The 144179-nt window shown below is 34.4% G+C and overlaps 1 protein-coding gene and 1 long non-coding RNA gene across 5 annotated transcripts; one reads left to right on the top strand and one right to left on the bottom strand.

Moving 5' to 3' along the window:
- Positions 1–33453: 33453 nt before the first annotated feature.
- On the bottom strand, positions 33454–36166 carry LOC129002157 (uncharacterized). The gene is made up of 2 exons (XR_008491547.1): positions 36041–36166; positions 33454–33891 (listed from the first exon to the last, which is right to left on the bottom strand). It is a non-coding gene; the product is annotated as an uncharacterized LOC129002157 (long non-coding RNA).
- Positions 36167–37563: 1397 nt separating this feature from the next.
- On the top strand, positions 37564–143947 carry LOC129002151 (uncharacterized). Of its 4 annotated transcripts, none has more exons than XM_054429751.1 (76): positions 37564–37698; positions 38941–39099; positions 41423–41456; positions 42583–42660; positions 44327–44430; positions 45489–45701; positions 46969–47056; positions 47212–47324; positions 56801–56864; positions 57978–58087; positions 58967–59081; positions 59950–60033; positions 60558–60709; positions 61570–61714; positions 62440–62567; positions 65387–65596; positions 67901–67967; positions 68848–68886; positions 69883–69966; positions 76924–76983; positions 87744–87844; positions 88289–88495; positions 89475–89553; positions 90503–90538; positions 91211–91326; positions 92426–92629; positions 93556–93634; positions 94873–94932; positions 95332–95441; positions 96230–96433; positions 96905–96983; positions 97269–97304; positions 98529–98650; positions 99085–99294; positions 100518–100599; positions 101013–101042; positions 101490–101525; positions 102262–102371; positions 103191–103403; positions 104173–104254; positions 105081–105158; positions 105470–105733; positions 106967–107118; positions 108146–108358; positions 109758–109833; positions 110709–110753; positions 111065–111142; positions 112322–112422; positions 113053–113271; positions 113680–113755; positions 114757–114914; positions 116736–116903; positions 117292–117370; positions 117801–117875; positions 118669–118749; positions 123021–123124; positions 124842–125054; positions 125789–125891; positions 126206–126309; positions 127042–127251; positions 127924–128020; positions 128518–128592; positions 129178–129237; positions 130129–130247; positions 131050–131262; positions 132559–132643; positions 133154–133204; positions 134919–134981; positions 136140–136258; positions 137207–137395; positions 138722–138821; positions 139406–139462; positions 139988–140121; positions 141390–141602; positions 142407–142500; positions 143274–143947. In XM_054429751.1, the coding sequence occupies exons 2-76, from the start codon at positions 38951–38953 to the stop codon at positions 143463–143465; spliced, it is 8691 nt and encodes a 2896-aa protein (XP_054285726.1). In that variant the 5' UTR covers positions 37564–37698; positions 38941–38950; the 3' UTR covers positions 143466–143947. The 4 variants fall into 4 exon arrangements, with proteins under 4 accessions (XP_054285726.1, XP_054285727.1, XP_054285724.1 ...); XM_054429752.1 differs by having other exon boundaries at positions 92423–92629; positions 95335–95441; XM_054429749.1 differs by having other exon boundaries at positions 92423–92629.
- Positions 143948–144179: the final 232 nt, after the last annotated feature.

Raw genomic sequence — 144179 nt, 5'->3', positions numbered from 1 at the left:
CATATCGTCTAACAGGTTATAGTCTTTATGTAGTTTGGAATTTCACTCCACCACTGAAAGAGTTTCCTTGAATTTTATGTGGGAAACAGATCAGCTCAATATGGAAAAAATGTTAAAAATGCTTAAGAGACCTTTTACAGTGTCCATGTATGTAACAATTGATTTCTTTGTTTCAATTAGGATATTCACCTTTGAGATCAAGGAGCCAGACTTGGGGTAGGATACAGCTACATTAGCAGACACCACCGTGATATGCCTACAACAAAGTACATCAAGAAGTTAACACGTTCGCTACTGCAATAGTACGAAATTTTCCATTCACATGGACCAGCGACGCACATATGCGACGGCCGGATTCCACCCATAGACTGCCGTCGCATATATGCGACGGCTAGTCACATTAAAACGGACTGCCGACGCATATTTGCGTCGGGGTTCTAATGTTATTAAAATGCTTATATCTTTGTAGTGGTCTATTTGAAGGCACTGAATTCCCAGCAGTGGTCTACAGAGATGTCTGACGCACAACTGCGTCGCTTGGTCTGTGGATATGATGATTGGTGACGTCATATAATAGTTGGAAAAACTGGTCTTTACTTCTCTGCATCACTGTATGTATGAATCCAGTATGTATGCTGCATTATCCTATGTAGCTTTTATATTCGTTCAGTTATAAACTGTTCTTGAATAATCTGTTTAATTTTTTACTTACTTTCACTTTAAAACACAAAAAATGAACTGTCGCATATATGCGACGTTTAGTCTATTTCAATAAAACTATGATAATTTTCACTATTCCGGGCGTCGCAAATATGCGACATTACAAAAGGTTATAAAAACATACAAAAAACAAGAATGATTTATTTACAAACACGATTGTAGCGTATTACAATGTAAATGACCACTGTTTTACAGGTTTTCGCCCGTGGTCTGTGTGTACTGTTATCCAAGTGACAGCCGGTCTATGTGTAAGATTCAAATGTATACCTCGGTCTGTGGCAATGACCGCGGCGTCGCATATATGCGACGCTCAGTAGCAAACGTGTTAAACGATTACCCCACTTACTAATAAATACATTTCTTGTAAAATCAACTTATAGTTTAGAATTTTATTTTCGATATATTCATCACTATATATTGATTCTTCCGATTTTTCTGGGCCAACACCAGTGAATAGACAGGAAATTTTAATTTGTCATGATATCCATTTTAATTGTTAGTTTTCAATACCAAATAATGTGTTGATTTATTGTTTATATACTAAAGACAATTTTCCAAAACTATAGACTAAAACAGTATCAAATAATTAGTAAAAGATACCTATCTCAAATTGACAGGCACTTGCTTTCAATCGCCTGTGTGGAACGATGCAATCTGTTTTATGTTGTAGGCAGTTAAATGTGGAGAGCGTTTTAGTGAATAGTGACTAAGAATGGGGAATTTGGTTTTCACCTAAAACCTTTTTCATTGACATCCATGGTGGTAAATCTTCTTTCACAACATTTTGAATACTATGGAAACTTAAAGCTTTGCTTTGAACGGAAAAGAAAGACATTTTTATTTAAGTAAAGTTGGTTAAATCAAGGGTGTCTTTGAACCTTGTTTGAGAAACAGATCAGCTCAATGGGGCAAGTGGGCAAGAACCTATCTACCAAATAAGCTGATGACTTATTAATTATGTAGCTTAAGAAACCTTTTACAGTGTCAATGTACCTAACAGCTGTTGATTTGTTTGTTTCTATTAGGATACTGTATCAAACGTTTGCTACTCACCTGGCACCAAAGTGCTGAAGGAGATGGACGTAGTGAAGGCTACAGTTGCGTTGATTGACAGACACCACAGTGATATGCCTGCAACAAATGCACTTCAAGAGGTTAGACAAACACCAAACTTACTTTTATACTACAATCTATATATATATAATACGCTAAGCCGATTTTTGTAAACAGAACTCCTCCCTCATTTTTGGACTGACTTTGATGATTCTATATATATAATACGCTAAGCCGATTTTTGTAAACAGAACTCCTCCCTCATTTTTGGACTGACTTTGATGATTAAAATGTCAAAACAATGGCTCTGATATGTAGTTTTGCAAAGTGTTTTTCGTTTTTTGATATCTTTATTAGTTTGGGCAAGATCTCCCATCAAAGTTGGTTTATCTCCCATAAGAATAACATGGAAGAATCTAAATGTTTAATTGGAAACTTTGTCTCCACTAATTTCAGAGAACCGCTGGGCGTAGAAACTTGGTAGAGGTGTCCAAAGAAAGGTCTTGGTCTGTAGAAGAGTTATCAAAAGAAAAACGAAGTAAATTCTCTTAGGGCTCTGCCTCAGAAGCCTTTAAAGATCCCTGTACGGATTTGTTTACATTTTGGCCTTGTGGATAATACTTTTTAATGAAACAGCTGTTAATTTTAAAATTGTGTTTTAAACAACACACATTTATTGGGAGTCACTGAATTGTCCAAAAGAAGTATTGCAATGTTATTTTCTGATTTTAAAATTGATTTTCTTCTGTATTATGTAATTTTTTGCAATATAACATTCCATTACAAAATCAGTGGAAAATCCTTTTATCACAGTAACTCTTACAATTATTTCTTATTTAACTATCTTATATATATTTTACTGGTGTCTGCCTTTTTCACACCTTTCACTGTATTTTATCATATTATTCTAGACAGATCATCATAGGTTCAAGTGATTATTGTCATACATGTTTTCAATCAATGGAAAAATCTTCGATTGTGTAATACAATACAAAATAATACAAGTGCAGAAGGGAACGGTGCCCATTTGAGCCGTGTCCATATTTTGTTAAATTAATAGTGGTTTACAGCAACTGGATAAAACATTTTACAATATTTATGTAGAAATATGTGTAGGATTTAGAAAGTCATTAAGCTGGAATACTGCAATATACTGAACAATTTTCAGAGAGGTTACTTCGATGTATTCATTCAGCTTAGTGAAAACATAATATAGATATGTATACAAATAAGAACTTGAACTCTTAGAGAGCCTTTGAATGTTATTAGACCAACGAAAAGGGTTGTGCATGTTTACTAGCGCTACTCAGCAACAAAAACCATTTAATTTATCTCTAAAATACATATTCTTAAAGTGCACTGAGCAGCAGTCTAAAAAACATCTATTTAACTTACCCACATAGTTACAAAATGCTCAAACTCGCATTGTGACATTTATAATTCGGCTTATATTTCTCCAACAGAAAATACATCTGCAGAATAATTTTATTGTGCTCTTACCATGTCTAATAACATCCCAACACAGAAAATTGCCTAAAATGGTACCTATCTTGACAAACTATTTGCAGTGGCCTATATTACGGACCGTGGCCCGAAAATAACACGACATTTTGGCTGTAAAAAATGGCCCAATGAGTAAATACTATTTACGCAGATACTGTCATGACAGAAAGATCATATTCCTTTCAAACTAGATCACATCATCCTTTATAAGATACGTTGATTAACAATGCATGTAAACGTCAATATTTACGTGACAGCCAATTTACATTATTTTTGCTTTTTGGAAATGCCTCATTGCTATGTCATTTGCATTATTTGTTGCCAATGAAGCCGCACGACCATATCAATGAGGAGGCCCTCATAACTAACGCAATTAATTAAATATAATTATTGATTTTACAGTTATTAATCTTTAAACAATGCTAAATGCTCAAAATATGTATAATTTCACTCAATTTATCGCAGTTAGATGAATTAGCGTAAGCCTTGAAAGTAACCGTCGATTTCACCTAGTGTTGATTATTAGTTTATCTTTATAACTGATTTGTAATATACAAATAATTTTAAATATCATTAATAAAGTACAGTACCTCTACCGCAGCAAACCTGTAGACTAAGCCAATTTCCATTTACCTAGCTAGATGTCCACTAAAATATTAACTAAAAATTACCAGATTTCAAAAATTCGGACCTTTCAAATAACCTTATTATTAATGAGCACTTAGTTTTGCTGCTACAGGGAAGGTGTGTTTTTAATTGAATCGTGGATAGTTTAGTATGAAATACAAAAATTTGCCAAATTAAATTATATTAAAATATATCCATAAACATGCAAACTACAGCAGTTTACTTTATTCTCCTTAACAATGAGCATGGAAATGTTGAATTTACACTTTTTTACTTTCTCCATAAGGGTAAGGAGTAAAACAATGCTTAATGCACTTTTTTTAAACTCTATAAAATGATTTAGAAATAAATTGCTGAATTGTTCATTTTTAGGGTAAAAATGGGAATAACCTATCTTAATCCCATAAAACGGCCCATAAATTCCTGTTCCCATAGTCAGATCATACTGGTTTGCAACCTTGTTTGAATAAACATGTTTAAATGATATGTTTAATTCTTTGTACCTAATTATAGAAGTATCCTATCATTTTTGGTTAAGTTGTCCCACTAATGGACATATAAATAGATAAATTTGAACAAATGGTGTTTTTGGCCTCTGAGGACCTCAAACCAAAAAATTAAATCAGTCCTGGGTAATGGTCTTACCATGACACCTAGGGTAAGGTTATAGCTCATTTTCTATAATGGAAAATTCCCCGAAATCAGACAAAATTACCTTAGCTTATATAAGAAGAGGCAGAGCTCACATCGCCTTTGAATAGTAAGTTCTAAGATGTCAGGAAGCAGATTCAACAAATTCCCCTGGTCAGACTAGTCGCTCACTACAATTGTGAAATCTAAAACAGAGTCTAAAAAGACAGTTTTTAGTAGAGGGCAAGGTATATCAACTGAAAAAGAACCTACAAGTAATTGTTTTTGTTCCTGTACCGGTACTATGTATGTTTTGTACTTTGTATTCATGCCTAGTTTTGTTGATAAATATTTGGTCTAACACTTAACTAGTGTTTGCTGCAAGCTACTCTCCTGAAAGATTTGGCTCAGAAGAGTCATGGAGGAACAACGAGAGGCACTGTGTTTGTATAAACACAAGTACCGTAGTAAAATATGATCAGTTGCATACTATGAATTTCCATTCTGTTCCTTAATGTTTTAACTTTATATGTAATATTTTCTTCAATAGTTTCTTTCATATGTAATTGAGTAATAATATATCATGGTAAACACTTGGAACTTGTGTTTACTGCAGAGTACTATCCTGAAAAATTTGGCTCAGAAGAGTTATGAATGAACAACAAGAGGTGTCCGATACCTTCTCAACTCTGAAATGATCAGACTTTAAAGACTGCAATAAATGTAGTGCTTGGAATCAGCCGGATTACAGGTCTTCGGACCCAGAAAACTTGCAAACTGCAGAATCATAGAACTATATAAATCACAGTCCCAAGTGTCGGTTCGTTCCAGGGTAAATAAGGAATTGTTGACTACTTGTTGTATTTCATAACCTTTCCAGACCAAAGTACACCTTGAATTCTTTCCTGTAAAACCATCATATTTTTCTATGTTTTTGTTTTGCGATCTATAATCATATACATAGCAAAAGATGATCAATTGCATACTTTGAAGTTCCAATCTTTCCCTTACTCAATGATTTCACATTGTGACCATTTATTGACTTTGTTTCCTTCGTAAAAAATCCACAAACATGCACTTTAATGTTTGATAGGACAAGACCCAGAAAACTTGCAAACTGCAGAATCATAGAACTGCATAAATCACAGTCCCGTGTTTGGTCCGTTCCAGGCTAAATAAGGAATTGTTGACTACTTGTTGTATGTCATAACCTTTCCAGGCCAAAGTACCCCTTGATTTCTTCGTAGTTCATATCACCACTATATGTGTTTTCAACTTTGATAACTGCTATTGCAATTCTTTTTAGCCATTATGTCAAACAACCAGTTCTAATTGACCGGTATTTCTTCTGTGTTTCTAAGAATCAATCTTAAGGGTGATTGCCAAAGACATACCCAATATAAATAAATGTAATACTAGTACGACAGTAACCAAAAACCTGCAAAAAGGGGAATCCAGATTGCTGCTTCCTTCACACTATCGATTGTTGAATCCCCTTAGTGTTACAGTTGATCTTTATTTACAGTTCACAACTCGTCCAGGTCAAGGTAGGTAACAACAGTGAGCTATCTGCAACAAAGTATTTATTACACAACTTTGCCATTGTGATGAACTTTATTTTCAAAACAACTTCAAAAAGGTTTTCAATTTTTCTAAAGCAAATGAGCAGCTTTTTTAATAAGTGGTTCAATAATTCAGTCTACAGTATTACTATAGGTTGGCCGCTTGGAAAGCGTCCTCCTCATAGCATTGGTGGGAAAGAGAGGTACCGAGCTATGGGAGTGAGACAGACTATGGCCCTTCCCCCAATATGCTGCCGCTCCACCCCCAACCTTTTATAAATATTATCAGCTATTAAATTATCCAACTGATCAAAATGTAAACAATTACGTTCTTTATAACTTGAGAAAGATTGGTCCTGCAAAAAATATTGTATAGCCTAAATCGCATCAATATTTGAGCATCATGAAATGTTATTATATCATTGTCTAAACAGTCCCATTTGGTAACAAATGATTCCAACTCCCACAACACCGGGGCAGCACCGTGTCGGTGTCCTACCGCGGTGTCATGTCGTGCAGTGTGAAAACGGACATTGGCGGAGAGGGGAAACATACCCTCCCTCGCCGTTACCTAAAAATTTTGCGCAGGTTGTTTTCTAAGCGGCCGACCTATATTATGTTATTGTACATTATACTGTTGATATGTTGAACTATTAACAGGAGTGAAACAATAAGCTATAATTTGCTGATTTTGCAACAGTATGACAAAAAGTATACTGTATTATGTTTTAGAAAGAAGGAAACTCCTCATGTTTTAGCTCAAGAAACCTTTTACAGTGTCAGTCTATGAAACAACCATTGATTAATTTGTTTCTATTAGGTTATCAAACATAGGATATTCACCTGCGACTTAAGTCTTGGAGGAGGTTGACGTAGTGCAGGCTACAGTTGCGTTACTTCCCTCAATAAACTTTTGCTACGATTAACTGTCACCTCAGTGATATGACTGCAACAAGGAATGTCAAAATGTTAGACGTACAACATACTTACTATTAAATAATTATACTACTATTAATGCTATTACTTTAATTCAAATGGCTCTGCCGTTGGTATGTACATATAAATAAATAAATAAATTCTTTGATATCAAACCAAACAAGTCTAGAGTGTCCTTTCTCTTGTTGTTGAAAAAAAGTATAAAAACATTTTTGCAATATTGAAGACAATTTTGTTAAAAATTACTATAATATTGCTTATTTGTTCATCATAACTAAACATTGATATTATATTTTATTTAATTATTTAAAAAATCAAACAAAATTACCTTAGCACTTATTGCAAGAGGTGGAGCTTATGTGATCTTCGTGTAGAAAGTTCCAAGATATCAGAAAGAACTATACGAATTTCCATTGATAGATAAGTCGCTCAATACAATTTGAAAATCTAAAACAAAGTCTAAAAAGACAAGATTTAGAAGAGGACAAGAGTTATATTAATTACACTAGAACCTATTAGAGTAATTATTTTGTTCCTTTATTCATACTGTACTTAGTTTTGTTGGATAACTTTTTGTCTCTACTCTACTAGTGTTTGCTGTAGATTTCTCTACTAAAAATTTGGCTCAGAAGATATGAGTTCCAACATTTTTCTTTCACTATGATTTCACGCATTGTTTGTGATTTTTTCCAGACTATTTCCATATGTAATAGAGTAGTAATATAAAATGGTAATACTTGGAACTTGTGTTTGCTAGAGATTCATCACCTGAAAATTTGGCTGAGAAGAGTTATGAAGGAACAACAAGAGGTGTACGATACCTTCTGAACTCTGAGATGAACTGATTTTAGAGTCTGAAATAAATGTAGTGCTAGGAGTCTGCAAGATTACAGGTCATCGGTTCCCCTCGTAACAAATCCACAAGCATGCACGTTAAAGTTTGATAGGACAGGACCCAGAAAACTTGCAAACTGCAGAATCATAGAACTGCATAAATAACAGTCCCGTGTATCGGTCCGTTCCAGGGTAGACAAGGCTATAAATGCAAGCTATAAATACGGCAAGCTACAGGCAAGCAATATATACATGCAAAAAAAAAACAGGCAATATATACATGCAAAAAATAACAAGCAATATATACATGCAATAAATGGACACAAACACACGGTGCTCAAGACCTTCTGAACTCTGAGATGAACTGACTTTAGAGTCTGAAATAAATGTAGTGCTACGAGTCCACAAGATTACAGGTCATCGGTTCCCCTCGTAACAAATCCACAAGCATGCACGTTAAAGTTTGATAGGACAGGACCCAGAAAACTTGCAAACTGCAGAATCATAGAACTGCATAAATAACAGTCCCGTGTGTCGGTCCGTTCCAGGGTAGACAAGGCTATAAATGCAAGCTATAAATACGGCAAGCTACAGGCAAGCAATATGTACATGCAAAAAAAAATAGGCAATAACATGCAATAAATAAATACAGACAATAATACAGGACACAAACACACGGTGCTCAAGACCTTCTGTACTCTGGGATGAACTGACTTTAGAGTCTGAAATAAATGTAGTGCTACGAGTCCACAAGATTACAGGTCATCGGTTCCCCTCGTAACAAATCCACAAGCATGCACGTTAAAGTTTGATAGGACAGGACCCAGAAAACTTGCAAACTGCAGAATCATAGAACTGCATAAATAACAGTCCCGTGTATCGGTCTGTTCCAGGGTAGACAAGGCTATAAATGCAAGCTATAAATACGGCAAGCTACAGGCAAGCAATATGTACATGCAAAAAAAAATAGGCAATAACATGCAATAAATAAATACAGACAATAATACAGGACACAAACACACGGTGCTCAAGACCTTCTGAACTCTGGGATGAACTGACTTTAGAGTCTGAAATAAATGTAGTGCTACGAGTCCACAAGATTACAGGTCATCGGTTCCCCTCGTAACAAATCCACAAGCATGCACGTTAAAGTTTGATAGGACAGGACCCAGAAAACTTGCAAACTGCAGAATCATAGAACTGCATAAATAACAGTCCCGTGTATCGGTCTGTTCCAGGGTAGACAAGGCTATAAATGCAAGCTATAAATACGGCAAGCAATATATACATGCAAAAAAAAACAGGCAATATATACATGCAAAAAATAACAGGCAATAACATGCAATAAATAAATATGGACAATAATACAGGACACAAACACACGGTGCACAAGACCTTCTGAACTCTGGGATGAACTGATTTTAGAGTCTGAAATAAATGTAGTGCTATGAGTCCACAGGATTACAGGTAATCGGTTCCCCTCGTAACAAATCCACAAGCATGCACGTTAAAGTTTGATAGGACAGGACCCAGAAAACTTGCAAACTGCAGAATCATAGAACTATATAAATCACAGTCCCAAGTGTCGGTTCGTTCCAGGGTAAATAAGGAATTGTTGACTACTTGTTGTATTTCATAACCTTTCCAGACCAAAGTACACCTTGAATTCTTTCCTGTAAAACCATCATATTTTTCTATGTTTTTGTTTTGCGATCTATAATCATATACATAGCAAAAGATGATCAATTGCATACTTTGAAGTTCCAATCTTTCCCTTACTCAATGATTTCACATTGTGACCATTTATTGACTTTGTTCCCTTCGTAACAAATCCACAAACATGCACTTTAATGTTTGATAGGACAAGACCCAGAAAACTTGCAAACTGCAGAATCATAGAACTGCATAAATCACAGTCCCGTGTATCGGTCCGTTCCAGGCTAAATAAGGAATTGTTGACTACTTGTCGTATTTCATAACCTTTCCAGGCCAAAGTACCCCTTGATTTCTTCGTAGTTCATATCACCACTATATGTGTTTTCAACTTTGATAACTGCTATTGCAATTCTTTTTAGCCATTATGTCAAACAACCAGTTCTAATTGACCGGTATTTCTTCTGTGTTTCTAAGAATCAATCTTAAGGGTGATTGCCAAAGACATACCCAATATAAATAAATGTAATACTAGTACGACAGTAACCAAAAACCTGCAAAAAGGGGAATCCAGATTGCTGCTTCCTTCACACTATCGATTGTTGAATCCCCTTAGTGTTACAGTTGATCTTTATTTACAGTTCACAACTCGTCCAGGTCAAGGTAGGTAACAACAGTGAGCTATCTGCAACAAAGTATTTATTACACAACTTTGCCATTGTGATGAACTTTATTTTCAAAACAACTTCAAAAAGGTTTTCAATTTTTCTAAAGCAAATGAGCAGCTTTTTTAATAAGTGGTTCAATAATTCAGTCTACAGTATTACTATAGGTTGGCCGCTTGGAAAGCGTCCTCCTCATAGCATTGGTGGGAAAGAGAGGTACCGAGCTATGGGAGTGAGACAGACTATGGCCCTTCCCCCAATATGCTGCCGCTCCACCCCCAACCTTTTATAAATATTATCAGCTATTAAATTATCCAACTGATCAAAATGTAAACAATTACGTTCTTTATAACTTGAGAAAGATTGGTCCTGCAAAAAATATTGTATAGCCTAAATCGCATCAATATTTGAGCATCATGAAATGTTATTATATCATTGTCTAAACAGTCCCATTTGGTAACAAATGATTCCAACTCCCACAACACCGGGGCAGCACCGTGTCGGTGTCCTACCGCGGTGTCATGTCGTGCAGTGTGAAAACGGACATTGGCGGAGAGGGGAAACATACCCTCCCTCGCCGTTACCTAAAAATTTTGCGCAGGTTGTTTTCTAAGCGGCCGACCTATATTATGTTATTGTACATTATACTGTTGATATGTTGAACTATTAACAGGAGTGAAACAATAAGCTATAATTTGCTGATTTTGCAACAGTATGACAAAAAGTATACTGTATTATGTTTTAGAAAGAAGGAAACTCCTCATGTTTTAGCTCAAGAAACCTTTTACAGTGTCAGTCTATGAAACAACCATTGATTAATTTGTTTCTATTAGGTTATCAAACATAGGATATTCACCTGCGACTTAAGTGTTGGAGGAGGTTGACGTAGTGCAGGCTACAGTTGCGTTACTTCCCTCAATAAACTTTTGCTACGATTAACTGTCACCTCAGTGATATGACTGCAACAAGGAATGTCAAAATGTTAGACGTACAACATACTTACTATTAAATAATTATACTACTATTAATGCTATTACTTTAATTCAAATGGCTCTGCCGTTGGTATGTACATATAAATAAATAAATAAATTCTTTGATATCAAACCAAACAAGTCTAGAGTGTCCTTTCTCTTGTTGTTGAAAAAAAGTATAAAAACATTTTTGCAATATTGAAGACAATTTTGTTAAAAATTACTATAATATTGCTTATTTGTTCATCATAACTAAACATTGATATTATATTTTATTTAATTATTTAAAAAATCAAACAAAATTACCTTAGCACTTATTGCAAGAGGTGGAGCTTATGTGATCTTCGTGTAGAAAGTTCCAAGATATCAGAAAGAACTATACGAATTTCCATTGATAGATAAGTCGCTCAATACAATTTGAAAATCTAAAACAAAGTCTAAAAAGACAAGATTTAGAAGAGGACAAGAGTTATATTAATTACACTAGAACCTATTAGAGTAATTATTTTGTTCCTTTATTCATACTGTACTTAGTTTTGTTGGATAACTTTTTGTCTCTACTCTACTAGTGTTTGCTGTAGATTTCTCTACTAAAAATTTGGCTCAGAAGATATGAGTTCCAACATTTTTCTTTCACTATGATTTCACGCATTGTTTGTGATTTTTTCCAGACTATTTCCATATGTAATAGAGTAGTAATATAAAATGGTAATACTTGGAACTTGTGTTTGTAAACATGCACTTTAATGTTTGATAGGACAAGACCCAGAAAACTTGCAAACTGCAGAATCATAGAACTGCATAAATCACAGTCCCGTGTTTGGTCCGTTCCAGGGTAAATAAGGAATTGTTGACTACTTGTTGTATTTCATAACCTTTCCAGGCCAAAGTACCCCTTGATTTCTTCGTAGTTCATATCACCACTATAATATGTGTTTTAACAACTTTGATAACTGCTATTGCAATTCTTTTTAGCCATTATGTCAAACAACCAGTTCTAGTTGACCAGTATTTCTTCTGTTTGTATCTAAGAATCAATCTAAAGGGTGATTGCCAAAGACCCACCCTGTATAAAAATAAAGGTAATACTTTTAGTAAGACAGTAACCAAAAACCTGCAAACAGGGGAATCCAGATTGCTGCTTCCTTCACACTATCGAGTCTTGAATCACCTTAGTGTTAAGACGGTATGGTTAATCTTTATTTACGGTTCATAACTCGTCCAGGTGAGGTATTAACAGTGAGATATCTGCAACAAACAATGTTTTTAACTATTACTTCCGAATAATTGACATACTCAAACCAATGTTTTGACATGATTACAAAAGTAGTAATTACGTATGTATGTTTCACTGAAAAGACTAGTGTGAAATTCATTTTTGCTAAGTAGTATATGAAAAAGCGATGCAGAGGTTGGAAAATACAATGACTGTAGATGCGATAATCCCTGGTGTTGATTAACGTCCGCACTATATTGAGTACTACGACTACCCACAGTACTATCCTAATAATTATACCAATTCGTTAATACCAAGGCAAAAATGTGGTTTGGATTCCACTTTAATAGGTCCCTTAGTTGCCATTATCTGTTTGGGCTATTAGTTAAAAGCTGTGTCTAAGGAATATGTCGGCCGTAGTCATAGGATATTCACCTGCGACTTAAGTGTTGGAGGTGGTTGACGTAGTGCAGGCTGCAGTTGCGTTACTTCCCTCGATAAACTTTTGCTATGATTGACTGTCACCTCAGTGATATGCCTGCAACAAACATCAAGAGGTTGTACAACACACTTACAATACTTATTTACTTTAATATTTTGTATATAAAATGAGAGTTTTTAAATAAAATATAGGCCTATTCTTATTGATTGGTGTCATTATTTACATATTGGACATAGAGGTTTCTATATTAAACGTTTTTATTAGCTCGCTTTCTTGTCCGGTACAAATTTTGCAATCAATTTTATACTATCTCCCCGATGAACTAGAGACTAGAAACATTAAACATAGCTCACAAATGGATGACAATGCAATATTATATAATTTAATTTTCATATTTCCCTTGGGATACGCCCCATGAGCTTAAATAACATGCAATAAATAAATATGGACAATAATACAGGACACAAACACACGGTGCACAAGACCTTCTGAACTCTGGGATGAACTGATTTTAGAGTCTGAAATAAATGTAGTGCTATGAGTCCACAGGATTACAGGTAATCGGTTCCCCTCGTAACAAATCCACAAGCATGCACGTTAAAGTTTGATAGGACAGGACCCAGAAAACTTGCAAACTGCAGAATCATAGAACTATATAAATCACAGTCCCAAGTGTCGGTTCGTTCCAGGGTAAATAAGGAATTGTTGACTACTTGTTGTATTTCATAACCTTTCCAGACCAAAGTACACCTTGAATTCTTTCCTGTAAAACCATCATATTTTTCTATGTTTTTGTTTTGCGATCTATAATCATATACATAGCAAAAGATGATCAATTGCATACTTTGAAGTTCCAATCTTTCCCTTACTCAATGATTTCACATTGTGACCATTTATTGACTTTGTTCCCTTCGTAACAAATCCACAAACATGCACTTTAATGTTTGATAGGACAAGACCCAGAAAACTTGCAAACTGCAGAATCATAGAACTGCATAAATCACAGTCCCGTGTATCGGTCCGTTCCAGGCTAAATAAGGAATTGTTGACTACTTGTCGTATTTCATAACCTTTCCAGGCCAAAGTACCCCTTGATTTCTTCGTAGTTCATTTCACCACTATATGTGTTTTCAACTTTGATAACTGCTATTGCAATTCTTTTTAGCCATTATGTCAAACAACCAGTTCTAATTGACCGGTATTTCTTCTGTGTTTCTAAGAATCAATCTTAAGGGTGATTGCCAAAGACATACCCAATATAAATAAATGTAATACTAGTACGACAGTAACCAAAAACCTGCAAAAAGGGAAATCCAGATTGCTTCTTCCTTCTCACTATCGATTGTTGAATCCCCTTAGTGTTACAGTTGATCTTTATTTACAGTTCACAACTCGTCCAGGTCAAGGTAGGTAACAACAGTGAGCTATCTGCAACAAAGTATTTAAATATTTACTTTCAAATAATTAAACCAATGTTTTCATTCGATTACAAAAGTAGTTACCGGTATTACGTATGTATGTTTCACTGAAAAAACTATTGTTAAATTCATTGCTGCTAAGTATATGAAAAGGCATGGCCCGAGGTTGGAAAATGAGCAGGGGTTGAAAAGACAACTTTGCCATTGTGATGAACTTTATTTTCAAAACAACTTCAAAAAGGTTTTCAATTTTTCTAAAGCAAATGAGCAGCTTTTTTAATAAGTGGTTCAATAATTCAGTCTACAGTATTACTATAGGTTGGCCGCTTGGAAAGCGTCCTCCTCATAGCATTGGTGGGAAAGAGAGGTACCGAGCTATGGGAGTGAGACAGACTATGGCCCTTCCCCCAATATGCTGCCGCTCCACCCCCAACCTTTTATAAATATTATCAGCTATTAAATTATCCAACTGATCAAAATGTAAACAATTACGTTCTTTATAACTTGAGAAAGATTGGTCCTGCAAAAAATATTGTATAGCCTAAATCGCATCAATATTTGAGCATCATGAAATGTTATTATATCATTGTCTAAACAGTCCCATTTGGTAACAAATGATTCCAACTCCCACAACACCGGGGCAGCACCGTGTCGGTGTCCTACCGCGGTGTCATGTCGTGCAGTGTGAAAACGGACATTGGCGGAGAGGGGAAACATACCCTCCCTCGCCGTTACCTAAAAATTTTGCGCAGGTTGTTTTCTAAGCGGCCGACCTATATTATGTTATTGTACATTATACTGTTGATATGTTGAACTATTAACAGGAGTGAAACAATAAGCTATAATTTGCTGATTTTGCAACAGTATGACAAAAAGTATACTGTATTATGTTTTAGAAAGAAGGAAACTCCTCATGTTTTAGCTCAAGAAACCTTTTACAGTGTCAGTCTATGAAACAACCATTGATTAATTTGTTTCTATTAGGTTATCAAACATAGGATATTCACCTGCGACTTAAGTGTTGGAGGAGGTTGACGTAGTGCAGGCTACAGTTGCGTTACTTCCCTCAATAAACTTTTGCTACGATTAACTGTCACCTCAGTGATATGACTGCAACAAGGAATGTCAAAATGTTAGACGTACAACATACTTACTATTAAATAATTATACTACTATTAATGCTATTACTTTAATTCAAATGGCTCTGCCGTTGGTATGTACATATAAATAAATAAATAAATTCTTTGATATCAAACCAAACAAGTCTAGAGTGTCCTTTCTCTTGTTGTTGAAAAAAAGTATAAAAACATTTTTGCAATATTGAAGACAATTTTGTTAAAAATTACTATAATATTGCTTATTTGTTCATCATAACTAAACATTGATATTATATTTTATTTAATTATTTAAAAAATCAAACAAAATTACCTTAGCACTTATTGCAAGAGGTGGAGCTTATGTGATCTTCGTGTAGAAAGTTCCAAGATATCAGAAAGAACTATACGAATTTCCATTGATAGATAAGTCGCTCAATACAATTTGAAAATCTAAAACAAAGTCTAAAAAGACAAGATTTAGAAGAGGACAAGAGTTATATTAATTACACTAGAACCTATTAGAGTAATTATTTTGTTCCTTTATTCATACTGTACTTAGTTTTGTTGGATAACTTTTTGTCTCTACTCTACTAGTGTTTGCTGTAGATTTCTCTACTAAAAATTTGGCTCAGAAGATATGAGTTCCAACATTTTTCTTTCACTATGATTTCACGCATTGTTTGTGATTTTTTCCAGACTATTTCCATATGTAATAGAGTAGTAATATAAAATGGTAATACTTGGAACTTGTGTTTGTAAACATGCACTTTAATGTTTGATAGGACAAGACCCAGAAAACTTGCAAACTGCAGAATCATAGAACTGCATAAATCACAGTCCCGTGTTTGGTCCGTTCCAGGGTAAATAAGGAATTGTTGACTACTTGTTGTATTTCATAACCTTTCCAGGCCAAAGTACCCCTTGATTTCTTCGTAGTTCATATCACCACTATAATATGTGTTTTAACAACTTTGATAACTGCTATTGCAATTCTTTTTAGCCATTATGTCAAACAACCAGTTCTAGTTGACCAGTATTTCTTCTGTTTGTATCTAAGAATCAATCTAAAGGGTGATTGCCAAAGACCCACCCTGTATAAAAATAAAGGTAATACTTTTAGTAAGACAGTAACCAAAAACCTGCAAACAGGGGAATCCAGATTGCTGCTTCCTTCACACTATCGAGTCTTGAATCACCTTAGTGTTAAGACGGTATGGTTAATCTTTATTTACGGTTCATAACTCGTCCAGGTGAGGTATTAACAGTGAGATATCTGCAACAAACAATGTTTTTAACTATTACTTCCGAATAATTGACATACTCAAACCAATGTTTTGACATGATTACAAAAGTAGTAATTACGTATGTATGTTTCACTGAAAAGACTAGTGTGAAATTCATTTTTGCTAAGTAGTATATGAAAAAGCGATGCAGAGGTTGGAAAATACAATGACTGTAGATGCGATAATCCCTGGTGTTGATTAACGTCCGCACTATATTGAGTACTACGACTACCCACAGTACTATCCTAATAATTATACCAATTCATTAATACCAAGGCAAAAATGTAGTTTGGATTCCACTTTAATAGGTCCCTTAGTTGCCATTATCTGTTTGGGCTATTAGTTAAAAGCTGTGTCTAAGGAATATGTCGGCCGTAGTCATAGGATATTCACCTGCGACTTAAGTGTTGGAGGTGGTTGACGTAGTGCAGGCTGCAGTTGCGTTACTTCCCTCGATAAACTTTTGCTATGATTGACTGTCACCTCAGTGATATGCCTGCAACAAACATCAAGAGGTTGTACAACACACTTACAATACTTATTTACTTTAATATTTTGTATATAAAATGAGAGTTTTTAAATAAAATATAGGCCTATTCTTATTGATTGGTGTCATTATTTACATATTGGACATAGAGGTTTCTATATTAAACGTTTTTATTAGCTCGCTTTCTTGTCCGGTACAAATTTTGCAATCAATTTTATACTATCTCCCCGATGAACTAGAGACTAGAAACTTTAAACATAGCTCACAAATGGATGACAATGCAATATTATATAATTTAATTTTCATATTTCCCTTGGGATACGCCCCATGAGCTTCCAAATTTTCCATGTTTACATTTTGAAAGAATGTAAATATATCAATTAATTTAAGTCTGCTGTAAATACTTAAATTTGACAGATAGAAGAGAGGTTAAGAGGTACAGGTTCTGATCCTGAGATATTCTAAAAATATAAAACAAGCATTTCAAAGTAAAGATTAAACATCTGATAACAGATAATAACTCCATTTAAATGAGTACTCATTATGTTAACATGGGAAACTCCAGAGCCACTGGGGCTGAGCCCGAGAGTCCGATCAGAATAAAAACCACTTAGTTTTCCTATTTAAGGCCTAAAGAATCAGTGTACTAAATTTCAGCCTTCTAGGTAAGTGGTAAGTGGGAGAATTAGTGATGAGTGAGTCAGTCAGTCAGTGAGGGCTTTGCCTTTTATATATATAGATATATATGGGTGTCCAAAAAATAACTCCCTAGTTTTGATAAACGATTGTTTATTGTAGAGAATACATATTCTTATATCTAATACATGAAATTAAAGAGGGTTTACTCAAGTTTATTTTGACATTAGTACACCTCGATATGTGACCCATTTGTAGCTCTACAGATATCTAACCGGTATTCGATCTCTCTCCAAATGTTAGTTAACATATCAGGTATCACTGATTCTACTGCAGCTACGATTCTTTGACGAAGATGGTCAATGTCACGTATCTTTTCTGAATAAACCAAGTTCTTAACGTAACCCCACAGGAAAAAATCCAGTGGTGTTATGTCTGGGCTTCTTGGAGGCCACGCGATCGGGCCAGCTCACCCCATCCATCTTGCCGGGAAACGAGCGTAGCCCAGACATAACACCACTGGATTTTTTCCTGTGGGGTTACGTTAAGAACTTGGTTTATTCAGAAAAGATACGTGACATTGACCATCTTCGTCAAAGAATCGTAGCTGCAGTAGAATCAGTGACACCTGATATGTTAACTAACACTTGGAGAGAGATCGAATACCGGTTAGATATCTGTAGAGCTACAAATGGGTCACATATCGAGGTGTACTAATGTCAAAATAAACTTGAGTAAACCCTCTTTAATTTCATGTATTAGATATAAGAATATGTATTCTCTACAATAAACAATCGTTTATCAAAACTAGGGAGTTATTTTTCGGACACCCGGTATATATATAAATGCATTATTAAAAACTAAGTACCCTTTTTTTAATTCATTTTATTTAACAAAGACTAGTTTCGACGATTATGTCATAGTCAAAACACAATCGTCGAAACTAGTCTTTGTTAAATAAAATGAATTTAAAAAAGGGTACTTAGTTTATTAATGCATTTATATATCAAAATAGTAGCCCTAATCACTACAGTTTTCTTAATTAATATATATATATAAAAATTTGAACGAATGGTGTTTTTGGCCTCTGGGGACATCAAAATGAAAAAGTAAATCGGTCCCGGGCTTAGGTCTTACCATGAGACCTACGGTAATAGCTACTTCCCTATAGGGAAATTCGCTAATAATGTGCAACTCGAGTACAAAGTGATATCGCCTCACTTGAGAAACCATTCCTCATTCGCCTACGGCTCGTGAGTAAGTATTTCTCTCGAGTGAGGCAATTGCTCACATTGCTCACTAGTTGCACAAATAACTATACACACTAAAAACTAAAAATTAGAAAATAATTTATAAATACAAATAATTTTAAAAAATTCCACGTTTTTAAACGCACTAAAAAGTATAAAATAATTTATAAATATGTTGAGAGAATAAATACTTGTAAGATTTAAAACGAAAAACGTGGGGTGCATGCGATAGATCATAATAGTTCAATAGGTGAAGTTAATTGTAAATTAGCATGCGCCCCACGTTTTTTTTTACTTTTAAATTTTATAAGTATTTATTTTCTCAACAGATTTATAAATTATTTTATACTTTTTAGTGTGTTTAAAAACGTGCCATTTTTAAAAAGTATTTTTATTTACCTATAGATTTATTATACAGTACAACCTCTTAAATCCGAACTAATTGGGACCAGGGGTAGTTCGGACTAGTGAATAGTTCGGATTACAGAACATATTGTTGTTTTTACATAGCAATAGCCAAAATATGGCTAAAATTGATCTAAATTATTTTGGGAAAAGTGAAAAAAATGTTTTTTTAAATTAAAATACAGTGTTTATATAATACAGTAGTAAACATGGTGATTAAACAGTATTGTACATACAGTATACAATAAAGAACTGCTGTACTGTGTATAGAGTACAGCAATGAGGGGTTCGGATTAGTGGACGTTCGGATTACGGGGGTTCGGATTATAAAGAGGTTCTACTGTATAGATGTTGATTGTCTACAAGAACCCTGTCTAGCCAGCAAAGAATAACAAACGAATTTTGTCTAATGCCTATTAGAAAGTTACCACATGTTCACATGTTGGGATATACTGAAGGAAATGTTTTAATTCCCCCCCCCCTGCAGCAAAACCTACAGAATGAGGGAATTCCCATTTGTCTGATTGGATTTTTACCAAAACATTTCCTAGGACAGGAAAAAATAAACAATCTCCTGTCAGATTTATTTTTTTTCGGATTAAATTAGATTTGCTTAGTACAAGAAAGAAATTCTTTTGTGATATGTTGATAGTTTTGTTTGAAATTAATTTATCAAACTAATCAAAATGTAATAATAAACAAGTAAACAACAACCGTTTACTTTTCCTCTAAAAGAATAGGCCTACAGTCTTTTTTAAATTTTATCATTTGCCCTTTTCCTGTAACTACAAACTCAGTAGCCCTCATTTGTCATTAACAACCATTAGCCATAAATGAAATCATTGCAAGTGCATTAAAAATCAATAAATATAAAAAATTATTCCTGTAAACCTGTTTCAGAGGGTAAAAATGTTTCAAAATATACAAGAAACTACACATATAAGCTACTCAAAGTGCTTGTCATTTTGGGTACAATTTTACACTATTAAAAAACACCACATTATTATTTCTCTAAATATGATATGCCCCAGATCCCCCCACTACCACGGCCTTCCCCTGTTAACAACTTTGCAACACTACTTTGTGCTTTGTGTAACCCCCCCCCACCCCACATAGTCCTAGCTGTGTCTAAGGAACTTGTCAGCCTTAGTCACTAACAAGACTACAAGATCGCGCCTCTCATCCTACACTCATCCTTCACTCATATTTGGGTTAAAATACGCACATAGTGGCGTCCCCATCTTAAATAATTGATAATTGATAGCTACACTTACACTACTGATTAGATCTAACAATGTAAATAAACCTCCTATGGCATGATTAGCACGACCTGCATACACAAAACGAATAACCAAATTTATATTTATGGCGACATTTATAGGTTTTTAAGTATATTTGAATAACAAGTTGTAGAACGTTTATAAATCATAAAACTTGATTTATGACATTTCGTCATAAATATTTACTTATATCAACTTAACTAATGGTGTATTAACGATCAGCTGACAATATTGCAACCGCGTGGTGACGTCATCCCCTCACGTGACGTGCAGTGGGTGTAAAGAATATTCGGTACTTTCCTGTTAAAGGGAACATTCATTATTATCGATGATTTTTTTCTCGATACATCGATATTAACAAATTGAAACATCAGCTGACAACTACGATAAATATTGTTCAGTATATTATGAAACTGTTCTAAAAAAAATAACCTAACATAACTAACCAAACTTGCTGTAACATTTAAAAATTCCGTGTTTAACTTGCCTTTTCTATTATCAAACCCAAACGGGTACAGCAAGTTTGGTTGGGTATGTTAGGTTAGCTTAGAAGAACAGTTTCATTTCTTAATCTATATAGACTATTTTAGCCTAAACAAGATCAGTTAGTTGTTGTTGTCAATTTGTAATAGATCTGATCGGAAACAAAAATATCGATATATCGAAAAAAAATCATCGATAATAATGAATGTTCCCTTTAACAGGAAAGTACCGAATATTCCAGTGTTGTTTGTAGCAATCAAACTCAAAAAGCAAACTGTTCTCTTCAAATACCGGTACTGTAGCTGTGGTGTTGAAATTTCATCACTTTGGCCTATATAGAATGACTCTTGGAGACACGAACGGTGGAGTAATACCGAAGGCGTTACAACCGTACTTAGCATTAACCAACACAGCCAATAGCGCCTTCATAATGGCGTAGACTGGCCTGCGTTACAAGGCTGTACTGCAAGACTGCGTCGGATCTAGTGAAGGAGACCAAATATGTCCAAACCGTGAAAATTATACCTGATCTGTGCATACGGCCACGGAAAGGAAACAGAAGTGATCGTTGGATGAAGTTTATGATTTTGTCAAAAATATTTGTGTAACTACAAAATACCCCCGCCGCAGCAAACCTGCTGACTAAGCGAATTTCCATTTGCCTGACTGGATTTCCACTAAAAAGTCTCCTTAAAATATCACATTTATTCCCTATTTAAATAACATTAGTTTAACGAGTACTTAGGTTTGCTGCGACAGGGAGGGTAAAAAGGTATTTATTTGTAAAATTTAATATGTAGTTTTGTATGAAATGAATGCATTTTCCAAATTTGATCAAAATAGAAACGAATTGTGTAGTTGAAACAGCTGGCAAAATGATGTAATTCCATTTCCTATGTTAACCTTATGAATACTCATAAGGTTAACATAGGAAACTCTAGAGCCGCTGGGGCGGAGCCCGAAAGGATTTTTGAGGTAAGAATACGTCTGTATGTTAATCGGGAATGTGAGCTATCATCATACCAAATTTCAACACAATCCGACCATTAGTTAATGCGTGATTGAACTTCAAACAAACATACAAACAAACACACAAACTTTCACATTTATAACATTAGTATGATTCGTGAAATTTCAAACAGAATTATAACATTATTTAAGTCCACGAGATACATAAAAAATATACAAGTAAAAAAGAACAGTACCATTCGAGAAGAGATAGGCGTTATCTTGCAACAGCCACAAGACAATAGAAGCCCCGTTTAGTCTAATCGCTTGGCTCTGGGGCGATAAAAAGTACAAATATCACTATTTGCCAGCGAATAAAAACTCAATTTCTCTCTGATTTTTTTTTAAGAATAAAACGCGATAAATCGAGTTGTTGACGCAGTGGTGATAACACAGTGCTGTTCAGGTGTGTTTAGTTGTGGTGCAGTAGCCGTTTGCGACGCGTGTTAATTATTGTATTTTTAACCGTTCGTGTGCTCCTTTAAATGTGTTTGTGTAATTTTGTGAGTGTTGTGTTGTTGTGTGGCCTTGTGAAATAAGTGTGTAAAGTGTGTGTTGTGTAACAAATGGATACCATTCAGAGGTAATTTGCTGGCAGTTAAGGAATATATTATTGTACAGCAAAATTAACAATCTCTTTCAATAAAATTTTCAAAATTACCCATAATTGTTGTAGCCTTTCATGTCCATGAAGATTGCCGCAAACTGATTTTAATTATCTCAAATAGTTAAAAAGTTAAGGGTGCAAGTTACTTAAGCCACCCTCATGTTAATTGGATTTTAATTGTTTAAGGTGTCATTTCACCAAAGTCACTAGGCTATATTTCCCGATTGAACATTTTGAGCTACCACCTAGACCTAAGGGGAAAATAAAAAAATAACAATAATTATTGTAGTCCTTCATATCTAAGAAGGTTGCCGCAAACCAATTTCAAATATATCAAATGGTTGGAAAAGTTAAGGGCAAGTTACTTTTCAGCCACCCTGTATATTACCAAATTGGAAAACTTTCGATAAAGTAGGTTCTGAATACTTAAAACATAAAATCTTATTTACAGGGAATAAGGGGAAGGTAGGGCAAAAGTTGTTAAAAATAGGCTAAATGATAATATTTTTAAAAACAATTATTAGTTCATAGCCAAGCTATACAAATTATCAAAACAACCCTTCAACTTCCGTTTGTAAATTGTCATAAATCCAAGGAGACTAAAAATATAGCCTAGGTTGTAAGTAAAAGTTACAATTTAATGTTTCTATTAAATTTAAATTTCCATAAAATCAGAGGGGTATGTCGTTAACCGTTCACTTAATCCACCAACAGAATAAAGAAGTATGAAAATAAACTTCAAATTATTTCTTAATTTACCATAGCTGTTTTACAATAAGGTTACATCAAATTGATTACTGTGGTTTCATAACACTTTATATCTAGAAAGGATCAGCGATAGATATCTCATAAATTAAATATAAACCGTGGTTTGAATAAATTAAGAAGTCAAGTAGCCTATACCATTTTAAAATGTTAGGTTATTGAGGGGATTTCCTAGTAGGCATAATTGAAATAAACACCAGACAACTTTCTTCATTAGATTGACTGAAATATAGGCTAGATGACATAGCTCTCTGCTATATATAACCAAGATATAAAATTAAATAGTTTTATAGTAGCATTAACCCTCTAAAATAATCTTGATGTCGTAGCCTTTTGTAATATGATAAATCAACCATGATAAAACCATGATATTAACCATTGATAAAATGGTTTATCAACCATGACCAAACCTAGGCTAAAGATGTGAGTTTCCGTTACCTGCCTCAAAAAATGCGGAAAATATCATAGAAGTGCATTAAATGGCATAAAATAAAGTTACCTACATAAAGAATCCATTTTATAATAGATTAATTTCAAAATATTTGGCTATTTACAATAACTAACTCATTAAAAGCATGTAAAAACGTTGAAATAATCCCTAAAAACTATATCAACCAATGAGAAGAGAGCTTTAGGCAACAGATTTTCGTCCAATGAGAAGAGAGCTTTAAAATGGCCTCGGCTTGGAATGATCATAAATTAATTATTAGTAATCGCGGTGATAAAGATTATATTACAAATTATTCGTAGATAAAAATATTTAATTACCAAATAGTATTATTTATATCAAACATAACATAGGCTGTTACATAAAATTCACTTAAAACCATAAAACATCTCCAAAAAATGTATCACTAAAATATGAATACATGGATGCCTTAAAAATTGCCACTATCAAGTCTAAAGATGAAACCAAAACTAAAAATAGCAATTCCTCACAAATTATCATATTCGTCGTCAATTAAAAACACATACCAACATATATTTATTATTATTATTGTATTCACGTACGCTCGCTGCGAACAAATAACGCAATTACCCTCGATAAAAACAATAAAATCCAAATATGGGTGCTATCAGACCTAGTCTGAAGTACCTAGACGTATTTGGTTGAAATCAACAACAAAACTCCGTTCCCAATGAGAATTATTCATAAATTACTTACTCTACATGTTATTCAACATTTTCTTGATAAAATATTATCAAATCTCACAATTATAAAACAAGTTATTATATTTTAAATCGCTAAAAATGGAACCCTTGTTTAGCGGCCAAAAGAACAATATGGCGACGCCGATAAGGAAAGTGAAGCTGGAAAATCTAAATGCTACCGGAAGAGTCCGCCAATTCGGGCGTACCAATCTATAAAATGAATATTACATCAACCTCTTGCGATAAGATAACATCAGGTGCAGCGCTGATTATTTGCTTATCGCAACTAAATGAGTATAAATATTGATTCTATGTTTTTGAAGTGTCCATAAACTCATTAGGTACTAATTATTACTAATTACTAAATTATTAATTATTACTGCGGGGATGAGTGATGATACTTTTGGGGCGAATGGAAATCTGTGTACCTTTATGTTACCAAATAATTTTTTTATTTTAGAAAAAAATACAGTATGCTATATAGTTTATCAACTGTCAGCGTTGTCTTGAAATAAAACAACCTAATTTTATTTATCTGGTAGAGTAGAATCTCACAAATTGAAAACTTCATATTATCATCTCGTGCATAAAATAATCAATGATTCAAGGTTATGTAGCATTTTTTAACACTAGCAACGCTTCTTAAGAGTATTATTCGATACTTCTTGCGAAATATTGGCGAGTAATAATGGCATAACGCCTGAAATATTTGTTAAAAACTTATCTAACTATCCGTTGTATTTGTAAGAGATAAATTTACAAGCAGTGGTGTAATGAAGTTGATCAAACATTTAATAAATAAAGTTTTTAGTGAAATCGTAATATTTTCATGATTGAAATTAAATTAAAAAGCTGTTTTCAGCGTGTCTCCATTACAACATAGTACAGTAACTAGCACTTAAATCCACTTAATCCAGCGGCTTATGAGGCAGCAGCATTGACTTTAGATGCTAGGATAGACGTCTACTGATCTATAATGGATATCTGTAGGTAGCATTTCTTGAGGGGGTTTTTGTACCTAAATGTGGTGGTTGTTTTATAGTGTATTGGGATTGTACCTCAGACTAATATTTAAGTGACGTCTATTAAAATAAAAACAAAATAAAATCAAAATCCCATCTTCCTGTATTAGTGTGGTGAGAAAAAAATACACATTTTAGAACATTTTTTTTACTTTGTCCGATAAAAGTCTCGGGCGATTACAACATTTTGCTGTCAACAAATATTTTAAATTGATAAGCAGCTTCTAGCCTGTAAATTATTAGCGCAATAATTAATTGATATACCGCAAATAAACTGTAAAATATTTCTTTTTTTTATACAAACATCCATATATGTTCTGTGTTAAGAACTGTAGCTAAATGAAGCGAAACTGTTTCATAAAATTTACTACTTACCTTACTTACTTACTGCTGGGGTGCTACAAATCGCAGTCGATTCTTCGCCTCGTAGATCAGCCTCTTCCACGCTTCTCTGTCCGCTGCCATCTCCACTGTCCCTCCACACTGACTCACATCTCTCTTAACTTGGTCATACCATCTCATTTTTGGTCTACCCAGTGGATACTTTCCAGTTGGTACAGCAGAACATACTTCCTTCAGTCTTGTTCCTTCTTCCCTTCGCAATACATGACCTAGCCAACCTAATCTTTTTGCCTTTATCAAAGCTATTATATCAGGGTCCTGGTATAACGCTCGTAGCTCTCTGTTTTTTTCTAATCCGCCATTCTCCTTCATCGTTTACTGGGCCGAATATTTTTCTTAGGACCTTGTTTTCAAAAACAATCAAGCGTCCTTCATTTTTCTTGGATAGGACCCAGGTCTCGCTTCCATACAATAACACTGGTTGAATAATGGTTTTATATATTCTTATTTTTGTATCAGATGATAGGAGTTTTGATGACAGGAGCTTCATACATGCACCTAAACATTTATTGGCATTTGCTAACTTACTTAATATTTCTGTATCTTCTAATGTTAAAGCTATTTACAGTAACTCCTAGGTATTTAAAGCTTTCTACTGGTTCAATTAAATAGTTGGCTATATTGAAATTGGTGCCTCTATTGATGGGATGTCGTCCAAACTTTATTATTTTGGTTTTTTCCTCATTTAGTTCCAAACCCACTTTTTTACATTCTTGAATAAACTTGTCGGCTAGAAAACACAAATCCTCCGACTTTTGTATACCGTAACTACTTACCTTACATCAGCAAAATCGTTAGGCCTACCTTAAAAGCAAAAACTTAAGTAGGTACTCCTGCCTTTTTGTGTTCAAGTTTTTCTGATAAATACTTGAACATATTTTAATTATTTTATAAACTTTTCACATAATCATAATAGGTATAATATACAGTTTTAATTGATTTCATAGCTCTAATTAACTTCCAGATAATGTAGGTGGTTTCCATTTTTACTCAGTTAACTTCAGATTTGGTCGGGTTTCCACATATTTTGAAAGGTCACATAATTTTGAGCCTCTAATTGATTTATGCATTTAGAATTGAGTTTATGTTTGCTCTTTGGAATATACTTCAATAATTGGAATGTAGCCTACTTCTACTTCTAACACACTCTAAAAACTAAATACATAATTTGATGAGTGCTCTTCGTATCTTTGAAATAACAAAAATAACTGTCTCTTATATGTTTACTACTTAATAATATAAATATATATATATATAAGAAATATATATACTTAACTTATATTATAACATATTTACATATATATATATATATATATATATATATATATATATATTTAAAAATATTACTTACTATATATACATATTTATTAATATATTTACTTATATATATATAATAAGTAATTATATTACTTATTAAGTATATATATACTTAATCATATTTACTTACTGCTCTTCTCCTCCACAGTTATCTAGATAAGGATTGAGGTATTTAAGTTCAAGTTCATTCCTGTCTTGATGATTAAAATATCACTTTAAAAATGTCTTTCTTTCATGTAGAATTTAACAATGTTCACAATACGGATTGTATAATGTAGTTGAAAGTAAAATGAGTAATATTTGCTTAAATCCCATGAAAAATTGTAAGTGGGTTTTTAAAATAAAATTGAGAATAAAATGATATGTAGTGATTGTACTGAAGATAGAAATACAATGTTTTTTTTATAATAATCAAAAATATGATGTAAATAAACATTAAATTAAATAACTTTCAGCTGTCAAGAAATTGGGATGGGAAAGAAAAATAGGAAATTAAATTTAGAACAAAGAGGAAATAAAATTATAATATATTGAAATCAATTTTGAATAAAAGTATGGAAAAGTGATGAACTAGTACGCAACAATAAGGAAGACTCAACAATTAATTGTTCCTCAGAATTTAGGAGTTCTAGTTTATTCTATTAAGTCTATGTTATTGTATCAGTTCACCCAGGTTGTATGAGGGATATGCAGAAGATAATTTTGGATTTGGATGTAAAATTGTTTATATCTTGATAGTTTTTGAGCCAATAAATATAATAATTATAAATAAGTATAACTACCGGTACCATGAAAAATTATCTTTTGACTTTTGGTACAATTTTTTTTACAAATAATTGTGGAATAATTGAATACAACCATAACTTATGTCACTGTAAGGCAGTTGACAAAGTTACGATCTACATATTGTGCAAAGTTGGCAGAGTGAGTTTTGTGCTCCGTTTGGTCATTTACACAAATCAGCGATCATGACACCATATTTTGATTCTGTTGGTGATGATTGTTTATGATAGCAACCTTAACTTTTCTTCGTAAACATTTAAAAATGAGATGTTTTAGATCGAATTAATTACATCAGCATGTTGGTCAATAGGTTTGATCGATTCAGATCGTTTTGCTTTGAATATGTAGGATTGTATTCAGGCGGGGCTCCAGAGGGTAAGCCAGGTAGGCTCCCTATACTTATAAAATATTTTATAATTAAATAAAAGAAAATCATTCAAACTCATTATTTTGCATTTAAATTTTAAAATTCTTCGCTTTTTGCAGGGAAGCCCCTCAAACCTTTCGTCCCCCGATCAAACTCCTTCTTGATCCTTGTCAGGCCTACCCAAAAAATTATTCCTGGAGCCGCTCCTTATTGGATTAGGTTCAAGAAAGCAGAATATTATTTTTAAATGCAATATTATTTTTAGTATACCTAACTTGATCTTTTTTTTATTTTAACAACAGTTAAAATCAACAGTTTGACAGGAGTTCTCATCTAGTTTTATTGGTATTTTTGTTGCATAACAAGAATGTTTAATAATTATGATTTTGAAATTAATATGACAAAACTGTATCATGATGGTCTAAGATAAAACACATTGAAAAATTATAAACACTAAATTCATTACAGTATGGTTCACAAGAGTCTGCAGTTAAGGGAGGAGCCTATTTACCACACGACTTTGAAGGAGACAATGAGGACAGTGCAGTGTTGCCAAATCCCAAATCTAATAATACAAGCTGATTTGAAAATATTGTTTAGTATATTTTTATTAGTGTCGAAAAGTAGTGAACGGGTGATGACCAGTATTGGTATTGGCTGCCGCCAACTGCAGACTCTCGTGGCCGCTAGTGTAATCATATATTTCATGAAACAAAATAATATTAAAACATATAATATTCGTTTAGGTTATATTTTCTGACTGTGTATTCATCATTATTCTTCACACTGAATATAAAAAAAATTACAGAAAGTCAAGTGTTCATCACAATTATTAAAATGGTTTATACTTTTTAGGTTTCCAAACGTAAATTACTGTCATAACACAACATCTTTTAAAGAAGTGATGAGTCGAGTCGACATAACTTTCACGAGTGTGAAGGACTTAATAATTGATAAACCTCTAGCTTCAGGCCAGTTATACATACTTTTGCTTGGGAAGTTCTAGTTGAGAATGAACACTATCTATTACTATATAATAGCACTGAGTGTACGAGGGGTAAACTCAATTTAAATAGTTAATTACGGCACTACTCTTGTTAAGCCAAAGCTGGACTCAAGATTTGAAACGTTTTTTCGCATAACTTTACAAATAAATATACACATAGTTTTGGTATTTTCCATCTTTACTACACCAAACGTATGTTCAACAATCCACACAATCGGTCTCATCACAGCCCAAACAATAAAAATTGCAGATAGTTAAAACTATAACTTAAGTGTCAAGCCAGAAAAATCTGAAAAATAATTTTAGCACATTACATTGAAAAGGCGAAAATACTGTCTGACATCTTGGATGCGTTGAAGGTTGCAGCAAAGTATTTATCTTAGGGCCAAGCTTAACTTAACTTGACTTAAGACTGAATTCATCTTAACTGGACAGTTTAACTTGAGTAAAATTTATTGCTGTAATACATCTGAAATATCTCCCAGACTTTTGCCAGTTCAATGACGTGACCATCTCCCAGAGACGAATCCTACCTAGTTTCATAATGACCACTCATGTTAAAGCGCACATGTTTGAGTCGGCTCGATGTTACGCTGCCTGGCTACGCTCGGTTCTTCGTAGAAGCCACAGCCGAGGAACAACAACCGTAGAGTTGCTGGCCTTGTCTGGAGGCGATGTGGCACTACAAGATGTACCGGCACCTGTACACGACCCTGTGCTGGCGCTGCATCACAGTATTGACCTGGAGGGATCTGTGTAGGTTGTAAGTCGAATCTCATCGACATATTTATTCAGTCACACATATAATATTTTTATCAGTTAAAAAAAAAACCGTTACTTGTGGCATATCAAAGTAAAAATAATTTCATAACGAGTAAGAAAATTCAACCGGAGAAGGGCTAAATGACTGCCGCCATTTTGAAACAGAAAAAGATAATTAATTTCTGTTTTCGCCAAAATGTTTGTCTATCAAATACCTTTAAATGATGTATAACATGACATATGTTTGCATTTGAAAATTCCGAGATTCGAACTAGTGACCTAGTTTTTGGCACACATTGGGAAAAAGTTAAAAATAGTTTTACGTTATTCCTTGGGGTCAATTTTCAATATTTCCCAGTAAGGAAATAATTTTATTTCATCTTTGTACGTTAAGCCGTTTATCCGTAATCAATTTGAGACACCCTGTATATGGATACGGAATCAATAAGGTATAAGTTTATGGATATGGTTTCAATAACGTATATGGATACAGATTCAAAAACATATATGGATACGGATTCAATAACGTATTATGAATAGTAGTGAGTGATGTGTCCATACCAAAATTTATCAAGATACCGATACCTGAAAAGTCAATTCTTGATACTGATACCATTTCTTTGATTTTTATAACAAATTTTCCAAATGGATTGGTTATATTAAACCAACCCCAGTGTTTATGTCCTTTCATTAAATACTTAATGAAAGGACATAAGGTGTTTAAGGTGTTGGGGTGTTTTTCAAGTAAAGAAAAACATTATCCAGCAATGATACATTCCAACTAGCCAATTTAAGTTTAAACTAGTGATGGGCGGATCCAATAAAATGTCGGTACCGGATCCGGATCCAGATACAGAGTTAAGGACGGGGTTTAATAAAACCTAATACTTACAGAAATCCAATTTAAATCATACTGTTTAAATTAAATTGGTAATGTTTAAAGGTTGATGTAATAAGATCACTGACATAAGGATACAAGTCTTGTATTAGGACACTGTTAGTCTTGTATATTGACACTGACAAAATACTGTCCATATACTTTCTTGTATATGGGCACAGATAGTCTTGTATTTCGACACTGTTAGTCTTGTACAAAATGGACCAGTGGCGGATCTAGAACAGTCACAAGGGGGGGGGGGACTGAAAAATTTGTGCAAACTAAGTCTCCTAAATGGCAGTTTTATACCATTTCTTTGTCCAAATTTAGTGTGACAAATTATTTTACACAATGTGTATGCACTACTGTATTAAATGCAGTAAAAATTATATAGGTATGTATGCCCGAGGGGGGGGGGCAGTCACCCCTTCGCCCCCCCTCTGGATCTGCCACTGACATGGACACAGATAGTCTTGTATATTGACACTGACAGTCTTGTATATGGACACTGATAGTCTTGCATATCGACACTAATAGTCTTATGTATGAATTGTACTTTATAAAGAACGTTTTGTTAAGAAAATTAAAAAAAAGCCCGGATCCAGCCCTGGATCTGATCGGGTGTTTGTTCTAGCTCAGATCCGGCGGATCCGGTAGTCCGATATCCGGATCCGACCATCACTAGTTAAACCCTTCTAAACACAATAAAAACTACCACATTAAAGATAAATGAATATCTAACAACAAAAATCAAAAAGAAAATTATATGATAGAGGTGTGCTGGCCTGTATCTCAAGCCATACTCAAAGTAATTATCATGAACATCTACCCTGGCCGTGTAGATGTCGTCATCATTATCGTCTTTCGCAGTCACGGAAATGTGACCGTCAAATTCCGCGATCATGGCAAAATTGATTCCCGCCGTCAAGGAAACATCATCGTCGTCGTCCAAAATCACGTCAAAATTATAAACATTTTCCGACTGTGTAGACTTGATCATCGTCTCCCGTGGCCAGGGAAATGTCGTCATCGTCTTGCGCAATAACGTTTATGGATACGGATTCAAAAACGTATATGGATAATGTTTCCCCCATGAATCGAATCGTTATTGTGATAATCACTGAATCGAATTAGAATTCCGATGCATCCCACACCCCTCAAATGTAATCCCGTCCCAATGATTGGGAATACACTATCCAGAAATTTGTTTATAGTTTTGGGACCCGTTCATCCCTAATTTTGAAGGGTTAGATTATCCCGACTCTCGGCCGAAATTCATTACTTTTTCACGACTTTTCCCGTCCTTTCAAAATCTCCGGATTTATCCCAAATTTCCCGACTGGTAAACACCCTGACTGCATTATGTCACATCCTCTTTCACTTTCTTCTCCCCTGTATTACATTTTTTAACCTTTAACGTTTTTCCAGTCTACGCTTTATTTTTCATAGTAAGTTCAAGTTTAAGGAGTACAGTAGAGTCCCACAAACTCGGCGTAATGTGGACTGGAAGGGTGCCGAGTTTGTGAAATGCCAGATTATCAGGAACTAGAGTTAAAAATAAGGACAATACAATTTTTAAGCTTTTTAACCTCCTTTTTTATATTACAAGTCAGTATTAAGTCATCAGATATAGTACAAAAAATCCTTGGTACGAGTTGTGAATGATTTTACTTGAGCTGGCTTGAGTCCATGTTTAACTCGGACTCAAAATATCACTAATTTTCTGAGCCAGGTGATGGCCGAGTTATCCAGACTGCCGGGTTATCGAGTGCCGAGTTTGCGGGACTCAACTGTGCTGGCCTTGCCTCTGTGACGTTGTTGGTTGTTGGTTTCCGGCCGGCTAGCTTGGTGGGGGAGTGTAGTATCAGTTCAATGTTTTGTTTTTATCTGTAAGATTGTAAGTATAGCAATGTATTATCAGTTTTTCTTTCCAGCGTTTTATATTTTTCAATTCTTGTTTCATTATGCACTTGATATTTTTATTGTTGTATATATGTTGTAAATATTTGTTTCTTCAGCAAGAATTTTTTTGAGATTGGCCACCTTTTGAGGGCCAATTTAGATTAATGTAGCATTAGTACTTCTTCACTTGATAACGTGAGGAGTTTATCCACCTCCAGAAACGTTGTGTAGTTTAAAACAAGACACGTTGGAAAAGTCCAATTAAATAATATAACAAGTTTAAGGATTTAGACAAGAGTAGTAAATGATAAAGCAAATGGACAAACAGGAACACATGAGGGATACACACTTGTCTTTATTTTAAAGAGTGTTAAAAACAAACAACCGAGAATTGAAATAAAATTACAGTACTTTGAGTTTAAACAACTAGGTACATATTCAAATTTTACTGTACAAACAAATTACATTAGCAGATAACATCACGTCAAAATGAAAATGACACCATTTTATTTACAGCCAACACCCTAACTTTGACAGCTATTTAATCTGTGATTCATAACAACATTTACAACATGGAATGGTACAAGTTGATCTATGTTACGTGTTTATATTTACAAATAAAAATACTGCCTACGACTCTTAAGTACCAGACGATCTAATTGTAAATTAACACAACAGTTCTGAAGTAGTTTAATTGTCTTTCTTCATACGAGTACTTGTCATTCTGTATATGATGGAGTCACGACCGGGATCCATGCAAGCTGTCACCACTGTAAACAAAGGTATTTAGAAAAATTACAAAAAATAAAATTATCATGGATAAATGTAAATGTGGTAAATCAATATTGGTCACTATGATGTAATCCACTGACTAAAATCCATTATCTGTTATCGGGATTCATTATCAGGGTGTCAAACAGTTACCGTTTATCATCTGTGATCTTTTGCAAATAGTAATGATCTAGAGAGTGTGTAGCTGAGTGGTTATAGTGGTTGCCGGTTCGATCGTGAGCTAAGTCAGAAAACTTTTCTATATTTTCAATCTGGACCTTGCTGTTGGGTGTTAAATAAACAGTCCTGGCTACAGAAACAGCCAATCTTAGTCAGTAGGTATTTTACTCCATTTTAGAGTTACTGTAGGATCTAAAGAATACCTTCACTCAAAGTACACTAGGGATGGACGGGTCTCAACCTCAACTTTCGAGATTCAAAAAATCTCATTAGTTCGAGCGAGATTGACTTTTTCAAGACAAGATTATATAAAAAAAGAACGCCTTCTAGAAGGAAACGCAACATCAACACGCTCCTATATTGCGGGTATTGCACAGACTTTCTGAAGGAGTTTATTAACTGTGTACATCTGAAAAATTGGTTTATCTGGTAATTCGTTTATCCATTATGACCCTAGTCCCGTCTGTACTGGATATAATAGGTTTTAGTACTATCATATCACTAAGATCATATCTGATCATATCACTAAGATCAGAAATAAAATAACACCGTACAAGCTACTAAAATAATTTTTCTTTGTGATACAGTATTTTTAGTTGGGGTGTACATGTTGTAAAGTTTTGGTTTTACATTAAAGATGTATTACTTAAGTTCCTGTAAGCTTTTGTTATTTTTGTAAGCTTTTATGTATCAACCTTTGTAATAAATACCTAGTTATTGTACATAAGTTGTTTTTAGCAAATTTTTCTATAGGGAAGTAGCTATTACCGTAGGTGGCACAGTAAGACCTAGGCCCGGGACCGATTTACTTTTTTCATTTTGATGTCCTCAGAGGTCAAAAACGCCAACTGTTCAAAATATTATGTATATATATATTTATATTTGTGTCCGTGAATGTGATAACTTGAGTAATTTTTGTCCGACTTTAATAACATTTGGTTTAAACGTGTTAAAGGCGGGATAAACTTGAATGAGTTCGCGAACCAGCATGCTCGGGACCATAGGAACAGGGTTTTATGGAGAAAAATTGGTTTTTCTCATTTTTGACCTTCAAAACACAAAAATTTCCCAATTTCTCTTTAGACCTTTTTAAAGAGCTTAAAAAAACAAATAATTTAGTATATGAAAGTATTTTTGTTTGATTATTAGTAACGGAGAAAATTTAAAAAATTTTTAATTAAACATTCCCATGTTATTCTTATGGAGAATATTGTAAAATGTTGTAGTTTGCTTGTTTATTGATATATTTTGATCACACTTGGCAAATTTATTTATTTTGTACTAAGCTATTAATATTTTACTAAAAAATACACGTTATTAGTTTCCTTGTAGCAGCAAACCTAGGTACTGGTTAAACCTAATGTTATTTAAATATATTTAACTGAAAATCAATTCAGACAAATGGAAATTCGCTTAGTCGGCAGGTTTGCTGCGGCGGGGGTATTTATTTATAAAATATTATCGGTACTTACGTATTATACCGACCACACCGATAAATCGACTTCCAAATAAGATTTTAATTAGTTTAAATAACAAAATTTTCCCAACCTAACCCAACCTAAAACATAGTCCACCCTTAGGTTAGGTGTTTGTTTGTGTGTGAATTTGTTAGACTGCAGTTTTGGTAGTGGTAGGTCTAAGTTAACCTCTAAGGTAAACTTAGGACTACTCTTAAAAATAGATAAGTTATTAATTTAACTTTTTTAAAGGCAATAACTTAGACCTAAACTCCACTGAAAGGCCCAACTAACAATCAAAATAAACCTAGACCTTTGACTATTAATACATCCAATAGTCAATGCCTAGACCTACCACTACTAAAACTCCAATCTAACAAATTCATACACAAACACAACTCAACCTAACCAACAATCCTTTCTTGAGGAATCCGAAAAATATAGGTTAAGTGAACGTAACTTAACAAATAATTCATGCACGCAAAATATTTAATTATTGTCAATACCGTACCTAATAACAAATAATCAGCTTCAGCACACTCACAACACTTTAATTTTCATAATCATAAACATAAAACACCTTTTCAAGCAGCTCAAGTCAAAAATAAACAAACGAAACAGTAAAGAATAAACACCTTAAAATCACAATGCACAGTTCGCGACTGCAACTGTTGAAACAACTATCTAAACAGGTCCAATATGCAGTGAAGCTATTAAACAAATAGCTGTTATCCCAGGAGCTGTTCCAAGGCCTTATGTGCATGTGGAAGCTAAGGTGCTCGTGGGTACAGAACGTCGAGTATCGTCTCCCCGCAGTAATAAATCCTACTATTTTTGGAACCGCAACTGTTGAACTGTTACATTTGCGTTAAGTGTCGCCATAGACTAAGGGAGTATGTTTTATCTATGGTGTCGCTCTGTAGATTGTGGAACAGATTGGATGGAACCGTTCCTGATAAATAGTCCCTTTCCCTCGTCCCTCCCTTCGCCATTCGTGACTGGGATCTTTGCCTAAAGCCGGGTTTTCCTAGGCGCGGAAGCGGAGAGAGGAACGCGGAGAGCGGACTCCACTTGTCTTAAGCTGGATTTTCCTAGGCACGGAAGTGGAGAGCGGAAAAGAGATTAACATGGTGTTCCGCTCCACTTCTAGGAAAACAGTAACATTAAATTACCTAAGATCGACAAGTGGAGTCCGTTCTCCGCGTTCCTCTCTCCGCTCTCCACTTCCGTGCCAAGGAAAACCCAGCTTAAAGAAACTCTAACGCACAAACTCCCTCTTATACAGGGTTAGGCAAAAGTCTGGAACCCCCCAGTTAACTTTTTAACGCGTTGCAGTAGGGAAACCAAACTCGGCACATATGTACAACATAAGAAATTGCACTTTTTCATCAAAGTTACAAATTTGCCCGAGCCCCCAAAATGGGATATTTCGGGGGCAGCCCCAAAATTTCAAATATAAACACCTATCATGTGACCCCTCATTTTAAAGGGTTTATCAAGAGAAATTGAATGGTGCAAACCAGAGGTCAATATTGAACCCCTAAACCAAATGGCAGCCATTTCAATTATTTAAGATTATCAAGGAAGATAAATACTGGAAACTCCCAGTTAACTTTAAAAAAAATTACATTTTAATACTGATCAAAAGGTGAATTCTCTTTTTTTATAAAGGTATGCTGAGTTTATCTTTCCTGCTTATAACCTGTTAAAAAGTTAATAGGGGATATTTCAAAATGATTGTCATTTTGATTAGGGGTGCGATATTGACCTCTAGTTTTTGTCTTGAGCTTTAATTCTTAAACCCCTTAAAATGAGGGGTCACATGATAGGTGTTTACATTTGAAAGTTTGGGGCTGCCCCCAAAATACCTCATTTTGGGGGCTGAGGCAAAGTTGTAACTTAGACGAAAAAGTGCTATTTCTTATGTAAATAAAACCGCGGCGGCCGTGCCACTGCCACAGCCCAGTACGTATTTCCGCTACTAGGCTACTGCAACTGTGTTCACTCTCACTGTGTTGTCGTTGTCCATGTCCTTGTCCTGTTGTCAGTGTGTGAGTGTTGTCGCTTTACGCTTATGTTGAGAAACTAATAAAATGGATAATTTATTAAAATTTACATAAATATCTCTATTGATGTTTTAAGTGAATATTCAGCATAGTCAATCAACAGGTAAGTTCGATTTTAATTCTGCATTTTCTCGTTTACAGTGTCGAGTTAGTGATTTTCGATTGAATGCAGTTTTCATAATGGCGTCTCATGGCATTCATTGGTTATATTTATATTGTTTTGTTTTGTTGATCTTTCTTACCGGCGGAATGACCTAGACATAAAAATATTTTAAAGTTTTGAAGAAATTAAGAAATTATAATCACATAGAAACGTAAGACAGTAACATAAGAGTACGGTAAGTAGGCTAATATGATGGTACTAAGTTAATGTACCTTGTCATTATTTAACATAATAGGCCTAATCACTGACTTAGCATGCCAAGTACAATAAAATATGGTTACTTTCGTTTTGTAGGATAGGCTATGAATAAGAGGCAACAAGTTATATCACTTATAGCCAAAGTGGAAAAACTGATACCAGCCTAATTGATCTGACTCCATTGGATTAGGCCTATTAGATGAAAAAAGTAGGCTATCAATTTGGGGAACAGTTTCTTAACTGGGCTAAGCCTAGGCCTATGCTAACTTAATATCGATTGAAACTATAGATTCAGAAAATTAGTGATTTTTGAGTGCTAGTTAATCATGGACTCAAGCCAGCTTAAGTCAAATTATTCGCAACCAACTGGTAGATTAAGGATTTGTTGTATTATATCTGATGACTTAATACTGACTTGTAATATAAGTATAAATAAAAAAGGCAGTTAAAAAGCTTAAAAACTGTATTGTTCTTATTTTTAACCCTAGTTCCCGATAACCCGGCATTTCACAAACTCTGCACTCTTCCAGTCCACATTACGCCGAGTTTGCGGGACTCTACTATAATCCCAATATTTCAATAAGATCAATTTTAACCCTCCAACTGGCAATTGGCAAACTCTGTAGTGGCAAGGCATTTTTGGTGATTTTGCAATCATATTTTCTCAAAATCATAAAAACTAAACCAACACAGCAAACCTATTGAACCGTAGCTGTGAGGTAACTTACTTTAATTGTTGGTAGTGAAATGAATATGATATATTCTGAAAACATTTACAAGATAGAAGGTAATTTAACTTACGTTAAATACTGTACTGATTTAGGCCCTAATCTCTAAAAAAAAGTAGGCTATTTTCTCCAAAGTCATCCTCCTAGACACATTATATTTTGAACTTCAAGCAATTTTAGTTAGGTTAAAAATCCCCATAACTTAGACTTTCAATCGTGTTTTGTAAATAAAATAATTAATTTCCATCTACTGCAGCTTAGAAGTCATGGGACCTGTGTTGAAGAAATCACTTAAACGTGAACGCGTTAAAGAAGAGAAAATGGAGAAAAAGCAGGTGCAAGGAAGAGAACGACAGAAAAGGTTTCGAGCCAATCTAATGAAGAGAGATAAAATGGACAGTCCACCAAATACAAGGTAAATAGCAATGATAGGCAATGTACCAATGTCAATAATTATATCTCATATTTTATACTATGTAAGGCTGCCTTTCAAAGTTTTCTATGGCTTAGGCTACTCATCACATAACTTAGTTGTGATTTTATTATCTTGTTCAGTAACCTTTGTTCTTGTAGGATTTTATTTCGTCTCCAAAATATTTTGCTACGGTGTGTGGCATCGTCAGGGAGGCTGTAGAGATGTTTAGCCTACTTAACATTATATAGCTACACTACATAGCTTACACAGATTTATGCAGCTCAATGTTTGTTGAGTTTATGTCATGACATCTCCATGTCTGTGGCCCTACTGCATCTTCAGGAAGATACCGTGACATCTCAACAAACATTGTTGAATCTGTGTAACTTACACATAGTACATAATTCAAACAGACCATCTCTAACATCCTGAAGATGCCACACAACGTGGCAAACAATATTGGAGACTACAATAAATACTGTAAGAACAAAGGCTACTAAACAAAGACTACAAGATCGCGCCACTCATCCTACACTCATCTCCAATTAAAGTATTAAAAGTTTATTGAATTGCAATTATCGTTAACACGTTCGCTACTGAGCGTCGCATATATGCGACGCCGCGGTCATTGCCATAGACCGAGGTATACATTTGAATCTTACACATAGACCGGCTGTCACTTGGATAACAGTACACACAGACCACGGGCGAAAACCTGTAAAACAGTGATCATTTACATTGTAATACGCTACAATCGTGTTTGTAAATAAATTATTCTTGGTTTTTTGTATTTTTTATAACCTTTTGTAATGTCGCATATTTGCGACGCCCGGTCTACAGCGAAAACAATAGTGACAATTATCATAGTTTTCTTGAAATACACTAAACCTCGCATATATGCGACAGTTCATTTTTTGTGTTTTAAGGTGAAAGTAAGTAAAAAAATAAACAGATTATTCAAGAACAGTTTATAACTGAACAAATATAAAAGCTACATAGGATAATGCAGCATGCATACTGCATACATACATACAGTGATGCATAAAAGTAAAGACCAGTTTTTCCAACTATTATATGACGTCACCACTCACCAGTCATCATATCCACAGACCAAGCGACGCAGTTGTGCGTCAGACATCTCTGTAGACCACTGCAGGGAATTCTGTGCCTTCAAATAGACCACTACAAAGATATAAGCATTTTAATAACATTAGAACCCCGACGCAAATATGCGTCGGCAGTCTATTTTAATGTGACTAGCCGTCGCATATATGCGATAGCAGTCTATGGGTGGAAACCGGCCGTCGCATATGTGCGTCGCTGGTCCATGTGAATGGAAAATTTCGTACTATTGCAGTAGCGAACGTGTTAAACACCAGTTTTTATTTAATATTACCTACATCTCTTTAGGTGATGCTCAAATTCTTTAATTATACAAATGTTTATATGTATCCAAATAATAAAACTGAGTGGTTATAGTGGTAGCCTGGTAATCTAATGGTTGCCAGCTAGACTCTGGGAAAGGTTAGTTGCTTTTTGATGGTTGAAAACTGGACCTTAAACTGTAAGCTTTTAATAAACGGTCCTAACTAATGAAACAGCTGATCTTAGCCAGTAACAAAGCTACACAATCCACCCCACTTCATTCTACAATCATCCTTCACTCCTAATTTAGGTTAAAACTTAGGTGGCGCCCCCTAATTGGATATCTAATACTGTGATATTTTAATATTCAAGTTTAAAAAAAATCATTTCCAAATACATTTTTTCAATCTAAGGATACCTAGTTGTTTCACAAGTCTAATTGGGTTTTATTAGACTTATTTATTGAATTTATGCTGCTCTTACATAACATGTAAACAATCAGGTATTGTTTGTAGCCTATTTAAGAACTTATACCTCACATGATTTGTAACAGGTTTTCTTGCACATAGTTTTGTTGCAACATCCAGAATTTATCCTTCTCGGGGTTGTAAAACGAAGTTAAGTCTATTGTAAATTAGCACTTTAACCACTGAGCATAAAGATTCATAAAAAAAAGTTCTCTAGTTAATACTTACAGAGGCGGCGTTTAGGGGGGGCCAGGGGGGGCAGTTGCCCCCCCACTTTCATAAGGAATATTTTATCAAAATTATAAAATAGAATTATATCAACAATAAATCTAGATTTCGCCCCCCCACCTCTCAAGCCCAATCGCCGCCACTGAATACTTAATATTGGCTTGGGTTACTAAACGGTGCTTTTTTTAATTGAAATATTTTTATAGTCGGATATTGTTCTATTAGACTATTGTATTGTCAATAAAATATTCTCACCTTTTCAGAGCCAGCTCATCTGCTGAACCTATCGGAGATCAAGTAAGTAATGCTCCTACTGACAAATGTCTTATTTTTTCACCTTTCCTCAGAGCAGAATGCTTTTCTGGACCTAACATGTGTCAAATCTTAATGCAGAGATTTACAGTTGCTTGTAAATTATTCAAGGATTTCCGGGTTGTTCAAAGTTGTTTTGTGTTTATTTTATTTTAATGTTTATTACAATTAGGCTTTAAAAAGGTTTATTTTTTTTAGTTTTCAATAAATATAATACTTGAGTAATCAATATTTTGAGCAACTGAAGTTTTTACTGGGTAGTTGTTATTCACTTTTTAAAACCTAGGGGTCTGCGGACAAGATATTTATCCACACACATTATCCAAGGCATTCTTTCTCTAGGTGACTTATGAGAATAAACTTTTAAATTAATGAGAAACAAATATATAATAATCTTTATAAAATAATTAAACTAAAAATTTACAGTGACCATCTGATAGGGGATGAACGCTACTGGATTTAAACAGGGAAAAATGAAGGGATAATTTGTTTATACTTTTCAAACGTTAAATGGGTCTACTATTGTATTTTGTAGGGGATGAACGCTACTGGATTTAAACAGGGAAAAATGAAGGGATAATTTGTTTATACTTTTCAAACGTTGAATGGGCCTACTATTGTATTTTGTTAACACTTTAGGCTTAGGAAACAAGAGCAATATTCCATAGTCATGGCAAAATCGAGAACAGAGTCTTCCACGATCATGATGATCGCTGATTCAGAAATCCGACTATTCCAATTGCCGCTGATCATAACAGGACCTGTTCCCGGTTAGCTCAGAATGGCAGGCTTCTACTGTAACTACATCGTTTGAGCTATGCGACAAAATATAATTTTCAATTAATGTAAATACCCTAGAGTAGACAATATCGTGACAAAAATTATATCCAACGAAACTTTGCAAACCTTGACGGTCTTCTCTCAGAACTATTTTAGGTGAAAACCAATAAAGTGTATAACATTATATTGACTTTATAATAATTAACTTGTGTAAAATTTTCACCACAGAAGATTTAAGCTGTCCCATTTATTAAAGTGGACTTAGTAGAATATTACTTTTAATTGTGCAATATTGTAGTTTATATTTCTGACATGGTTTAAAATGTTCTAGGAAACACCAGATCTTCCCCTCGATGTTGAGGTCAAGGAAGAGTATGATAGTGAAGATGCAGACGAACTGCCATCGCAGGTTAGTGATAGCTATTACATATTGATGATAGCAGTTTTATCGTAAAAGTAATTAGTGTGTTACACAAGTCCTGTAGCAGTTTTGTGTTCAAATTTCCCTTTGGTCCTAACCATTATTCACTTTAATCTCAAATTTTTATTATTCAGATTTTAACTTGACTGCAACACTTCACCAGTTTTAACAACATAGTTAATTACTACTGTTTTAGTTGCTGAATAAAGCAACAGTTGTTTATGAATTCTGTTCAAGTTTTCTTAACCAGAATATAATTAACTGAGTAATAGTTGGGCTAGTCCATGATTGATTCATTACGGTATATTAATTTTCAGTACAGTATGGAAATGTTTTGTACATTTTAGTAGGTTAATAATTGTCTTTGGTGAAGCACGTTAGGGAAATGTCATAGAAAAATATGAATAATGTATTATGATATCTTAAATTAGCAGTAAAAAATCGTACAGTGCTGCTAAATAAACTTCTTTCAGAGAGTATTTTTTATTTGGTGAACTAATTTTGTGTATTTACATAAATTGAAGAAATACAGGGTGAAGCAGTGAAACGGCACAATTCCGGTACCAGCTGACAAGGAAGTGGAGACTGAGTACGGGGAAATGACCATAAGCGTCTAAACAAGTAGAAATTACAGTAGCCATGGAGCATTGGACGAGTGCACGCGGTTGCTGTAAAAGCATATCACAAAAATATGGATATTGTGGTTTGTACTCAGCGCACTTTCTATTGTGAGTTCAGTCTATCGCCGAGGGCTCCCGCGCAATCAAGGAAAGTCATCCTCTTTTAGGCGAATAACTTTGAAGCCACTGCTAGTACGACAAAGAGGTATAAAACGATTGTAAACATTTTGAAAATGCTAAAAAAGGTCATGGGGTGATTTCAATTCATAATTCAACAATGTGTGCAAAACCAAGTACGGCATTTTACTGACACTGTTAAAAATAATTATTTTTAAGGTGAAACATTGATTTCCACTCATGTACCGTACTTAGGATTTATGTTAAACAACTATAATTTTTTTTTAAATGAATTATTTGTGATTTTTCAAAATTGTGCCCTTTCACTGCCTCACCCTGTACAAAGGTCTAGAATGTAAGAATCAGAGAGCTTCTTATCGATAATTGTGTACGGTTTGGTTTAGTTCTCTTTAGTGAAATTGGTTTTTAGTGAAAAGGCTTACCAGTAGTTATCTATTTACAAAGGCACTAAATTATTTTGTGATGCTTGCTGTTAGGAAGACATGATCAGCGTTAACCCTTGCTCGGTCTAACAGTGCTAACGACATTACAAAAATAATTGTATTCTCAGTAATCTATTACCAAAGCACGATTATTTCGCTGTTGATAGGAAAACGCGGCCAGAGGAAAGTTATTTGACCAGTTCGGATGTTAAAAAAAATAGGGTATTTTCAATAATCCATTACCAGGGTAATAGGTGACACATAAGTAACAGTATTATTTATCCTATCACTTTAAATAACGTTCATCTCTACTAGCCTGCTTCTCTGATAACATGGGTTAACACTGAGCTAATCTAAAAGTAATATTTTGACTGAGAAGGATAGGCCTAACACTGCACGAAACACACTTGTCGACGCATTGCTTCTAGATCTGATCATGAATGTAAAACTATCTAATAGTGTTTTACATTTCAGGGCTATCCGAAGTCAGAGGTGTTGCCGGGACCCAAAGATCAGACTCTGTACTACGACGGTGTGGGGTTCTACTACACTCAAATCTATGAGGATGTTAAGTGCAGGTAACTAACCCGAGTGGATGAATTTAGTACTCCATTTTGCATTGTATTTTATTTCTTTGATTTCTACAAATGTGCTTGTACGGTGGTTCCCCTGTTTTCTCAACATTTTTTGCATAATTTAACCATTACCAATAAATTTTAGAAGTTACCATAGTCTTTGTGTAACTTCTTTGGATGGTCTTTGGTTTGCAACTGGAGTAATTGAAGGATCAAAATGTTTAGGCATTCAAAATTCAGAACTAAATTGTAGTTTCAGTTGGTCGTTTTTCATATTGTGATTGCCATCCTGATTGCTCTGGTTTATTCTTATGACTATTTATTACACATTTTAATAATATAGAAAATACTGATAAAATCAAATGATTACCTTATCCAACCGCAGTTGTTGGTATCACGACTAGTTTCATTCCTTGGAACATCCTCATGTCATTCTGTATGCAACCACATCATTAATGTATTAATACATTGTGGTATGTCAATAGATTCTTTAAGACTGTCATAATAAAATGATTAAACTTGTCATGTTGATAACATTATTTAAATGGAATACAAATTTATAAAACTGATTTAAACTATGCTGGCTGGCGAGTACTGTCTTATCACTGCCACTGACAAGATATAAAACTGACTGAATCAGGATGTTTCTTCTTCTCTCCAGTGCCACCTGTATTCAGTTTGTTTTGTTCCTCTTATTTTATACTTTTTTGATTTGTATATGTATAAAATATAATATTTGACTGGAAAGAAGTCTATGAAGAGGTCTTACTGATTCTTGATAAACTTTACAAAATTAACTAAGTAAGTAACTAAGTAAGTTATAACTTTACTTTACTTTGTATATTGAGCAATAAAGAATTTTTTAATTTCAAATTTCAAAATGCACACTTATAGTTATTGTTCTTATCTTAAGTTGGTACTGAAGACTTCCTGACTACAAATAAACCTGTTACTTCAATACTTTTCACCCACAATTGTTTAGGATTATTTCTAAGGTCTTGCTAGAAATTTATTACAAATTGCAAAATAAATCCTTTTTTCATAATGAAATGTACGTTTAGGTGGCTTCAGTGCTACCATGGTGATTGCAAGGTTATGGCTCGCATGGCTCGACATGACGGAGCCGCCATTCACCTGGTGGACAAATCTGTCGACCACCAACATCCGCCCAACCCTGCACGGCGCGACCGTCTGCTCTTCCTTCATTCCATCAGGACTAGACACGCCGATGAAGACACACCATTCAGCACCATATTCAAGGAGGAAGCTGCTAAGTAGGTTTTAATTAGAATAGGAACTTATAATGTAGGTGTGATCTTAAGAAGTACTTATATTAATCGGGAATACCATTTAAAGGCGTGTAGCGTATAACTTATTAGTATAACTTTGAATTGAAGATAACAAAGTTTTCCAATTTAATCATTCAGAGAATACTTTCCCAGTATCGATTATCCGATCTTCGGTTTTACCAGCGGTAGGCCTTTAGTTTGTTGTATGGGATGATGCTTTGAAAACAAGAGAATGTTACTGTTTTCAATGAAATGCAAACCTTAAGCATTTAATTAATGATTTAAGAAGGGTTTAAATTAGGGATGGACCGGTCTCTAATTTTTGAGAAATTTCGAGCAAAATTGACATTGCTCCAAGACTTTTTCAAGACGAGATCATAAAAAGAATAAAAAAAAATGATTGCCTACTCAAAGGAAATGCAACAAAACCTGTTACGGCTATTGCAGAGGCTTTCTGGAGACGTTTTTTTAACTGTGTACATTTCAAAATTGGTTTATTTGGTCATTTGATTATCTGTTATGACCCTGGTCCCATCCATCCCGGATGTAATAAGTTTTACTGAATATGATATCATTATCACTGAGATCAGAAGTAACACCGTAAAAACTACAATTTTGTTTTGTTTCTTATAGACTGTTATTGTTGTGTTCCAGTTTCCAATTAGTTCTGGTGTGCATGTTAAAGTTTTACATTATGTATTATTTTTTTCTCTTATTTAAGATTTTCATAACTATTTAAGTGCTTGTAAGTTTTTGTTTTGTTGTACACTCTTTTGTATAAACCTTTGTAGTTTTAGTATTGTACTTTACAGTAGTTGTTGTTTTAATGGTTTTCTATTGTTATTTACAAACCATTGTAAAACTGTGCAAACTAATAATTACCGATAGTAATGAGATCTATAATCTCGTCTTAAATTATGATGGAAAAAAGAATCCCGTCCCTAACTTAAAATCCACTCTGGTCCATCTCTAGTTTAAATATTATCCGTGTCAACATACCTTTTCACTTATCAGACCTTGAGACCAAACTAACAGGGTTGGATAATTAAAACTCAAATGTATTGCTATCTCTATCTAATTTTAATAGGTAACTTAAAGCTATATATCTAATGGTACTCAATGTATGTGAATACCCTTGTAATGAGAAGGGTAGGATAAAAAGTAAAGCGACTTTTTTAAAGTATTTATAATATTTTAAAATTCATTTTCCTGATACTGTATGTATATTAATTAACTCCCCACCTTATTACAGGAATCCGGTTGGTGCTAGTTTCTTCCCGATTGACAAGATCCAGGCTCATTTGCAGAAGAAAATTAGCCTGAGTAGCTCTGAAAACCTGGTGAGTAATTGAAATGAAAATGTAAAAAATACACAATCCTATAAACTACTCTAATCCAAGCAAAGTCTGCTTGTCTATCTGTCTAGTAAATCGTTTCAAATGATGATATGATTTTCTATTGTTTTCATAACTCTATTCTCACCCTATGATTGCAGTCACAAGAGAGGGTACAGAGTGCTGCGTCTCAATTATCCAAGATAACCATGAGACCCACGCCTGACAAGGGAGAGGGGCCGGCCGCAAAGAGGAGAAGATTGAACCAATATCAGTAAGTTTGTGCTGCACACAGTTAAGGGATCTTGTCTTGTTAAATGAAATTGACTGTGTTCAACAATTCATCCACTAACATGATTATCAGTATGCGGTATCTAATAAAGAATTAAATTTATGTTTTTTTGTTTGGAAAACTACAGTAGGAGTTGGCATAGTTGTATCGTTAGGCTTAATTTAATCTTTATCTTTAGTATGGGACTGAGATAGATGAATAGGAGGAGATAGCTACACATATCTAATTCCAGCTACACTTAATTCCTGTATTTTAGTAAAATTAGTTCTGTAATTATTTTAATGTATTTGCAACTTTGTAGATTTTCTTTTCTATTTTGAGGTTTTCTATTTCGATGAAAATGTTAAAGTTTACACGACCCGACCTCGACCGCCCTTTCCCGTTCCTGGTCACGACCGCTCTGTCACCTGGTCGACAGAGCGTTGTGTTTACACGACCCATTCTCAGCGCACGTTCGGATCTGAGCTCAGTGCGTTGCTTTCCTTCGTTGGAGAACGTCGTCTTTTTAGGAAGTTATTTTTTGGGAGTTGTTTCAAATTCAAATTCAAATAATCTTTATTTGTTAGTAGTATACAATACATACATAAATAGTGTCAAAATATACAGGTATTGAAAAATGAAAAACAAAGGTATCTTAGAATTAACAATATATTCAAAAATTGACATTACCTCCTACAACTCATCGAAAGAATATATAGCTTTGCTGATGAGGTACTGCTTCAATTTAATTTTGAATTTTTTGGTTGACACCTCATCTGTTATGCTTTTTGGAATTTTGTTATAAAATTTTGAACCAGCATATTTAGGTTTCTTTTTGAAAAGTTCCAGAGTGTGATAGCTCATTGCGATACAGCCCCGATTTCTGGTGTTATATTCATGATTGTTACCGATTAGCTCCAATTCCTGAAATCTATTTTTTATGGATAAAACTGTTTCAAAAACATACATTCCATAAACAGTCATTATGTTTTCTAATTTAAAATAATCTTTAACTGAAGTTCTGGGTTGTAAATTACGAATAATTCTAATGGCTTTTTTTGCATTATCAAGATAGAGTTTAAGTTTTCTTTAGTAGTTGCACCATAAAGAGATAGGCCCTAGCCCAAATGATATCACTGAATGGATGTAAGAGAAATAAACAACTTTTAGAGATTCTTTTTCACAAAAATTTTTCAACCTAACCAATGCATAAAGGCCAGAAGAAATTTTGGTGAGTAATTGTTCAACATGACGGTTCCATTTAAGTGTACTTTCTATTTCTAATCCTAAAAATTTTATGCTGTCTTTAACCTCAATTTTTTTATCAAATATGGTAACATTAGGTTGAGTTATATTTTGATCTGATCGAGTTTTAAAACAAATAATATTAGTTTTTTCAGGATTTAAAAGCAAATTGTTGGCATTAAAAAATTTTTTTAAGAGAGTTAGGTCGGAATTAATTTTAATTTCTAATTCAGCAACGGTTGATGCAGTGATTTTCAAATTGGTGTCATCAGCATAAAGACAACCTTGGTTGGTGTTTGAAGTGGTGCTTAAGTTGAAGTTGTAATGGTTGAAAATATAAAGCTTGAGAAGTGTCCCGCAACAGTCTGTAAGATTAGTACACTTCGATAATTTATGTCAAAACGTCTCTTTCCTCCTGTGAAGTAGATTCCGTCATCTTAAAACCACACACAAAACTTAAAAGAAAACTCAGGCATTCATATCAAGGTTGGACTGAGAGATTTGCCTGGTGTAGAGCTTAGGAATTATCATCAGCTCCCACCGGATGTGCACTATCCCCACCCTTCCTCCCTAAATCGGATGAAAATCCTTCCCGACCTCCCTACCCGATCTCAAGCCAAATCATGACCAGGAGCATGTGTTTTTACACGATCCAATTTCAGGGCCAACATAGATCGGGGCTTAAGTTCTCCTTTGAGTCTTTTAAACGTTCTAGTTAAAGTTTTAAAGAGAAATATTCAATTGTAACATGATATAATTTTGTCGTATGAAATATTTCAGCCACACAGCTACAGTGAAATAAAATGAATTATTCTTTACTGTCTAGTAGTGATTTGTGAAAACTGAATCTCAAATATCAAAACCATTAAAACTTTGGAAAAGTTTCGGTTTTGAGATTAGATCAGTGATTTTCGAGATAAGTTTCAAAATTGAAAATTTCGGCACTTTTATTTTTGAAACTGCTGACATTTTTTGTGTCATTATAATTGTTTATAACATAGTTAACACACAAGCTGGTAGCGATGGAGCAAACATATCTCCATTAACACTAATCAAACAAGTAAATTCTATTCTGAACTGCAAAAGGCATCTTGAATAGTAGAACAAATTTCAATTCAGTTTCAAGAATCAAGAATATTTATTTGCCATTAAATAACAGAAAGTTACAATAGGCATCGTCAGTGCAAAAATACATCACAGTCAGTCTATAATACAATCAGTCTTAGCGTCTAAAAATTCATCTACAGTGTAGAAAGCCTTACTTTTTAACCATTTTGTAATCACACCATTAAATTTCTTAATAGGCAACAGCCTCACAATCTCTGGCAGTTTATTGAAGAACAACAGTTGTTGGTATTTATGGCTCTTAAAGTACTTGTGCAATCTAATATTAGGTTTAACAAGATTACCTCTATTTCTTGTGTCATGATCATGAACTGATAACTGTTGATTAAAAGTTTCTAAATTAGATTTAACAAAAATAAGATTGCTGTGGATGTAAATACAAGCAAGGGTCATTATATTAAATAGTGGAAAAATTGTTCTACAAGAGTCTGAAGAATCTAGCCCAGCCATAACTCTGAGAGCCTTTTTCTGCCATGTGAAAGCATCTATGGCAGAGGGCGAATTGCCCCAGAGCTTTATTCCATACAATAGATGTGTGTGGAATAGACCAAAGTAGGTCATAAGCAACACATCTTCACTGACACATGTTTTCAGTTTTCGCAGTAGACACACTACTCTAGACAGCTTTTTACATAGACTATTTACATGTACATCCCATGAGAGTTTACTATCTAAATAGATACCTAGTAAATTAACAGGTTTAAATAAATCTTCATCACAGTTAATATCTATCACATTTTTCAAAGAAAATAAAATATGTACAGTTTTGTCATTGTTTCATATCGATATTTATTAAACACAAAGAAATATTTACCACTAAATGTTCTTATTAATCTAATATTCATGTTTTTATGTTACCATCAGAAGTTTAATTTATTTTCATTTTAGTTGTTTATAAAAAGTTATGTTTTTTAGGGTTTGAAGTTTATCTTTCACATTTTATTTTATATTTTATGTCTGGATCAGGAGGACAGGAGTCAATTTCTTTCAGTTTTGATCGTATAATCATAATGAAAATGTTATCATTAGGTATTTATAGCAAGCTTGACCAGGTAACTAAAAAGTTTCCCCTCTAGGTTTTGAGATTCGAGATTTGAATTTTTAAGTTTCGGTGTTGGTTTCGAGATTCAAAATTTCTGGTTTTGACCATCACTACTGAATAGAATGCTCAGAAATTATTGATAATAAATATCACCTAACAGCTACAAGTGTTTCTGTGTAAAAACACATAATTTACATAGCCTATATACAATTATTTCTCAAAAAGACTATATTTATCAATGTGTGATTCAAATCATATGTTTTGTTTGTTTATACATATTTTAAAAACAAACTTATAATGATTACAGTCCACTGCTACTTTCAATAAACATGTACTAGATATTTTCTATCTTTTATTTTACAATTCAATTCAATTTCACTTTACATTTTGGTCAAAACGAGCCGGATTTTAATCCAGTATGATTCATTACAGTTTTTATTATTTTCAGTAAAGTATTTTTTTTCATTTTTCAATCAACAAACTGACAAAATTACAGAGCTTGCAACTAGCACTTTTCCAAGACAAAATGGACGCATTAATAAAGAAAAGAAGCACAATCAAGGCACAATTAACAAGATTTGAACATTTCTTGGAAAATTCCATTGATTCTCCCGGATTTTTGAATGAACTATGCGTCAGGCTTCCCAAGGCAGAGACACTTCTTGACAAATTTGACTTCATCCAACAGGACATCGAACTGGAGGATGACGAGGATGCCCAACAGGTAGAAAGGGAAACCTTTGAATCGGCATACTACAAAATAATAGGTAAGGCCAAATCATTCACTACAAACAATCAGAATACTTCAATTCAAATGAAAACTTCAGACAAGGTTTCAGGGCCTAAACTAAACCTACCGGTATTAAATCTGCCATCCTTTGATGGATCTTTTGACGATTGGTTTCCGTTTTCTGATATGTTTTCGGTGATGATCCATAACAATGAATCTCTAACAGACGTTGAAAAATTGCACTACCTTAAATCTTGTTTGAAAAAGGAAGCTTTTGACGTAATTTCATCTTTGGAGTTAACTTCCACTAACTATGCAGTAGCTTGGAACCTCATTCAAGAGAGGTATAACAACAAAACATTAATAGTTCAAAAACATGTTCACTCTCTGTTCAATCTACCAAAGTTAGAAAAAGAATCTGTCCAATCTTTAAGAGAGCTGATCAACAGTTCCAACAAGCACATTCGTGCATTGAATGCACTTGGAGAACCCACTGACAAATGGGATACTCTACTTATTCATTTGATTTCTTCCAAATTTGATCCTGTCACATTCAGGAATTGGCAAGATAATCTTAAGCCTAATAGCTTTCCAACAATGCAAGACCTAAATGATTTCTTAAATCATAGGTTTCATATACTAGACTCTATTCATTACAATAACAGTAAGCCTTTAGTTGCTCCACTTCCTAAACATAATGATGTTAACTTTGTCAAACATAAACCTACTTCTGCTTCTGGGTTTCAAAACAAGTCATGGTCATCACGACAGCCATGCTTGTCATCTTCAGAACCTAAATGTGAACTGTGCCAGTCCTCACATTTTTTATTTCAATGTGAACAATTTCACAACCTAGCAATACCTGATAGAATAAACAAGGTAAGAAGCTTAAATTTGTGTAACAACTGTCTGAAATTTCACAAAACTAATCAGTGTAAAAGTAAGAGTGTTTGCAAATCTTGTGGAAAAAGACACAACACTTTACTTTGCCTTAAGTCAGTATCAATTCCTAAAGACAGTTGTGGTAAGAACAGTCAACCACACTCAGATAACAAACAGTTATTCACTGGGGATAATAAACAGGTTATTTCTGTAGGCGCATCAGCCAATGATCAATCCTCTAGCAGACCAACTCAGACTATCCTTTCTACAGCTATTGTTGATGTCATCAGTCCTAGAGGTAAGATTGTTTCATGTAAGGCATTACTTGATTGTGGATCACAATCAAACTTCATTTCAGAATCACTCTGTAAGCGATTACAAGTAAACAAAAGACAGGCTTCAGTTTCAATAACAGGCATTAATTGTAATACAACTTCTGTCAATCATGTCGTAAATGTTACAGTCAATTCTAGAAATTCTGAATTCACTACACAAATGGACTTTCTAATTCTTCCCAAACTTACAGAAAAGTTACCAGGGAGTGTTTTATTCAATCATTCAACTCAGATTCCCCCTGATGTCGCTCTTGCAGATCCTTATTATTATAACCCATCAAAAATAGACATGATCCTAGGGGCTCAAGCGTTTTGGGACGTTCTTGGTGACAAAACATTACAGTTATCAGTCAATGGTCCATCTCTTAGGGAAACTAAATTAGGATGGTTAGTCACAGGGAATGTAGAAGTAAGAAAACACGTTTCTGACGACAATCATACATGCTTTGTATCATCTCTAGACTTGTTAAACAGTAATATTCAACGTTTCTGGGAATTAGAAGATTATCAATCTCAATCCACGTTAACTGGGGAGGATCTTCTTTGTGAAGAACATTATGAATCTACAACCATGCGCGACACAAGCGGTAGATACGTCGTAAAGATTCCTTTAAAGGATACTGTTTCCGATCTAGGTGATAACAAACAAATCGCTTTCAAACGGTTTGCTACTCTTGAAAACAGACTTGCCAAAAACTTTAAGTTGTACAATGACTACAGGGATTTTATGAGTGAATATGAAAGGCTAGGTCACATGCAATGTATTGGGGAACTCAGTTCAGCTAGCATGCCTCATAAAAGTTTATCACAATCATATTTTATTCCACACCATGCTGTTATTAAGGAATCATCTACCACAACAAAATTACGTGTTGTTTTTGACGCTTCTGCTAAATCTTCAACTGGTCTTTCACTTAATGATGTTTCAATGAATGGCCCCAGAGTACAAGATGAACTATTTTCTATTATTTCCCGATTCAGAATGCATAAATACGTCTTCACAGCTGACATTGAGAAAATGTATCGTCAGATACAAATCGATCCCTCTCAACACAGCCTTCAATCCATTTTGTGGAGATCACACACTTCTGAACCAATTAAGGTCTTTCAACTAAAGACAGTCACTTATGGAACCAAAAGCGCTCCATATCTAGCAACCCGAACACTCCAACAACTTGCACTAGATGAAGTTTCAATTTTTCCAATCGCGTGCAAAACATTGCACAGTGATTTCTATGTCGATGATGTTCTAAGTGGAGCACATACAATCGAATCAGCACTACGTCTTCAAAGTGATCTTATAGAACTGCTATCCAAGGGTGGTTTTCATTTAAGAAAGTGGTCATCAAATCATGTTGATTTACTAAAGAACGTTCCTGAATCAGATATTGAAGCTCATCCTGAACACAATTTAGACATAAACAACTCAATAGTCAAAACACTGGGTCTAATGTGGGATACCGCTCATGATGTATTCAAATATTCACTATCACAAGATACTCAAACACAAAACATTACAAAACGTCAAGTTCTGTCGGAAATAGCCAAGATATTTGATCCTTTGGGATTAATTGGACCTGTCATTCTCTTAGCTAAACTTATAATGCAACAACTGTGGAAGGAAAACTTAGATTGGAATGACAAACTTCCCTCGCATTTGAATAATCGATGGCTTGAGTTTCATGCATCATTAACTAATTTGAACAAACTATCAATAAACAGATATGTATTGTCATCCAATGAACCTGCAACTGTAGAACTTCATGGATTTTGTGATGGATCCATGGCTGCTTATGGAGCTTGTGTTTATCTTAGGTGTCAAGATGTAAAAGGAGAAACAAATGTGACGTTAATTTCATCAAAGTCTCGTGTTGCTCCATTGAAGGTGACTTCAATTCCAAGATTGGAGCTTTGTGGCGCTTTGCTACTAAGTCAATTAGCCCAAGTTCTCATCAAAGCATTGAACATTGATACTAATAATGTTTATTATTATTCTGACTCTACTGTTGTTCTTTCTTGGATCAATTCCCCATCGTCTCATTACAGTACATTTGTTGCAAACAGAATCTCAACAATTCAATCCCTAACAAACATAAGCCATTGGAATCATGTTGTTGGCACTGAAAATCCTGCAGACCTAATATCTCGCGGCTCTTTGGTTCAACCCCTCTTATCGTCATCTCTCTAGTGGAATGGACCACAATGGTTATCTGGAGAACATCAATTTTGGAAGGAAGGCTCAAACTTTCGACTTGATACAAGTGTCAACTCACTTTTAGAATTGCGTAAGGCAAATACTGTAACAGCCGTCTCTTTAAAGGTTCATGGTCATGATATATTTAGCAAGTATTCATCATTGCAGAAACTTGTACGAGTTGTAGCATATTGTCTAAGGTTTTATAAAAATACAAAATCCAAGGATTGTCTCACAGGTTCACTTACATGTTCAGAAATAAATGATTCGAGACTTTCTCTTATAAAACTAGCTCAATCTCAATCATTCTCCCATGAACTGAAAACATTGAAGGAAAACAATTCTGTTGATAAATCAAGCAAACTCTTACAGCTAAATCCTTTTCTTGATGACCAAGGGCTGATCAGAGTAGGTGGTCGACTGAAACATTCAACTTTAAGTGTTGATAATAAACATCCAATTATTCTTGATCACAAACATAGGCTAACACGGTTAATTGCAGAAGATCTACATGTTCAAATACTACATGCAGGACCACAACTTTTATTGAGTTCCCTTCGAGAAACTTATTGGCCATTAAATGGTAGAAGTTTAGTCAGAAGTGTGGTTCACAAATGCCTGAAATGCTTCAAGACTAAACCTAAGGCTACCAATCAACTAATGGGACAACTACCTCAAAACAGAGTTCAACCTTCAAGACCATTCTCCCATTGTGGATTAGATTATTTTGGACCTGTATATATACATGCAAGCAACAACAAAAGGACTAAGGTTACAAAAGCATACGTTTCTCTGTTTGTGTGTTTCACTACAAAGGCCATTCACCTTGAACTAGTTGAGGATTTAACGACAAATTCGTTCCTTGCTGCCTTAAGGCGGTTTGTATCTCGCAGAGGGAAACCATACAAAATTTACTCGGATAATGCTAAAACATTTGTTGGTGCGGACAAGGAACTACAAGAGTTGAAACATTTGTGGTGTTCAGATGATCACAACAGCCAAGTCCTGTCAACTTTAGCTACACAAGGGATCACTTGGAGTTTCATCCCCCCTCATTCACCAAATTTCGGAGGGCTATGGGAAGCTGGAGTGCAAAATACAAAATTAACTTTCAATGAAATGTACACTTTATTAGTACAAATAGAAGCTTGTGTCAATTCACGCCCTTTAACACCTTTATCTAGCGATCCAAATGATCTTACTCCCTTAACACCTGCTCATTTCCTAATTGGAACTTCTTTCACCAGTGTTCCGGAACCTAATCTTAAAGATCTGAAATTAAATAGACTTTCTCGATGGCAACATGTTCAACAACTCTCGCAGCATTTTTGGATCCACTGGTGCAAGGAATATCTGAACCAACTGCAGAAAATGTCAAGGTGGAATACATCAAGACCTAATATAAAAATTGATGATATAATGCTTATTCAAGACGACAATTTACCACCTTGTACTTGGAAAATTGGGCGAGTGATCGCAGTGCATCCAGGAAAAGACAATTTTGTGCGAGTTGCTACATTACAAACAAAGGATGGACTGATAAAAAGATCTATTTCAAAACTGTGCCCTTTACCAGGTCAAGAAATGGATTGAAATAACAAAATTTAATATTTCAAGGGGCCAGAATGTGTAAAAACACATAATTTACATAGCCTATATACAATTATTTCTCAAAAAGACTATATTTATCAATGTGTGATTCAAATCATATGTTTTGTTTGTTTATACATATTTTAAAAACAAACTTATAATGATTACAGTCCACTGCTACTTTCAATAAACATGTACTAGATATTTTCTATCTTTTATTTTACAATTCAATTCAATTTCACTTTACAGTTTCTATAAGTTAAAAAATAAATGCCAATTAATTTGAGTTTATTTTAAATATTTCAAAATTGTTATTAACAAATTTTGATGTTGCAGATCAGATCAATCTTCTAATAAAAAAGTGACCAATGTGAAAGACAAGTTTGAAGCTGTATCAGTTGTAAGTATAGTAATAAATAATACATTAGGGTGTGCTTGGTATCAGAAATACTTACGTATATCCGAGGTTTGTTAGTTCAATGAAAGGCTGCAGGCCAGGACTTTGAATTCCATAATAAAGTAGGATACAGCTAGCTTACCTTGAAGAAGTGTGGTTGGCCATGGAACATACAGAAAAGAAACTGTACAAACGATAATTCGCCCTCTGGGGGACTTTGTCAAGTGTAGAGAAAGTTGAAGAGAGTTTACAAAATGGCTGCTGTCACGACTGTTGCCAACTACTCAGTGGTGCCACATTTCACTAGTTTTTTTACAACTATGTACAAAACATAATTATATAAGTCCAAGGGAGAAAAAGTGTGTACTCTGTGTATCTTCTTTATGTTCTATGGCTACCTGTACGTCTTCAAGGTAAGCTAGCTAATAACTATTATTTCTAAATTATTGTATTCAGAATTGTATTTATTTATTTTTATATGCATATTGGGTATCAATTTAAAGCTAGTATCCTCTAGATGTGCCTTTTGCGGATTTGGATGATATCCCGTGAAAGCCCTTCATGCTGTATGCCTAGGCTTTTAACATTTCAGAGTTTGTGCTGAATTCTGTTGTCAACCATCAGAACTTTTTTAAGTTACATTTGTTTACATCAAAACAGATGGCTTTGATACAATTTTGTTTACATCTATACGAAAATGGGGTTATCATTACTGTTGGTGATGTTTTAGTAATTTAAAGTTAATTATTGTAATGTTACCTATATATTAATAGGCAAGCAAGCATGTTTCTTTAAAACCTTTTTTCTCAGTATACTTTTGGAAAGATGTTTTCCTGTAGATGTGCAGAATCCCTTCATAAATTAAAATAGACTCACAAATAAGAGAAAACCTCTTCGTTTTCCTTCTCCATTTTCTCTTCAACCTAGGCGCTCTGAAGAAGTCAGACATCAGGATGAATATCAGTTTTACATTTTGTGTTCTTTTACTCAGGATCTATCAGCCCCTGGACTCTTAATTTTGTCAAGGAAGCTAGCTAAGCTAAACTCTAGTTTTATTCAAAAAACTTCCATGATCTGCCGCAACTAATAAGTTATATCTGGAGTTATATTTTGCAGATCTCAACAAAAGCCTCTGAACGGATGGCAGGTCCTCATCCGCACTCTTACCTCTACAAGGATGGCAATGGAGTTGTCTACAAACCTTTAGCCATCTCTGGCAACACCCGGTAAGTGTGGATCAGAGCAACAGTGTCAAAATAACTACCATCAAGAACTCAGCTGTTTTTAGTCAATAATAATAGTTGTCTCCAAAGGAAATTTAGTTTAATTGTTTACTTATGCCATAACAGATTTTCATAAAATACTTAAAAATTGGACTTTCATAAAAACTGCTAGAGCTGCCACGTTGGTAAGTTTGGCTGTAATGGTTTTGATAAAAAATGTGTATCTCATGATCCTTTAACTCTTAACAAGATGGTACATCCCCCAATGCTCTTGTTGGTATTACTATAACCAGCTGATCTCTAGTTGTTGATTATATTTTGTTATGATTTTTTTAAATAAACACTATCTTGTTTCAAATTGATTATTGAATTAAATAGTTTAATTAATACGTGAATGAACAGCTCTAAAATTCATGTCTCAAAATCTATTGAAATTTTTCTCCTTATACCCATGAAATATCATACAGTACTCCCACCGCTCTACCATAATAAGGGTTTTTGACAATCTAACGGGAGAGAGTATGTGTATTTGCTAAAACCGTTTGTTTTTCTTTGTGTTATTCTAAAGCAATTCTTAAACCTTAATGGAAGAAATACATAATTTGCCAAGAAGTGGTAAACGTTTTAACCCCCAAAGATACAATAATGGAAGGAAGCTTTGATATTTGTCATAACAATCACAAATGTTGGTATATGACATTACCCCTTGTAATCACAATTGTGTTTGAAGCTTTCTTTTGACACCATACGATCCCAAAACAAAGTTTGTTATATTTATGTATTGCGTTTAACAACATTTACTAGTTTGACAAGTGCAAGTTTTTGGAACAATAATAATCGAGTTACGAGGCAACTTGGGATTTAAGTTGAGGATGTCCACAGGTACTTGGCTTGCAACACAAGAGGATGCAACGCAAAAGCTAAAATGACACTGGAAGAAAATGCTCCAATCATAATGGAGAAAAACAGTCCTGCTCACAATCACTTCGGGGCTGAGGTAAGGCGACTATGTATAACAATTCCTGGGATGATTGTGAAGATCTTTTGTGAAATTATCTTTGTATTGTACCAAGTGAAAACTTGAACACTGTAGTGATTGACTTAGGAATGCTGTAATACTATATTAAAGAGAGATGGAGGTTATTTAGACAATGAATGATGTATATCACTAAGTTTTTGATAATTGTAGAACCTTGCTGATTCGACCTTGGCTTTTCTAACTCCTTGCATAATCCGAACGTGTCATCGCCTATCATTGACAATGTTATCTTGGTAATATCAAGACTATTTGCGATGGTCATGTAGAGATCATCGCCGTCTTCTGTAATCTTGGCAAAATCTTGTTTATCCCCCGTGATCATGAAAACATCATTATTGTTTTACACGATCATGAAAACATGTATCATGATCCTCCACAATCAAGGCAAAATCCATATCATCTTCCACAATCGTAGAAAACTCCTAAACAAATCTCTCAATCACATAAAAAAATCATCATCGCTTTTAGGGACCACAGCAAATTATTGATTATAACTAGAACTCGTGTGGACATCACCATCTTCTCCAGCAATCAGAGGGAGACATAGTGCAATGCTAGAGGGTAAAAGGTGGCTATGTTTGTCTGGTTGGTAATGGTTTATAGATGTTCGAGGTAGAATTCAACTTGTTTTATTATCAAGGTATATGACGAAAACATGCTACTTTTTAACCAATCCATTTAGAAGATGAAAACTATTTATTTGGGTTTAGTATATTTTGTGCAATGGACTCAACCTTTAGTTTTTCTCATTCAATACCAGTACATCTCATTAATAGAGCTCCATTTGATTATGACCTACACTCATTACCATTTTTCCATTTTCAAGGCCCAAGCTAGTAAAGAGGTTTTGAAGTCACCAGCGATACGTCCTACTAAGATTTCAGTCACTGATGATAAACTGTTACAAACAGTGAGTATTGAAGTGCTATGTTATAATTTTGTTTTGCTTGAAGTTGCCGGATTATTTTACAAAGCTTATACATCGCAAGTAGTGTTGATTAGAAATTTGCTTGGTCTGCATGAATATTGCAATATTATTTTATGTTCATTTTTTATGAGCCATTTTAGTTGTGTAATAAAGGTTATTTTTAAATCACAACGTGTTATGTTGTTATGTTGTGTTATGTTATGTGTTATGTTGTGTAGCAAAAGATTTGGTTCATAATGATGGTTTAAACATTAGGGTGTTGATTACTAAACAAATACATTATTAAATAAATATGGATTGTATAATTAGTGGTTAATTGTAGAATGTCACTGCCAAGATATGGTTTTTTTTGTTTAAACTGTGTTAGGTATCCTTTTAACGTTTATTTGTAAGCCCCGGGACTTAAATTTCCCAGGTAAACTATCTGAACTTCTCTTTCCAATGTTTAAACACCCACTTGAATTTCCTTGAAATTATTTTGTGCTAATCTGATATATTTATGATAGATGAAATCAGCAGCCGTGGTTCTAAACAGAGCTCCTTCAAGTAGACAAAAACCTGTGAAGAAAAAACGTTATGAAAGAATCGAGGGTCCAGAATACTTCTATGACCACCGAGGGCATTATTACTTCTCTACTAAAATAGAAAATGACGTGAGGTAGGTGTAGTTAGGAATACAATTCTTGTTAAAGTGTTTTAAATAATGTAACAACTGTTTTGAACATCATGATTAAAAGTTGTGTGTGAAAGTTTGTGTGTTTGTTTGTTTGAAGTTCAATCACGCTACTAGTCTGATTGGGCTGCAATTTGACATGATGGTAGCTCAAATTCCTAATTAACGTATAGACATATTTTTAACTCAAAAATCCTTTCGGGCTCCGCCCCAGTGGCTCTGGAGTTTTCCATGTTAACCTTATGAGTATTCATATTTAAAAGGAATTAAAGAATTTTGTCAGCTGTTCTTACTAAAAAAGTTCTAATAGCATTAAAAAGCTATAAGATTTATCAACAGGGTGCAGCACTAAACAATTTTTGCTATTATGACAACAGCTAATTTGAACTAAGCAGTGACAAAAAGCTATGATACACAATGAGAACTGTCAAAGAAGGATCGTTCAAAGCTATGTTTACGTTTTTAACTTTTTTTGTGATATTGTGCGAATGATTGATAGAAATTTTTTCTATTGTTTAGGTGCAGTGGTAGCACATTATAGTTATGGTAGATGTGTTATACTACAGCATGCCGTTAATTTATAGAACCAAATTTTCTCAAACCGTGTCCTCCCCTTTGCAAACTTAAAGCACAATTTTATACTTATACGTCTACCCCGTACGAAGAAGAGGTACTCTGCTAGTTTCTGGTATGAAATCTTGTTGATCTTGTTGTTTTTTTTTTGTTGTTGGCAATATGAAATTTCATCTAATACGTATTGCTTTTTATCTTTATGTTCAATTGATAATATTATGAAGTGGTAGCTATTAAACTTTGTGCATACTATTGATCATTTTTGTTCATAGGATACTCCGATGCCTGTTCCCTACATGCCTTGCGCAGGCGATGCTGGCTTTGGATGATGACGCAGAAATAAAGCCGATAAACGGGAGCCGTCCTCACAATCATCGGCCAGACTTCTCTACCAACTACCGTGAGAAGATGAAAGAGGTGCATAACCATCCAAATTTAAGAATTCTCTTCAGTCAAGGCATAATCTAAGAAATGTTTTCATTCTAAAAGATATTTTTTCACCAGATAAAATTCAACAAAACATCACTTGAATTAAGTCAAGAGGTATAATATTTATGATCGACTTTCACCCTGAACTCTTAAAAACCAAAGTTGAATCCTAAAACGAAAACAAGTAAACCAAAAGAAACTAACTGATTTAGTAAACAAGTGATTAATTTGTAATGAATCCTTTTTTGCAACCCTCTGTCATTTAATATTGTAATGGACCATTTCAAGTTAAAATTATTTTGTGGTTTTCATTCATCTTTTCATCAATTTTATCAACTTTTCATTAAGACATAAGACATAAGACATGTTTATTTCCAGTAGACATATTACAAATGTATTGGAAGAGTCAAACATTTTTCATGCAGAGCAGTTGTCAAATTAAGAAGTAAGTTACAAAGTGTACTTTGAAGTCTACGAAAAAAGAAAATTGCATTTTAAGTTATATAATTGGTCTTAAACTAATATCACAAAGTTTATCACTATTGAGAAGTAAAAACAACCATTTGAAAGTTAGCAAAACATTACAAAATTTACATTAATAACAATGCTCAGGCAATCACTATTCTGTTAAACGTTACTTGAGCCATTTTTTTACTAAATGCACCTTTTATAAATAGAAATAAATGTTAATAAATATATTTGTCCTACCCCAGTGGGAAGACCAGTGGTTAGCAGATAGTTTGCCATCAGAACGTCTACCCAGCCTGCGTGTGCAGTATTGCTGTTATCACGATGGCAAAGGGTACTACTACCATCAAACCAGTCAGGCTGACAACATACGGTAAGCATTTCGAATACAAACCTGGTTGGCAAAATTAAATCTTGAATCTCGTAAAATACAATACAGAACCTACTAGGAAATTACATTCTCACTACTATTTTAGTAGTTAATTTTCATGAAATCAAGGGCTTGGCAGGATTTTACCTTATTTCGGGGCACAGTTTTGATCCCACCCTGATTTTCAAAACAGGAACACCACACTATTTTTCTCCCCAAGCAGAAGGGAAACTTTGGTTTCATCAAAAAAATCTTATGTTAGATCATGTACGGTATGTCTTATTACGGGTGGTCCATAATAACCACTTACATTTTGTTTTTATGAACAGCTCAGCTTATTCATGGTTTAGAGAGATTATTTTTGCATTGAGTGGTTCCTTAATTAATAGCATTTTTTTAGTTATAAGTTGTTCAAACTCATTTTTAGCGAATTTCCCTATAGGGAATAAGCTATTACCGTAGGTCTCATGGTAAGACTTAGTCCCGGGACCGATTTACTTTTTCATTTTGATGTCTCTAGAAGCCAAAAACACCATCCGTTCAAATTCATATGTATATATACTAGCTGTACCCGCGGGCTTTGCCCCGTTTAACTTCACAAGTGAGCTCGTTCGCATGGCTCAATCACGTCTTGGTTGAAGTTTGTTCGCTACGCTCACTCACCTTTAGGTTGGAGCTCGTTCGCTACGCTAACTCGCCTCCAGGTTGAAGTTTGTTCGCTACGCTAACTCGCCTCCAGGTTGAAGTTCGTTCGCTACGCTAACTTGCTTCCAGGTTGAAGTTCGTTCGCTACGCTCACTCACCTTTTGGTTGCAAATTGGATGTAGTCATAAATTAAAAAAAATAATAGTGCTGCACCCTGTTGGTAATCCTTGTAACTTTAATGCTATTGAACATCATAGAACAGAACCAACTTGTTTAATTGAAACAGCTGTTAAGAAATTTATTTTAAATATGAAAAATCATAAGGTTAACATGGGAAACTCCAGAGCCACTGGGGCGGAGCCCAAAAGCCCGATCAGAATAAAAACTACTTAGTTTTCCTATTTAATGCCCAAAGAATCGGTGTACCGAATTTCAGCCTCCTAGGTAAATGGGAAATGGGAGAATTAGTGATGAGTGAGTGAGTGAGTGAGTGAGTGAGTGAGTGAGTGAGTGAGTGAGTGAGTCAGTGAGTGAGTCAGTCAGTGAGGGCTTTGCCATTTATATATTTAGATATGTGTGTGTCCGTCAGAACGATAACTCGAGCAAAAATGATCCGATTTCGATGAAATTTGGTACAAACGTGTAAACCTACGTTTGTTTGAAGGAGTTCGTGAACCAGCATGATCGGACCATGGGAACGGGGATTAATGGGGGTAAAAATCGGTTTTTCTCATTTTTGACCCTCAAAACATAAAATTTTCCAAATTTCCTCTAGACCATTTTGAAGAGCTTAAAAAAACAAATAATTCAGTAGCCTATATTGAAGTGTTTTTGTATGGTTATTGGTTGCGGAGAAAACTGTAAATTAAAAATTCCCATGTTATTCTTATGGAGAATACGTAAACTGTTGTAGTTTGATTGTTTATGCATATATTTGGATCAAACTTGGCCAATCTATTTATTTTATACTAAGCTATTAATATTTTACCAAAAAACACACTTTATTACCCTGTAGGCAGCAAACCTAGGTACTCGTTAAACCTAATGTTATTTGAATGGATTTAGGTAATGAAGGTAATGAGGTTGTGAATTTTTTAGGTATAACTGTCAATGAAAATCTTAACTGGAAATCACAAGTTGTTAATTTGATCAAACGATTAAACCGCTGTATTTTCTCTCTTCGTGCAATCAGACAAGCTGTTGACTTGAAGACTCAGCTTATAGTTTATCATGCTTATTTTTCTTCAATAATGACATATGGTATTCTGGTTTGGGGAAACTCATGCCACTCCAACAAAATATTCAAACTTCAACAAAAAGCAATTAGAATTATTGGGCGAGTTCCTCGTAGAACTCCTTGTAAAAGTCTTTTTCAAACATTTTCGGTTTTAACATTTTATGATCACTATATTTTAGAAATTTCAAATTGGGTTAAAGACAATCTCTCCTCATTCATGAACCAACCCATTCATTCCCACCACACTAGATTTAAGAGTTATATTAAGCCTGAAACCCATAGATTAGAGAAATTTCATTTATCTCCCCAATATATAGGCCCACAAGTTTACAATAAGTTACCACTCCGCATAAAAAATATTGATAGTAAAACACAGTTCAGATCCACCCTGAAGACCTGGTTAAAAACAAAAAATTTTTTTTCTATAGAATGTTATTTAAATAGGGACGTTAAGTTAGATTAATAATTTAGTAAGACATTTTTGTTATTTCTTAGTTTTAGTATATCCTGTATATGACTTTATGTCCTGTCAAAAAATGATGTAATGACATGTAGTAAATAAATAAATAAAATAAATTGAAAATCAAATCAGGCAAATGGAAATTCGCTTAGTTTGCAGGTTTGCTGCGGCAGGGGTATTTTTTTTATGGAGGTAGTATAAAAAATAAATAATGTGTGAAATCTAAGCAATGTTTTTTTTTTTTTTTTGGGTGTGAAGTAATAAATTAAACAGAGCTGGAAAAATAGCAATTATGGTTTATTAAAACAAAGGTATATTTACACAATATTTACATCCCTCATATAATGTGTTATGGTGCGATCATAAAAATCTTCCACAGCCAAATATTTCTCTAAAAATTTTCCTAATGAAAACATAGCTCTGGTTGAAAAAACTGTCAAGGTACAATTTAAAACGATTCTGATTTCCAAATATTTGCAGATATCTTGCATGTGTTGAGCCCAAGTGTCCAGTGAAGGCTTGTATGAACACGCAGAAGGAGGCTCCTATCACCATCTCTGGTCTCAGGATGGGACACAACCACCGTCCTGACTACATGCTGAGAGAGACGTTGTTGTTCTTGGACGCTGTCAGAGTACGAGCACGCTCAGACAAGTCTATATCATCAGCAATCTCAATTGAGGCCGGCAGGTAACTGATCTAGGTCTAGGTTGAGTTTACATTGTAATTGATACTATTGACTTCAAATTTTAAAGGTACCTATATCTTGAACATTTTATCGTTAATGAGAAATATTTTTTAGTTTTTAACCATGAATATTTTTTATTTAAAAACTAGTTTACCAAAGCGTCAAATTCGACTAAACAAATTTTATATTTTGGATAGGAAATAAGAATAATACTGTGACAGAAGTTAGTGCTCAAAAGTCTATAAATTTCCTGGGAAACGGAAGCTATATGCGTTCCCACGCATGATGCCTTTTAATGCTAGTGGGACGATTTTTGCAGATGACTCTTTATATATTAATTATATAAGATTAATTATTAAGATTTTGGAAATACTCATGATGTAGCTACATAACATATCGATATAATCTCTGTAAATATCTTATCATTTGTCAAAAGCTAATCTTTTTTTAGTGTTTTCTACAAATAGCCTTACTCATAGCCTCATTAGATTGCCATAATAACAATTATAAATTCTAAAAAAAATTCTATTTTTTCTCCTTGGTGATGTTATAAATGACTTTCCTATATTTCCATAGTTTAAATCAGATCTTTCAATGCTTACTAAGAAATGCAGCACAGTGTTAATTCAGTTTTCTTTTGAAGACATCAATTTATCCAGGCTCTCTCGCTTTTTTCTATTGTAATATTGACGCCAAAACGATAATATCCAATAAAATTCACAGTACACATAATTTAACTTTGGTGTCCTAAGATCAAAACTAATCGTCACACCTATCCTTTATATCAATTTCACTGCATTAATTGCTAAATAAATAAGCGTAAACAAAGAAAAGTAAAAACAATAAAAGTTTGTTTTGAAACAGTTGTTTGGTTAAAATAACATTCATTTGAAAAAAAGAACTGGTCACATGTAGCAGGAATATAAAAAGTAAACACGCTAGTAAAGCTAATGACGTAATTGTCAATGTTTGTTATCCGTACTGTAATTGTACTGTTATCAGTTCTATCCTTGATAATTACCCACCCTCATTGAATAAATATACATTGTAATTTCCCATATTAGTTAATTTAAACTACAATATATTCATAATTGAAATAAAAGTGATATTTTCACGTTTGTACGTAACCACAACTGAACACGATTTCATAAAAGGATGGTTTGTCTAATTGCAGTATCCTAGGTCAATGTTGACGTTGTGTTCAATCTATGTCATCCATCTGTTTATCTTTGTATAAAACCCGGCTGAGGTTGTGGTGGTAATTTAAAATCGTGATTCCTGATTCATCTTTTTATGACATCAATATTTCCGGGCATAATCCAAGCAAAGTTAAAGCAGACAAACATTAATTGTAAACAAAAAGCTACCACGAAGAATTAAAACATGTAAACATTGTTATTTTTCTAATCTTTCCTTGAAAAGTGTTGCAGTAAAATAATTTGCATTTATCCTTTTTTATTAAGACTCACGTACAGAGTCTCGATTTGTACTGTGGTTTAATTAATTTAGGTTAAAACTGTGGTTTAAACTGTGGTCTAATTATCTCTACTAATCTTACTTCTTTCCTATAATCAATGACAAAATAAGAGTAAATAAAATAACCTCATAGTTCCATAGTTTATATATAACCAGCCGTTAGTTAAAACAAACTATATTGCTCTAAAACAAATCGAAGATTACAAAGATTGCTTTAAAAAATAATTTGAACATCCTAGTATTTTACTATGTATATTTAATTTATCTGTCATCCTCTTACAGAAGAATTGAACGTATCAATGATTAGCATTACACATAGTATAAATAAGTCAACCCTAAGTATGTCTTTACATTTTTATCCAAATGCTGAATTTGTGACACAAAAGCTGAATGTTTACAGCTGTTATGTTAAGCAAATTATTTTATGCCAAAAGCTAGTTTAGAATCTTAGCGTCGGCTGCTAGACTTTTTAAAAATTAAAAATTAATTTCTAAAAAACTGAGACCCTAAACTAAAATTATGGCTTCGACATTCCCTAGTTCTCGAAATTATCTTTCTTTCAACACAAAAATCATGAAAATCCGTCGAGTGGTTGATTCAGAATCGTGAAATAAAAAAACACTGTTTCGTTTTAATATTATAGATAGCACATATGTGTTTATTTGTGCATTTACATCTATTTTTGAATGTGGTAAGTCTGTTCCAATGCCTATCCATTAAAAAATCCTTAAAAGCCCTGGCCTAATGCCACATTTACCTAAAACTTTAATAAAAATGGCAAAACTGTTTATTTTTTATTTCCAATTGTTTGATAAACATGAGCATTTCAGAAATCCAGTTGGTGCTGAGAGAGTCAACTTGATAGCTCTCAAGAATTGTCTGGAACAATGTGCCAAGGTAGGTTTATTTAGTATGTTGTGACAATGGCAATACAAGTTATTGATGATAATTATAGTGATTATTATTTTACTACCACCATAGTGTCCTTCAACTACCACTAACAGCTTCAATGTAAATTTTCTTTTTGCAGAACTTATCAAAATATTTAAAAATGGCCTATTTTCACAATTTTAATTCACCGTCCTACAAAAACACATTTTTGAGACAGTTGTGATAAGAGCGTTTTAGGTGGATTTCCAGTCTTTCAAATTATAATTATGTAAGTTAAATTTGTGGGGTTTGTGTCTAGATAGTTTTTAGTTGCATGAATTGCTTATACTTCTGAGGTGGTTCATTATTGCAAATTTCTTACAGTGGAGCCTCGATAACAAGACACTCGAGAACAAGTCATACTTGATAATAAGTCATCCTTGAATAACGAGTGTAATTTTCAAATCCCCTTGAATTTGTTTTTCCCCTAACCAAATGTTATTGCAAATCTCGATAAGAAGTCGACCTTGATAACAAGTCTTATTTAATCCCCATGAGTCTTCTTATTGAGGTTTTACCGTACAATATTTGCTTGACAAGTAGAGAGTAGAGACAAATACCGAGTTCATCTAACACAGAGCACAAGCTACTGTCAAAGCTAGTTGATGAGCTCTCGAAGAGTATAAAAAATCAAGAACTGGTGTCCAATGTGATTTATCCAGTTGATGATATGGGTTAGATTGTGTGAAATGTTAATGAACATTCGTAATTCTTTTTTATTTAGTGGTTTTGTATTTTTATAATTTGTCTTGATAAAGTTGGTGGCTTCATTATCAAGTGATATCTTGGTAGTGTTTGTTTTAAACTTTGTTTAGATTTTTTAATTATTTAGCTATGTATTTTTCAGCTTTCGCAGAGTAAGAACAAAGACATGGCCGAAGATGAGGTAAGATTATTGAAAATAAGAATGAATAACCAACCAAGAAACACGTGTATAATATTTTGTATGTGACATTCTGTTTTTAGTGTCACTTAGGTAAACCAAATACTGTATGTTAAGTTGAATAGACCGTGTTAAGTTGTATGTGTTCTGTTGTTGTTGTGTTGTAGAGTTGTATGTTTAGTTGATTTTATGTAAACGAACCCTAGTTTAGTTTCATTCTTAGATGGGGCTAGTATTATTAGAAGAAAATCTACCTACATTAAAAGTTAACATTGTTTTAAGTGTTAAGGTAAATGTGCCAGGAAGAATAATGTTCTGATGCTGTGGTTTGGGATAAAATTATCTCAAAGTCCACGTGATCGTGGTAACGAATCTTGATTTTGCTGCTCGTGCCAGTTGGTTGCTTTGCTTTCAACAGTATCACAGACTACATAGCTGGAATTGTTTCCAGTTAAATATGAAATCTTAAATAATCTTGGAAAACTAATTTTATATGATAAATATTTTAAATTTTCTAGTACAGTAGACTCCCTCTTATCCGGACACCTTTTAACCAGACATCGGTTTAACCCGACTACACTCGGCAGAAATGACATCTCTTTAACCGGAAAATTTTTATCAGCACATCGGTTTAACCAGAGTAGATCGGCAGGTAGTGGGCGGTACTTAAACGACCGTTCTCGTGGGAACCAGTAATCACATGTCTAAATACAACGCTCTCCTAAATTTGATGCAACTACTGTATACAATATGCATTTAAACGGTCCGTTTTAACGAGTTTTTGGGTACATCGGTTAACCGGAAAACCCATTATCCGGACTGGCGTTGGTCCCGAGGAGCCCGATTAAGAGGGAGTCTACTGTACACCCCAAATTTTGAGAGGTAGACATTTCACCCTGATCATGTCTCGAAATCCAGTCTCTATTCTGCATAGTTTTTGACCTGTACTTACTGTTATTTCAAATATTTGCTTCTGATTTAAATTGTTGTACATTTTAGGTGGATTTTGTATCATGCTTAAAAATTGATAAGAACTTACCATTGAAGCCTTCAACAGAATCACAAATTCCTGTCGCCAACCATGTAAGTTTGAATCACATTGTATATAATTTAGACTCGCCTTTGGCTCGCTGGGGGCTCCGCCCCCAGGCCCCCTTTTAATAGTAGCCGTGATGAGAAATGTTCACGGGGGACAGGATGTTGTCCGGAAACATTTTTGCTTTTTGCGTAAAAGACAGATAAGCAAAAAGCAAAAGACAGATTAAGATTACTTGGCAGTTGCGAAGTATTCTATAGAGGGGTTTTTAGTGCAAACTAAACCAGTCTTGACATGTTAGAGTCTCGATGTAGGGCCGGTGCTATGATAAATTAAATTTGCTAAGTCACAACCTCTAAAACTTTCTTCTAAAACATCGATATAAAGTCTTAGGAGTTAGAGTGAGGTAAATTAATATTTAAACAAAATCTTAGGCCCCCTTCGGGGGCGGGGGGTTGGTGAAAATTATCGGCATGAAGAATGGACCCCTTGCGCAGTCAAAATCAAAAAAAATTGGGAAAATAAGTTAAAATTTCAGGTTTAAACACGAATTTGGGGTGGAGATGGGGAAAAAATTAAACTAAACGCATAGCTCAATCAAATCCTGGTTGAAGTTCGTTCGCTACGCTCACTCACCTTTAGGTTGAAGCTCGTTCGCTGCGCTCACTTGCCTTCAGGTAAGCTCGTTCGCTACGCTCACTCACCTTTAGGTTGAAGCTCGTTCGCTGCGCTCACTTGCCTTCAGGTTAGCTCGTTCGCTACGCTCACTCACTTTTAGGTTGAAGCTCGTTCGCTGCGCTCACTAGCCTTCAGGTAAGCTCGTTCGCTACGCTCACTCACCTTTAGGTTGGAGTTCGCTGCGCTCACTTGCCTTCAGGTTAGCTCGTTCGCTACGCTCACTCACTTTTAGGTTGGAGCTCGTTCGCTACGCTCACTCACCTTTTGGTTGCCAATTAAGACAAACCTTTACAAAAAGTTTCAGCTCTGTAGCTACTCTAGAAGTGACAAAAGTGTTTTTTCTGTCACCAAACGCCCATATTTCACCTACTAACGTTTACGTCTAGTTTGCCTGTCGACGCATGCTAATTCTCCATAAGAAAATGCTTTAAAAATCATCTTTTCAATTGGAAATCCGCCATTTTGAATTTTTTGTGGGTTTAAATTATTGAGGGTCACTCTAGGGACTTTCCTTTCAATGTTGGGAGCATAAAAAGTAGAAATATATATACGAAAAGTCGTTTTAAAAATTAAAAACACGTAAAAAAATAGAGGATTTTCACAATTTTTGGAGTTAGAACGTTTTTTGAAGGTGAAGGAGTGTGAATTTCGATATGACGCCTTCTCCGATAAAACTGTCTTGTAGAAAATTTCATTGCGAACCTACGATTTTTCCTCAAATCGCGTCTGGATCTTACCGATTTCGAGCTACAGCTGTTTAAAAAAAACGTGTTTTCCAAAAATAGGGTTTTTTAATTGATTTTTTTGGAGGGGTTGAATTTTGAAAATGGGGTTTTTACGAATTTCACCGGTAATGTAAGATTCCGTACTACAAAACTACAAAATTTCAAGTCTCTAGCACGTTTCTTAACGGTTCAGATGAGCGTACGAATGTCGGTATTTTTCAATGTTATTTCCCAAAAGAATAACATGGGGAGGGAATTGTTAATTTAGAGGGGGTTGAAAGAGGAAAATGCGACTTTTCGGAATTTTACCGAGTGGTTGGGCCCAAAACCCACGTGCGTGCCACATTTCATCTCCCTGGCACGTCTAGAAGTGCCCGAACATGCCTGTCAAAACATGCTAATTCTCCATAAGAAAATGCGTAAAAAATTACCTTTTTGATTGAAAATCCACCATTTAAAATTTTTTTTCGTAAATTAAAATTATAGAAGGTCACTTACGTAACTTTTCTCTTAATGTTGGGAGCATAAAAAATAGAAATATATATACGAAAAGTCGTTTTAAAAATTAAAAACACGTAAATTTCAATCTTATTCTGCATAAGAATAATATGGGGCTCGTAAAAGTGGTAAAAACTTAAGTATTTTGGGTCAAGGAGTAAAATTACGAAATAACATGTAATGTGTAAAATTTAAAGTAAAGTAAGGAGAACACAAAGCAATAATAATATTTGCAAAAAGGAATTGTTTAAGTATGAAAAAATAGCGAAAACCGGTAAAAATTTGAAAGAAATTTACAAAATTTTTAAATTAGGACGTTTTTTGAAGCTTAAGGAGTGCGATTTTTGGAAAACGCTCAAATGGGTTCAGTAGAAAATTTAATTTCCTTTCGCTAAGATCCTTTCAAATCTTTTCTAACTCTTACTGTTTTCGAGCTATATCCGTTTGAAAAAAAACTTGTTTTATCGTTTTCAGAGGTCCGCCATTTTGGATTTTTGGCGGGGTTAAATTTGAAAATGGGACTTTTGCAAATTTCATTATTAATATAAGATCCCTTACTACAATAATACCAAGTTTCAAGTCTCTAGCACGTTTCTAAACGGTTCAGATGAGCACACCAAAGTCTACCATTTTCAATGTTATTCTCCATAAGAATAACATGGGCTTGTAAAAGTGGTAAAAAACCTTTAAAATTTGACATTAAACCTAAGTTTTGGGGGTTAAGGAGTAAGGATACAAAAAAACATTAAATAAATTAAATTTAAAGTAAATTAAGGGGAACACAGAGCACTAATAATATCTGCAAAAAAGAATTATTTAAGTATGAAAAAATAGCGAAAACCGTAAAAGATTTCAAAGAAATTTACTAAATTTTGAAAGTAGGGCGTTTTTTGAAGGTTAAGGAGTGTGATTTCCGGAAAACGCCTAACTGGGTTATGTAGAAAATTTAATTTCCTTTCGCTAAGATTGTTTTAAATCTTTTCTAGCTCTTACCGTTTTCGAGCTACATCCGGTTGAAAAAAAAAAGTGTTTTTCGTTTTCAGAGGTCCGCCATTTTGGATTTTTGGGGGGGTTAAAATTTGAAAATGGGACTTTTGGGAATTTCACCGGTAATATAAGATCCCATACTACAATACTACCAAGTTTCAAGTCTCTAGCACGTTTCTAAGTGGTTCAGATGAGCATACTAAAGTCGGCATTTTTCAATGTTATTCTCCATAAGAATAACATGGGGCTTGTAAAAGTGGTAAAAAACCTTTAAATTTTGACATTAAACCTAAGTTTTGGGGGTTAAGGAGTAAAGATACAAAAAACCATTAAATGAGTAAAATATAAAGTAAAGTAAGAAGAATACAGAGCATTAATAATATTTGCAAAAAGAAATTATTTAAATATGAAAAAATAGCGAAAACCGTAAAAAATGTGAATGAAATTTACAAAATTTTGAAAGTAGGCCGTTTTTTGAAGCTGAAGGAGTCCGATTTTTGGAAAACGCCTAAGAGGGTTTTGTAGAAAATTTAATTCCTGTTCCTGGATATACTTTCAAATCTTTTCTATCTCTTACCGTTTTCGAGCTACATCCGGTTGAAAGAAAGTGTTTTTTTTCATTTTCAGAGGTCCGCCATTTTGGATTTTTGGATGGGTTAAAATTTGAAAATGGGACTTTTGCACATTCCACCGCCAACGTAAGATCTCTCACTACAATACTACGCAAATTTGAAGTCTCTAGCACGTTTCTAAGTTGTTCAGATGAGCTTACCAAAGTCAGCAATTTTCTATGCTATTTCCCATAAGAATAACATGGGGGGGAAATTCGAGATTACGGGGGGGTTAAAATAAAAAAATGTCACTTTTTGGAATTTTCCCGGGGGTTTGGGCACTAGACCTACAACCACCGAAAATTTCAAGTCTCTAGCTCATCTAGAAGTGGTCTAGAATTAGTATCCCCAGTGAGTGAGTGAGTCAGTTACACATCGGGCTGTATAGTTATTTAGACTCGCCTTGTGCTCGCTGGGGGCTCCGCCCCCAGGCCCCCTTTTAATAGTAGCCGTGATGAGAAATTGTCACGGGGGACAGGATGTTATCCGGAAATTATTTAAATATGAAAAAATAGCGAAAACCGTAAAAAATGTGAATGAAATTTACAAAATTTTGAAAGTAGGCCGTTTTTTGAAGCTGAAGGAGTCCGATTTTTGGAAAACGCCTAAGAGGGTTTTGTAGAAAATTTAATTCCTGTTCCTGGATATACTTTCAAATCTTTTCTATCTCTTACCGTTTTCGAGCTACATCCGGTTGAAAGAAAGTGTTTTTTTTCATTTTCAGAGGTCCGCCATTTTGGATTTTTGGATGGGTTAAAATTTGAAAATGGGACATTTGCACATTCCACCGCCAACGTAAGATCTCTCACTACAATACTACGCAAATTTGAAGTCTCTAGCACGTTTCTAAGTTGTTCAGATGAGCTTACCAAAGTCAGCAATTTTCTATGCTATTTCCCATAAGAATAACATGGGGGGGAAATTCGAGATTACGGGGGGGTTAAAATAAAAAAATGTCACTTTTTGGAATTTTCCCGGGGGTTTGGGCACTAGACCTACAACCACCGAAAATTTCAAGTCTCTAGCTCATCTAGAAGTGGTCTAGAATTAGTATCCCCAGTGAGTGAGTGAGTCAGTTACACATCGGGCTGTATAGTTATTTAGACTCGCCTTGTGCTCGCTGGGGGCTCCGCCCCCAGGCCCCCTTTTAATAGTAGCCGTGATGAGAAATTGTCACGGGGGACAGGATGTTATCCGGAAACATTTTAGCTTTTTGCGTAAAAGACGTAGTGATAACTTGGCAGTTGCGAAGTATTCCATAGGGGGTTGTTTAGTGCAACCCACCAAACCAGTCTTGACATTAAACACGAATTTGGGGTGGAGATGGGAAAAAAATTAAACTAAACGCATGGCTCAATCATATCCTGGTTGATGTTCGTTCGCTACGCTCACTCACCTTTAGGTTGGTGCTCGTTCGCTGCACTCACTTGCCTTCAGGTTAGGTCGTTCACTGCGCTCACTTGCCTTCAGGTGAGCTCGTTCGCTACGCTCACTCACTTTTAGGTCGGAGCTCGTTCGCTGCGCTCACTTGCCTCCAGGTTAGTTCGCTCGCTACGCTCACTCACTTTTGGGTTGGAGCTCGTTCGCTGCGCTCACTTGCCTTCAGGTTAGCTCGTTCGCTACGCTCACTCACTTTTAGGTTGGAGCTCGTTCGCTGCGCTCACTTGCCTCCAGGTTAGCTCGTTCGCTACGCTCACTCACCTTTAGGTTGGAGCTCGTTCGCTGCGCTCACTTGCCTTCAGGTTAGCTCATTCGCTACGCTCACTCACCTTTAGGTTAGAGCTCGTTCGCTACGCTTACTCACCTTTTGGCTGCAAATTAGCTATTGTCATGAATTTAAAAATTTTAATTGGGATGAAAGAGAGGGGGTTGGAATACGTTAAAAAATCGTTAAAAACTACCTTTTTGATTGAAAACCCGCCATTTTTAATTTTTTTTAGTACGTTCAAATTATAGAAGGTCACTCAAGGGACTTTGCTTTCAACGTTGTGTCCATAAAAAGTACAAATATATGTACGAAAAGTCATTTAAAAACACTTAAAAAATCAAGAGTTTTTACAATTTTTGGAAGTAAGGCGTTTTTTGAAGGTGAAGGAGTCAGATTTTCGATATGACCCCTTCTTTGACAAAAGTGTCTTGTAGAAAATTTAATTCTGAACCTACGATTTGCCCTCAAATCGTTTCTAGCTCTTACCGTTTTCGAGCTACAGCAGTTTTAAAAAAACATGTTTTTCCCAAAAAAACTAGGGTTTTAAGGGATTTCTTTTGGTGGGTTTTGGTTGGAAAAACTAAATTTTGGGACTTTCTGGGTGGTTTGGTGCCCAGACAAACCATCACAAAAAATTTCAGCTCCGTAGCTACTCTAGAAGTGACAAAAATGTTTTTTTCTGTCGCCAAACGCCCATATTTCACCTACTGACGTTTACGTCTAGTTTGCCTGTCGACGCATGTTAATTCTCCATAAGAAATACATTATAAAACGATCTTTTTTTATCGAAAATCCGCCATTTAGAATTTGTTTGTGGGTTTAAATTATAGAAGGTTACTCTAGGGACTTTCCTTTCGACGTCGGGAGCATTAAAAGTAAAAATATATGTGCGAAAAGTCGTTTTAAAAATTAAAAACACTTAAAAAAATCGAGAATTTTCACAAATTTTGGAAGTAGAGCGTTTTTTGAAGGTGAAGGAGTGCGAATTTCGATATGACGCCTTCTCTGAGAAAACTGTCTTGTAGAAAATTTAATTTCGAACTCACGATTTTTCCTCAAATCGATTCTAGCTCTTACCGTTTTCGAGCTACAGCTGTTTTAAAAAAACATGTTTTTCCCAAAAAAGGGTGTTTTTAATGGAATTTTTTTGGGGGGGTTGCAGTTTGAAAATGTAACTTTTTGGGATTTTCCTGGCGGTCTGGGACCCATACGGACCTCCACCGAAAATTTCAGCTCTCTAGCTATTTTAGAAGTGCCCAATTTTTAGTATACCTGATCAGTGAGTCAGTGAGTTACACATGCGGTTGTATATTAATATGGATTAGCTAGGCCTTGGCCTTAGGTGTTAGACTTTAGGCCTTAACTTGGTCTGCTGACAAAACATGACCATCCTGTCATTTCCACCACCAGATCATTGTAGTGTGACTTGTTGTGTCTCCTATAGAAGAATCACTTGGTTTTTGTACCTCCTAACATCAAGACATCAAAGAATAAAGGAGCCTTATGTATGGAGGGGTCTATATTAATAATATTAGTTTCTTTTAATGAGAATACTTTGTCAGAATTGTTCAGATGATGCAAGAACCGGTATTAATTATGCTCAAATGAAACCTCATTTGATTAAGCAGGTGGAAAACAGCTGTTTACCAGGGTGAATCCATAATCCATGTGGAAAGTTGTGTGATAAAAAAATGTTTACAGTAGACAGTTGTTGTAGTTTACATGTATTTTAAACAATTTGCATGTTTATTAAAACACTATTATTTTTATGTTCCTAAATGTAAATGTTGTTTACAGTTTGGTTCTGCTATTTGTTCATTGGACGATCCTGTAAATAAGGATGAGAAGGGAAACCGAGTAAGTAGATTTTAAGGATGCATTGCACGACGTCCAAGTGCCACGACGTCCAATAATATTTATTCAGTGCCACGACGTCCAAAACACAATTTTTGAGTTGTTGCACGACGTCCAAGTGCCACGACGTCCAAAAGTACAGTAACTGCCAAAAATATAGTCTTTCTACAAGCTTTGGACGTCGTGACACTTGGACGTCGTGAAACAGCGCACTATAGAATTGTAAAAAAGTTACATTTGCGGGAGTGTTGCACGACGTCCAAAGTCGCTGCCAGTTGCACGACGTCCAAGTGCCACGACGTCCAATAAATATTTGACTGTTGCACGACGTCCAATATAGCTCAGCGCTGTTGCACGACGTCCAAGCTCCTTCATGATGACCGGTTACGATGACCGGCTACTTGCCGAATAGTGTTTTCTCGTGTAAAATGCTTATGGAACGTTTATTAGTTATATATATATATATATACATGGGTATATGTTCTTGTTCAGAAATATATATACTATAAATATTTACACCATTAATTGAAACATCATAAAGTAAAAAAAAACGTAAAAAGAAAAAAATAAACAAGGCAACAGTTGGAAAACTATAAGGTTTACATGGTTTGAAAAATGATGACATTTTGTTAACAACCGATCAACTTCATTATGTTTGGTGTAAGCTTTTAAATACTTATTTTTTCAAGACTAGATGAATGTACATTGATTAACATGATCTATTTTTTATACCCTCATTTTAATTTTTACTAGTATAAAGAATAGAATGCCTTTTTCGAACGGTTTTTAGGCTTCAATTAAATGTCTTTATGTCGCAAATATGTTTATTAATAGTATTCACTTAACATTTACTTAATTTCATTTCAATAAATTTTGTGTTTGTGTTTTGCTACACCACTTATTAAATTGCAACCAATGAGAATCTATATAAATAAAATTGGAGTTTTGTCTGTACATTGCTCAGAATAATTCATTTGTAGGTTATTTTTACGTTTTATACATTAAAGAAGCCGAAACAAGTCTCATCTAAATTTCTGTCTGTCTGCATTTTACGCAATCTTCTCCAGGAAAACGAGAGTACCTATCAAGATCCAAGTCATTTTAATGTATTCACTGGATTGGCGAGAGTGTCTTTAGCCATTAAAATATGGCCTCACTACTTAGTAAATAATATTACGGACTTTAAAAAATTCAGTTTTGTGCGATTTTTTTAAAGTTTTCGTCCAATTTTTATCACATAATGATCTATGAAATAACAAACAGCTGTTCGGATCAAGATTATTTTTTCTCGCTGTCACTGATATGTTTACAAATACCACAACCATTTCCGATCACGTTTTGAAGGCAAAGCCCATTTATCCAAGTGAGATTAAAATCGTTGTCTTACATAACGGATTTAATTAATCGCAAGTGGAATAATATAGTGTAACCGTAAATGAAATTTAATAACATCATCCAGGTTAGGAACCAGAGATTCTTTGTGTATAAAATTGTTCTTGAGTTTTGATAACCTTGAATCAGTGTTGTATAGGGCTGGGAAAGTTGAATTTATTAATGATCGTCGCCAATACCTTACTAACTAATTGACGGCGCTTCAATGGAGGTTGTGTAAAGTGTAAAGTGTAAAGTAAAACATCACAACTGCAGTGGGTGATTGTAACAGAGGTTTACGGTTTATGGATGATGCTAAACTCGCTTTTCCAATGTGTCACTTTCTGTTCCTACTCACCGTATGATGCAATCGCTGGACCATACAGCCAATAGGCCCATAGCCCATCTCTTGGGTACTTACGCCTACCCAATTATTCATAACAACCTTTTCGACGACGATCCTTGTTACCGGTACTTTTCCCTAGAATACACGGCCTCCCTACTTAAGAAATAAAATTACAAACGTCCAAAAACCCAGCATTGCGTGATTTTTGTCACATTTCATTCTAATGTTAAAAGATATACCAATCATTGTTTAGAGAATAGGCCTGCGTAATCTATTAAATAACAAAGAGTTGTTTTTATAAGGTTGTTTTTTTTCAAACTGAATAAGTTTACATTAAAAGTTGTTTACGAATAAAGCAAATAATGGGAAATAATTTTGATTGCCGATAACCTTTCACGAGAAAATCCAAAACCAAGAAATCAATAACCTTGGGACTTGATTAACGCATTTAATTTGTCGGACGTAATTCTTAACTGTAAACGTTGGTTTTTGGTACTGGTTTTTTTCCTTAGAACCGTTGGTAGCAGCAAGAATCATTTTTACGTACCAACACATCACTGTAATTTACAAATTAGTTATCGTTGGTGTTGCACCTTATTTATACAGTGGTATTACAGCCTTATTCAATTTAATTGATGTCTTAACTGTATAAGTTTTGCTTTTTCTTTCTGGATTCCAAAATGTTAGTTTATGCTAAGAAAATGATAACTCATTTAAGTAAAACATTTGTTTAGCAAACCATCATGAATTGTTTACGATTTAGGCCTACGTTGTTTATGTATCAATAGTTCGTGGCCTATTTTGGTAATTTTTATTATAGGTTAAATTACCATTACCAATCTAAATTGTCTATAGTACTCCATTTTATAAAGTAAGCCGTCATTTCGACAGCATTTCGGGTCATCTTCGGTCCAAGCAAATATAAATTGTTATGATAAAATTTGATGGCATTGACAAAGATTTCAAATTCTAATTTTATATGTACTTTGTTATGTTAAAACGTAGTAAATTCCCTAATTAAGTTCTGTATTTTTGTGTGTATGTCTGTTGGTAACGCATGTATGTCCTTATTTCTCAGTGTCACGAAAAGGACAAGAGCACCTTGATAATGAAAATGTCAACCCAAATAAAGTGTTAAATGGTAAGGTTGAGGTAGTACTTTAAATGCCTTTAACCATCGTGGGAGGTAACTTTCAACTTTAGGCCTTAGGGCTATGCCTCATAGATTTGTTTTGGCTTGAAACTGTCAGATACTGTATTTGCGAAGGTTTATATATAATAGTTTTGCCATGCCAGCATATCTCAAAATATGCAAACCAACTGCTTTTCTTAATATCAGAAGGTTTCAACTGACTACTTTAAGATCCCCGTGCGTAGAACGGGCACACAGGTAGTATCATATAAATAAGTTGCACACAGGGTTCTTTTGTTTCCCCAACTCTAAAATACAACGCACATGAATTGAAAATGTTATAGGTTTAATAGTACTGTAGCGAATCAAATATCAATAAAGTTAACGTATAACAATAAATTTACATATTCCTAGATTATAATTGAATGTGTTTACGAAGGAACACCACAACCTCAAAATTCAACATTACCGTATATTTACTCAAGATTTATTGTTTTCATATAGCACAGTTGACGTTGCCAACTCGCGTGGGAGCGGAAGTCCTGATAAAGGCTGGTTCTCGGAAAAGTAATAAAATTGTAGTTTGAATGAAACATTTTTTTATTTTGTACAGGATTCTTGGGATCCTCAGCATCAAGTACAAACTGCAAAATGTGTGTCGAAGGTCTGATTAGACCTTCCAAGATTTAGACCTTCAGCAACTGATCCGTTTTTTACCTTCCTTTAATTTATTCTTTTTCATGTTGTGCTTCATGTAACATACATAGACTAGAGGTCCGCTCATGCCCTTGACAAATAAATTAACATTTTCGCACTAATACAAATCAATATCGTCATTAGACAAAAATTAAAACATAAAATTTATAAACAAAACCTACCACGGCATATTCTTGAACAAGTATGCCTACAAACCTACGATAAGCATGTTTGTTATTATTATACTTAACCTACAAATGCTATGACTTAGGGAATACCTGTTTTCCTACATAAAACATGCGAACTAATTGCGAGTGCGACGTGAACTTAGAAAAAGACTAGTAAATTAACAACTTACTAATATAACAGCTGATGTGGCTAACTTAAAAGTTGTTTTGAGATTTTGTTCCTACATTTTTAATGAATTTGAGATATTTTCAGAGTGTTTTGGTGATTTTGAATGTAATTTCAGTTAAATTAGTGAGTTTGTGATGTCCGGATGTATAAATCTTTTTAAGTGAATTCAAACCAAGTTCATAGTTTTAAGTTGAAGTTTGTGTTTAATTTGGGGTTAGGAAATCAAAATTAAAATATCTGTAATCTTTTGGTTACTAGGCAACATGAAAATAATGCATTCAAAAATTTCTTTTGGTTCTCTCATAAGAACAATACTGATTATAGTACTGGTAAAAATATTGGTTTCAATCTGTAGACAAGAAACCATACATATTTCTCTTAAAAATATTCATCCTGAAATTAACATGAGATGTATATACTTCCAAATTTCAAATGATTTTTCATTAAAAAACAAAATGTTAGATAGAACAAAGAACAGAAAAAATAAATCTAAATGGAAAGTTATTTGGCGATCACTTAACCTAAAGCTTTATGTATCTTACTTCTTTTTGGTTAATTTGATTCTTTTATGTGGAGACATAGAAGAAAACCCTGGGCCTGAAAATAGCAATGATGTATCAAAAGAAGAGTGTCCGTTTTGTAAAAAACATTTTTATAGACTTAAGTCTCATATCAAGGCAACTCATGACAATTATTATATAACAGAATCAGATAATTTAAGAAAAAGTAGAACCAGAACCTGTAGTTATAGTTCCACAAAATTGTGGTATGAACTTAGAGACTTCGAGATAGACCTTTGGGCATCAAATTGTTTGCAGCTACCCCTAAATTGTGTATTTATTCCTCCAGCTGTAGTACATTTGCTGCGTGTGGGAAGCGAAAGTTTTGTCCTTAAAACAATCAAAGATGAAATGAAATTGTCAAAAAGTGAATTTATTTTCTTAATAATAAATAATAAAACTAATGAGGAAAAGGAGAATGCTTGTCATTGGTCTCTGTTGATCTGTGACGTATATAAAAACACAACATATCATTTTGACTCAAAATCTCCATCCAACAGTCAGATTGCCAAGAAAATGACTGAAAGACTGAGTAAATGCAGCTTGGGAACTGATGAGATTAATATGTTAGAAGTAGATTGTCTTCAACAACGTGGAAGAGTTGAGTGTGGTGTGTACTGCCTACATTTTGCAAAAATTGTTTGTAACAGAATAATAAACAATAACTTAACCATATCGGACAAGATGTATAAACAGGATTTTCTTGTAGGTAATATCTATAATGAAATTGAATGTCTAAAAAAACAGAGTTTAAATGTCCCTAATAATAAATGTCAAGCAACTAAGATTAGAAATAAATCGTTGGAAGGCATAAAGCAAACCTCAGTTGAAGATCATAAATTTCAAAAAAGTGAGGAATGTAACAGTAAAGTAGATCAATCAAATGATCAAACTTGTGGCGAATGCGGAAAACTCTTTAAAAGCAAAAAAGGATTATCTCTCCATATTTCAAAGAGCCACCACAATAAACATCGTGATATAATTCTAACCAAGTATTGTCCAGAAAGCTCAAAAACACAGTCTCCAGACAAATTGGATGATAAAACAAACAATATGTCAAGCAAAGTAAATAGCGAAAGTGATCGCATAAACAAGGATCTCGATTCTTGGTTAACAGTCTTCAATGAAGAACAAACACACTTTGAGTTATTCTCTGAAAATTTTGATAAGTTTTCCAAGTTTTTATCTCACGCTTTACACAATCTTCCTGGGCCCAAACATCCTTCTTACAGGTTTTATAAATTAAGGAAAAAGAAACAAGACTATCCTCAAAATAGTAATTATAAGAAATCATCCAACCCAGAAAGGAAAACTAAAAACGAAAGGAAAAAGAGAAAAGAAAAGTATGAATATGATCTGATCCAATTTGAATACTATAATAGGCGTAGGAAAGCTGTGAGAAGGATAATCGGAGACGGTAATAAAGGATGTGAAATTGATCTAAAAACATTACACGAAGGTTTTACCACCCGTTTCTCCAATCCAAATGAAAATATGAAAATGTCATATAACAATGTGGAAGACACAATAGTGAAAGACTTAGATTCGCATTATAATCAAAAAATTACTGTAGAAGAAGTCGTGAGAGCAATAAATGCAATAAAAATTGACACTTCTCCGGGACCTGACAATATATTAATGAGAATTGTAAAACTTAAGAAAGTAGCAAAGATCCTCTGTTCAATTTATAACACAATACACCTTACAAACCAGATACCTTCATCATTTCAAAGAGCACGAACTATTTTAATTGATAAAGGTGGAGACAAAAAAGAGGTTAATAACTGGAGACCAATCACAATATGTTCTGTTTTAAGGAGGATATTAGAAAAAATATTGGACAAAAGACTAAAAGAATATATCAAATTTAACCAGTTTCAAGGAGGTTTTTCTAATACCCCTGGTTCCCATCTTAATACAAGTATTCTAAATGAGGTATTGAGATCAGCAAAATCAAAGAAAACCGACTGCTGTATTATGTTTCTGGATATTGAGAAAGCGTACGACAATATCGGCCATAACCACTTATCCTCAGTCTTGCAGGAGCTACCTATTCCTAGGAAACTGATTGAAATAATAATTAAACTCCAAATAGGCAATGTTACAAAAGTTGAAACTCATAGAGGGAAAACAAAGGACATCAAAATACAAAGGGGTGTAATGCAGGGATCTCCATTGTCACCCACTTTGTATAACCTATGTATTGACCATATCCTCTCTGAAATGTCACAACATGCCGTAAGTGAGGAGCTAGGGTATAAGCTATGCAAGGACATGCCTTCTCTAAGTATTCTAGGATTCGCTGACGATACCATTTTAATTGGTAAGAATAGAGAAAGTGCTCTCGTATTATTCGATTCGATTTGTGACTTCTTCAGAGAAATTGGATTAACTATAAATATATCAAAAACTAAAATTATTAACATTGAAAAAGGTAGATTACAAGAGGAAAACTTCCAAATATGTTCAAAAGAAATAAAATCTATAACATTTAATGAAAAAATTAAATACTTAGGAGTAAATTTTTCTGAAAGCATAGTATTTGACTCTGAAAAAACAATTAGTTCATTGATAAACAAAATTGAAAAATTAACATGTTCTCCTTTTTTAAGGTCTGAACAAAAAATGTATGTATTGAATCATAATATTTGGCCATCTTTAATATATCCTTTTCAAACCGCACCAATTAAGAAAATTACAATGAAATTCTTTGACGATGTTGATAAAGTGATAAGATCAACAACAAAGGAAATCTTAGATCTTCCAAATGATATGCCAAATTCTATGTTTTATACAAGTACTAAAAACAAAGGGATTGGGTTATGTAAATCAATGTGGGAATCATCAATCCAACATATAAACATATGTCGCGTATTAAAACAAACGGGAAACCCCTACTTACTTAATATTCGTCAATTTGACGAAGAAATTAGGTTTTGTCTGGAAAAATTGAATTTAAGTATTGAATTTATTGAATCAAAACCCAAGATACTGCGAGAAACCTTACGAGACTTAGAGTATCAAAATTGGTGTAAACTTCCATACAAAGGGAATGGGGTGGTTCTTTTCAAAGAATGTAACAAGATCAATAAAAATTTGGCTAGAGGTTGTGGCCTCACAGAAGCTGAGTTCAAACAATACTTGAAAATGGTCGGAGACGTTATTCCTCTTAGAAGTCTTCATGGGAGATCCAGGGACGGGAACCAGTGCAGGCACTGTCCTGTATCTGAGAAATTTACTCTTGAAACTCTTGCCCACGTCCTTGGAAAGTGCCCATTTAGTAGTCTTCTACGAAATACCCGCCACCATACCATCAGAAAAATCATAGCTGATCAATTCAGAAAGAAAAGTTACGAGGTCTATGAAGAGGTCACGGCTATAGAAGAAGAGGGCTCTGTGAGGCGGAGTGACATCATTGTTATAGACAAGGAGAAAGATTTCGGTCTCATTATAGACCCAACAGTTCGTCTTGAGACAAATGAAAATCAGCCACAGGAAGTCCATGAAGAAAAAGTAAATATTTACAAGAAAACTATCCCATATTATTCAGAGAAATATAAAATATCAAAATTCGAAGTATATGGACTACTCATTGGATCAAGAGGAACAATTCCTCAACAAGTTGAGAAATTTTGGAAGAAATTCAAGTTGGAAAATCAAGTGCTATATTTAATATCTTTAACAGCCATAAAATTTTCTATTAATATTATAAGAAACCACCTATATAACAACTATCATAATTAGGTTTAATCAAACTTGCAAAATTTAATGTAATATTATTCTTTGTTCTACAGCAGACTACAATGTGTAGTAAGATTTCAATTTTTTTTTAAATAAATTTGAATTTATATATTACAACTGTGAATTTCTCAGAATTGATTGACAGTTCAGATGAACCTATGGCCACAGACTACGGAAACCTACAGTATTAATTGTATTAGTATACTGTATTTGTATTATTGTGTTACTAGCAGAGTACCCGTCCTTCGTACGGGGTTGACATATAAGTATAAATGCTTATTGCAGTTATGGAAGAGGACACGATTAAAAAAAAAAAAAAACTGGTCTCTTAATTTATACGGTATCCTATTGTGTAGCACACATCTACCATAGTCCTGATGTTCTTGCACCTAGACCATGGAAAAAGTAAAGTTCTCATTGTGTACCACAACTTTTTTTTGCTAGTTGGTTCAAATTAGCTGTGGTCATTAATGCAAACAAACAACATAATAGTGCTGCACCCTGTTTGGCAAGCCTTATAACTTTTTAATGCTGTTTAATATCATAGAACCAACTTGTACAGTTGAAACGGCTGACAAAATTCTTTATTTTTTTTTAATATGAATTCTCATAAGGTTAACTAGAGAAAGTCCAGAGCCAGAGCCACCGGGGCGGAGACTGAAAGAATTTTTGAGGTAAGAATATGTTAATCGGGGATGTCATCTATCATCATACCAAATTTCAACCTTGTCGGTTTAGTATTTTTCGCGTTTGCTTGTCACAAACATCCATCCATCCATCCATACATCCATGGTTTGCACTGTAATCAAAAAGCTATCACAATAGTTCCATACCGACAAATAGGAAAAATAGGAAAATATAAATAAATATGGAAAAAGGTTAATTTTCTAACATATTTTAGTGAAATTATATAATCAGGCAAATGAAAATTCAGTGTACAGATTTGCTGTGGCAGGGGGATTATATTACGGTTTACACAAAAATAAATCAAAACATAAACCTCATAACACTCAGGAAAAGGGCCTAGGTTGATAGGGCAATGATTATAGAATCTTAATTATTTCCTATATCCATGATGAATGATTTCTTTTAAAACAAATTATTCCCACTGTTTCACAGGAAACATTTTTAACCATTGTAGTAACATCATTATAGCTTAAAAAGTTGATAGTTTACATAATATTTAGCACATTTGACGGATAAAACTTTTTTGAATTCGTCATATTATAAGTGTATGAAAATTCATATATCTGTGTATCAATATCTACTTATCTCATTTCTGTTCAATGGAAGTTATACAATTTCAATGATACCGGTACTTAAATGGGAAGTCTTACAGCTGTTATAAAACTGTGCATACATTTTATCTTACGAGTAAATTTGCTACCAATTGATATAGTATGACAATTCTATTCTACTGCAGTACTTAGAATTCTACCACTACTCACATTGAACCAACCATATTTACTTTTGGGCTAGTGATTAATTTATTGTATAAATCATACAATATAGTGAATAGTGTAGGTAGTCATTTATTTATTTCGTTTCTATGACATAGCTCTATTTTGTAGAAATCAATTATGCAATCATAACAACAGAAATACTGCATCATTACATTTTACGGTGACATAGTATTTATTTTACATATAAAAAATTTAAGCTAATGCAATAATTAGTTCAATTAGAACCATTGAATATTGAATAATTTTAACATTAATCGAAGACGAAGCGGTTGACAACTTTCAAACGGTTGACTAGGACTAGTTGCCTTCAATAATTGCAATGCGAACTGTATGCACTGAGGTCGGCAAACAGTGTTCACAGTGTGCAGGCACTTTGGACGTCGTGGCACTTGGACGTCGTGCAACAGTCAAATATTGATTGGACGTCGTGGCACTTGGACGTCGTGCAACTGGCAGAGGCTTTGGACGTGGTGCAAATGATACGTCTTTACAATTATATAGTGCGCTGTTTCACGACGTCCAAGTGCCACGACGTCCAAAGCTTGTAGAAAGACTATATTTTTGGCAGTTACTGTACTTTTGGACGTCGTGGCACTTGGACGTCGTGCAACAACTCAAAAATTGTGTTTTGGACGTCGTGGCACTGGAAAAATATTATTGGACGTCGTGGCACTTGGACGTCGTGCAACACTCCCGATTTTAATTGGAGATTTATAGATAAGAGAAACGGGAAACCGTAAGACTTATTTCTCATTATGTTGCAAAGAGTTAACAATCATACACTTATGAATAAAGTTACAAAAATAATGCCAAATTAGTGTATTGATACTGTTAAACTCCTTTTTATCCCTGCCATATCGAAATCCCTATCAAAAAGGCGATATTTTAACCAACTATTTTGATTACTTTATAAAATGATACCGATTTCCAAGGATTTCCCTTACTTTCTTATTAGCACACATAATTTTTCCGTTTTCCTATCAGAAATAGTTTGGGACCAGAGTTGAGAACCGTTATATCATGAAACAAAAGTACTTGGAAACTTGATGTTTGGATTGTCACTATAATGTAATGACTTCACTGTGTTGTATGTCCAGTGCAAAGCAGAAATGGTCCCTGCTCTATTCTCAGACTCTTGGCTGTACCATGATGGCTGCGGATATTACTACAACACCAAGAATATCAAAAATGGCCTCAGGTTTGTAGTTAAAGTTTTGTGAATCTATAATAATGAACTGTATATGTAAATTGTTGTCACACGGTAGAACTGACCACTCCTTCACACGAACGTACAAGAAACTGAATCTAGAAAAAGGGTGAGTGCAAGAAATAATTAAGACTGTTCCTAGAAAGATATGTGTGAGGTACAGTGGCGGTGAATACTGCCGACACTTATTAAATTCAAGTTTAACTAAAATTATTACAAACTTTTAGACCAGCATGTGAGTCCTGCCGGGTTAGCAGAAAATATTTGAAATAATAGTAGTGGTCATCAGAATAAAAGGGAGTAATAACTTTGTGTTAAAATGACTCTCTGAAATGTACTGTACAGATAAATAATAGTATCTCACCTAATACTTAAAGCTAGCAAACTTTCCTATTATTGCAAATTAACAGTGTTTTCCATCTCATTCTGTTGCAGATATATGCAGTGTGTGATCCCCAAGTGTGGCGTGCAGGCCATGGTCCATGTAGAAGGTGGACCAGTCAAAACCCAGAAGCCCCACAGTCACGGACCGCAGCCCCCGCAACATAGCAAGGAACTGTGGTTCCTCCATAGGATCAAGGTCCAAGCTCAGAAGAACCCTGATCTGCCTGTCCTCAAGATTTATAAAGAGGTTGCTGAAAAGTAGGTTGAAAAAAGTTTGTCTAATTCAAAAACATTTTTGATCTTAAAATCTTTTCTCCTCAACATAGTGCAGTGTGTTCTATTACAAACACCCTGACTGTGACACATAAAACATAGATTTTTTATTGTGGTACAGTAGAGTCCCGCAAACTGGTGTAATGTGGACTGGAAGGGTGCAGAGTTTGTGAAATGCCGGGTTATTAGGAACTAGGGTTAAAAAGTTAAAAATAAGAAAAATACAGTTTTTAAGCTTATGAACTGCCTTTTTATTTATATATACATTACAAGTCAGTATTAAGTCATCAGATATAGTACAACAAATCCTTTGTACCAGTTGCAAATAATTTGACTCTAAGCTGGCTTGAGTCCATGATTAACTCGGACTCAAAAAATCATTAATTTTCTGAGCCAGGTGATGCCCGAGTTATCCAGACAGCCGGGTTATCGAGTGCCGAGTTTGCGGGACTCTACTGTATTCAATCTGATAGCCCCTAGACTAGGTGCCGTATGTATGAGTTTATAGGCTTACCTTTGTCAGTAGTCCAAAATTGTGTTCAAGCAGAGAAACCCCAACGAGCATTGTTGAACGACGCAGCTGACGGTAGAGTTGGTAGTTCTCGTGTTGGCAACCACACAGCGCCACAACATACAGAGCAAGCGATAACATTCCAGCCACATCCAGCCATTATCGTTGCGTTGTGTTTCGTTGCAATGCAACATCTTCAGAACTTGCAACACGTTGACAACTTCAAAATTTATGTTATAATTATATGTAATCATTACTGTATGTGTAAATTTTGATGTTTTTGATGTGTTGCGAGTTCTGACGATGTTGCAATGCAATGAAACATGACAGCTTTGAACAATAATTGAAGTTAGACACAATTTTGGACTACTGATGGAGGTTAGCCTATAAAGTTTTTATTGTGACCGAGTTTAACTGTCCACTTACAAAGACTTTTTTTCTGCCTTATGTTAGGTTTCCAGAAGCAGCAGCCGTGGTCTCACAACCAGAAGTCATGCAACTGATGAACAAGTTCCTGATCACTATTTTGAGGGTACGTTACTATCGTAGATCGTAGATTATTATGCAACTGTGATCGGATCTGCAGAGGAAAAAGAATTGCTTTCTTGATATAAGTGCAAACGGTGTATTGAGTAAAAAATCTATACAGTACTGTAGTTATTAAAACTGTATACAGATTTTTTTGGTCCCACCTACACATCATAAGACTCTAATTCTAGCCGGGAACCGTTTTACAAACTGCTTCAGACTAGTCCTTAAGGGTTTCAGCATTATCACATGGATAAAATCCATTGTTCATTGGCGCGATTTGAACCCTGGACCTCGGGCACCGAAGCCCCACGCTCTACCACTAGACCACCTAACTCCCTATTTCACAGAATAAAAATGTATTTAAGTAATGAAATATTAAAAATGTGAACAAACTTTTGTTAGATAGTGACTTAAAAAGCGACTGTGACTTGGATAGAAAACTAAGAATAGGATGCAGATTGTGTTGTGAGTGTAGGTTGGTGGTAAGATAACAGAGTGAGAATAACACCCTTATACAATATAAATCACATTTTTGTACTTGTTTAATATTGTTCAACATTAAAATGCTAACTGTCTGAGGCTATTGATAGACTACAGAACATTCACACTGTTGGCTAGCTTTCAAATTGTTTATCTTGTAAATCGTTCTTGGAGTAGGTAGTGTTGGAGGTTTTCTGAGGAATCGTCACTTAGAAAGAAAAAAACTGACTTTAAAATATGTGAATAAATAGGACATCCGAAAAATAAAATTTAAGTGTCTCAATGTCAAAACCTGTTGCTTGAAGGAAAGATGTAGTGTAGACTTTAGTTCCAGTTATGTCAACCATAGCTGCTTGTGCATATAATACCTCAAAAACATGTTAGATCCCTGTGTCTGTATGGTAATACAATTGTGTTGTCTGTTCTTACTTAAGATTTTTCTGATTGATAATTAATTTTCTTTGTTTCAGACAAATCCTAATGATGATGACAAAGGATCTTACAGCGTAAGTACAGTCATTGACTATATACCACAACTAGACTTCCCGAGTCCATAGTAGCAGTTGAAGCCAGGAAATCTTGCTGCGTGAGGCTATGTTTTTAAGCTGAGCTGCGTTATTGAGACGGCGAGCTAAACAATGTCCATTACCAACTTCAAACTCGGCAAACATAAAATATTCTCATATAAAATAAACATAAAATATTTTACATACTGTTAGGCATTTTCATAAATGAAATAATAACTTTGTTTACAAATATTGTGTTTGAGGTTAAGGATGTAACATAGAGCACAATGACCTAGGATTTTTCGTGAGGATAGGTTATAATTTTATATAAATAAACATGAAACAATGCTTTTGTATAAGAACAGAGTAACTATTAATTCGTGAAGATGATTATGTGAAGATGTATGTAAATGGAGATTATTTTTTGTACCCTTAATTTTGGGGTTTGCAATGACATTGTTAATCCCTCCGCCGCAATAATGCAACTCTGCCTCAAAAATCCTAACTTCAATTTTGTAAGTGAATTTGTTAAGTAGGCCTACTCAATTATTTTAGCTGTCACTTAAAGCCCTCTGTGTCCAAAAGTGCCACTTTACTTAATAGCTGCAAAAAACAACTACTTTTTGCGTGTCCAGTATTTTGCCAACATCATGTGTTATGTTATCATTGTAGTTGCCACGCACGCCTGTGGAAGTGCTACCTACTTCATCAGGAGATTTCTTGTATCACGATGGACGAGGTTTCTTCTACACCCTGTTTGATACCTCGGGAAGGAAAAGTGCTCTGAAGTAAGTTGATATATGATGTCCATGTTGCTATGCTTTAGATTATTCATACCTCATAATTATAGCTTCATTTTGACATAGGTTTTATTCTCACTGCCAAGTTTATAACATCAGACAGGAAAAATGCTACATGAGGTAAGTTGATATACGATGTCCATGAGTCTAATAAATCATGTTGCTATGCTTTAAATTAAATTATTCATACCTCATGATTATAGCTTCATTTTGACATAAGTTTTATTCTCAATGCCAAATTTTTATATTATTAATCAGTGCAGTAGAACTGTTATCATCCAATATCAATTGGGACTGCACTACAAACTGGGACTGTACACGCTAGAGAGCATTTTTAGAAGTATTCTACAGGAAATAGCGCCGAGTTGAACCGAGCTTTTACAAGGAGGACCACCTAATGTATCTGCAAAGAAATCACGTTAAAAAAATACACGCTTTTCCCGTGATTGTGGAAAATGATGATGGCTACAAGACCGTGGGAGATTTTCAAGATTTTTCCACAATCACGTAAAACGACTATGAACTTTGTGTGTTCACACAATCGGGACTGGTTCAGAATTTTGCCACCTCTGTATTCTGTAATAATGATTCTAATTACTGTTACAGTTAGGTTTTAAAATTCTTTCTGTAAGCAAATAGTTGGAAATTTGGATAGTTAGAGTTTTGATGGTTAAAGTTCTAACTTATCTACTTACACATTAAAGCATTACCACCCAGAACTCAAAAATATCAAAATAATAACTAATCAAATTGGTCTAGGAATAAATAACAAGTCCATAATGCATTGTTTAGCAATTTAAATAATGACAGAATAAGTGAAGGAAATAAACTAAGAGAGCTGGTATAGATGTCAGGAAACTTTTGAACGTTTCAAAACTAGTTTAAACATTGACTTGGCTATACTTGTGATTGATTTTTTTGCAAATATTGTGTTGCAGTGAATGATGCTTGTAAAAAGTGTATTGGAGGTCTGTGACGTTACATAATAATTATGATGTGCAACAACATCAAATAAAAATTTACAGGATTAGCTTAAAACATTTCAAAAAAGGATTTCAACTATATTTCTACAATGATGTTTCAGCAGGCTTCTGAAGTGCAGCTACCACACAACGTGTCCAGCCAGTGCTACCCTGGTGGACGGATATGTGGAGATGAACAAAAACAGCTATCACAACCACAAGCCTAACACCATACACAGGGACATTTGTCTCTTCAGTCAAGCTCTCAAGAAACGCACCAGAGACGAAGAGACGCCTCTGTCTGTCATTTACAGGGAGGAAGCGCAAAGGTAAGACCCGAGAAATATGTTACAAGTGACTATAATATTCAGAAATTTTACTATAAATTATTATCAAATTACTTCTAGTCAGGAAAGAAAATTATAAATAATCGTTTGAAAGCCTTCAGTTAAAATAAATATTTAAAAGGGGTTTCTGCTATTAGGCAATCCAAAAAGTTTTTAGATTCAGCTCCTAGAACCAGAAAGTACAAAAATACGTCAAATAACACTTTAAATAAATATATTTAGGCTTCTACTGTTTACTCACAAGACGGTAAATACATATAAAAGGTGGTAAGTGGTGATTGATTTCAATTGTACGCTCCAATCATCATCAGACCCAATAGGCAAAATTCATCTTCATTCATTCATTTATTCATCATCATCAGACCCAATAGGCGAGATGATGATTGGAGTGTCCAATCGAAATCCATCACCACTTATTACCTTTTATGTATTTACCGTCTTGCTAGTAAACAGTATAAGTGTAAATATATTTATTACAAGTGTTATTTGACATATTTTTGTACTTTCAGGTTATTTAAAAACACAATCAAGAAGTAATATAAGGGCATTCTGTATTTATCTTCATATGGTGACCGTCAGGGGTAATATGTGTACAAATAAATATTCAAACACAACACAACACATTGACAGTTGACTACTGACCAGTTAATGACGTCACCACCCTAGCAAAGTTTGAATCAAGTCTCAAGTTTCTGTAAAAATAAAAATAACATCCCTGTGGTTCCTAATGGGCAGATGTGTGAATCTGTAACTATTGTAGTTGTATCTGCAGTTATAGATTGCCCAATAGGCATTGAAACCGTTTTTATTATTATTCAACAATCTGGGGGCTTACATCTACCTTGAAGTATTTTAAACAAATTAATTTTTCAAGTTTATAGTGACAATATTTGTATGATTCTGTCTAGGTATCCAAAAGCAGCTGCCGTGTTACAGGAAGATCGACTCAAATCAAAGCTTAGTAGCATTCGCAAATATGTCAGAAGGGTAAGATTTGATATATTGCCATTGGATGTATTGCTAGTCGATGGTCACATTGGTTTGAGTAGAGAAGAGTTGGATATGGTTGAAAAAAACCCTTTGAGACTTAGTTTGGTATTGACTGCTTCATCGTAAAGGAGCTCTACCTAGTGATGGGTCAATTCCAGAAATTTTCTATCCCGATTCCAATTCTTTTAAATCGATTCTAAATTCTGATTCCACCGATTCCATTATGTTAAAAATAGATTATACATCTTCTGCGATCACGCTAAAATATTAAATATCCCTCCTGGTCATGTAGACATTATCATTTGTCTTCAACAATCAGGGCAAATTTCTGGTCATTGCCGGTGGCGCAGACATCATTAATGTCTCCTGTGGTCCAGAAGATGTCAATAAAGTCTTCCTTGTCCGGGGCAAAATCATGAAATTCTCCACCGTTGTGTAGACATTATCGTCGTCTTCTGCGATTGTGGCAAAACTCTGATAATCTGTTGCGCCCGTGTAGGCATCATCATCGTCTCCCGCGGTCACGGAAACATCATCGTTGTCTTGCACGATCAAGGCAATATCAGTATTTTTCCGACTTCCGTTCCGCGACTTCCGCTTACGTGTCAATCGGTATCAGAATTGACTTTGAGCGGTCTATTCTCGATTCCTATTACAATGCCTAGAATCGGTGGAATCAAGAACCGCTTTTGGAATCAATCCATCCCAGTTATCTTTAAAATTAACTTTGCGGTTCAATTTTTCATCCAGTATGTAAGAATTGAAACCATTCATTTACTGATCTTTGTGTATATATGTAGTGTCTGGGCTCTACCATTTTTGTCTCCAATCCTTTTAACCAAAGATTTACAATAAAATTTTATTAAAACTATTTTCTTTTTTATGAAAACAGTACTTTAAAAAAATTATTAAATAGGCAATTGATAATTTACTACTGAAACAAATGCTATATTGCTTTAACAAGTATTTATCCTTTTGTCATTTAATCCTTAGGCTAACTATTTTATTCTTGTATAGTTATACCTAAAAGAACATTTTGTTAACTGGTTAAAGAAGTATTCACATTGTGTTGATAAGCTACAAAAACCACCCATTTGACTTTGCATCTTAAAGAAAAAATATGTAATATTGGAGATAGTATAACAAATTTCTTACCACCTTTTCAACTAAAACTGTTATAATTTGTAACGCTTTTGTAATAATTAACAAAAAGTAATTTTTTCTTATGTTTGCAGGAAATAAACGTAGGAGCCGAGGATGATGACGTTGATGAAATTCAAAACAGTGCAAATCAGGTAAATATGCTACATGGTAATTTTCTGGTTTTACCAGTAGTTTACTTCCATTTATGACATGCTACCACTACAGTCGGGACCATGTAAGTTTGCAGTTGGTGGCAGCCAATCTCAAGACAAGGCTAGTGCGACGTTGCCACATCGCCTGATGACAACAGTTATCAAAATATACTAAGCAATATTTTCAAATCAGCTGGTATTATTAGATTTGGCAACACCGCACAGTTCTCATTGGTTCATTCAAAACTATATGGTAAATAGGCTCCTCCCTCAACTGCAAACTTACGTGGTCCCGACTGTAGGTAGGTAGTCATACTGCCACAGCCATATTTGGAGTAGTTGGACTACCTAGTCCAAATTTGGCTTTGACAGTAAATGAAATTTTCAATTTTGTTCCAGAAGAGTTCTACCAGTGTAAAGTCTGAGATAATTCCTGGAAAGACCAAAGATGTATACCACGATGGCAAGGGTTATTATTATTACGAGACCTTTACTGAAGACCAAATAAGGTAATTTTGTTATTTTTTTACATTGTAGTGATGTGGTGAAGCCAAATATTATATTCAACAAATATCAGAAAATGATTTGTGTTTTAGATTTGATTGGCTAAATTTTAGAATTGAATCTCAACTCCCATATTTTGGGTAAATCCACGCTATTTGCATTTATTCTAGGAAGGAATTGTGGTGGAACCAGAATAGGGATGTTCAAGTCTTCAAACAAGGAGTATTTTTGTAGATCTGTATTTCTGTTTTTAGGTGTTCTGTTTTTTTTTTTTTTGGATAGTCACTAAAGGTGAACAAGTCAGACCAAAATTTCCATTACTTTGGGACTACCGGGTTTCTACCAGTCACTAAAGTCACTGATTTTACTAGGGGATTATGGAAGTCACTGAAAAGTAATGAATTTTCATTTTAAGATCCCCAAAGTCACAGTCAAAATTGGGCTAACTAAAATAAAACCTGTCTTTGTTTGCACCTTGCTGTAGGCAATGATTAAATTCATAATGTAGAATCAGAGAGTGAACATATTTTGTGTGGCAGCCAGCACAAAATTGTTATGGCACAAAATATTGCATGCTTGACTATCTCATGTTCAAGTCACTGAAAAGTATTGTCTTATCGATACAAAAGATTTTGCGTTTAAACGTCATCCTAAAAGTCACTGAAATTTGGTTATGATCAAATGGTATACACCCTGGAATAGCCCTACTATAATTTAGTCAAATTTTCTATTTACCACATCTTTGTCGGACAAACTTTAACGATAGATTATTATTCTGAATTTACTCCAACAGATACCTGATGTGCTGTGAGCCCCACTGTCTGGCCCAGGCCAAGACGGGTCTAGTTGCGGGGGCTCCTATAGTGGGGGCCTCGTTGCATTGTCATCCCCCCGACCTCCGCCGCAGACAATGTCTCCTGCTTGTGCACAACTTCAGACAAAAAGCGAACCTTAAAAATCTCAAACCTGAGATTATCTACGCGGGTGAAACTGCCAAGTAGGTTAACAAAAATATTTGGTATGATTTATGATTAATGTAATTTCTTTATGGAAGTCAGTTTTTAAATCTAAGTAGCCTTTAATTTTTGCAAAATTGTAAGCTTGCATGATTTAAGGCTTAATTGGCGTATAAGTTATTATTTTCATGAACAATGTTATAGTCTTAACAATTTCAATTGAACAAATAAATTCTTTTAAAAATTGTTGCGCAAAAAAGTTTGTACGGTACTTGTTTGTTACTACTATGCTTTTTAACTTCTGAATCAGAAACATTTTTGTTCAAAATGTATGTAAAAGCATTTTATTATATACATCTTATTTTTTAGCAAAGTTTCTAAGAATGATTGTATATTATCCTTATTTACAAACTTTGCTTTCTGAAAAAGTACTTTTCTACACTGCTCTTGCAGGTTCTAGCTAAAACCATACATGAAAATAAGATTAATTTTTTATTTTACTTATTTTTCAGAGAACCGATAGTAGCAGCTCAAATACCCAAAATTTACCTTTATTCAGTGATCAAAAGTGTGCGTTTCCCTGAAATAAAGGTGAGTTTCTCAGGACGGTTTGATGTTTACTAAGTAAAAAATTCAAAGATAAATTCAGAAAACCCATTTTTCCCAGACAAATTGCTGTCATAAATTCAAAGTAGAGATGCTATAGACAAACAGGCTTGCAAAATACAAGCATAAAGTTATAAATTAGTTTTGTTTTAAGGAATTTAAAACTATATGGCTTAACATATGATCAAAATAATAATTATTTATTATTTACATTGCTGATCAATCCTCGGTTAATTTCATACTTTGTAAAGTTTTTTTTTAATTTTTCAGGATCAAGACACACAAACTGCTCAGGATAGCAATGAGGTAAGCCATCATACTAGGGTGTAAATAGTATAGTGTATACGGGTGATGTGTCCAAACCATTAAAACTTTAGAAAAGTTTAACTGAGAAGATTAGACTCCCGTTAAATATATACTCTAATTTTCTCAGATAAACTTGCTGAACTCTTCCTTAAAAAAAAATACGGAAATTGCATTTTGATAATAGCTATTTGTGTTACCAGTGTGCGATGTGGCACTTTGCTGCACATGAAAGAAATGTTGACGAACAAGCCTTAGACGTATGTGGAAAGTTTCTCGAGTGCAGCAAAGGCACTTTGCACTATCGTTACGCATTATTTTTCCTACAGTTACTATAAACAGGGTGTCCACATTCTGGAAAGTCAGGGATAGTCATGGAAAGTCATGGAAAAAAAATTTGGTCATTGAAAGTCAGGGAAATAGGCAAGAAGTCATGGAAAGTCATGGAAATTTCCAATTATGGATGGATTTGAGGGGACCATTCAATGCTCTAGTCAGCTGTAACCCGGACTGTTGTAGCATTTTTCAGGATTTTTCACAAATGTTCGACAATTCAATTTATTACAGTTGTATTATTTTATGAGTTTTCGGTTTGTTTTAGTTCATTGTTGTACCTATTGTACTCCATTGTTATCTGTTATTACATATTCCAGTATTTTCTGCAAAATAACATGTCCAGGCAGTTATATTTGTGTGTGTATGTTATATTATAATTTGCGTGTAAAGTTCGTGAGTCATGGAAATCAATGGTAAATGGTCATGGATAGTCATGGAAAGTCATGGAAATTAATGAAAAATTTTTTGTGGACACCCTGATAAAGCATATAAATAAATAATTAGTCTTTCAAACACATTTTAGTTTAAGTTAAATCCGAACAAAATGGGAAACGCTTCACCAGCTGATTTTAGTCATAGTATCCTTAAGTGTTGCCAACGTATTTTCAAGTGTACATGTATTAGGTGTCTAATAAAAGCACTCTGTTTAGTGTTGTTCGGTATGAATTATGAAGTGCAAAAAAAATGAGTGCACCAAAAGAAAATGAGTGTGGCAAAAGTAAGTAAATGCAGCAATTAGCTACTTTGCATGCTGTAATCAGTGCAACGAAGCCCACTTTGTCAGGTAACTGTTGGAAAAAGTTATTGGTGCACATTGTATTATTTTGTACTTCTAAAGTAGTGTTCGATAACGTGTGGTTCTTTATAGTGACGATCACTGATCTTTTGCAGGATGATGAGTTGTGGTCATTCGCCGAGCCGTGTGAGAGACTACCAAGTGAACATGGCTGGCTGTACTTTGACGGCAAAGGCTATCTGTACTACTCACACGACACTGACAGCACAGGTCACAGGTACATTCTATCAATATGTTTTGATGTATCGATCATTTTAAAGCAGGGTTTCCTTAGCTGCTGAATTTGGGTACCAAATACATCTGCATTTTACGTTTTCCAGGTTTCCAAATTAGGTATTATTAATAGAAATCATGAGCAATACAACAGTCACTTGAAATTCATCTCCCATATGTATTTGTTCCCATATGCTGCTAGATATGGGGTTTCTTTAAAAATTCCATTATACAACTTTACTGGGTAGATAATTTATAGAGGTAATATTTCTTCCTAAAATGTATCAAAAGTTGTTTGTTTGTATCAAATGTTGTTTGGAAGTTATATGATATTTATAAATTTAAAGTGCACCAAAATACGTTTGACATGTCGTGATTATTTTCATTTGTGTAAAATGTACTCTGGTGGTGAAGGTTTTATGGTGATTGTTGTTGTAGGAGACAGCTGAAGTGCTGTGAGGAGGACTGTGACTCGACGGCTACACTTGATGACAAGCAGTGGCTGTCCCGAGCCCCGGGGAGCGTGTTACACAACCATCTGCCTGACCGTCGCCGTCGCTCCATGCTCATGCTTCTCCACAGAGTAGCGGTGAGAGCTCAGACGGAGCAATCCAGTGTGAGAGACATCTTCAACAGCGAGGCTCACAGGTCAGTCGCGTTAGGGTCTCCGGTAAAATCGGTTAGCTTTGGAATGTGCTTTGCAGGATCATGACGTGCTGCGTGGTGCACAAGACTCCTTCACAGTACCTTCTTAAGGGGCTCTCTTTCCGAGAGGAGGTCTCTCAGCGCAGTGCTATGGAAGTCCCTAGCTTCACTTTTCAAGAGTGAGGCTTGGGTTTGGAAGGAGAAGCTTCTTGTACTTCGGGCCAAAGTTGGAAAACGACCTCCTCTCTGGCCTAAAAAATATGGCTTGTCATCCTTTAGAGTGAACATAAAAGGATTGTACGCTGATAGTTGATTTGTTTCTGTTTTGTTATTGTGCTGTTTATTTGTCTGTTGGTTTAGTTATTGTTATTGATGAAGGTTTTCAATTATCAATTATTATTTAAGATGGGGACACCACTAGGTGCGTATTTTAACCCAAATATGAGTGAAGTATGAGTGTAGGATGAGTGGCACGATCTTGTAGTCTTGTTATTGACTAAGGCCGACATATTCCTTAGATACAGCTGTTAATTAATAGCCCAAACAGCTAACGGCAACTAAGGGACCTACAGTTTATAGTGGAATCCAAACCACATTCTTAATGAATTGGTCTAATTATCAGGATAGTACTGCGGATAGTCGTAGTACTCACTGGTGTGGACGTTAATCCACACCAGGGAGTATCGCATCCACAGTGCATCTCTATAAATATTCAAAATTTGTGACCTCCTAGTAGCTGGATTACATATTATTTATTTAAAGTATATTTATTTTAAGAATGTCAAACTAACAATCTGTTTGAATGTATTCTGCCATCGTTAACATCTTCACGAATACATCAGTGTCCCCTACTTTTGGAGTGAGAATTTGAACATCTTCTGCAGTAGTAGGGACTACATGTGCTGCGATCAGGTGAAATCGTAATCTTTTGTCTGTAATCTTAGCCGGATGCTTTTGGCAATCGTTCAGCTCTAAAATCTCTAAACCTCTCGTAAAACTGGCCCGAGCTAGGCCTTAAAATTTTTGTCCGACTGAATTAGTCCCTCTTAATGTCCGAAGCAAGGTTAATAGGGGGATTTACTATATGTACTTCAGTTTTTGTTTAATGAAGACGCTAAATACTTTTATTATTAATTTAGATAAGTTAATACTGTCTTAAAAGAATTTTCCAAACTTTTCATCAACTTGTTAATTTTATTACATTGAATTCCATATTTTGTTTTTAGAGATCCAAGAAGTGCAGAACTAATTCCAAGAAATAAACTTAACGAGACTCTCCAGGTTTTGACTGTCAGAAAATATTTCAAGGTATGATTACTTTTATTTCAATCGTCACAGTTTTTAATTTACATACAAATTTATAAGCCACAAAATATGTTATTAATGTTTGTGTATTTGCTAAAACGTTTTTTGTAAAATAGTCTGATAAGATTTCAAAGATCTATGAAATCTTATAGTTAGAAATTTATTTTTAGTTTTAACACTATGTCAAGATTCTAAATTAACATTTTACTATACACTATATTCCATGTACTTGAGATAAAAATATGTATACCGTTTTGGCTTAAAATAATTTTTATAAAGTTTATAAATTTTCCCTGTTGTAAGTTACTATTTTCAAAAATCATTAAATTTACTACTTCAATCTTATATATGCGTGTTGATCTGGAATGTGACTGAATTTATCATATAGTTACTGAAATGTTTCCAATCTTTTTCAGGACTTGGAAGAGGAAGAACTTGATCAGAAGGTAAAAATCTTTGATTTAATACGAACACACTCTTTGTGAAGGCTCAACAAGCAAAGCTAGAGCTCAACACAATCTATTAAATAATTCTTCATCAATTTGTAAGGGAGGCAACCTTTTTATGCTGAGGAATAGACACAGTGCAATATATATTTTTTTTCATTCATGCCTTTGTAGTGAAAAAAAAATAAAATACACAATTTTATCAGTTGGGGTTTTCAATAGGTGTTGTTTTACAAACTTTTTTACTAAACTAATAATTTAGATATTTATTGAGTGTCTTGAATATTTTGATATATTAATACCAGTAATTTTTAGTCAAACATTATATCTAGATGCTGAAGATAATACTAAAAAGGACAGATTTAAAAATTAGATATTGATATCTAATATTAACAATTTTTATCAAATTTTATCAAAACTAACAAAATGTTACTTATTATGTTTTAGGAAGAGACTAGCGAGAAAAAATTCATGTTTGATGGGGTAAGTGTAATAAAGTTTAATATCATCATTGAGTATACAAGTATAAGAGTTGTCACATAATGTGAGTTGTTACCGATTTTGGCGACGTAGTTCGAGCCGCTGAAGCTTGGGTCGGTAGTCTGTCAGTAGTGCAGTGCGCCTCTGAAGAACATTTAATCATTTAGTATTAAAAGTTTATCATAAAACAACAAAACTGGAAACAAACAAATTTCTTTAACAAAAAATGACATTTTACAACCTACAATGAAAGCAATAATAAAAAAACAACCAATCTGCCTTACCATCAAGCCCAAGAGGAGTAGTTAGGGCGGCTGACACTTCTCTGCAACAGCCCTGGGTTCAGGTAACGATAACCTCCATTGAGTGGCTACTCTAGTAAGTACTCAATGTTATTCATGTTACGACCTTTTCAAAATTTTATAGGCCCAGATACTTGGACAATGCGTTGTTTTATGATACACACCCAAAGCCTTATTAAAATTTAAGATAAGTTGTGTCAATTATTTGTGGTGGTTATTTTGTAATAGGAGAACTAAATCTATACCTGAGGAACCTGAAATTCTGGAAACTATTTTAGTTATTGCTATTAATGATTGGAGGTACAGTGTTAGCAAAACAGGAGTTTCGATGGAGACCAGGTCAAGTCCCTTCAAACGCACGCACCCCCACAGGTCTCCATCGGCACTCCCGTTTTGATAACACTATAGTTGCTGTGTATGTTGCTTTGGTGTTGAAGGTCTCGGAGTGTATATGTGAAGAACTAACCTCAGCCAGTTCAAACCAACAGATCTACCATGACAACAAAGGTTATTACTTCATCAAACTGAGCACACCTTTAGACAGGCGGTAAGCTATTCTTAGTGTCAGTTGAATTTTATTTTCTTTCAATGAAATAAAAGTTTTTGTACTGTATAATATTTTAACTAGGAGTGAGTAAGTAGTGAATTTATGAGTCAAGTTTGCAAAAATATTTAAAAACTTTGAGATTTTTTGAGCTGAGAATTTGGTATAGAAAGTGACATGTATGGTTAGTTTAAAATAAAAAAATATTGAGCTTCCCAAAACAATAAATTGGGTTATATGTGCCATATATAAACAAATTGCAAATAAAGCTGACAGTTTACGTTAGTTTCGTATAGGTACAAATAATTTGGTAAACTTAGACTACACATTACTTTACACTTACAGATACTTGGCCACACATATTCAATGTAATTTTCATCTCTGTTCTCAAACATCTATTACCTTAAATACGCTGCCACGCGAACACCAAAAGGTTTTTGGCCTCGCCAACAGCCGCTCGCCATTCTTCTCAGTCCTGCATGACCTTCTCCACCTGATCTTTCCATCACAGTCTTGGGCGCCCCAATGGTTGTCTGCCTCGTGGAAGATTTTCTGTTACCTTTCTCAGTGCGGAGTTCAGCTCTCTTCTATTTTAATGGCCAGCCCACCTCAAGCTTCCATTTTGATTGAAGCTAATATGTCTGGATCTTGATACAAAGCTCTTAGTTCGATGTTGGTCCTCATTCTGCATATTTCTTGATCACAAGTTGTCCAAAAATTGTTTAAAGAATTTTGTTGTCAAAGATTGTATAAATTAAATAATTTGTTACAATTAGACGAAATTAGATTACATGCAATTTATTTGATTGATATTGCCTGCAGGTATGTGAGGTGCTTGATGCCTCTGTGTACAGCCCGAGGCTTCATACTGCCCAACGATCCTGACAAACTGCACATACCTCAGGTGTGGGCCGAACATAACCACAAGTCCGACCTGTGCTTCAGAAACAAGCTCCTGTTCATCAGCAACCTTCGGAAACGAACACTCGCTGAGAATACATCGATCGAAGTCATTTACGAAGAGGAAAGTGAAAAGTAAGACAGCTAGTATCATCGGGATTGTGTTGGATAAAATTGGTTTGAATACCTGCTTATTCTTATCTGGTTGTTGATGCCACAACTAGTTTTGTTTTGTAATCCTTAGATGTTGAAGGATGTCTTAAACGCTGCATGAAGCAATATGTAAAAGGCTTCATGATGCGATTATGGCATCCATCAACCCCTGAAGATGACTCCATAAAAAAATAACAATGGAATATAATGAAACAACATACATAATAATACTCGTAATGTATTAATACTTAGATTTTTTTATTAGACTACCCATTTAAACAACTCTTGCTTACATCGTGTCTGCTTGCAGTCTGCTCACATTGTGCAATCTGGCTTGGCTCATTAGTTTTATTCCTTGACTTGAGAAGAAATACGATAGTGAATTGAAAGTAATCAATTATTGTAAGCTGTAACTAAACCTGTAAATCTAAACCTGACTGTAAATCAAACCAAATTTATACAGAGTAAAAAACTATACCAATCCGATGGCGGTAATTAGTCCAGAACTGTACCGCACTGACTTTTTCAGTGCATTGCAGACCCTTGTTTCTATGTTCTTGTGTCCTAAATTGAAACAAAACCAAGAAAGCTAGTTTTCAAATTGGGTTGGATTAGCTTTAAAGAAATTGTTAAAAATAGAACAAACTTTAATCTAGTTAATGTGCAAAAGTCAGCTCAATTCCACAGGCAAGGTTAGGGGTAGACTACTCAGTAATATCAACTTGAACTTTATTGTTTGTTTTTTTTTCAGAGAGCCTGTTGGTGCAGATCAAGTTGACGATATCTTTATAAAAACATTTATGCATAAACTGAGAAAATCCAAAATTGTTGGGGTATGTATTGGCTTTGTTAACGGTTATATGAGTTTTTATGTGTATAATGGTTTCAGTAGTGAACTTTCAAAACTTTTTAGGCATAAAAGTTGTAACTGGAAGTGAATTTGACATAAATTTTCAAGCTCAAGTTCAGCTTCATATCAAGGATTAATATGGAATCTAAAATTTTGTTGTGATCGCTCACATAAAACAACACATAAATCATCACAAGTTTGATATCACAATAACTCTACACATTGACCTACTATACATTCAAACTGGAGGATATGTGCTGTAAGCTTCAAAATGTACAGTGTCATCTACATCTAGGAATTGAACTGAAGGATAGGAAAGGTTTAGTAACCTAGATTATTATTGAACAACAGTTCAGGAGGCATACACACTACAAGGCTGAGAAGTAGTTGTTTGTGATACAAGCATGATAGTTCCCTTACAAGACTTGCCGAGCGCAGGACTTCATGGGATTACCATAAACACCTTCCAACAGAAACATACAATACACCAGCCACTAGTAAATTACAACTCACACATACAATCACAACACTGTTCACTATTTTAACACAACATTTTAACAGAATTATCTACTATTTTTGAAGTTTTATAATACTTTCGTACGTGAAGTTTATTGTGTAGCTTCTTTTAGTGTCTACTGAAGAAATTCATGTTATGCCTTTTTGAAAAAGTGTTCCAAAAGAGTAATTAACCATACCCCAACTGACTGTACCAGTTCCTCCCTGTAAACAGCGACTTTTTGGCGTACAAAGTGTGGAAAATCCGGTATAGTGTGAATAAAATCTTATTACCATGTTATAATATGTTTCAGGGTGACTTACAATTATTTCCTTTTGAAGATTTCCCTGATGATTGCCCTCAGCAAAGAGCAACAAGTATTCCAGAACAAGTAAGTTAAAAAAATAAAATAAAACAATTTATTTATGTATCTGCCACAAACCACTAACCATAACTCAAGCGGAGACGAAACTGGGCAAAATACCTAGATTTACTAACACACGATTTAGGTTATCTTAAACTGCCATGTCTACTGGATATTGTATACAAGCATACTTCAAAAATTCAAATTTGTTCTCTGAAGTGGTTTTCTGCTAGAGTCTAAAAATTACCTTAATTCTTTTCATATGAAACAGAAAAGACGGAAGAACGTTTTTTTGAGTTTGGATATGAAACCTTTGTAATAAAACATATTAATTTTAGATTCCTGGGCCATCTACACCAGTTGGAAATGATCACAGAGAAGCTATCAACAAAAAAACACCTTGTCAGAACAAGGTTGTTGAGATATTCAAAAAAACGCCTCGTCAGAACCGTTTTGTGGTTCAGAAGAAGATTTTTGTCAATGTGAAAAAAGAAGATAATGATAGCGATGAATACACAGAAGAAGAGTATTTGGAAGAGGAGAAGCTGGAAGAGATAATAACTTTGCAGCCTAGCGAACAGCTGGTCCGGGCTTGCATGGAGGTGGGTCGGGTTCAATCACAACTACTTTCCTTTCAACCTTTAACTTCCATAGCATTAAAGGATTCCATAACATGTTAAAGGATTTTTTTTGGGTGATCAGCCAACATTCAACGGTGGCCCACAATCGGATTGTTACAACTTCAAAGATATATTTTATTCCGCAAGACATATTAATAGAAATATGTTTTACTTTGATGTTACTAAAGTAGCGTTTAGTAAAGTTAGTAAGGTCTTGGTTTTCCAGTCTAAGCCGGCTGTGGGGGATAATTGGAAAGGTTGTATGCCACAGAAAAATATTAAAACCCATTACAAACATGTTTAAAATCCTTAAATTAATTGTATTTGTTGCCAAACCTATTTAAGACTTGTTGTTGTTTTCCATGAAAACCATAATCACTATTTTAATTTAAAAACACAAAAACGGGAAACACTGTAACAGTAAAATAAATAAGGTACTTAATTGCCACTCAGCTATAGATTTTGGTTTGCGCCACAACAAAGACTCTTAACAATTGTTATTTTATCAATCCCGATGAGAGTGTTGTTATCGATATTTCATTGTATCAGATTGTGGCGGGTATGCGGAAGCAATCAAAAATTACAGTTCTTGTTCAGATGCCTAAAGCCTGACGTGTTTTTTTTAGTACAGACAGGTAAAAAGTTTTTTGATGTACTTATTAAGCCACATGTACCAGTTATGTCCTGTCAGACCACACTGAAATGGCATGCAATTTCATGATACTAGCTTGTTTGCATGACACTCAAATTTGGACGGTAAAGACTCACTGTTACTATATGTCTTCTATATGATTTCTAACTAGAATACATTGAACTAGTTTATTTTGTTTTGAGTTATGTAACAGTGTTAACCACTTAGATATTTCATTTAAAAAAAAAAAAAAATATGTTTTATTAATAAATATGTGAGAAAAACATGGATGAGTGGTGGAAGAGGTTTGTGATACGCTAATCTACTGTAAATTTCATCCAGATTTTCTTCTTGATTTGGTCTCAGCCTCTGTTTGCTAACGTAAAGCAGTGATTTAACTCTTAGAGGCATTGTCATCATCAGCACTTAGGCATTAGCCCATTTAGATTCAGATTTTCATTAGGTTTGTGTTAGTGTTAAAATTGTAATATTAATATATAAGTAATGGGATAAGTGATATAAAACTTTGTCTTGTAATGAGACCTAATCACAAATTGTGAACTTCAAACAAACGACATTTCCAGACGGAGAGTGAAGATGATAATCGTAAAGCACCAATGAAGAATCAAGGAGCATTGCACCCTGCAGAGATGCTATACTCTCGTACTAACAGTATATGGTACTACAATGGAGAGGGGTATTACTACCAGGTCAATAATACGAAGGAAAATAACATGTAAGAAACTATACCAATGAATTTTATATCAAATTATCGTTACATTTGAAGTCAGGAAGGTTTATAATTTCACATATCCTTAAGATTTGAGTTCTTTAGTGCTGCTGAGCCTAGCCACTGGATTCAGCTGACCAGAAAACTTAGAAAACCATAAATGTTTAAATTAAAATGACCGTCAAAAAGTCAGTGAAGTACCATACATGAATATTGAACCGAACTTGGAAATTTGAATTATAGCCTCTGTGTGGTTGAGCTTTCATTCTTGAAAGGCATTTCGTTGGTTCTAGTTTAATGTCGTTGTGTAGCAATTAACCATCCGTTTATTTATCTGTCCATTTCCAGCCAAGTTCTTTGAGTTCTTTATGCAACTTAATTTAAATTTCTGGTTTGCCTAAACAATTTTGGAATTCAAACTATGTCCAGCCCCAATTAGTTAAGATTAACAACACTCTGGTGCTGTGTAGCCTTTTTATGAGCCACAGCTGCTTAGTTAATACTATACATTTTCCACTTATATCCATCCAAAGTCTTAAAGCAACATTCCCAATATTTGTTGACTAATGCCTTTAATGCTTCTTTGTGTAAGTTTTTGAATCATGAGATTGAATCATAGCATTTTACTTTCGACCACTTTTATCGTATCACAGAGAAGTAAGGTATAGATAAAACACGCTTATGGGATTACTGTACGCTTTCAGCTATGTTGTGTTGGAAATATAATTATGACGAACAGGAAGAGCCTGAACTACAAGCACTGTGCAGAAAATCCTATCATACAGAGTTCTCCTCCACTGTGAGCATTGTAGTACATGAGGGACTTTACCCTAGACACCAACACTACTTCTAGCCACCACTTAAGTGTACCATTGTACGTTTCTTCTGTACTTTACTTCTCTATGCTCATATGTAGTTTAATATTGTTTTATATTTATATTGTGTTTCATATATTTCTCTGCTTTATATTTTTGAAAGATGTTAAGTCAACAAATTAAGATTAAGATAAACGTAACATTCTCGATTGTCACAGGTATGTGAAATGCACCGAGCCGAAATGTATGGCACGAGGGTTGATACAGTTGGATAAAGACGATGCTCCGATCATTCCCTCTGCGACTATGCACAACCACGAGCCCGACTACGCTAAACGTGATCTACTGGTGTTCATTCAGAGGTGTAAAGAGCGAGCGGCCAGGGAACTGCACTTGACTGTTAGACATATATTGGAATCTGAGCTAGAAAGGTAATTTACCCTTGTAGTCTAAGCATAAGAGTAATTTGATTCTGATTCTGAAAGAGCGTGACACTAAAGAGACAAAAAAAAACATAACATGAATGCTTTACATCATAGATTAATTGTCGTCCACACCATTTCCAAAAAAGACAAGTTTGGAAAACTGTTAAAATATATGTTTAAAGTGATTTTAAAAAAACTAATAAATTGTAGGGATGGTCAAGTCTCGAAATTTCGGGAAATTTTCGGGAAATTTTCAATCTCGTTACACGAGACGAGATTACTTTTTGGCCGAGATTTTTATCGAGACGAGAATAAAAAAAAATAAATAAATAAAAAAATAAAAACGCCTGCAGAAAGTCAATGCAATACCCGCAATACAGGAGCGTGTTGTAGTTGCGTTTCCTTTTCGAAGGCGTTCTTATTTAATTAATTCTTTTAATGTAAATAATACTTTAATTCTTTTAATGTAAATATTACTTTAATTATTTTAATAATATTACTTTAATAACATTTAAGAAGTTTTGTTAAGTGTAAGCAGTGTGAGGAATGTTTTATTACTATAAAAAAAGTCAAAACAAGTAACTATTTTATAAAAATTAATATTGCTTTTATTTTATGATTTATTTTATTTTAGGATAAGTTGAACTCTATCCTAACTGATATCACCATGTTTCCTAATCGTAGGCATTTTTAATAAGTTAGGCGTGATTAATAAAAAAATGTTATGCTGATGTTATTTAATGAAAGATTGTAAATATTCTTGCCTATTATCATTATTTTAGTATTTAAACAGTCATCTAACAATGTTACAAAATCAGGTAAAAATTTCGAACGTGCATTTCCCGTTGTGTATGAGAAGAGAAATCTCGTCTCGATCTCGTCTCAAAATTTTATGAGAAATAAAAAATCTCGTCTCGTCTCGTCTCGAACTAAAAATCCAATCTCGTCCATCCCTAATAAATTGTAAATGGTGAATTGTTGTTTAACTATTTCAATAATAGAACAAATTTCAGAACATTTTAGACTAATTTTAGAATCTCTTTGTAAATAGCTTGCCACGCTTGTTTATATACACATAGGCAATAGACAATAGACAATAATCTTGAATGACATGTTCGTTGAGAACAGTACATGCGTAAGAGGAATTATACATATTTATTTAAAGTAACTTTAACAGTGGAAATAATTCAATTTTTGTGTTACTTTTACAGGTATATAAATCCATCTTTATGTTCTTCACAATATAATCTAATAATAAGTATTGGAACAGAACTTTTATTTTTTTCAATCAATTTTTGTGCTATATAAGAGTTTTTGAAATCTTTATCCTATTTATTCATTAGCATAATGGATTTACAGACTCCATACTATAGTTATTAATGTTTTGCGGTGGTATTTTTTTCAGAGACGATAAAGTGGATATCAAGTATGCCGATAAGAAGAGGATTGAAGCTCAAATAAAGAGATATAGAATTGCATTTGTAAGATCCAGTGTTATTTGTTTTATAATTATTGTTAAGATTAAAATAGTTCTTGATCCATTCCTTGAACCAGAAACTTATAGTCTTTTTTCATATTATACTGTATAGCTACATCAATGTAGGCCTACTATTATTATTATTACTATTTTTTATTACTTTGTTACAAACCACTCTTTCAAATCATTGCAGATAATTAAAATTCCAATCCAGCCAAATGTACGCCAAAAAATTCTATATTATGATAATATACTTTTAAAAAGGATGGTCATTTGTTTTAAATGTTAAGTAGTATTATACTTTAATACTTTACTTTACTTAAATACTTTTCAATGAAATGGCGACCATACAAAGTAGGTATTTTAAGCCAAGTGTGAATGGAGATGAGTGGTGCGATCTTGTAGTCTTGTTAGTGACTAAGGCCGACCTATTCCTTAGACACAGCTGTTAATTAATAGCCCATACAGCCAATGGCAACTAAGGGACCTACAGTTTATAGTGGAATCCGAAACACATTTTTGCCTGTGGTATATACAAATTGGTCTAATTATCAGGATAGTACTGCCGATAGTCGTAATACTCGCCCATGCAGACATTAATCCACACCAGGATTAACGCGTCCACAGTGCATGCCTATAAATATCCACAATTCGTGACCTCCTAGTAGCTGGATTACAGGACAACGCCAACTAAATTCTTAGTAGCCATTCTGTCCCTCAACAAAATGGTAAAGATTTTCTTGTCCTCAGCATTTAATTTCTTTTGCTTATCGTGCAGTTTTTAATAAACCCTGTGCTTGTGTAGATTTGTTACATGTTTTAATTTAGTTTATAAATATTAAGCTGCTAGGATTGTATAACAAATTCTTGTTTTTTCAGATTTCTGAAACACCAATGATGGAAGAGGAAAGCCAAAGCATTGCTGTAAGTTGTTATTTAATTATTTAAAAAGAAGTAGAGAGTTAATTGTTCAGTTAGTTAAATGTATTTATTTTTCATGTTTATAGTTACTTTAGTTTTAGTAAGTGGTTATGGAAGGTGCTAACGTAAGAGTTATAAAATAGTAAAAGCGTCTTCATTCACTAATTTGTATTAAATCTTAAATTAATTCAAACAAACCACAAAGTCAAATTGACTGTTAATGTTGGATAGTGTTTCATATGAAAACGTTTACATTATGTAAAATACTCAAGTTCCTACTTTAACTACTTCACCATCAAAGTTTTAATTTTTAGGAGGATTGCACTTCATTCAAAGATATGACTGCCAGAGATGATTCAATCTCTGATCCTGTCAAGGAAATCGAGCTTCATGTAAGTATACAATTTTCTTTACGTTTAATTACTAAAACAAGAGGTTTGATTTTTGAGCTGAGCCTATTCTAGATGAGGTTTGAGTGGTTGAGCACTGTCATAAATATCAGCCAAACTGAGCAGAGAGCACAGATTTGCAATATCTGAAAAGATTTAGAAAATTTTTAACGTGTGTATGTTTGTCAGTGCCAGTGGAATTTTATTTCTATTTTTTGTAAGGGAATGGTAGAATGTAGAACCCTGGTTTAGTTACTATCTAATGTCAACTTGTTAGAAAGCATCATTAATTCATAGCCCAATGATAAATGGCATCTGGGTCTGGTAACAATCTTGCTTGGAATTGAACCAGCGACCTTCAGATTTGAAGGCAAGCAATAAAGTAGAACCCTCATATCCAACCATGACGGGACCGGACCATGGTCGGAACAGCCAAAAGGTCGGATGTTGGGAGGAGCATAACGTGAAGTTTCGGCGACACTGGTAATCATCTCCCACAACCACGGCAACAACCGTGAGCATATCTTGTAGTCTCCGCAAAACCGATAATCATCTCACACGACCGTGGCCACACCCGTATGTCTTGTGGCTTCGATGACACCAGTAATCATCCGCGGGCATTAGAGCAACACCCATGATGTACCATTCGGTACTGAATGTGCTCTGCTTTATCACCTCAGAGAAGACATTAGTTTGCTTAGATGGTCGGACACTAGGTCGGATATCCCAAGGAGTTAGTTATGCTGAATTTGGATATGAGGGGTTCTATTGATTCTGTAACCAATCGGCAATATTCACAGTGTTGCTGATGCGAGGGATACAGTAGAACCTATTGATCAGTGCCCCTATTGATTGAGTTATTTGGTGTGTAGCCTTCAAACTTTTAAGATTAAGATTTAAATTACGTTGATTGTTAAGATTGCAATTTACATTGGTCTTGTTAATTTTAAATTTCATCTGTTAATGTTCTAACAAATTTAATCATCCAATATATTGTTCAAATTAGGCCTACCCAAATCATTTTGCAATTGACATTAAGGGGTAGTAAAAGTCTTAGAATTAACCTAGATATCCAATAGAAAACCCAAGTTACAATAGAGTAACAATTTGCTCTCTACGATTCACATTGGATTCATAAATCCTTTAATTTTTCAATATGACCTTATCTTGTGCTTGTTGCAGGTGGGTTCAGTACCTGAGAAGGTCCCTTCCCTGGTTGGAGACTCCCTATGGCATGCTGATGGTTACTACTACTCACCGCTTACAACAAACGTGACTCCTGAGTAAGTTGACAATAATTGTGATTTTGCCCAAGTGTTAGTTTAGATTTTTGACAAACAATTGTGAAATTTTGATGGCCGTTATTTACTGTGTTAGTGACTCTGGAAAACTGTAGACTAGGGTCTGCTGGTCAGACATTTTTACTTTGGGGTTGTCCAGAATCGGTTGATTGGTAAAATTTATTTTTTTAATTGAATTTTAATACAGTACTGCAATTGGTTTAGACAAAATTGCAATATCTACTCCCATATTGCAGTGAAATTTTGAAGATATTCTACGGTCAATACAAAATTAAAAACATCCTCTGCAGTCACTTGAAAATCATTAACGTCTTCTGCAGTCATGGCAAAATCGTGAACATCTTCGAGCCTTTTCCAAGACCTTGGCAAAAGTGTGATCGTGATTTGCAATCGCGGTGAAATTGTGAATTTTCCATTGTGCATCTTTGTAGACCCTTTTTGCAATCAGGAAAATAAAGGTTTGGCTTGGCTCAGTCAGACACAAGCTTGGCCTTAAAATTATATCCTGTCCTTACCGACCCTTGGGGCCAACTGTTACCCAGTCTTGACCCAAAAATGTCAGGGACCTACTGTAGACAGACCTGAAGTGTAACTTGATTTGTGGTTTGACAGGGAAGTGAAGTGTGTAGAGAAGGTGTGTAAGGCACGAGCTGTAGTGACTCTGGGAGACAGAGGTCAACCACTCAGTATCAGACTGTCTGAAGGAACATTACACAATCATGGGCCAGACGTGGAGCGCAAGGATCAGCTGATATTTATCGACCGATGCAAACGTCGAGCAGCCACCACATTGCAGTCAGTAGAAGAGATCTACTATGACGAAGCAGCCAAGTGAGTGATCCTTAAACTCATGACATCCATTTTTTTTTCTTGTTACTCATTAATTGAATTTTGTGTTAGTATGCCTACACATAACCAAAATTAATCATTAATTCAGTACACATCTTGAGGGGACATAATTGATAAAGACGCATTATCTAGGGCTACTTAGTGGCTAATTTACTTTCATTAGTTAAGAGGCTTTTTGTAAAATACACAATGCAATAATAACTAAAACTATATACTAAAGTTGGACTTTTTTCCTATTTGAAATTAGATAGCGACCAAAGGAATACCTCAAAAGCCAGTGATAGCAGTTTTTTAAAGGAATAGGAATGGCTAAAAGCTGTAATAAGGTATGGGTATTTGTTAAGGGTATTTTCAATAAATGGAAATCAACAGATGTTTTGTGGTTTGTAGGGCCCCAGAGGTTGCTGCTCAGCTGAGCGGGGTGAGAGTGAAGAGAGCCATGGCTGTTGCGAAGAAGGAAAAGTTGGTAAGTTCACACTCAACTAGTCAAGAAGGGTAAAAAAGGAAAAGCAGATGTTCTGGGAATAATTGCTACAAAATATTAAGCTGGTTTTTGGTGATTTGTTGGTGAGATATTGTTGGTCTTAACTGGTGGAAAATGTGGGTAGACCTACTGCAAAATAGTACATTTCATCACACTAGGGCCTAAAGTGACTCTTTTTGACCCGAGGTCAAGTTTTACCTCGGCGAGGGTTAAAAAGTCACCTTTTGCCCGTGTGGTGAACTTTATTTTTTGTCATTTTTCAACATTAATTAACAAACAAGCTTGTTTTCAATTCTGCTAATGCGAATAAGCAGCTGTTTAGTAATTGATTAAATCATTTTGTCCATTACGATTTTGTCATTATACCACTGATATGTCGAGCAATCGACAACAATAGGCCAGAACCTTATCTAATAAACTAATCGATAAATAATTTTTATCGATACTATTGCCACAATCGAAATTTACAACTGTTTACAACAGCTGATTGAAATAGAGACTAAAAATGTTACTTTAGCTTTAGACCCACAACGCATGCATTAAAAACGGCTGTTTTTGCTGCAGTATGACAAAAAGGATAATTTTTGTGTTTTTTTGTAATAAAATATGGTAGCCTAATGAAATAAGACCAAGAATGAAGAATGTATACAAACCAATTGCTATTGTTACTATTAGCCAAATGTCTTGTGTGAATTAGCTGCTTCTATAATATACAGCTATTCAAATTTTCCATGTGCAATTTCTTTCTTTATTATATTTATGATTTATCCAGGTCAACTGTTCCATACAAATCATACAATAATTTATAAATATGCTTCACTACCATAAATTACTTATAAGCTAAATTATAAAGGAGTGAAGTAATCATATGTGTAGGTATTGGACAGAAAAAACATACAAAACTGGTTGGGACTTGTTTGCAGGACAAGTTATGTGTCACGCAATTCAGATGAATTAAAAAGTATTTTAATTTTTTTTTTTAGAAAAAAGGCATTAAATTGGAGAGTAAGGACCATGGAATGTCGGAGCTTGGAGAGATGGCGAAGTTATCTCAAACATCGACGACATCAACACCCAACGTAGAGTCGCAAGAACCGCATTCTGATGGCGGAGTTAGTGAACATGATACACAAGATGATCTGTGAGTTAATTGGCTCAGTAATATTAGACTTTTAGTTCTTAATTGGTATTTATTGTTTTACTTACTCTTACTCCCAGGGCCATGCATATCTAAGAAGATATTTGGCCGCACCAACAAAGCCTCTCCATCTTGCTCTATCCTCTGCATCCTCCTCAGTTGCTCCTAGTTGCTCCATGTCTTTCTTTACTTGGCTCCACCATTTTTGTTTTGGCCTTCCTCTCGGTCGTCTTCCTTCGGGATTTCTTAGTAAAACTAATTTTAACTTATTTTGCTCCTCTCTTCGTAAAACATGTCCAGCCCATCTAACTCTTCTACACTTAAATTCACACACCACATCTGGATCTCTGTAGAGTTCTCTCAGTTCTCTGTTGTGTCTCTTCCTCCATTCACCACCTTCATAAATTGGTCCATAAATTTTTCTTAAAATCTTATTTTCGAATGTGATTAACTTCTTTTCTTCTTTTTTATTTGGTTTCCATGTTTCAGCTCCGTATAATAATACTGGGCTGATTATTGTCTTATAAATTCTAACTTTGGTGTTTTTAGACAGTAACTTAGAGGACATCAGTCTGTTGCAAGCGTAGAAACATCTGTTTGCCAGATTTAGTCTATTTTGAATTTCTATTTCTTCTTTGTTTTCCCTGGATAAGATAACCCCTAAGTACTTAAAATGTTCTACTTTTTCAAATGTATGGTCATCTACCTGCAGTGGGCCTTGGGCTATACCTTGATTTCTTGAAAATTGCATATATTTGGTTTTCCCATCATTTACTTTTAATCCTAATTGTCCTGTTTTGTCCATAAATATTTTTGTTAGTTGGCGTAGGTCCTCTAAAGTTTCTGCAAAAATGACGACATCGTCTGCAAACGCTAATATGTTAATTCTGGAGCCAATTGAAATTCCCTTATCTATTGTTGTCACTTCTTGTAGAGCTTCTTCTATTGCTAAGTTGAAGAGGATATTTATTGTTTTAACATTTTTAATTTAATTGGTATTATTTTAACCCTTTAAGGGGACATTTTGTAATTACCGGTGCAACTTTGCTACGGTAATTTTCCCCCTAACCATTCCTCGATTTGTCCTATGATGTTGGGCATAAGTGTGCTAATCATGATTAAACACATTGTTTCAATGTCAAAAATATAATTTAAAAATACCTAGGGTGAGAGCAATTAGAATTGTAGGTTCATATTTACATATCAATGGTTCATAACCTTCCAATGGTTCTCTGAAGGTTCATAACCTTCCATAGGTTCTTTCCATAGCAAGGAATCTTTCATTGTATTTTTTTTTTTTTTTTACAATATATCGATCTCACTCACTTCAATCGGGAACAGCTGTGAAATTCATCAGCAGCTAAAGGATAACGGGCTATTTCCATTCCTAGTTCGAAATAGTTCACTGATTCGATGCCACAACCTCTTGGGATGTTTTTGACGAGAAGGTCTCGTAAAACCATAGCAGTATCTTTTTACTTGAATAAACCTCTCTGAAGGGTTAAATATTATATTACTGATACTGAAGAGAAGTTGTATGAGAAACGTTGATAATGGTTAAAAATCTCTGACGTTAAACAAACCGTTATTTTAGTCTACATGTAGGTTACTTAAAACTTATCAAACGCAAGTGTTATTTTTTGTTCTTTTAGAGGTTGGTAGCCTCTTTGCTTTATTTTATATAACAGAGATTTTTGGTGAGAGGGGTCCAGTAATAGGTCTTAAATTGTACCGAGTAAAATTTTTTTCACTGGCCAGTAGAACACTGTTATGTTGTTGTTATTGTGTTTTTTCAAACTTCCTAACGTTCCATTTTTTCTCTAGCTATGCCCCAGATACAAGCTATTCCAGTGAAGACAATTCTAAAAAGAAGAAAGCTGTAAAAGAAAGGCAACAGCGGTTTAAAAAGAAGATACCAGATAATAAAATTAAACTTGGACCGCAGAAGAAAGAACTAATATTACAAAAGATTAAAGAAGCTACGATAAATAGGTAAGTGCATTGCACACTTTAGGACAAAGATATCTTTAATTGAAATTCAAAAGTTTCAATTTTCAATAAAAGCCCAGTGGTCGCCAGTCTGCAGGAACTGCGTCTAAAACCACTCGACTTCATTGGTCTTCTATAGATGTGTCCTCATCTTAGTCTTTGGCTTTTAATCAAAGCTATGATTGCTGGGCCCTTATAGATGTCTCTCAATTCTTTTGTACTTATCCTCAATGTAAATTTATGAATTGAGTCATTTAATTAATTTTCAATGTTTTTGACATCAGCATGTTTATTTTATGCAAGTTCCCTTGCAACAGGGCTTTGATAAGTTTTATTGCAGTTTTAAGTAGTCACTCTGTTGGTAACCAATGTGTTTGTTTGTTTTTTCCAGTGAACCAAAATCATCACCGAAGCTGGGACCCAAGTTTGTTAAACAACTTGTTGAACCTGTTGATGAAGAAGAGTCTTACGTAAGTGTTCATTCATCTTTAGTTAGTTAATGTTTTTGTATTCAGTCATATAAAATTAATTATGATCCATTTTATTTTTTAATACGACTTAAAAATTTGTTAGAACAATGTAAAGGAGCAAAGAGCTTTTATGTTTACGTTATTTAATTTCATGAGTGGAAGATAAAAACAGTTTTATGCTGAAAACAAAAATAAAACACAAAATGGTACTGGTAATAGTGTTAACTAAAATGATGTTATGATTCTCAAAATACAAAGGAGGCAAAGTTAACATTGACATCAACTTGTTTATTTATCACAAGTAACCATTGTTGAGAGATTGAATTTTATTTTGTTCCCCAAAAATGTTGTGAAAATGTTAAATGAGGCAACATTAAATTTACCTTAAAGAGGGAATGGTGTGTAACACAAGATATTTTGGTGCTTCCAGGTAGAAGAAGAGACGCTAGACGACACATATTCTGACTATGTGACGCTTGAAGAGGAGCTGGAATACAATGACATGGTAATTACATGTAAAACTTTCAATAACCAATTATATACTTGCCTTCAGCGTATTCTGAGAAAAATCTGTCAAAGAATGTTTTAACTTCCCTTTGTAGTGCTTCCTGATCATCTAGTTTTTTCTGATTCTATTTGAACTCGTCCATCTACCACTGTGATATTTTTGGGGTTCTGTGAGTACCCCATAGGTCAGGCTAAGCCAACAAAATGATTTTTGGATGAAGCTTGGTCATCTCATATTAGAGTGTCTTGATTATCAAGCCAAACAGAGAACGAACTTCTTTTCTTGAGGGTCTTATGGCGTTTAGCAGGGAGTGTCGGCAAAGATAGTACAATTGACAATTTGTTGCAAGTTGAGCCAAGCTTTTGCTATCACAAATACAGAAAGCGTCTGCAAAGATTTCACAATCAAAAATTTCACGCTCTCACTGCTACGGAGGAGAACAATTATGTTTCTGTGACTGCAGGAGACGATGATAATGTCTACACAACCGTAGGAGATTTTTAGAATTTTGCCACGATCAGGGCTTCTCCTTTCTTTAATAACAATTCTTATTACTTTAGATATAAGTTTTTAGAACTCTTTCTGTAAGCCTGATAGTCGGATTTCTATTGTACTTTCTAAAGCTACCGAATTTTTGGAATGACCCAATTTTGGCCTGAGACTCCAAGGTCAATCTTTTTGACCTCACCCGAACTTAAAAAGCCTAGCCTGCAAACCCCCTTCGGGTTCCACCATGCAATGTACATTTATAAGAATAAAGATTATTTGACCTTACACTTTTTTGTCACAGGAGGAAAACATTGCCGAAGAAGAGGAAACAGGAGAAGAGAACATTGCCGATTCAACTCAGAGCCAAGACACCAACAAGATTGTAGGTCTTATGTGATCTTCTTAAAGTACTTTTATTCACATTAGGTTTGCTTAAGGGGATTCGCCACTGAAAAGGGTGAATTTTTTTATTTAATGAGGAAGGTCGTGAAACTATTTTTTTTCTAGTAGGGTATTGTTTAACAAAACATGGAAAAATTTTGGTTTACTTCTAAATATAAATTATAGGCGGTAAAAAAATAAAATAGAGGTTTTTTCGATCAATTTGTAAGGGGTTTTAAAAATCGATATTCTGAAGAGAGTTCTTTATGGATTTTGATAAATTTGGTGTTTTTTTAAAAACAGTTATCTAAACTTAAAATTTAGGTAGATTCATAATAATATCTCAGATACTTTTTTTGCTGTGACACATTAAATATAATTTTTCTTCAGAAAAAAGAATTAGTTTGAAAAAAACGTTATTGTTCAGTACCTAATTAACTTAGATACCTAATTCTACCAAAATATTTTCCTAATACTGTCTAGAATAAGTAGTAAAAAATTCAACAATGTACCTGTAGTGGCTCTAAAGATATATCAAATTTTGTATTGAAAAACGTGAAATTTCAATGTTGCGGATAACCGCATTTGAATAAGAAGGTGTCCTATGATCTTGTAGCTATCGTAAAGAGCAAAACCCCTTGGTTATAACATATAATAACATTCATACATGGATTATATCATACTTTTTGGATGTAATAGGGTCCAATGTACAAAGATATGTAAAAAAAAATTTTTAAAATTTTTCATGATTTTTACCTATTTTCAGTGGCGAATCCCCTTAAGTTTATGATCAGTTTGATAATGAAAACTCATGTCATTAGAGAGTGATCAGTGTTAAGTATTAAAAGTTTGCTTCTCTTCATCATGTGATCTTCTTTGAAATTCACCTAATGCCCTGTATCATCTTCAGTAATCTATTTCATACAACATACAGGGTGTTTTTTTAGTAAGCACAACTCAAATTATAAGTAGAGTGAGTCGATGTTTAGGGACAAAATAAGCTCATAAGTTAGCAGCCCTGCTTTTTTAACGTCATTATTGCATTGTTGTCTACTCGGTTTAGTGTCATAAGGAATTTATTGTAAATTAATTTTAACATGGTTTTATTTCAAACATAACTCATGTTTAAGATTGATCAATGCTCACATATAAAACTAATTTATTATTGGACTTTATAACTTTTTCCAAATCTTAAATTGATTTTTAGGTCCTAATCTCACCTGGAAACATAACCTTAATTGCAAACCTTTCTTAACATAAAATATAATTATTCACTTATAATATACTCCACAATGCATACTCTTTGAGCTTACAATAACACCTTGTTGAGACTTATTCATAGTAAATTCCCATAAACACTAAGGGGTGAAGACAAAAATGCAACAATGCATATCAGCTGATCGGTAGATTAAGTAGAAGTAGCAGGGGCTCCAACTTATAAGATTGTTTTGTCCCTAAAAAAACACCCTGTATTGTACCAAAACTTACAAATCATAATGTGGATAAAAGCTTATAGCAAAGCTATCAATTTGTGTTATGCCTTGAAGATGACCTAAGACACAAGGCATTTTGTTTTTGATATAGTAAATTTTAAATTTAAATCCTTTTAACTGAATTGGCAAATTTGACAAGATCTAAAAGTTAAGATTTGATCTCTATGTATACAGTATTGTGCATCTGGATTCCTTTCAAATTGATATGCAAAACTCTCAAATCATTAGTCTTTGACATTTAACTAGAAACTAATATGAAAGACATTTAAATATATCATGAAACCCCAAAAAAAAAAATTTCTGCAAAGCATAAACTAATTCTTAAACACACTGGATTAATGTCTAGAAAGTAATACATAATGTTTTAAAATAAAATGTTGACAAAGAGACAACAGTAAATTCAAGACATAAGTTAACTGTTGTTAAACTTGAGTCAGTTTACATATGGTAAACTGGTGGGCTTCATTTTCATGCAGATAATATGCAGTCAGTTACAATCACATTTCACTACTACTGAGAAGCTTTGAATTACTGTTTTATAGACTAAGCTAAGTATAATTTGCAGGAAATATTTTGAGTCATTTTTTAGTTTATTTTTTGTTAGGGTGATTTAATGTTCTTTAAGATATTGTTGTCGACATTTTCAATTACGATTAGCAAGAGAAAAAATTTTTTTAAGACGTTTTGGAATCAGATTCTAAGTTCCAAAACTTTGTGAAAACTTTTGTTATTTTTTACTAAAATGGGATGGGAAATGTTCGCAATAATCTCTTTAATGGACTTTCTAAGCATTTAAACAAATTTAATGACGTTGGTTTAAAGATGTTACTATTATTAAATTAGATTTTTCCTACATTTCTTTTGTTTAAAACCACACAACATCTTTGGAGGTGGATAAACTCTTCCCGTTATCAAGCAAAAAATACTAATGCTACGTTAATCTATATTGGCCCTCAAAAGGTAGCCAGTCGCAAAAACTGTTTGCTGAAACAAAATTAAAGATTGTGTCTTTGACTTGCCTCTACCGCTTCAGCGAGAATATTTAAACTAAAATTCTTTGAATTAATTGGAAAATAAGCTAGATAGTAAGAATAGTCAGCTGTGGCAAGGATTAGGATAGTTAGCTCGGCTTGGCCTGCAGGTTGTAATGGAGCGACAAGACATATTGCATACTGTGACAGAAATAAAGTTCAGAAAACAACTATAAATAGTTTTAAGAAATATATTTTGTCTGCAGTTAAAGATGTTAAGATGACAGTAATTAAAATAACGGAAAAATTACTGTTGTAGACCTGTCTAAAAGGGAATAGGCTTTAAATTCCAACCATTGATTAACCAAGAAAATGAATTTATTTTTCATCACGTTAAAAATTGAAATACGTTTACGTCAGGTTCACAATAGTAGTATGAAATCAATTTTAAACACATTACAAAACTAATGACTGAAAAGCAATAAAAGCAGGCCAGACACTGAACCTTAATGGTAGCTTGAACTATCTATTTCATATCCAACGTTGGTTGTAGCCAAATTATATCTGAAAAAGAATATGAATAGCTCATGCACCTGTTTTGCAAGCCTAGGGAATTTTGGTTGTAAGGTTGGAAATATCCTGAATGCCAACCCTGGCCCCTTGCCTGATATACAGCATTACAATCACTAATTAGTAATAACTGTATTGTTTTACGACGAGGCCAAGATTTTCAAATCTCTACAACTGGCAGTCAAAATTGCATGGTGTTACATCCAGTTTACTGAAAGTTGTAGCTCCCTTGAAAGTGTTGAGTTGACAAAATGTAAAATTTTATATTGATTAAAATGGTTGCTGATTATTTGAGTGTGAGAGTGTTTTTGTAGTTTTATATTCGTAGATAATGTGCTATCTGTGTGATACCGGTACTGCAAATAGGCCTAGATGGAATTTTTTTAAAATTAATTGGATGCATAAGAACTAAACTTAGAAGAACCTAGTGTACAACTGAACATTGTAGAACAAATTTTGCTAAAATATCCTATCAATGATAGTTTTTAATTTTATGACTATCATTTGGTTAAAAATCATTTATTCTCTCTATGAGGAACATTTTAAGTTCAATGAATAGCAATTTTATCACACTCATAATAAATTTACTTACTTGTTTAAATGCAAATATTCAAATCCATTTTAAAATGCATTTCAGATTTAAATTATGGTTATTGTATAAAATGATAACTGTTGGTTACATAATTTATCTTTTTCTAAACTTAAATTGCTTCCTTTGGAATCTAAAATCAATTTTTTTAAGAACTTTCTTGTATAAATTCTAAACTCGAGTTTTCCGAGACAACTTTTATGGCAAAAGCTTATCTTACCAAATTTTAAAATAGATGTTACTTTAAAGAACCCTTCATCCTAGTTAACTGTCCCTGCTCTAGTAAAACAGAAAATTTTGGTAAAAATTAATACTTATGATACATAGAGTGACAATGGAATAATGGTAGTGAACAATTTTGACTTAAAGTGAAAACTGGACTTTTTGAATCCTTTAACTTAAAATTTAAAGTGATAACCCTGTTCTGAATGTATACTTCGGTAAAATGTATTTTTTCTGGTTCAAACATCAAAATCAAAGAAAAATTGTAAAATACAAAACCAACTGTAGCTAATGCTAGACTTTGACACATAATAAACACAAAACATCTACACATGGCTGGGAGGGTTTACTTTTAACAATCATTGGTAAAGTTAAGTTGGATATTCCTGCAAACACCAAAAGATTCACCTCTACTGTCTTCTGCTAGGAGCAGCCTTCTCACCTGGTTCATGGAAGGTTAATGAACAGTTTCTGCTATCACGACGGGAAAGGTTTCTACTACGACACCCCCAGCGTTACTGGTGGCCTCAGGTAATTATAATGAATGATATAGTCCTCGCCACCCTAAGTTTAGGCAGCCAAAGGCCGCACTAGATATACGCGTGCGGCTTTGCGCTGCCTCAACTTAGGGTGGCGAGGACTATAGAAGGTAATTTCTTGGTCAGCAAATTGAGTGATTAAGTAATATTCCATTCCCCCTGTAATTGGAGTGAGCTGGTCTAGTGGTAGAGCGTGGGACTCGGGTCCCGGGTTCAAATCCTGTCAAATCACTAATGCATTTTATCTAAGTGATAATGCCGCAACCTCTAGGTCTAGCCTGAAGTAATGTGAAAAATAATCCCAGGCTAGACCCTAGAGTCAAAAAATAAAAAATAAAAAAAAACAGTTTACAGATAAGTATCATGATAACTATTTCAAAAGAATATTCCAGCTTTTTAGATTGTAAAAAAAAACTTTTTGAACAGTATTGTATGGAAAAAGTTGTGAGGAAGGGCCTTTTCCGAGGAAGAAAATACCGATCACTCTGCAAGCACTCTTTGAGTTCTAAATTATATTTAAAAGAGACAGCAGTTTCAAAAAGACTTTAAAAGTATTTTAGTTCTTTTTTCTTTTAATACTACACCAACACATAATGGTGCATTGGTAAATGTCAATATTAATATGACGAGAGATCCCTTTGAAAATGTCCTGTGAATGTCATAGTTAAACAAACACAATTATAACTTTAAATCACAGACTAAACTTATAGCCATTATAAGTATTTATTGAAACAATTTTTGAGCTTTGATAGTTAGTTTATTTAAAAATTAATCAAAAACAAATGCAAACATGATAAGCTTACATTTTAAGGAAAGTTTATTTATTGCTCCATTGGTCAAGTGACCCCCAAGGGGTTAAGGAATAATACGTTCTCAAGGTTACTTCAAAGTTTTTTGCGATTACTGACCATAAATGAATGTTGGAGTGGATTAGTACTTATTTTTTAGAGCTTGGCACATTTTTAAGTATCAATAATAATACAGTTTTCTGCATAAGATTTTTGGCATTCAACAGTCATTCAAGATAACAAAATTAACTTGAAAAAGTTAATACTCCAACAAAACTATACTTACTTACTTACTGCCGTGGCTCTTGGTACCCAAGGTGGTACTTTGCCTTGCCAACACACTGCCTCCAGATTTGTCTATCCATTGCCTCCTCTTCCCTTCTTCCCAGTCTTCTTAGGTCTTTTCTAACCTGGTCTCGCCATCTCAACTTGGGCCTTCCTGGTGGTCTTCTGCCCTCCGGATTGTTCAAAAGAACGTTCTTGACTAAGGAGTCGTCCTCTTTCTTTAGTAAATGGCCATCCCATCCAACAAAACTATATTATGATATTTGTTAATCTGGATTAATAAAGGACTCTGACTGTGACTTTGATGTTTCCTTTTCAAAATTTACCAACTTAATGTGAATAATATTAAAATTAAGCATAAATTTCTTGGAACTGGTAGGCCTAGCCCAGTCGGAAGTTAGAATCAAAATCTTACAATATTGTAGGGCCTACCCTAAACCTACTTTATATTACGTTATGCAAAACCTTCCCTTGGCATCATGACCGGTTATTGTGCTTAGATGTGGCGTAACAGGGAGTTGGTATTGTAGCGAGACTTTCCCTTACATTTCTGTCATTGCGTACGTTGTCACCCCCGATGTACACACATATAAGTATGAATACAAAAAGAGAAACTAATACAACACGTTTGCTCAGGTTGATGAAGTGTGTGATAGAGGGATGTCCCGCTAAGGGTTGTATGCAGGCAGGGGATGACGCCCCCATCAACCTGGCGCCCCACAGCCCCGCTCACACTCACCCCGCCGACCCGTTACATGAGCAGCAGCTGCGGTTTATTCAGAAGTGCGAAACTCGCGCACTCAACAGTGATGATCCCCTGGAGAATATTTACGAGGAGTTGGCTGAAGAGTGAGTGAATTACTGAAAAAATTACGTTCACTTTGTAACGTTCCAGAAGTTATTTGACTATTGTAACAATGTAACAAATTGTAAAATTTGGAAAGTATAACAGATTTGCACTAACAGAAATATCAATAGTTTAATGATGACGTTCTTTTTCTTTACTAAGAAAACACACAACGCAAATTAGAAATATAAATGTTAAATACATTTCAGAGCTGAGCACAATTTTTTGTGTGAATAATGATTGTCAAATGTGATTTTTATTTTACAATGAAACCTCGTTTTAACCAAACCTTGTTAAAATAAACTTGGGTTAGTTGTAACGATAAGAAATTCAAATGAATTGGAAAACTGGCAATGCAATTGAAACTGTTTGCCATGGCACAAGATTTTGGCTCAGCTTGACCACATGAATGTAATGAGCAGTGGGATGTGGATCGTATATTGTGATATAGATAAAGTTTAGAAAATAACTGACAATTTTTTTTTAAGATTTTTAATGACACAGTTGTAGGCGTTAATATGAAAAATTTTTCAAGATAATGTTTAACAGATGGTTGGAGATATCTTTGAAACTAAAAACCCTTTCAATCCCAAACATTAGTTTACTGAAAATAAAAGGGTTTTCAAAATGGCCTCCCCACCTTTATTTTAGTTAATCAGGGTTTTACTGTTTTAACTAGGCACTAAATTAAAAAGTTCAGCTTCAGTTTCCATTATTTACTTTATTATGTTTTCAGAGACCCAGAAACGTCTTCTAAACTGGTGAAGGAGAATTTGCTGTACAAGATGAAAAGAGTCAGAGATAACAGTAAACCTCAGAAAAGAACATCTAAACCAAAAGTGAGAAAACGACAAACCACCTAGAAATATTTTTTGTTTCAGGCTTAGCTTATATTTTACTATAGCCTACTTTGGAATATTTCACTTTTGACAGATGTATTTCTTTTTACATTGACATATTTTTTTAATATTTGCAGTATAGTATTAAGAATTTTCTTTCAAATTTTTGTTGTTATTTACAATTTAAATATTTGTAATAGCATCAATATACAAGTAAGAAAACTAAACATCATTTAAATTAATCTATACAAAAAATATTGTATGTGTGGATGTTTTCTATTGAAACTAGTTTCTAATTTTTTTTTTTTTTTCAGGGAATGAAATCTGAAGAGTTGCCTGGTTTCCGTCCAAACTCAACGATATTCCATGACCTGAAAGGATATTACTATCTCTTAAATAACTTGAGAGACAACAAAAGGTAATAATTTGTTTTAGGCTTACTGATTTTCTTGTAAGTGAAATAAAAGTATTTATTAGTTTGTTTTTGTGAACATTAATATTAATACTCTTAATAAAATACTCCTCTGAAAAGACTCAGATACTACCTTTAATTAGATTCAAACAACATCAAAGTCCTCTAGTTCCTGTTGGTGCTTAAAAAAACTGATTTTATGGAAATCTGAAAACAATAATACCAAATATAAATTTTTAAAGACATTACGAATACATTTTATGTAGTTTTTATATTTCATAAAAATATCTAATGACAGTTCACAACTAATTGAAAACTTGGTTAAGCCTTTTTACAATTTAATGCATTATGAAAGTTACTTTTGGCGCTCCGCAAATTTTTGGTTTGAAATTAAAAGTAACAATAAAGTAAATATAGGGCTTTGTTACTAAGACGAAGGTCGATGCACAAGTAAATGATGATTTTTGACTTATTTGTTTCCTATGTAAACATTTGCTTTTGTAAACTTAATTTTTTTTTTAATCTAGTTATAAGTTGTTTTGCAGAGAAAAATTGACAACTTCAGCTGTTTGAACAGCTGTGCTGGTTCAATTTGTTAACATGAACGTAAACCATTGACTTGACTTTAACTGCAACCGGTGACGGTTAATATAGGGTTTACTATAGATACTTTCCAATTGTAATAAACTATTAGCTTAACACAATGTAATGATCGTCTTTGTTTCTTGTCTTATGTAGATACATGAGGTGCATTGTACGATCGTGTAAAGTGCGAGGAATTATGCAGTCACACAAAGGTGCTCCGATACGCACCGGTTCCCATGTCAAGCACAGCCACGGACCCGACCTGCAGCATAGAAACTTCATACTCTTCCTTCATAGGTGCAAAGAACGAGCCACGAACGAAGAAATACCAGTGATGCAAATATACAGAGATGAGTGTAAAAAGTAAGTCTACAAAAATGGTTGGATTTTATTTGTTTTTCTGGTGATTCTACAAGTACTTAATTTATTTATTTATTTATTCATACACAATTTACAATAGCTACAGGTATAAACCCAAAACAGCTATAATGAAAAATAATACAATATTAATACATACATTTTGATTAATAAGGGTCAGTGAAACATTTAAAGAAAAAAAAAACACAGTTATAGCTGAATAATCTAAACCATCCTAACATTCATTTTGCTCAGTTATTTATACTAAATTGCCTGCTTGATATATAAAATTAAAGTTATTAGTGTTATTTTGATGGTTTACTACTGTCACCCGATTGCATATACTGCCCAGGCATTACCGATGACTTTGAACATACTTTTTTCCACTAGTAGCATTGGAAAAGGCCCCGCCTGGAGGCTCAACAGTTTGTGAGATTGATGTTGGTGGACACGGTCATAACGATGATGTGTGTGTAAGAGCATTTCCCCTCCACTCAAAAATTCCCAAAAATTCGGAGGAATCAAATTATGCACAGTCACTCCTAACCTAACACTTCTTCATTTTAGAAGAAATTCATGGATCTGTTTCTTTAACTAATGTGCATTCTTAAATACAAACCTTACTTATATCAGAGTATAGAATTGATGTGGTGCAAATAATATGACTTGTTCTCACAGGGATCCGATGTCAGCCGCTCAGATACCTTCACACAACTTATACAAGAGAATGAATCGACTTCGCAGACTTGCACAGATTTCCAGACTGACAGATCAGGTAAATCGTGTGACCAAGTGACAATGTCCTCAAAGTTTTGTTGCTAAATTTTCTCTAAAAAAATGCCCTCTTTTGATAATCGGGTTACAGTTGTTGTAATGTAATGTTGTTAGCTCGGCCAAACTGCAGATCATGGCATAATGTTGATAGCCATTACATATTCATTAATGTGTGTTTTATTAGAATAGAAACATTTTATCTTATGTTATGCAGTGATGAATTTCTCATCACATTCATCATATCTTCAGCTATAAGTAAACTATGTAAATGCTTTGTACAGGGTGTGGAAAAAAAATATCTGTGCCTACACGTTGCCATTATCTGTAGTCATAGAGCAGTGGTGGCTTGAGCTATGTGCATTTGTTAATTTTTTCCACTGGCCAAATGACTATTTATAACTTTTATGTATCTATGCTTATGAGATACTTATTTGAGCTTACAAAATGTTAACCAAAAGCACACATCATGACTACGACTAACTCATATGATTTTTCTAGGATCAAACTGACTTTGTCGAAGCGTGCCTCTCTAATACATCGGCAACAGACAGCCAACCTCATGAGCTCAAGCAGGTACTTGTCATAACAAAATGATTCCTGAATAAATTTATATTTCTGGTGATTAGCTTGCAGGTCAACCCTTGAGTTTAGTTATTTTTTCACCTAACTATTCAATTCACATGTTCAACAAAACTGAATATAACTTCACCAAATTAAGTAATACTCTAAAAAATCGTTATCTATACCAAAGTATTTGTTTTATTTGCCTATTCAATAGCCTACATGTTATATGATGTTCAGTATCCATCTACTTATTTTTATTTTTAAATTGTTATTTGAACATGACTCAGGGTTACGTGTAGACTTAGAGAAGGTAGGTACAGAGGATAGAACTCTGAGGAAACTTTCAGCTCTGGTATGTTGTGGCGGAAATATACTTGTGACAAGGACAGGACCTGAATGACGAGTACTGTGCAGGATTTAATCTTGCCCAGGGTCTTCCTCCACCGCGAGCGTTGTAGTACACGAGGCAAGGGGGTGGTGTTGGACTTTCCCCTAGACACCACTTAAGTGTATCATTGAATGTTTCCTCTGTACCTTTCTTCTCTGTGGTCTAATGAAGTATTATGATTATAGCCATGAATTATTTGCTTTCAGGAAGATGCATCTGAATGCTTTTCAGAGGCTGATTCAGAGGACAATGAACTGGTTGAGGAGGTAAAATTCCTACTTAACTTCAGATATTTCCCTATTGTTAATTTGTTATTTTTCAAACCTAATACCACTTTTATGCATCAAAGTAAATCCATTTGGTCACTTATGATTTGAATTCCCAAAGTATAACGATGAACACCCTCTGTACCAGAATTATTGTTTTTACTTGCTCCCCTATACTATAGTATGGAGAAAGTATTATTTTCGTCAAAATTTTAATGCATATCTGTGTGGTGTGTACAGAGCTACAGACCACACATGTTGTCCAATTTTGATTAAATTTGGTATGTTAAATCCATGGTATCTTCAGCTGTTTTTTTTTTCACTGTTTGGAAATTTTAATTTTTTATGGTTATTTTCCCATAAAAATAACAGAAAAATCTAATTTTCTCAAAAATGGCCAGGACGATTTTAATAAAAATTTACTATGTTATAGTCCTTTAAATTCTTAACAAAATGGTATAACTCTCATTGCAGTAGAAATTACTGTTCAAAGGTTATTGTAACTTATGAAAAACTTATGTTATACTATTTATTTATACTATTGGCAACACTGTCCCAACAACTCACTGGCCACCATATCGTACCTAAAGAAAACTATCTTCCTTAGTTGAAAATTCTGTAAGTGATAGTGGAATATTTTAATTTTTTGTGTATATAGTGTTAAGTTTTGTGTATCCTGTACTAGTTTGGACTCTACCATTCAGGTAAGGGTGCTATCCTTACAAAAAGCTTAAAACCCCTAGGTTCTTTTCTTGTATGTTACATCCTTACTAAACGAAGAATTATCCTGTTGTTTTTTGAATAATCGTAACAAATCATTGCATTTTGGTTCTGCAGTATTTTTTCCAGAACAAGAACCGTACTATATAATTGTGTTTTGGTGCTTTCCAGAAGCCAGAAGAACTACTGCTGCCATCAGAGGCTCTGCCCGCCCGTCGACCCAACACCACCATGTACCATGATGGACGAGGCTACTATTTCATCTATAACAACCATGGCGAGAATGTCTGGTAAAACAATCAACCCATACTTGGCATTCCTAAACTTGTTATAAACCTTTCATATTCTTCAGTTTCATTGTTCAAGTTTATGAACAATGGGTGAAGGTACCATCCCCGTACCTTGGATGGTATCATCTCTCAAGTACAAGGACTATTCAAAAAGTAAGGGCAGTTTCCATCTGATCCCGTTGGGCAAGCAAGTACAGAGATGTTTGCCAACTCAGTGACTGTTCAACCATAGCAGAAATGTTGTTGCACTGCCCGTTTTGCAATGTTCAAGTTAAAAGTGTGCTGCAATTGAAAACCTCGCTATTTGAGAGGTTTTTTTTTGTTTGCGAAAAACATAAGAACAAGTGCACGTAAAAACTTAAATAATAATAGTTTTTCCCCAAAATATTGCATTTTATTAAAGTGAGCTAAAGTTTACAGATGAAATTTTGTTTTTGAATGACAATAGCTAACCTACCAAGCAAACTACACACAATCTCCATAATTTAAATGGGAGGTTTTTCTCAGCCACTCAAACTTGTTTTGATCAACCTATACTTGTTTCCCAAAATGAGGACTTGGTTAGTAACACAGTACTTTGTTAACGAGGAGCTACATTTGCAAGTGTGCCAATAGACTGAGTTTGCAGGCAGAATTCTACAACAGAAGAATTTAAAAGCTCTCCCACTGCTAAATGTGGATTTTTTTGGGCAACTATTTAGAAAAGTGGTGTTTTAGTTGCTCTTTCAAATGTTTATAGGTAGTACATTTTTTCCTTGTACAAAATATTTCCAAAATGTTTTTATGACATTTGTTGTATCAGGTACATGAGATGTGTAGAGCCCCATTGTAAAGTTAGAGCTACCATGAAGGCTGTAGAAGGCAGTCCTATAGTGCAGACTTCCAACACTGTACACAACCACAGACCGGACTACAAGCGGAAACAGTTCAATCTGTGGATGACCCAAGCGAAAAACCGAGCAGCCACGGAGCTTCACAAAACCATCCCCGAAATATACAAGGAGGAGGCCGCAAGGTGAATTAGATTATACAAGGCGTTTTTTTTATCAAATGCAACCCACTTTACAGGTATGGAGAGTCACTTTTGGAAGCACTCACAAAAGAAACTATGTTGGCAGCCCTGCTTCCTGTACTTAAACTTAAACCAATTTATGTGATAGGTTACGTACCTTTGTCTATATTCAGTTTTAAAAATGTTAGTCTAGGGATTTATATTTTTGGGTCACAAGACCGATACTCAAATCCAACAGCAAAGTCTATGAAATCCGACTAACCACTTCATCAATAATTGAATTAAAACTAATTTAAAAATAATAACACTTAACTCTATAAAGGGGGATATTGGATACCCTATTATTTTAATAATGTCATCTGAACTATTGAAACAAATTAATTAAATAACTATTCCGCTTTTTCTTTTCTTTTAATGGGGGAGCTTCACAAAATAATGTAGTACCTCAGTAATACAATAATTTTTGTAATGTAGTCTGACCTGTTAGAACGAGCGATTGAACAACCCCTGATCAAGTCTTCCTTTTAACAGCAACCAGCTGTAAAGTTCTTGATGAGCAAGTAATAGGTGACAAAAATAATTGGGTTTTGTCCCCCATTCCCAAAAAACCAAGAAATGTTCCTAATTATAAATTTGATGCAATGGTATTTCCCATCTCTAGTTTACTGTAGGCTACAGTACATAAGCAAAAATGAAAGTGCTCTTTTTTTACCAAATATATTTTTTAGGTTAGTTGCTGTAAGTTACAAACATACTACCCATTCCTTAAAATAGTGTGAATATCACAAAACAGGCTATTCAAAGTTCAAAAGGGTTTAGTGTAGTTTTAAAGGAGATAGTAAGGATACACAACTAGCTCACCTCACCTGAAAAAAGAGTCCCAGAAGATTGTTACACATTAAGCTGATATTTCGCCCCTTTTAGGGGCTTCTTCAGAGTTGTGTGTCCTTCCTTGCGTTAGTTGTGTGTTCTTCCTTTCTCCTTAACAATAATTCTAAAGCCAAGTTGTTTTTTCCTTTGAAAACTACCCTTAAAGAACCATAAATTTAATTTTATCTCAAACGTCCCCATTCTTCCTTTTGTCCTATCCATATTTCCTATGTGAACCTTTCTTCCTTCTGGCTGAAAGAGGCCAAACAACATGCCTATAAACTGGTAAAAGTCACTTGCCATCGAAATATCAGTTTAATGTGTAACTTTTATGTGTTCTATTAACCTCCTGGGATTCAAAAGTGTTTAGTGGTAATGTGTGTAGCCAAGTTGTTTAAAAAGATTTATAGTTAACAACAATGTTTTTAGGGATCCACAATCTTCAAGCATGATTCGCCCGAGCAATATGAGAGCAAGACTGCATAGAGCAAGAAGAGCCAACGCAGCAGATTTGGTAATAGTAATGTTGTAGTTGTTTTTTTTTTGTCCATAATTGCATTAACAAAACACTAAATACTCTTACCTGAAGATATTTTTTAAAAGGAATTGAGTTCAGATAGCCAGTGATGGATACAGAATAATGTTTCAATTTAATGTTTCAACTTTTTTTAATAGTACAATGCTATGAATAAGTTATTCGATGGCCCAATTTGACAAACATATTTCCTTATAAATATGAGCCAGTGCAATCCCGTTCAATCGGTCTTCTGTCATGGTTGACCTGAGATAAGTTTTTATTCTTTTTAAATGAAGGGTTCTAATTTTATCTAGTGTAAATTGGATACCCAAGGGGTGGCTATGCCCCCCCCCCCCCTTAGTCCCTCTCTGGATCTGGCACTGCAGATAGCTTACCTTTTTTTTACCAGCCAACTGGATTTTCTTTCAAATATCTCACCTAAAGATGTAAAACTAGGATAAAAATTTTATTTAGAAAGTACCTTAACTATTTTTATTTTATTTGTAGGAAGGTTTACTAGCTGAAGGTGGTGATGCTTATGAAGTACCAAATACAGAGGTAAGTATCTAATTGTTATCTGATTAAAATTATGCAATACTTTTAAGTTACCTAGTTTATAATTGATTTATCTATGTCCTTGCTATGGTATCATCATATTGGTTAAAACAACAGCATTTATTTAACTATCGACAAACTTTTAGAACAAATAAGATGTTTTTTTACCAGTGGTCTGTGGTATTTTTACATAAGGAATTTGAAGAAGTCTTTAAACACTAGGGAAAGCGGTCCAAACACATATGAGTTGTGGTTGTGCCGGGGATCGAACCCATTCCTCCTGCACCGAAGCCCGAAGTCCAAGACGCTAACCACTAGGCTAGCATACATCCTGTGTTTTAATAAATTACATATAGCTCACCATAGGATAGGGATCTAACAAAATAAAATAAGCTGTCATTAGACAATATTAATTTAACATTTTTTTATTACTGTAATGTCTCTACAACTTCATTAATCGTCACTCGCGACAGAGGGAACACCCGTAGCATACATAACCTGCAGTCACCTTGACTTCAGTAATCGTTTCCCACGAAGGTGGCAACAACCGTTATCAGCGACAGTGGTGATGGTCTGCACGATTACGGCACCATTGACAATCGGCCTTTTGGTTAACCGATCGCGTTCGGCATTTTCGCCCCATACAGGAAACAGGGAGACGGTCAGACATCCCGAGGATTCGGTAATTTTGAGGTCGGATATGAGGGGCTGTATATTACCAAAATAAATCATTTTTCTTTCAAATGCTTGTGTTTGCTTGTTTATGGCATATTTATGTATCTAAGTATCTAAATATAAAAAAAAAACAATTGATTTGTGTGGATGTAGTTATACAGGGTGTTTTTAAAAGAATGCCGGGATTTCAAACGGTCGTTGCTCGGGGACTATTCAAGATAATTAAACGATTTAAACCTCAAATCGAAGGGAAAAGAATAAAGTTTTTTTCTCATTCTTTCATACAGTTCGGAATGATTTAATAACATTCAGACTTTCATCAATCTTATATGAGCGTAAAACTGGCAAAGTCTGTACGCTTAGGGCGATCGGCATGTTTATCTGATGTCTTAACTGAATCTTTTCGGCACAAAGACTCTATCTTTTATAGATAACATCATAAAGTTACCAATTTAGTTTTGTTAAACTGAAGACATTGTCGAGCAATCGATTTCTTCGGGCTTATGATGCAGAAATGTCGGATTTCATCTACTATGTTTGTTTTTAGCCGGCCGGGTGTCTTTTCAAAACACTTCGGTGCCACGAAACTCATTAAACCAGCTCCAAGTTTCTTTATCATCAAGTAGATTTAAATTAAGTTTAATTTATCAATGGATATAAACTCTGCAAACCACAGATTGCAATCTGTGCCTTCTGTTGCGCCGTAAACGTCGTACTGGCGACTGGCGTCAGACATATGAGTCACAAACAATAGCGGCCTATCACGCCGAAACTGTTTTACACATACCAAGGTCAAAGTTTCCTCCCTTGCTGCACGGTAAACACAACTTAGTTATTTTAGCTTTAATTTGACGTATAAAACGTTTAGTTACCTTGAATAGTATCCAAGCAGTTACCATTTAAAATCCCGGCATTCTTTTAAAAACACCCTGTATTGTCATGAGCTACTCTCAGATTCAACTCAGTTTAAATTTAGCTCAGTGTATATTTTATTTTATAAACTGATATTGACTAGATAAGAATTTGGATATTCTTCTTGAAGGAAACAACGGTGACGGATGCAGAAGAAGAACAAGAAGTAAACAAATTTGATACACAAGTTAAGGTAAATGTTTTAGTACATTGTTTATATACACTATAATTATATAGGTAAGGAACTAAGTAAGAACTATGCAGCAATTCAAACGGCAGTTAGGGAAGACAGGTATGTGATTAAGATCCCTCCATGTCTCCCAAAAGTAGCTTGGTCAAGCAAGAATAGACATTCCATTAATCACGTGGCGTTTGGAGTTTTTGATTTGACAACAAAAAGGCAGTTGAAAGTCAAATGAAGCAAAAAGTAAATGTTAAACAACAATTAAATAATTTATATAACTCGGTCGTGTTTGGATTACCTTTTCATGAAATAACACAAAAAATCAAAAACTTTAACTTATTTGAGATCGTTTGTTAAGAGTGCAGCTCGATCATTAGCGCAGAGCGTCGGCCGGTCCCAACCTATTGTAGGGATATCTAGAAGAACTTTATCTCTTTCCTAACTGGACAGACAATAGCTAGTATCGCACCTTATACTCTAAGCAAATATAGTTTTCCTTGATATTTAGCTGTAATTGATACAATTTCAACATTTGTAGCTTCCTCTTTATTATTTTAGTTAGTCAATTATTTATTGTTATAATCTAAGGCTTACCTTACGATCCAATTGATTTATAGTGGAGACCTAGGTTTCTACGCTGGAGCGTTATCGTCAGTCCTAGGCTAAGCTAAACTTTTTGTGTTTCATCTCTTACTTGAGATATTGTCGGTTGAATAGAAGTTTTACAAATACAAACATTGAATATACATAAATATTTACAAAGACATAGTGGAGAACTTAGATGCATGGCCATGATCTTGTCAAAAGATCACGTCTCCAAAGTTGAGACGTGATAAGGATCTTTATCACGTCTCAACTTTGGAGGTATTTGTAAATATTTATGTATATTCAATGTTTGTATTTGTAAAACTTCTATTCAACCGACAATATCTCAAGTAAGAGATGAAACACAAAAAGTTTAGCTTAGCCTAGGACTGACGATAACGCTCCGGCATAGAAACCTAGGTCTCCACTATAAATTAATTGGATCGTAAGGTAAGCCTTAGATTATAATAATGATTAATAACGATCCAGGACTATTTCTCCAAATCAATTATTTACATGAAATCCTCACTACCCAGATGGTGGTTTTACAAGAGGATAAAAATGAGTACTGTTCTGTTCTAGACTGAAGAATCACAAGATGGCAACACTGTTTACCAAACCGACACTGTGGATGAGAAGCCTGTTTATTTTGATGACAAGGGGTTCTCATATCATCAGACGACTGTCAGAAACAATTTGAGGTGAGTACCAGACGGAAACCTGTATTTTATAGAACTAGCTAATTGGCTGTCCTATAATATTGTGTATTGATTTTATACCATTGGCATTTTTTACGTTTTTTATTAGGGACTGGTCCAGACAACCTCTATCGACCTTTTTTTTATAACGTTGCTAAATAACAGCCCAATGAAAATGGTATGTTTGGGAATAAAAACAATCTTGCATATAATATTATTATATTACCAACTGAGATGGGGACGCCACCTAGGTGTATAACCCAAATATGAGGGAGTGTAGAATAGAGTGTGATGCATTGTGCTTTGTTCCTGATTGCGACCAACTGTTCAATTAGCCAGGACCATTTACAGTATTAATAAATGGGGTGTGTTGCTGGCCTAGTAGTTAGCGTCTCGAACTTCGGTACGGGAGGGATGGGTTCAATTCCTGACACATCCACAAAACCTTTATCGTAAAAGCATTTAGTCTAACTTTGACTTAAATTAAAATGCCACTGGCGTAGGAAAAAAAGACTGTTCAGGGACAGCTGGGTCCAGTTTCAAACCATAAAAAAATACTGAATTTTCTCAGGATCGAACTGGCGACCTAATAAAAAAAATCAGCTACCCAGAATCAGACCAGCGACCTTCAGATTTGAATGCAAACAACATAACTAATCTAAACCAAACTATTCAGACAATTTTTATTATCTTGCATTTGTAATTTAATCAATTAATAGTTTTAAATTGATGGTCTCATTTTCATTAAGCACAGTATATGCCACCTGCCGACCTATGCACAAAGCAGTTTATCCGACTTAAAACTATAAACTCTTCCAATTCAAAGTGTTATGTTTTAAATAAAAAATCAACTCTAAAATATTTAATGAATTGAAAAAGATTTTAAAAGCTTAAATATCCTTAACAAGTATTTTCCAGCTGAACACTTTTACACAATGTTACAACTTTCAGATATTTGAAGTGTGTGGAGGCAGAGTGTAAAGCGAGAGCAAGCATGGGTCTGAACGAGGACTCTGTGATTCACCTGAGCAAGCAGGCCAGCCACCACAACCACCCTGTGGTGTTAGAGCAAGAGTCACAGTTGGCAATGCTGTTAGAACCATCCCACATACCAGTCATCTTTACTGATGAAATTGGAAGGTGAGTGTGAATCAAACTTTACAATCTTTGCAATCAGTGAAAACTATCTTAAGCTTCTAAACAAGTAATTACAGCTTTTGGGGAAGACAGGATTGTTTTTTTGAAGATAATGAATTAATTTCTCATCTATAACACCACTTTATACAACATGTATAAAACTACTGAGGTTACTGAGGTTCTAAGGTTAGTTATAGTCAATTCAACTTAAATTCAACTTTTCTTAAAATCACAATTTGCAAACAGAAATTGTTTTAAAACTTAAAATAACAAAATGGCACATAGCGGAAGAAAAGTATTCTTTCAATCAATATCTTCACTGTACTTGATGTGATGATGTCATTTAAACATTCCGTCCCGTTGCAACAGATAAAAACTCACCAGTGTGAAACTAAAAACAATTTTCCAAAAGGAACTGAAGGAGGGCTTTTATAAAAGATGAATTTGATTTAGAAGATTATTCAGCATGATGCAACAATTGAATTAAGTTTCATATACAGTAGACTCACTCTTATCCGGACACCTTTTAACCGGACATCGGTTTAATCGGACTACACTCGGCGGAAATAACATCTCTCTAACCGGACAATTTTTATCAGCGCATTGGTTTAACCGGACTAGATCGGCATGAAGGGAAATGACTGTTCTTGTGGGAAAGATTTGATGCCAGTGATCACGTGCCTGAATACAATGCTCTCCTTAATTTAAGTCAAATATCACAGTAAACAGTCCGTTTTAACGAGTTTTTGGGGACGTCGGTTTAACCGGAAAACCCGTTATCCGGACTGGCCTCGGTCCCGAGGAGTCCGGATAAGAGGGAGTCTACTGTAAGATATTTCATTACTTGCCATTGAAGAAAAGGGGATTGTTTACTGTGAGATGAGTGTGTTGGTGATCATTTGTGTAAACGTGAAGTTTGAAAAAGGAACATGGTGCAATAGAAATATGCATCGTAATCATTGAAACTAAAAGTATAACAGATTCGGTACTTATGTAACGAGACACTGGTAAATGGTTTAAATGGTTTCAATCAGCCTACTTGGTTTCAATTTTTTAGTCATTTTGAAAGGGTGCATTTTACTGAAAGGATATTTTAGTACGGCAAAAGGTACATGTGTAATGTCTCGTGTAGTCATATAGAGTAGGTACTCATTACTCATGAGGTTTCACTGCCTCTGTGAAAATAATTAATAAATAATTATTATTGTGCGACAATAATTATGTTAAACTGTGAACATTCAATTGTCCATTGATGTGTAAATTTATACTTTATTTCAGCATCAAATTTGTAAAATGTGCATGACATAAAAGTGTTTTTTCACTTGACAGGGAGCAAGTTGCTATGTGTCACATTGTGAATGAAACTGTGGAACAACCCAAGCGACCGTACAAGCAGAGGACCAAGTCTCAACTGACGATCGATCCAGAGGTACAAATTATTTACACCAGTACTACTAAATTAGAAAAGTGAAGCCCGAAACTTGATGGGAAAAACTAAAAAACACTATATTATCTATTAGTTTGTGTTTGTATGGTATTTTTTTCTGAAAACTTTACTCAATATTTAGTTCTTATTTATTATATTTATTACTAAAATATACATATACTAACATAACATTTTACATTTTAGATTCAAAAACATTGTGCTTCCAACTATGAGCACACACATTTGTTACCCTTATATTAAGACATTTTTTGAGAGGATAGCAAGCTTACCTGAATGGGAAAGAGTCCAAACTGGCACAGGAAACAACAAAACTTTACACTATATACACTAAACATTAGAATATTTCACTGTCACTGACGGCATTTTCAAACACAGTGAAATATTCTAAATTTTAGTGTATATATAGTGTAAATTTTTGTTGTTTCCTGTGCGAGTTTCAGTTTGGACTCTTTCCCATTCAGGTAAACCAGCTTCCTCTCAATAAATCCTAAAAACCTAGGCCCTTGTAGAATGTTATATTAGTCGTTGTACGTGTGAGATTAAGTAAATGCACAAATCATTTGCAGGATCTTCCCCTGGATACGTCCGCACTGAGTGAGGTGGATGAGGCCGCAGGAGACTATGTAAGTTCGCTTTAAGTAGTAAAGTAGGGAATTGTAAAGATTAATGAAGAATGAATCATCAATTATTCAACCCTTACTTTTTCCATGTTCATACTCTTGGTCACAGTTTACTATCTAACTGATAACAGTGATTACTATCTTAAAGAATAACTGGTAATATTGGAATGAATATAAATTTGAAATACAAACTTCACCAATATTTTCAAAATTTTTAATTTTATGATGCCTTTTGCCAGCTATGCTGGCATCGTCAGACACATCAAAAAACTGAAGTTTATGTTTATGTTTAAAAAATCAATCATAAACACAATAAAACTCTTTTTGGTCATAGTTGTTGGCTCTCTTAACATTGAATGTTTCTGTGTAAGCCATTCTAGTAGTGAGAAGGTTGATCTTAGATGTTGTTCAAAAGGTGGCAGCCACTACAGCTGTCTACCCAACCGATTAAAACAACCCACAAATACTCCGTCCAATCGCAAAGGGTCGGTTTGAAACTCTGTTCTAACAACTTACTATATGTTCTAGTACCACAATGAAGACCAGCAAAAGTTCCCTCTGAAGCCATCAGAGGTGATTCCTGGACTACGGCCTGATGCTAATAATTATCACGATGGAAATGGATTCTACTATGAACTAAATCGCCATAGTCCCAATATAAGGTAGTGTTGATGAGTGTCAGCTAACTAAGATATTTTTTTTACAATCGTAATATGTCTATTAGTTATTCTTCACATCTGGTTTCATGTGATGTGTGAGTAGTCTTTTTGGTCCTTGGAAATATTTGTGTACTTGTTGTTTTAGAATCTTCAAAAGCTAAACATTCTTTCAAAATTAAATGTAAATATTATGTTTGTGCATGAACTCCATTAAAATGTTAATTATTTATGAAGTTGTAGACAAAAACGTTTTCATTTCACCACTGTCAAATAGTTTCGAGATTGTTCGTCAGTAAACCGTCTTTCCCGTTTCATTCAACAAACTTTCCAAATCTTGTTAGTTTGTCAACACATAATTTTGAACACAAGCAAACAAATATTTAGATAAAGCTACCAAGATGGTCTGGCGTAGTGGTGTTGTCCAGGGTCCTGAGACATGAATTTTGACATTTTTAATCATCTCTTTGAATGAGTTTTCAGACAATCCCAAGCTGATAGTTTTGTTTTCAGCCATGGCAATCTTACTTTTTTTAAATACTTTTAACTGAAATGGCGACCATACGAAAGTAGGTATTTTAAGCCAAGTATGCTTGAGATGAGTATAGGGTAAGTGGCACCATCTTATAGTCCTAGTCTTGTTCCTTAGACAGGACCTGTTAATTAGTAGTCCATACAGCCAATGGAAACTAAGGGACCTACAGTTTAAAGTGGAATCCAAACCACTTTTGCCTTGTAATTTACAAATTGGTCTATTGTCGGGACCACATAAGTTTGCAGTTGAGGGAGGAGCCTATTTACCATATGGTTTTCAATGAACCAATGAGAACGGTGTGGTGTTGCCAAATCTAACAATACCAGCTGATTTAAAAATATAGCTTTGTATATTTTTATTAGTGTTGTCAATGGGTGATGTGGCAACGTCGCACTAGCCTCGTCTTGTGATTGGCTGCCACCAACTGCAAACTTACGTGGTCCCGACAATAATTACCAGAATAGTAGGGTCTACTGCGGATAGTCAAAATACTCACTAGAGTGTAGGCTAATCCACACCAGGGAGTATCGCATCTACAGATCATGCCTATAAATATCCACAATTCGTGACCTTCAAGTAGCTGGATTACAAGAGGACGACTAGGTCCCAGACTGATAGTTGATGCAAGAAATACATCCTCTGCAATCTATTTGTATTTGTTTTAAATAGTTTGAATATAGAATCTAGTTAGAATATGAATCGATACCATCCAGGCATTGTCAGGTGTTTTTTTGTGTAGGTATCTGAAGTGTGTGAACAAAGACTGCAAGGCCAGAGCGTACATGGAGCTGCATAAGGAGAACGCACCCATCATCCAGACCAACTATGCCAGCCACAACCACGGACCGGACCTTAGCCGCAAACGGTTCACAGTGTTCCTACACCGCGTGACTAGACGTGCAGCCGAGGAGGACACTCCGATAAACACTATTTACCAACAGGAGGCTGACAGGTGAGACAAAGTCAATTATATCTTATAGATGATGAACTCTAGCGCTATGCTATTTATGCCATAAAGGCCAACAGTTTTCTATGATTTTTGCGCCATCATCATATAATTGGTAATTTAAGTCAAAATATGTGTACCAACTACCAACCCCAACATATTATGTATAATTTTTCATCAGAATAGAATTAAGAACATTTTAATACCTAAATTTGCACTAGTACTTCTTCTGCCTTTTTAGTCCTCACTATATTTAATTGTAGAAACTAAACTATTTTCTTAATTAGAACGTAAAGTACTTCTGTACTACTGTACTAAGTTCTGTATTATATTGGTCAATAATTATTCCTAGATATTTCAATTCTGTACATCTTTGAAACGAGTAGGATTCTACTGTCAGAGGAAGATGTGTTTGTGGTGGATTTTGTCCTACTATTAGATACTTGGTTTTATTTTAATTTATTGTTAAGTCTATTTCTTTTGCTTTCCTTATGAGAGTTCCAGCTAAAACTTTTAAATCACTTTCATTTTCTGCCATGAGCGTCATCAGGATGAGCTAGAATATTTATCTTTCTCTCTATCTCCAGTTTGCTTTATTACTGTATACAAAATATTGAAATCGGAATAGTAATTTTTTGATTTAGTACTATTTTAGTGACAGGCTACAAAATGGGTTTTGAGCACGGTATTAACACTTACAAAACTGATCTTAAGATTTGTGATCATGACACTTACACATCTTGGGTTCATTTTCAATCAGGAAGGTTAATATTTATTAAGTTTTTTACAGTGATAATTTTTTTATTGCAGAGATCCAGTTTCGGCCAGCCAAATAAGGATGAAGAATGTCAAATTGAGAATGACGCGGTATAGGAATAAGCATAGGCAGAATAAAACTACAAACGTAAGTAAATTATTTATCAGTTAAACATTTTTAAGGCTCTATTAAGGTTTAGAAAGTACTCAAAACTCGGTACAAGACAAGCTAAATTTTCACAATGTTTAGTATTACCCTCCTTGTTAATACAGTACTGTATATTAATACAGTAGACTCCCTCTTATCCGGACTCCTAGGGACCGAGGCCAGTCCGGATAACGGGTTTTCCGGTTAAACCAACGTCCCAAAAAACTTGTTATGTAACCCAAATATTTGACTTAGGAGAGCATTGTATTTAGACACGTGATCACTGGTCTCAAATCTTTCCCACGAGAACAGTCGTTTCAGTACAGCCCACTTCCTGCCGATCTAGTTCAGTTAAACCAACATGCAGATAAGAATTGTCCCGTTAAAGAGATGTCATTTCCGCCGAGTGTAGTCGGGTTAAACCGATGTCTGATTAAACCGATGTCCGGGTAAAAGGTGTCCGGATAAGAGGGAGTCTACTGTATCTACAGTGAGAGTACAAAGCTTATTTACAATTCTTATCGATGGAGGGCTATTATTTTGTTATGTCTGTAGGAAGAGATTCAAATTTAAAAGATTTTATGTTACATTTTTTGTTCAACTTAAAAGTCATCTTGTAACAAATTTAATTTGTCAATTAAAGTTTACAAGACAAGCGATGCAGTGTCAAAATTATTGGTTAGGTGACCGTATGTTTTAGTATTTGCATTCGCTCTTGACTAAACATATCAAATATAGTTTGCAGATTTCTTCATTTTTTGTTCTGTTTTCAGGCGGACGATTCAACAGTCGCGGAAACGGACATGGACCAATCGGATATATCAGTCTATCGCTATTTCACAGAAAACCAGAAACCCGAGTTAAAAATGGAAGAGAAAGACAATGAGATGGAGGACGGAGAGGAAGAATTGTACGAAAGCTATGTGGTCAATGAGGTAGAGGTGGAGTCTCAACAAAACAGCTGATTGAAGAGAAGAAGAAGGAAATTGGAAGGAGGGAGAAAGTCGAGCCGTTAGTGAGGTCGGACCTGACCACAGGTGGTGCGGAATCCCCTTCTACCAAAAACGTAGCATCCAAACAGTACTTACTAACAAGAATCTCAATGTATAGTTGTATTATAGGCCTATACGTTCCCTTTTTTCTTATTTGATTACTGACGTAAAATTCACAGACTTCTAAAATTTTTTGTATTTTACTCCAAGAGGTGTGGGCCCTGTGTGGCCTGTTCTATTCTAACATCGGAAGAGCTGATTTTCTTGTACCTTTTGAAGGCCAAATCTGTTGACTAAATACTGTGTTTATGTTGGTTCTCTAAAACATTTTAATCTACTAAAACACCTAAAACATATTTTTTGATTGCCAATTTAGAGAATTAATTCTGAACTTGTTATAAATGTAATGTATTCATAATCAGTTTTGGAAATTGATTATTTATACCAGTATATCTTTTTTTTTTTGTCAAAGAGTACGGGGGAACAAAATTGTTAATTACACCAGAATAAGTTGTCGTACAAACTATTCACAATCAAAGAGTTCAAAATGCTCATAACATGTTGAACTTAGATTTAGATCTATAATTTAAGTGTGAAAATAAATAAGTCCCGTTATATTTAGCATACATAGCAATGCACAAAACATGTTGGTAAACACTTGAGGGCTAAATAAATTATTACTACATT

The sequence above is a fragment of the Macrosteles quadrilineatus genome, unplaced genomic scaffold, assembly GCF_028750875.1.
Source record: "Macrosteles quadrilineatus isolate MER2022 unplaced genomic scaffold, UCM_ALF_1.0 Scaffold_9__3_contigs__length_116548681, whole genome shotgun sequence".
Classification (NCBI taxonomy): Eukaryota; Metazoa; Arthropoda; class Insecta; order Hemiptera; family Cicadellidae; genus Macrosteles; species Macrosteles quadrilineatus.
This window is presented reverse-complemented; position numbering and strand designations above follow the sequence as displayed.

What these genes read in the sequence shown, in the direction of transcription:
- LOC129002151 (XM_054429749.1), top strand. Translation starts at nt 38,951, where the DNA reads ATGGGACCTGTGTTGAAGAAATCACTTAAACGTGAACGCGTTAAAGAA. An exon ending in AGTTTGAAGCTGTATCAGTT is followed by an intron (nt 56,865 to 57,977) that starts GTAAGTATAGTA and finishes TATATTTTGCAG; the next exon opens with ATCTCAACAAAAGCCTCTGA. An exon ending in AGCACACCTTTAGACAGGCG is followed by an intron (nt 102,372 to 103,190) that starts GTAAGCTATTCT and finishes TATTGCCTGCAG; the next exon opens with GTATGTGAGGTGCTTGATGC.